The sequence below is a fragment of the Mya arenaria genome, chromosome 11 (genome assembly GCF_026914265.1).
Source record: "Mya arenaria isolate MELC-2E11 chromosome 11, ASM2691426v1".
Taxonomy (NCBI): domain Eukaryota; kingdom Metazoa; phylum Mollusca; class Bivalvia; order Myida; family Myidae; genus Mya; species Mya arenaria.
In genome coordinates, this window is record NC_069132.1 from 8,385,184 (window position 1) to 8,507,705 (window position 122,522).

At 36.2% G+C, this 122,522-nt stretch overlaps 10 protein-coding genes across 18 annotated transcripts; 4 read left to right on the plus strand and 6 right to left on the minus strand.

Moving 5' to 3' along the window:
* Positions 1–1,411: 1,411 nt before the first annotated feature.
* Positions 1,412–8,254, minus strand: LOC128209761 (protein asteroid homolog 1-like). Of its 2 annotated transcripts, none has more exons than XM_052913958.1 (2): positions 8,095–8,254; positions 1,412–4,974 (listed from the first exon to the last, which is right to left on the minus strand). In XM_052913958.1, the coding sequence occupies exon 2, from the start codon at positions 4,940–4,942 to the stop codon at positions 3,869–3,871; it is 1,074 nt and encodes a 357-aa protein (XP_052769918.1). In that variant the 5' UTR covers positions 4,943–4,974; positions 8,095–8,254; the 3' UTR covers positions 1,412–3,868. The 2 variants fall into 2 exon arrangements, with proteins under 2 accessions (XP_052769918.1, XP_052769919.1); XM_052913959.1 differs by lacking the exon at positions 8,095–8,254 and adding an exon at positions 7,849–7,866.
* Positions 8,255–19,023: 10,769 nt separating this feature from the next.
* On the minus strand, positions 19,024–24,641 carry LOC128207125 (protein asteroid homolog 1-like). Of its 2 annotated transcripts, none has more exons than XM_052909892.1 (2): positions 24,421–24,641; positions 19,024–21,642 (listed from the first exon to the last, which is right to left on the minus strand). In XM_052909892.1, the coding sequence occupies exon 2, from the start codon at positions 21,608–21,610 to the stop codon at positions 19,292–19,294; it is 2,319 nt and encodes a 772-aa protein (XP_052765852.1). In that variant the 5' UTR covers positions 21,611–21,642; positions 24,421–24,641; the 3' UTR covers positions 19,024–19,291. The 2 variants fall into 2 exon arrangements, with proteins under 2 accessions (XP_052765852.1, XP_052765851.1); XM_052909891.1 differs by having other exon boundaries at positions 24,389–24,641.
* Positions 24,642–28,609: 3,968 nt separating this feature from the next.
* On the minus strand, positions 28,610–29,692 carry LOC128207875 (protein asteroid homolog 1-like). Its single transcript, XM_052911053.1, has one exon. The coding sequence runs from the start codon at positions 29,690–29,692 to the stop codon at positions 28,610–28,612; it is 1,083 nt and encodes a 360-aa protein (XP_052767013.1).
* Positions 29,693–41,315: 11,623 nt separating this feature from the next.
* On the minus strand, positions 41,316–45,432 carry LOC128207184 (protein asteroid homolog 1-like). The gene is made up of 2 exons (XM_052909967.1): positions 45,125–45,432; positions 41,316–44,296 (listed from the first exon to the last, which is right to left on the minus strand). Exon 2 carries the CDS (start codon positions 44,262–44,264, stop codon positions 42,093–42,095), a length of 2,172 nt encoding a protein of 723 aa, XP_052765927.1. The 5' UTR covers positions 44,265–44,296; positions 45,125–45,432; the 3' UTR covers positions 41,316–42,092.
* A 12,581-nt stretch (positions 45,433–58,013) lies between these two features.
* LOC128207604 (cell division control protein 42 homolog) lies at positions 58,014–61,568 on the minus strand. The gene is made up of 3 exons (XM_052910643.1): positions 60,503–61,568; positions 59,813–59,871; positions 58,014–58,888 (listed from the first exon to the last, which is right to left on the minus strand). The coding sequence occupies exons 1-3, from the start codon at positions 60,639–60,641 to the stop codon at positions 58,487–58,489; spliced, it is 600 nt and encodes a 199-aa protein (XP_052766603.1). The 5' UTR covers positions 60,642–61,568; the 3' UTR covers positions 58,014–58,486.
* A 5,261-nt stretch (positions 61,569–66,829) lies between these two features.
* LOC128207876 (uncharacterized) lies at positions 66,830–73,392 on the plus strand. The gene is made up of 4 exons (XM_052911055.1): positions 66,830–67,177; positions 69,750–69,845; positions 70,418–70,516; positions 71,521–73,392. Exons 1-4 carry the CDS (start codon positions 66,902–66,904, stop codon positions 73,390–73,392), a joined length of 2,343 nt encoding a protein of 780 aa, XP_052767015.1. The 5' UTR covers positions 66,830–66,901.
* A 512-nt stretch (positions 73,393–73,904) lies between these two features.
* LOC128207468 (P2X purinoceptor 7-like) lies at positions 73,905–75,314 on the minus strand. The gene is made up of 2 exons (XM_052910406.1): positions 74,830–75,314; positions 73,905–74,506 (listed from the first exon to the last, which is right to left on the minus strand). Exons 1-2 carry the CDS (start codon positions 75,312–75,314, stop codon positions 74,341–74,343), a joined length of 651 nt encoding a protein of 216 aa, XP_052766366.1. The 3' UTR covers positions 73,905–74,340.
* Positions 75,315–75,577: 263 nt separating this feature from the next.
* LOC128207467 (uncharacterized) lies at positions 75,578–85,068 on the plus strand. 5 transcript variants are annotated; one of them, XR_008256711.1, is made up of 4 exons: positions 75,933–76,102; positions 76,258–78,372; positions 81,955–82,077; positions 84,231–85,068. XR_008256711.1 is itself a non-coding variant. In XM_052910404.1 (3 exons), coding segments are annotated over exons 2-3 (2,112 nt in total). In that variant the 5' UTR covers positions 75,578–75,700; positions 76,235–76,261; the 3' UTR covers positions 84,232–85,068. The 5 variants fall into 5 exon arrangements, 4 of the variants coding, with proteins under 4 accessions (XP_052766364.1, XP_052766365.1, XP_052766361.1 ...); XM_052910404.1 differs by lacking the exons at positions 75,933–76,102; positions 81,955–82,077 and adding an exon at positions 75,578–75,700 and having other exon boundaries at positions 76,235–78,372; XM_052910405.1 differs by lacking the exons at positions 75,933–76,102; positions 81,955–82,077 and adding an exon at positions 75,625–75,700.
* A 2,962-nt stretch (positions 85,069–88,030) lies between these two features.
* Positions 88,031–91,783, plus strand: LOC128209583 (uncharacterized). The gene is made up of 2 exons (XM_052913667.1): positions 88,031–88,145; positions 89,442–91,783. The coding sequence occupies exons 1-2, from the start codon at positions 88,135–88,137 to the stop codon at positions 91,555–91,557; spliced, it is 2,127 nt and encodes a 708-aa protein (XP_052769627.1). The 5' UTR covers positions 88,031–88,134; the 3' UTR covers positions 91,558–91,783.
* A 10,344-nt stretch (positions 91,784–102,127) lies between these two features.
* On the plus strand, positions 102,128–121,467 carry LOC128209226 (fos-related antigen 1-like). Of its 3 annotated transcripts, XM_052913165.1 has the most exons (5): positions 102,128–102,315; positions 109,901–109,946; positions 117,808–118,185; positions 119,485–119,592; positions 119,979–121,467. In XM_052913165.1, exons 2-5 carry the CDS (start codon positions 109,923–109,925, stop codon positions 120,483–120,485), a joined length of 1,017 nt encoding a protein of 338 aa, XP_052769125.1. In that variant the 5' UTR covers positions 102,128–102,315; positions 109,901–109,922; the 3' UTR covers positions 120,486–121,467. The 3 variants fall into 3 exon arrangements, with proteins under 3 accessions (XP_052769125.1, XP_052769124.1, XP_052769126.1); XM_052913164.1 differs by lacking the exons at positions 102,128–102,315; positions 109,901–109,946 and adding an exon at positions 116,710–116,940; XM_052913166.1 differs by lacking the exons at positions 102,128–102,315; positions 109,901–109,946 and adding an exon at positions 116,972–117,377.
* The last annotated feature ends 1,055 nt before the right edge of the window (positions 121,468–122,522 follow it).

Here is a 122,522-nt window from a genome sequence, read left to right on the forward strand (position 1 = left end):
ACTTATTGAAATTCATAGTCTGGGAGAAGTCATGGTTGGTTTCCGATAGAGATTTAAGACTATTGAAGTTATGACTAAAATCCTTTATTGAAACCAGATTTTTAAATCGCCAATATACAAGCTTCCGTACGAGAAGGCCATTCATAATTAAAGTGATTGAAGTCTATTCAAAGCAATGAGTAATCTTTGAGCCTTGGACTTGATTGGTTGATTATGTTTTAACTTACCAATCATGTTTCAATAATGTGTTTCAATCATTAGGCAAAGTAGCCTGAGGAAAATTAAAGAGCGATCCCTTTAAGCTCTAAGACATCGATTGAACATACAGCCGACACGTTACAGACACAGTCAGCACTGGCAAAACAAGGTGGGATTGCTTAAAAACTCTGTGCTACGTTCACCACTGACTTAACGGCAGTGAGTATGGACATACGAGTCGGCCAAAACCAAAATTCATATAAATACAAATGGACGTCTATTAAAACTATTATTCATTTTTTGTACGATAATTACATGGTATGTGAGACGGTTTCTTGTATCTTTACATACCTTCAAAAAGGTGACACAGTCTTGAAGAGACGCCTTTAACATTTGCCAGCGTCAGAGTCATCAATTAGATTCAATATCATTATCTTTACTAGCCAGGGGTCCGTTGCAGTAAAGATCTAAGCCGATTTTAGTCGTCAAATTAAAAGATCAAATCAGTGTGTTGCCGTTTGTGAAGTTTATCTATGTTTAAGATTATTGAAGTTATTGATTTTTCCTTTATTGAAACGGCTTCGTGAACAAGGAGTTCTGCTAAATCAGGGGGTGCCTTTGTGTCGGTTTTGATCGCTTCACGTCTAGTGAACAAGGTCAGTAACTAACAAAACAGGATGCATATTCTTAAATAAGTCTTAATATAAGATTATTACCTTAATTTAAGCCGATGAAATCGCCAAACGGCCATCAATAAGTAGTTATACGCTTAATCGTTGAAATCTAATCTACATCTTTAGATACGTCATCATTTGGTTCCCCGCCTTATCAACACTGGTTTAAATCTAAATCAGTTTGAAATCTTTTTGTAAATCTTTCCAATGAATGTATAAATAATCTAATGTTACATGTTAAAACACTGATAGCGTATGCGCGCTGCGTGTCATTGTCCGTATCCAGTTTATATATATATCAATGTCAAACTAAATGTAGGACTTCACGGCCTTCAACCCGGTTAAACATGACTAAGTTTCGGGAACGAACTGTTCAACACGTTCGAAATACACGTTTTATTGTCAATATTCACACAGTCTACATATCAACACTCAAAAAGGTTATCCGAAATTAACAATGGACTTAAGTTTGATAATGGTTCACAATTAAACGACGAAGATTTAACACACAAAGCAATTAAATACGCATTGGACAATAATGTAGTTTACGTCTGCACAAAAATAAATAGGAAATGTTAATAAAATGTTTAAAGTAAGAATAGTTGGGTTTCATCACTTTACAGAAAACACAACAACATGAACTTACTGAACAATGTCATTTATATTCAAACAAAGATCTGAATGGCTGAATGCGAATGTAGTATTTTAGATGATTGTTTTTGCCAAAAATATTCACTATACATAGTGTTTGTCCAATAGAATGCTGAATCATGGAAACGAGGCAAATGGCGCCTTCAAATATTTAGAGTCGAGTATAATTCTGAAATATTTTGAAAGACCACAGAGCAATGGTGTAACACAGTCAGCCAGTCAGAAATAATATATTGCTCGATTAACAATAAGACAATTGAAACAACAATTTATCTATCAGAAATGGGTCATTGAATATCTATTCTCCTAACACTCAATACATTCTGATAATTTTTTGAGTTTAGATCAAAATTATTTAAAATTTTATATCTCAACAATAAATTAATCATAAACATTATTTGATACAAATTGTCACTATAATTGTCAAGGCAAGTACACTTCATTGAATCCCTCCGGCCCTTTATGCGGCCACATGAGCAATGCTTCTACTCAAAACTATAGTACACTTCAATTGACATTACGTGTAATAATACTATTAAATAGTATAAATAGCAATTAGACAACAATACAGCAACTTTTAAGTATTAATAACCATAGCATATTTCAACTTGTTCATGTAGTGGAAAACGGCAGTTTGCAAAATGGTAGAAAACTAGGAAAAACCGTTGGTGACATTTCAAATTCATTATTTCATGATTTCCTTTTAACAGATTCACGATTTAAACTTCACGAATTCACCATTTCACTATTTCAACTTCCCGAATTCACGATTTCAACTTCACGAATTTAAGAAATCGTAAATTCGCGAAATTATGAAGGGGAAATCATGAAATACTGTATTTGAAATATCACTGCTCTCTCGTAGATACTGAATTTATTTGATTTTGTTGTGATTTCAACTTTTAACGGGATGCATAGACATAATTAACATAATTAAACATATACAATTAAAAATAAATATGGAAAACAAACAGGCTTAATTCTAAATGGCAACCTGTCGAGAATATCACTTTTAAATTTGTGTTCCCATTCAAGTTTAATCTAGAAAATCATCGCTAGTTTAGAAATTCATATCGAAATTAGTATTCTTTGAGTCCACTAAAAAGTGATTGTAACCGTATATGTGATGCAATACAGATCTAGCATCTGATTATTTTCCATGTTTTCTCTCTGGTATATTACTTTCTCGTCAACTGCCGGGCGGCACCATCTTCAAGCTCGGTGACAGTGGGTTTCCACGACTTAAACAAAGCATGCAGCGGTGACTCCCAAGCGAACATGTCTGAAAAGTCGGCATTTTGAAAAGTCTCAAGACTTTTGCAAACGTTGTATATGAATGTACAATTGAAGAGAAAGCCAGGGCTGGGAAGGTCAACTGGAGACATCAGGGCCTGGTTCAGATACAAGGCGCTCAGGTAGTAGGTCTGTAACTGTGAGAAGCCGTGAATAATCTTTATTTCTTCGTTGCCCCATGATGCTTGACCGGTACTGTTGTCTTTGTGTTTTTTATTTCACTAGCAAACTAGCAAACTGATTCAACAGAGTTTTACCTTGGAACCAAGCATGGTTGTTTGACTGTTTCACCAGCATAGGGACTACTTCTCATATCTTGAATAAAGTGAGTGCAAATCAAGCCAATAACATCTAATTAGTTGTTTAGGTCTGCAACTGTGAGAAGCCGTGAATTATCCTTATATCTCTGTTGCCCGAATGTGCTTGACCGATACTTTTGTCTTTGTGTTTCTTTATTTCACTAGCAAACTGATTCAACAGAGTTTTATCTTGGTTTTCGATTGCATTCTTTATACTTTGAACCAAGCATGGTTGTTTGACTGTTTCACCAGCATCTGGACTACTTTTCATATCTTGGATGAAGTGAGAGTGCAATGAAATCAAGCCAATAACAGCGGAACTCAAATAGGTTCTGTAATCTTTGGATCTGCATGTGTCCACCAAAAGTGCAGGACACCTATAAGGAACTTGGTACACGGGTCGGCAGATAAAGAGTTGATTAGTTCAGAATTCAGTCCTAAAGTGCCAAAAATGAATTTTTGCTTTTCCTGTACGGTACGCGGGACATTTCGAAACGTAGGCCTAATACGGACCTTTACCATTTCGTATTCCAGTCTGTCATTTTCTTCAATGCAAAATTTCCTTATGTCGTTTGTTATTTTTTTTTCCTTTTATAGTCTGTATATTCGGGCCTCTTGAATTGCGTTATTAAACTATACAGGACACTTCTGATGTGCTGGGAGCATTCATAAGTGGACGGGTTAATCACGTATTCTATCTGCTACATTCTGCAGAAAAGTTGCCATTTCGCATGTGCTTAACATCTTGGAAAACTAAGCTGGCAATGGTTGCTTAGTGACGTAATCAATCAGCATTCCCCGATCTAGTTTCGATTTGTCATCTGTGTTTGCACCGAAGAACTTGGCCAAATCAATGGAAGCGAAATTCCCGATGTCTGTGTAGCTATCTATAGAGTACTTAAGTGCACCTCGCATGTTTGATTTCTCAACGGGAACATGTTTTAATACGTAATTAATAGCGTTTTCTTCCGATTGTATGTCCATTGCCCAATGTGCGACCGACATCAATCTTGGATTGGCTGCTCTCAGGTTAAGCTTTTTATTTTTATGCTTCGATCGTATCGCTTTGTGGAAATCTTCCAATTTACTGCTGTCTACATAATCATTACCACTAAATGTAGCAAGAATTGGTCGGAACTTCCATGGAACATTGATAATCTTAATTAATGTGCTATATTGGTAACGTTTCACAGAGATATATAACTCTTCTTGGTCGGTTGGTAAAGTCTCTGATTCCTGTAAGGTAGACTGCTCCGTCTGTGTCTTGAGAGGCCGCAATAGCAAGTCGATTCCTTTGATAGGTATAACTCCTTTTTTCAGCTGGAAAATAAAGAAATCGCTATCATCACTAAGAACAGGGCAGTTCCACTTATTGGCCAACACTGCTATTTCTCTGTCTGCCTCATATGGACACGTGACGTGTGGTATCTGAAGCTCACGCAGGACATGGCGGAAAGTTTCTTCACATAAAATCGGCAGAACATGATCCTTGGTTTCTTCGGGGCCCCTGCCATAAATTGTAGCAGCGCTTATTATTCTAGATGCCTTACGTTTTAAGACAGTTTTCCATTTACGGTCATCTGGGTCATAACCGCCATCCATGACAACATACGCATCCACCTTACATTTCTTGAGGGTTCTGAAGAAGGTTGTACACGTGTTTGCATAAGTGTCATAGTTTCCACCATACTCGTCTGGCACATGATTGTTGTATAAAAAGTGGTACAGATTTGAGCCATCAATGATGAGTCGAGTATTACGAAGTGTGATCTCTTTAAAAAGATTATTGTTGTCGTGTATCAGTGTAGACAAACCTGGCACACCCATCCTTCACTTTACAGGATATGGATTCGGCCGCTCTGCAATAGGATTACTTGTTATCGTAAGATATTTTAAGTACATATTACAACATAATGCCAATATTTCCTACTGATCGGCCTACCTTGGTGACTGTTTATCAAAATTTAGCATCAAAGGTATCCTGAATAATCTGGACTAAAACCCAATCATGCATGGGTTTCCTGGTATTCGAATGAAACTAAGAGCATATGGAGCACATGTTGATATATATAACTACCAAATTTTACCAAAGATAAAAACTGGAGGACATTTTTAGCCGTTAAAGAACCTGGGTGGAAAATCTTAAAGTCTGACTCTAACTGTCATACAAATTTTATTTTGAAGTTTTTATTATCGATTGTGGTGGAAGATGAAAGCTGAATTATGAATCACAATAGAGTCGTTTTCTGGGTAGAAAGCAATTGCCCTTTTAAATATGCATAGTGTAACATAGTATGTGGCTTTATATAAATTTATGTAATTATTCTATGTTTTAATATTGTGTTTATTTGAAAGATGTAGTGGTTTAAAAACGTCTAGGCTGGGGATTTATTCATATTCAAATGCAGAGTTAAAGATGCACTCTTACGCCCAAAAATGATTTGCCACGATTAATACAAATGTTTTATTAGACATCAAAGGATGAATAAATGTCGAAAATAATGTTTATTTATGAAGGATAACGAGTTTTATTTGAAAGAAATGTGCAGAAAACTGCCTTTTGAGACGATAGTAGATCACAGTAAATATTTTAGCACTCACCAATCATTAAATATTTTTGCGTTTTCAGCTATTAAATACACGGTTACAATCTTGTTATCATTATATAATAATTTCCATCAATGCATTATTAAGTAAGTTGTTAAAGGTTTATCACTCAAAATTAATGTTTGTTACACATATGTATGTATTGATTTTGAATAAGAGTGTCACTTGAACAGTTTTTGTCAAATACATGAATTTTTATAGCTGGATACAATTCAAATCACGTGTCGAAAAGCTTAGCAGGTTTTTTTTATGCAATAGTGCAACGTCAATGCATTACTTTAAGATCATATGGTACTAACGATTGATTATGATGCGTTGACAGACCTTAACCTGAACATAATGTGACCAATAGCTATGCTATATTGAAAGTAACATGATTGTGACTTACTTAGCACAAACAAAGCTAGAGGCGGGAATATCTACTGTCGCAGCTAGGATGTCAGTAGATGTATTTGAAATCGTACATAAACTGAGTGTTCTAAGAGAAGTAAAGAGAAGAGAAGCAAAGAACAAACAATTTATAGAACATTAAAATGTTAAAAAATGTTACAATTAAGCATATATGTCTCGTACTTGTTAGCTTGGTATTGCTAATTTAAGATCACCCAGTTACATCAGTTATTTTGGTTTCCGTAACCAAGATCATGACCGGGGAAAGTAGCTTTATGGTGTACAAATTTAGCGTGTTAAGTGTCAAACCCTTGCGTATAATCGAGGATGCTAAAATGATACTTATGTGAAAAACTACAGAAACAAACTCAGTAGCAAAAAGTTCAAACATAATCCCGGTTGAGTGGCACTGGGAAAACGCCAAAGACATAGAATACAAAAAAATAAGACAAACAAGAAGCATGGAAGAACAGCACAAAACTCCACAAACAGCACAGTGCGTGCATACTATATATGAAAAACTAGGTATGTTTGTCAAGGATTGTTAGCATCCGTCGTACTGTGACCGGCTTTTAACCCAAACTGCGCATCCGTAGTTTATCGTACTTTTATTAAACGTCCATTATCAATGCTCGTAAATAATTCACCTAGGCAACTAATAAGCGTTATACCCCTGTACTTGTTCGCATTCGAGGACAGCTGCTTCTTTAAGATTGGAACTATAATTCCTGGAGCCCAATTTGTTGGGGATATACCATTATTGAGGACCTTGATAAATAACAATTTCAATGGTCTTACTAAAATATCCACACATACGGTGACAATATCATTCATAATATTGTCAACTCCAGTAGATTTATTTATTTTTAATCGTTTTATTGCTCTTAAAATTTCATCATCGGATATTACAACATCGAGCTCCTCGTATATCGCCGACCGGTCGTTCGTATCATTATCAAAATCATTTAGGAACTCATCTTCTTCCTCGTCATGTTCATTTTAGTAGGATTTAGCTAGTGCCTCAACAAAGTTTTGAAGATTTTATTTTTGTGCGTCGAAGTGTATTCATCTGACGGCATCTTTCGAACATATATTTGTTTTTAGTTTTATTCTAACAATATTTATAAATCCTTTTGCAGTTTTTCATGGTTTCAAAGTGTTCAACAGTGCTAGTACAAGAGTGCCTCTCAATTGCATCCCTAGTAGCTTAGGCCTAAAAAAAATATACATTTGGTTCGGGTTACCCGACCCTACCTACGGAATAGGCGCCGACCCTACCGTTTTTATACTCAGTTTGACAAAAAAAAAAAAAAAAAAAAAAAAAAATATATATATATTTTTTTTTTTTAATTGCTTTTTAATATTAAGTTTAAACCTGAAATGCTTGTACAGAAGATAGCTTTAACACCATTCTCCAATGATGAAAATTATATTCTTATATAAAACCTAATAATAAAAAAAATAAAAAAAAATAAAAAGCCTACCTACCCTACCTATTTTTTTTAAGGATGTAACCCTAACCAAACAATTTTTTTTTAGGCCTAATATCTCTACACTCACAGTTAAACCAAGCCTTTCGTTCAGAGTAATTGTTATTAACAAATGGGCTAGATTTACGTTCCACTTTGCGTCTGAAGTATTTATCAGCTTTAAAAGTGCTATAGTCTGTCAATGTGGAAGAAGCATCATTAATACTTTCACATATTTCTCAATAACACTAAAATATCTTGCCGTACATCCGACCTTAATCTTTCTTTACTTTCCATCGACCATTTATAGTGTACTCTTTTAGACTGCGCTTTATAAGTCGGTGTCCCATAATCAACTTTCAGATTAAACATTACCGGGGCATGATTCGAAAATCCATTATAATTGTGAATTGTTAAGCCTGTAAAGTCTAAAAAAAACAGCAAACTTGCTGTATTTTGTTATAACATAATCAATCATACTTTCTCAATTATGCATAAAGCAGGTAAACTGACCTTGATTTGAGGGGCTGTCCAACCTTCCATTCATTATATACACATTCACCGATTTACAAATATCAATGATTAAATACCCAACTTTATTTACGTTACAATTTCGATTAACTCTTTAGACGACCAGAAAGAGCTTATGGACAGCACATAGTTTTGAAATAGATGAAATCCCAACCTCCAACCCAAACGACTTATGGCAAAAGATTAAACGATTACGACCAATGAAGGATAACTCCATACATATGGAAATAGTCGATAACGATGGGAGTTAGTGCCGAAATGAAGAAACTGTATTTAGTATTTGTAATAACTATTATTTTTATATTTTTTCAATTACACATTGCTGACATGTTTCCTTGAAATGCTTTAGAAATTAGATATAAATATATTTATACAAGTGTATGCATATCTCCTTTTAGGAGAAAATAAAGATTTTGATTTGATTTGAAATTAAACTAACAAAACGGAACTTGTAAATCTATGTATCTATGTAAAATTATGTATCTTTGTTAAAGAATCTCTTAAAATCAGATCAAGCTTACTAAATGTCAATACTTAATTACATTTATAAGCCATGTTCACTTTCTCATTTATTATTTATTGTTTTTGTTGTTTTGTTTTTCTACATATTTGTATGTTGGAATATTTATATATTTTTGTTGTTTATCATTGCTCATACACCTTGACATATTGTATTATAAAATGTATGTGTTGTGACGATGTGCTATGTGCAAGTCAATAAACTTTCTGTCTGTCTAGTAAGAAGTGTTGCCAATATGAAATCAGTGTGTCAGTTTTTTAGAATTGAAACTTGCTTTAAGTCAAAACATTTTAACTACGGGATTAGATATATACGGTTTGATCATTGAGTGTAATTAAGTTTTGTTACTTTACTTACGAGTTAATTGTTTGAAACCTGTGTTTGGAACATAAAACCACTGATCTGAAGTACTTTATTTGTTCTTGCTAAAATATGCAGTCGTCTAACACTTGTATAGTAATGGATAGCTTGTGTAGAACTGGTATCAATATTTTGTCATTGTTCTTGTTCTTTGTTTGAAGACGCATTGTAATTGCCAATTGTTAACATACAGAGTAATTGGTAGAGTGACTTTAACTGTTGTTGACAGATATATAAGCAGCGATGAATATATCGCGACATTAGTGAATATATTAGGCAAACTCTAATAACTAAACTTGTCAATGTTAATAAATTTATCTTTCAAAAACATAAGGCCATAAGTCAAAAGAATCATAGACCTGGAAATAATCTGACAATGTTACCAGAATAACCCCACGGAATATATTTGTATTCATATGACTAATTAATAACTGAAATGTATAATTCGTACGTGCGTGTAGTATAAACGCTCGGTAGTGATTTGCAATTCCATGAAGCCATTAACCCAAACGTCAACATAGTTTAATTTACCTCAAAGCTTTTAAAAAAAATGTTTAGCTTGCAGAAAATATTTGCAGTAGCTTTTAAAATATTCAAACAGAAAAATATAATTTCTGCAAATAGACAAAATTGATTTTTGATTTCTATTTTTAAACTTTCATTGAAAGGACATACAATGAATTGAAAACTTAATTCATAATGCATTGACGACAAAATTCCCCGGCATATTGAATACTAGCAAAAAGGCGGTTGTTTGCAGGGTTCGTTGAACATCTCGTTCCGTAAGACGATTCACATGATATCAATATGCGCTTAAGAAACTAGATTTTTTCCTGGTCTGACCTTTTTTCTTTCCATGAATAGCAAGACTGCAAATAGAGGACTTTTGAAGATCACGCGTTGGAATAATGAAAGCTATATTTTGAAATTAAAGCTGCACTCTTACAGACTGATTGTTTTGTCTACTTTTTTTTTTATAATTGAATTAATTTTTGCGTAAATGATTAGAAACCAGTGACATAAGACTGTTGACAAAAGAGCAGATCGCAGTTAAGATCAAGCTTACTAAATGTTAATACCTAATTACATATATAAGCCATGTTCACTTTCTCTTTTATTATTTAATAATAAGTAATTGCCAATTGTTAATATACAGAGTAATTGGTAGCCTGATACTTGTTAAAGAACTACATTCGATTTGTCAAATGGCACACTGTAAAAATATAGGCTAGATAAGTGCTTGATCAAATTACTTTTGGTAAAGATCTTCTGTTGAAGATGTATGATTTATGTGACTAATTAGCTAGTATGCAGCAGATACAAAAATGTATTGTCAACAAGAACTTCATACTTATAATTCCTACAATACTTAACAATTTATACAGCCTGCTAGAAACATCTGCAGCCACTAACATATATCAGGTACACTGAAAATATTAAACGCGATCCATATCGTGTATCGTGACACGAGATACGTATTGTATAATGATCTGGGTAAGGATACGCAGCCGTACTATTTTGAAGTTGTAGCTTCAAACTCGGGCCCGGAAATGCGAGAATATTTGTAAAGAAGCTAGCCAGTAAGTTTGCGGATGTCGCTTGTTCTTTCAAGGCATTTGGGTATTTTACCCTATTTTATTCGTATTTAAAAAAAATAAATAATAATAATGAAAAGAAAATTTTAGAAAAACCTTAAAATATGGATCATCCACTCACCCACTCAATCACTCACTGACTCACTCACTGACTGACTCACTCACTCAATCACCGACCCACCCATAACCCACACCCCACACCCCTCCCTCACTCGCTCACTCACTCACTCACTCGTTCACTCGTTCACTCGTTCACTCACTCACTCACTCACTCATTAATAATTGATTCGTATAATTCGAACGTGCGTGCAGTATAAAAGCTCGGGGGGGGGGGGATTTTGCAATTCCATGAAGCCCATAACCCAAACGTTAACATAGTGTAAATTTCTTTATAGCTTATAAAAAACTTGTTAGATTGCAGGTTTTTTGGCAGTGGGTATTGAAATATTCGGTAAAATGAAAAAACAAATTTCTGCAAACAGAACTCACTTATTTTTAAACTTTCATTGAATAAATTGAAAACTTAATTCATACTGCAATGACGTAAACACCCAGGCATATTGAATAAATAGGCGGTAGTTTGCATGGTTCGTTGAACTTCTCGTTCCGTAAGACGATTCACATGATATTAATATGCTCTTTAGAAACTAGACTTTTTTCTTGCTCTGTCCTTTTTCTTTCCATGAATGGCAAGATTGCAAACAGGCGATGTCTGTCCATGACAAAAACGCTTAGGTATAATGAAAGCTCAAATTCTGAAATTAAAGCTGCACTCTCACAGACTGATTGTTCTGACAACTTTTGTCTTTGAATGAGCCATTTTGCGTAAATGTCTAGAAACCAGTGATAAAAGACTGTTGATAAGAGAGCTGATCGCAAAAAAAAAAAGTTTTCATATTTACGTTATAATATTGATATTTTGTTGCTAAAAGCGTAACTAACGCTTTATAAAACGCTTTAGGAAAAATGAAACTTTCGGCAGATTACCAAACAATTGAGATCTGTTTTATTGTGAGTTATTGTATATGACTGATTTGAAGACACTGATGCCAAAATGAGCTTATTCTGAGACCCCAAAAAATGCAAAAATGTTTAAAAACTGGTTTATATGTGACAATGCAGCTTTAACACCTATATGTCAATATGACAAAAAAATAACTGATATCAACTAAATACAACGGGTATCCTAAGGTAACGAGATTTGTTTTCCGCTTACATTTCAATCGAAAAAAGGGCACTGGGAGGAATATCTTAAGCTGGTCTCTTTCGATACTTGCAGAAATGAAACCTTTATTATAGGTTTTATAATATCTTACACATGTATTTGTTTCCATATAGCATAGACATACATTTTTGCATTTATCAAAGAAACAAAACAAATATTAAAAAATCGTTTGCCAAACATTGCATTTTAAATGGAAAGCATTCGAAAATAATAACCCGAATGAAGGAACGAACAGATCGAGTTGTAGTATAATAATAAACGACTTTCGAACGATATTCAACAGGCATGCGCAAACTTGACATCTGCAAGATTATTGATCGCGTTTAATGGGATATTTGCTTACAATTTCCAATTCGTAACTCAACCCCCCCCCCTCCCACACACACACGGAACAATCCCATCCGCACGGTTATTCAACCCACGGGCATATTCGTGTGTGTGACTGTATTATTACGCAGTGTTTAACACTTCCGTGAAGTTCATCCTTTGTCCGTCCTATCCGATTTTTGGTGCAATATGTATAGGACCTACTCAAAGTCATGGCACAATGTCTTTAAGGTGTCTGCTTCATTAGCCAAGAACAGTATTTAATTTCTTACATCCAAGGTAAGGGTATCATTACTTCGATCTGGTGTAGAGAGATCAAACATGTCATGGCATGTTTGGTTTTGTTTATTACTCTAAAAATCCAGTATCTGTAATTCTAAACGAAAACGTTTTGTCTATAAATAAGCTAATTCATAGAATGAAATTGATACTCTTTGTTGTATTTATCACGATAGCATGTTTGCGCAATATCAGTTTTGTTTAAGTATTGTGTTATGAAGTACAATGTTTATACATTACAAACAAGTTATAAATGAGTGATATATGTTTCGCAAGCAATTGTTATTTGGTTCAAGGACAAATCTTAGATTTTGTTTATGACTCTGAAAACCCAATATCTGTAATTCTAAACGAATACGTTATGTCTATAAATAAGCTAATTCATAGAATGATATTGATACTCTTTGTTAAAATTTAAATAAGTTTCTGTCCATTGGCGGAGCAAATATTTTTATAAATCTTCTTTATTTTCTAAACTTGTGTTGCATGGCCGTTGTCTTAATCATTGTGTGTCTATCATATTTTAGTATCAAGTGTTTTTACTATCCCTATTCAATATTCAATTGAAAAATAAAGAAATATATGTATGTATTATCACGCAACTAACACTAACAGAATTACAAATTAGTGTGTAGCTTGATGGGGCTTGTTAATTATACCCCCACAAACGAAGTTTGAGGAAGTTTGAGGGGGTATATAGGAGTAAGCTTGTCGGTCTTTCGGTCGGTCGGTCGGTCGGTCGGTCGGTCTGTCGGTCGGTCGGTCGGTCGGTCGGTCGGTATGTCGGTCGGTCTGTCGGTTTTCATGGTTTCTGGACGATAACTCATGAAAGGCTAAACAGATTTGAAATTTTTTTGGTACACAGGTGTAACATCAGAAGATACAGGTCAAGTTCGATATTGGGGCTGGTGGGGCCAAGGTCAAGGTCACTGTTACTAAAAATAGAAAAACGGTTTCCGGACGATAACTCATGAAAGGCTTGACAGATTCGAACAATTTTTGGTACACAGGTGTAACATCAGAAGATACAGGTCAAGTTCGATATTGGGGCTGGTGGGGCCAAGGTCAAGGTCATTGTTACTAAAAATAGAAAAACGGTTTCCGGACGATAACTCATGAAAGGCTTGACAGATTTGAACAATTTTTGGTACACAGGTGTAACATCAGAAGATATAGGTCAAGTTCGATATTGGGACTGGTGGGGCCAAGGTCAAGGTCACTGTTACTAAAAATAGAAAAACGTTTTCCGGACGATAACTCATGAAGGGCTAGACAGATTTGAACAATTTTTGGTACACAGGTGTAACATCAGAAGATACAGGCCAAGTTCGATATTGGGGCTGGTGGGGCCAAGGTCAAGGTCACTGTTACTAAAAATAGAAAAACGTTTTCCGGACGATAATTCATGAAAGGCTAGACAGATTTGAACATTTTTTGGTACACAGGTGTAACATCAGAAGATACAGTTTGGTACACAGGTGTAACATCAGAAGATATAGGTCAAGTTCGATATTGGGGCTGGTGGGGCCAAGGTCAAGGTCACTGTTACTAAAAATAGAAAAACGGTTTCTGGACGATAACTCATGAAAGGCTTGACAGATTTGAACAATTTTTGGTTCACAGGTGTAACATCAGAAGATACAGGTCAAGTTCGATATTGGGGCTGGTGGGGCCAAGGTCAAGGTCACTGTTACTAAAAATAGAAAAACGGTTTCCGGACGATAAATCATGAAAAGCTTGACAGATTTGAACAATTTTTGGTACACAGGTGTAACATCAGAAGATACAGGTCAAGTTCGATATTGGGGCTGGTGGGGCCAAGGTCAAGGTCACTGTTACTAAAAGTAGAAAAACGGTTTCCGGACGATAACTCATGAAAGGCTAGTTTTTCTTGTCAGCAGTGTAACTTCTAAATTACTCAACAGATTTAAATAAAACAATACATGCATGATAAAAGAAGATGCAGTGTGCAGTAACCTTGGAGTTATGGCCTCTTTTCAAAGGAATGGTTTGCCATTCCAGTGTCCAGGCGGCATTTGGGGGTATTCGTCACTCCTGTGATGAGTTGAATAGCTCAGTTTTGAAATGTTAAATATGTTTTATTTGTAATTCTAAAAAGGGGCCGGATGATTGTAAATGCGTTTTATTCTACAAATATTTGTACTTAGTCCGATAACACTGCATATAGGAAAGTGATGTAAAAGTAATATGAACTAAACACATGTGCCAAGAAATTATATAATCCCTCCCTGTGTGAAAAAGGTATAGCACGGGAACATGGTAACCGAATGGGCGTACGAACTCACGGACGGAATGACGGGAGGAAAATGAGATTTGAATATGCCCACCTTCGCGGGCATAAACACAAAGATATTTACACCAAATACTTTCGTTCTTCATTTTGCGAAACGCACAGTAATTGCAAGAACGTGTTTTGATAATTCAATTATATTTTTATTTTTAGTAGGTGACACGTTATGAAATAATTTCAAAGTTAAATATTAAACATGATATTCCAATATTGCCCACATAAAACACATACAAGTTTGAAATAAATTATGATCAATTCACACATAACACTACTTTTCAAATATCATTAATGATATAAAATAAATTCATCCATATAGATATATGAAACATTACTTTAAGGCAATGAATTATTTAACATGTTTAATACAAGCATCATTTCATCAAATTTCTTACACTTACCGACAGACACCCACTTTTTGATATGTAGCATACTTAATAAAAAAATATATATATATTTTTATAATAAATATATTCAGTCGGACTTTACTGGAATGTTTTATTCATATGTAAGATTTATACTTCAATTTGAAAGTTGCCATTTATTCATTTAATTATTGTATAAAACGATGTCATTGTTATAAATAATAATGGCCCCAATATGGACCCTTGAGGTACACCATAAATAACAGTTAGTAATTCAGATTGTTTATGTCCGACTTAAGCTCTCTCATTTCTGTTAGTTAAGTATGACACGCTAGTTCATTGTCTGAAAAATGGTACAGTTTCAATATGTGCAAGATGATTTCGTGATCCACTAAATAAATGATTTCCTGAGATAAAAAACAGTTTCAATAGTTGTGTCGCTGTCTACATCACTAATCCACGCATCTATTAAACAAGTGAAGCCGGTAATACAGGAATGTTTTACCCTAAATCCTGTTTGTTTATTATATATAATATAAGTTTCATGGAAGTATCTGTCCTTTTTCTTTAAAGGTGCGTGTCTAACTATAACACTGTTTAAGAGTGAGTTCGACAAATCTGAGGCATTCTTTGGATTTGGTATAGGTTCGACAGTTTCAACGGCCGATAGCAATAATTATTTTTTGAAAATTGTTAAAATGTGTGTAACATATGTACATGATTGATTTGTAGTCAATATTTTTTATAACATGTATTTTCTTTAGAGGAGTAAAACATATTTGATAGAGATCGCTAAGTTATAGGGACGATACACATGTGTTCTCTATATTAAGTTTAAGTCCGACCATTTCTGATTGTCAAATGTTTTTAAATCATTGAAATATTTGATATTGAAATCGCATATAATATAATACGCTGTAATGTAAGAGTCTGCAATATCAAATTTGGAGTCATACAAATCATTCCATGACTGGTAAGAATTTAGAGATCGATTTACAAAATTTACTAATAAGGATTTGCAATGTGTATCCATTACCATAATAATTCGTTATCTTTGTTTTCTTAATCGATTATTTGTGTGTTTTTTTTCTCATTTATATATACAAGCAATCCCATCCCGCTTTTATTAGAGCGATCCATTCTTCCAGTACAATACTTTTTATGATCAATATGTCATTACTGACTTCATCGGTTATAAAGGTTTCACAAAAGACCAAAATGTCCGGATTTTTTTTTTGTTGTAAATGATAATAAATTTCATCCAATTTTGGAAGCAAATGCTGTATATTTTAGTCTGCCATGTGTATTCGGCCCGGGCCCTTTAAAGTTAAAGGATAACTGACTGATTCGCTTCCTATTTTAGGTGTTGATTTACATTTGTTATCAGTAATATGGTTATGATTTGCAGAAGTTAAATCATTTATTTATATTGTCATTTACCTCAGCCAAATTATCACATGAACAGCTAAATTAATTGCAAGTATTACACTATTTGTAAAAAATATCAATTGCATTTTTAGAAGCACACCAAGAATGTCTGTCGACGATATCCTATTTTCCACAAGTATTATGGAAATGTTGGAAAAAATAAATGAGACGCACATTTAATTAGATATAAATTTATTTGAACATATTTAAAAACATAAATGGGGCATTTTGTAATATTCTTTCATAATTTTCATAAAATCATTAACGTTTTTAAATTACAACAGGGGTCGATTTTGGACCCTTCGGTCTGCAGGCATGCACTATATCCACAACTTCACAGTGACATGGCTTATGAAACATATATTCACAATATGTATTATAAGGGTAATAAAAAAACATTGGAGCAAACGTTGTTTACATTAAAGTATTTATGTTTATGTTTCGTAGGTTACTTGACATATCGACTTGGTTTATTATTTATAACAGTTTTAACCATGGCACATTTTTTATTTTCTCTTTCTACTCAAGTAATTTCGGGTAGGTTCAATTCAGTTTAAAGCGTTTTTAAACCTTCATAAGTCCAGATGAGTACATGTAAAAGGTATGTCATAAAACGCCTACAGACGTTTTTGATATCTTCCTATATCTTTCTTTCTTCTCAATACAATTACAATGCCAGTCCTTGCCATTATTGGACATAATAAAACAAAACAATTTTGTATAACAGGTATCAATTTCGGTAATGGAAGTGCTAAGTTGGTTCGTACATGTTTGTTCATGATTTAGCAGCGATATCATTTACACATGTATACCGGACCTCCTGCGCTTATATGGCATGACTTCGGGAACCTTATTCAATCTATACCTGTATTTATTTTTTTAGTTATCCTGTATTATGAATATAATTGATAAAACAATCTGGATTATCGTATTATTACTTTTGAATGAAAAGTTACCGGAGATGTATGTAGTAATCGACGATAAGAGAAATAGTATTATGTGGATTCTTTCATAAGAACATGAAACATATGCGGAATTCAAGATAACAAAAGCTAATGTTTCAATAGATGGCAGTGTGGTCATATTGTTGTTCAATTATCAAAACTATGTGAATCGTTTGTACAAAAATATTTACCTTGATATTATTAATTGAAAGCTTGATTTATTGTAATATCTGTAGTTTGCCTAGTCCTTTGTATAGATAAAACCTGGCGTTCATATTGTATAACACTTGACATTTGAATGTGAACTACTTAAAAAGTTTTGTGTTACAGGCGAACAATATTGAATCATTGACGATTTTGTAAATTGTCGGCAGATTCATAGAGCGGTCTTTGTTTTTTGAACTCAAACAAATCTAATACAGTCTAAGTCCAAAATCGAGACACAAATCGTTATCGAACGAAGTGACTGTTGCCTATATTCAAAAATGCGTGTCCCAATAAAGGAAACACGCATACATTATATAAAGACCAGAATAGAACCCATCGTTGTGGAACGAGCATTACTGGAAGGCGCACATTCTGTAAGGAAAATCTTTCTACAGAACCTGGTGCATTATTATGTGCAGACCATCCTTCGTTCTCATCTGTTGGTACATGGGTCTTATCATTTTTTTACAATTAAAGCTGCACTCCCACAGAGTGAACGTTTTTGACACTTTTTTTTCTTGGAACGAGCCAATTTATGCAAAAATGCATTATTATTTCGATCAAGCTCACAGGTCACTGAGTATTTCAGCAATAAAAGTTTTATGTAAAAGAAATCAACATTTCCGTAAAATGTTTTGTTATATTAAAAAAAACACAAAATGTAATTACAAATACAGCAGAATAACCGTATTTATATCGCTTTATAAATTATATACGAAAAAGAAACCATAAAAAAGAAATTTGCATCAGTTGTGTCACATAAATTGATAAAATGCAGAATATACGTGTATTCAGAAATACACAGATCTAAAATTGCATGAGTGAGCATAAAGTTAATAGTCGTTTTCGTCTGTCAGTAACAATACGTACGTCCTACAAGTACTTTGCCAGAAAATTACCTTGCACATCATCACGCAAACAGAAACTTCGAGCATTTCTTTCTCCAAAGAGTTCCCTGGGGACGGAATTATATTTTCTTATTTAAAGTCAACAAAAACGATATTTTTATGTATTTTAGGTGGTACGATCTCGCTAAAATGCTCTATGAATTCTGCGAAATTGTTGTCGGACTTTTTACGCTCAAGAATTGTAAAGAACAGTCCTAAATGATTCCCAGCAATTCATCTACACAAACTCGACATTTGTTATACGTATTCAATTTAAAATGTATAGCAAATGCCCCTTATTGAAATGCAAAACATTTGTTTTTCCTTTTATTGATACTACAAGACAAAATATTGAACATAATTTTGTATTTCTGTGACATTTTCCTAGACTTTAACTTTTTCAAAGCCTTACAACATATTTCATGCGGTACTAAAAACAATAATTTAACATTATTAAGCGACATCATTAAATGTATGTGTTTATTCAAATCTTGTTATGGCAGCGAGATCAATCAATCAATCAATCATATACAGTTATAAACTTATGAAAAACATACAACCCTAATTAAAAAGACAACTTATCGATTACGAAGCACTTTCAAATTAGCGTTTTTATAAAATTGTTCAAGAAAATCATCGCCAGTTTAGACATTCATATCGAGAGTCAGTATTCTTTGAGTCGACTGTGGAGTGTCTGTAAAAGTTAAAACGCTGGTGCCCATAAAGACCAAACTTTATTTCCCGTGTTTGGATCGCTTGATTTTTATTTTCTTGTCAACTGCCTTATGACCCCGGGCAGCACAGTCTTTAGGCCTTTCGAGCTCTGATGATTTGACAGCAGATTTCCACAACATAAACAAAGCATGCAGCGGGGAATCCAAATCGAACATTTCTGAACAATCAGTGATTTCAGATGTCTCAAGGCTCCTGCAAACGTTGTTTGAACAATCAGTGGTTGTAGATGTCTCAAGACTCTTGCAAAGGTTGTCTGAACAATCAGTGATTTTAGATGCATCAAGACTCTTGCAAAGGTTGTCTAAACAATCAGTGTCTTTAGATGTGTCAAGGCTCCTGCAAACGTTGTACATGAACGTACAATTGAAGAGAACGCCAGGGCTGGGGAGGTCCACTGGTGACATCAGGGCCTGATTTAGGTGTAATGCGCTCTTGTAGCAGGTCTGTAACTGTGAGAAGCCGTGAATTATCTTGGTTTCTTTGCTTCCCCATGATGCTTGATCAGTTGGTGTGTTTCGGTGAAGAGACATTTTACTAGCAAACTCAATCACCCGATCGTTACCTTGCGTTTTAATTGCGTTTACGATACTTGGAACCAAGCATGGTAGATTGACTGTTTCACTTGCATCGGGATTCCTTTTCATAACCTCAACAAAAACCTCAGCGTGCAATAAAATCAAGCCAATAATAGCGGCAATCAAATGGTTCTCTGTAACCTTTGGTTCTGCATTTGTCCACCAAAAGCGCAGGACACCTATAAGGAACGTAGTACATGGGTCGCTAGAGATGAATTCGGTTAATTCAGAATTCAGTCCTAAAGTGCCAAACATGATGTTTAGCCTCTCCTCTACGGGTTTTTCTGGGACATTTTGCAACGATGGAACTTTCAAAGATTGAGATCCGTAAAAAACCTCCGTCGTAGGCTTAATATAGACCTTCATCCTATCGGCTTTCTGTCTGTCGCTTTCTTCTATGCAACTTTTCCTTGTGCCTTTTAAGTCGACTAGATCGTCTGTCTTGACTTTAGAGTTTTTAGATTTTGGCCTGATGAATGACGTGGTCAAGCCATAGAGGACACTTCTAATGTATCTGGAGCAAACATACGTTGAAGGTTCAGCCAAGTGTTCAATCTGGCAATCGAAAATCACTCTGTGGTTCACGGCCACATTCTGCATGAATGATCCCGCCATTTTGCAGGTTCTTAACATCTCCGGATAAGGCACTGGCAATGGATTTTTAGTGACATAGTCACTTATCGTTCCAAGATCAAGTTCCGATATGCAACTTGTGTCCGCATTGAAGAACTTTTCGACATCCATGGTAGCGAAATCTGCGATGTTTGTGTAACTATCTATGGAGTAGCGAATGGCGGCTCGCAGTTCCGATTTCTGCCCGGAGGAAAGGTCTACTAAATGTTGCAATACGTATTTAATAGCGTTTTCATCCAATTGTACGCCCATTGACCAATGGACTATTGACGTCATTCGAACCTTGGCCCTCAGGTTTAGAGGTTCATCTTTATACTGCTTGCATATCGCTCTGTAGAAAGACTTCAAATGGGTTTTATCTACATAATCATTACCACTAAATGTAGCGAAAATTGGTAGGAACTCCCAAGGCCCACAGACTCTCTCAATTAAACGACTGTAGTGGTAATGCTTAACAGCGATGTATGTATATTCCTGGTTGGTTGGTAAAGCCTCTGGTTCAAGCAAGCTAGATTGCTCCGTCTTGGAATGTAGCCGCAATTTCATGTCGATAAAACATGTCCTACCATGTTGGAGAGGTATAACTCCATCTTTCAATTTGAAAATAAAGAAATCGCTATCATTACTTAGAACTGGGCAATTCCACTTATTGGCCAACACTGCTATTTCTCTGTCTGCCTCATATGGACACGTGACGTGTGGTATCTGAAGCTCACGCAGGACATGGAGGAAAGTTACTTGACATAGAACCGGAAGAACATGTTCCTCTGTTGCTTCAGGGCCTTCCTCACATATCAGACCAGCGCGCTCTCTTCTAGACGCCTTACGTTGAACCACAGTGTTCCATTTTCGGTTATCTGGATCATACCCACCGTCCAGGACAACGTACGGCTCCACCTTACACGCCCGGAGTGTGGTGAAGAAGGTTTTACACTTGTTCGCATAGTTGTCATAGTTCCCACCATACTCGCCTGGCACATGATAAAAGTCGTATAAGAAGTGGAACAGATTCGAGCCATCAATGATGAGTCGAGTGTCATGAAGTTCAAAATCACGAAGAAGGACTTCCTTGTTGTCGTGTACCAGTGTTAACAAACCTCGCACGCCCATCGTTTGCTTCAAAGGATCTTGATTCGGCAACTCTAAAATAGGATTACGTGTCTTAAGATATTTTAAGTACATATTGCATCTTACGAACAATGCTTTCTACTGACTTACCTACTTTGGTCAGTGTTTTTCAAAATACAGCAAAACAACTGTCTGAATGCGCAGCAATTTTGGTTAGACATCAGACGATCGTTTATCTTTAACGTGTTGTCAATCTTAAGAATGGCGATTTCGATTATTTAAAATGTCTTTAAAGGAATTCGATGTCTCGCGTATGTCAATTTATTGGCTTAATCATGTAAATATATACATATCAGTATTTTTCTTTCTTCGAATCAATTATATACATAATCATTGATCTAAATTTTATTCATCTATAATCTTATGCATTCTTAAATGTCCATTACAAAAATCACAATATTTATATTTAATTTTGCTCAATTTTGATGGAAGTTGAACAATTCCTATGTGAATACCAGTTAAATTTTTATTAATGCATATTTATACACCCCAAAGGGGCCAGCAAAAGAAGTAATGTCCGTTCGTTAAAGGCCGGACATATTTCTTCTTCTTTTTTCTTAGATTTGATAGTACAAATATTTACACCTTAACTTTTATTCCTTAAATGAACTGCCTTTCGGCAATTGCGATTATCATCCGATTAAAGCATCATCTTCGGATATGCTCTGATCGCGTATATATGTACATGTAATTTGAAAATTGTTTATATTGTTATCGTTTCAATATAACGTTAAAAATCAACTATGAAGTTGTTAAATTTCACCCGCGTTATTATGATGACTAGCTGTTTCTGGTTACGGTCTGGTCGGTCTTTTTCCAGATCTGATGAGAAAGAATTACTGAAATGTTTTTATTAATTAATGAATTAAGTATTGGTTTAACAATTCTAGAAATAAATAATGAACTATTGGAATAAATATAAGTACGGCCACCGCACAATTTTACTAGCCCAAATGCATTCAAACCCTGATAATAACATGTATCCCGCAATTTATTCCTTAATTATACATTCTTCAAAATTAATATTTGTTTTAGTTTTATTCGCTATTTTAATACTGTCATATTTGATGATATTTCCGTTTCATATTTCAATATGTTCGTAATTGTGCGGTTATTATATTTCATGTTGGGTGTCGTAAGGTCAGTGAACTTGGAAAGTGCCCTTTTACATAAAGAAAACAATAAAGATGTCAAATAAGGTAGAGGTTGGAAGTGGTGGTTTGCCAGCTGACCCTCGAGGAAAAGAAAATATATGTAATCATCGAAAATGTTGCCGTTTTGACGATTTATTTGTCAATGATGCCCCCCTTGGTCTAACATCGCTCACTGTCTTTTTGTTTTACATGTATATGCTGTGTTGTTGACCAAAACGTCGGGAAATCGTAATTGGCACGGATGACTTGCAACCCCAAACTTCAAAATTGCAACCTATTAGTCAGGCGGATACCCAGACATTCGGAGAACTGATTTTAAAGTGCGAACCCAGGAACCATCAAGACAAACTACCAATGAACACCTAATTCTTTAGATTTATGATTGTGGCTCTGTGTGTTAATACAGATATGGCATTAAGAGAGCTATTAGGTCTCATGTAATAATTAGAGCTCATTTCATCACAGAAAAGTGCACCAAGATACTACAGACATTTGTACTGGAAGAGTTGCACACAGATAAGAATATCGGTGAAGTGCTTCGTAATGCTACAATTGAGTGGGGATGTAAAATTTCAGGGCATTACTATGACAAATGTTGTTAAACAATGTCTATGCCATCCAAGGCTGCCAGGGCTATTCTATTTAAAGAAGCGTCATCTTTAACGTCAAAAAGGGTGTTATATTTGCCTGTTTGGATTCATACCCCATTGATATGCCCATATTTCAGTAAAGGACTTTGCCAACAAAGGATATGCAGGCTTCAACGCAAATCCTTTTAATACTACTTTAAGTACTTTAATTACTTTACCTACAAGACCTACATTATTATATGTTCCATATATGTCGTTTGATAATTGGTTAAAGTGCATGAATGGTTTCAGTAATAAAAAAAACTCATTAGAAAGTCAAGATGAGTTCCTTGGGCGTTAAGTCATCTGTCAGTTACATGTATCAGGTAAATTGAATAGATGAATCCCGATTAATTTCGTGATTCGCAACTCGTGTTTTGAATATTTTTTAAAACTACAGAAACAAGCTCAGTAGCAAAATGTTGAAGAAGAAGGTTCGAGCTCGGGCTCGAAATTGCGATTTGCTTAGTAAAAAAGGTAGCCATGTTAATGTTGTTAGTGACTACTTTGATCAAAAGCTCATGCTAAAATGTTGTTAATGTCAATGTCCAATGTTAAACAATGACCCGTTGTAGTCAATTTTAACGGGGTCATTTTGTATGTCACCTTGAAATTTTATGAGTTTACATAGTATTTGTTCTCGCCTGAGGAAAATGAGGGTGCACATTTCCATTTTTTCTTCCAACACAAGCTTCGGTTACTCCTATCTAAACAGTAATTGGACATCATATTCATAGATCGTTGAGAAACCCCATTTTATTATTAATCAACCACACCGGTCACAAAGTATTGCAGCCATGAAAGGTTCGCGTAATCGAAACCAACATTACCTGAAAAGGTTTCGACATAATATTTACATAAAAATCACAAAAAGTGATTTAACGTATATCAGAAGCACAACTTTAACCAAAACTATTGAAATCGCTTTATTTATAAATAAAATAATAAAACAAAAGAATATCAAATGTTTTACTCACAAAACTATTGAGCCAATATAATCATATAATACCCTTTTATGTCGTAGAAAATCCAGAATATATTTGTATTCAGCAGGTGATTGATTCATCAGTGAGTATATTCAAGTTTATATACTGTCAGTAACAGTACGTACTATTACAGGCCCTTTTCCGAAAATTAACATGCATATATTAAAGCAAAATGATTGATTGGTATTTCTGAAAATCTAAATCGAAAGTACTATTTCCAGGATTTCTATTTTTATACTTTACATGACACCGAGGATTGTCATTGTCTTATAAAGAGTTTTTAGAAAATCAATATCGAAAGTACATTCTCCAGGTAAGGGAACCTAAATTCGCACTGCCAGAAACATTTATACATATCATCCACTATATCAGATCACACTGCTGTTAATTGAAACTTGCATGTATTACATTTATAGATTAACATACGATAATAATGTTTATCATTGACATATATAAGGCCAATTTTTTTTTCTAGGTTGTAAGGCACTGCTGCATTCTTTTTCATCAAACTGCCTCATTTTTTATCAAACAGATGAAATACATTTATATTTTGTAGCCAAAACTCGATGTTTTTTTCTGAATGAACGTTTTCAAACAATTATTTAAAGGTCAAAACCATGATCGCCGATTTAAAGTTTTATTCCGTTTTACATCCTTATATGTGTCATTTGTTAATTACTTTAAGTGCATGAATAGCTTCAGTATTTAAAACAATGTGCCTGAAAAACTCAAGATGATTTTTCTTGGCCCAATAAGCTGCAATCCCACAATATGCTTTAAATAGAATGTATGCTTCTCCGGCGCTACTTCGTGATTCATTCACATTGTATATTAATGCATACTCAAATTACACTGATCGTTTTCGCACCAAATACCATTCGTTATCATTTTACTATCTTTTTACCCGTAGTGTCCATTGTATTCAGTCCAGTTTTAATATCAAGATAATACAGGTCATCAAACAAAAACCAGATAATAATTGACACAACGTCGATTACGATAAGGCTACGCCTACAGTGTCAAGTGACCCCTCAGTAGGGGCCCTCCGACATGAACACAGAAGCAGACGATAATTATACAGAATTTATACTTGACAATCAGATAAAAAATGTATGGAACATGGTAAAACATAGCAATAAAAGCTAGTTTAACATTAAATTAGTTAATTATTATAATAAGTTAAATTCAATGCTTGATTCAGGTAGAAATAATTTGATGTATAAACTAAGTCTCTATTGTAAACCTCAAATTGATGAAAACAAAACATGGATTAATTTACTTTACGAAAGTCAATTTATTGTTGACGTTTGTTTAGATCAAACTGAATCTGCTATTTTTTCCCTTTCTCCATTAAAAGTCACTTTTTATACAAGGTAAGTGCATTATTATTATTGATATAACTACCGTAATATTTCTCTCAATGAATTAATATCCATATTAAATGAAATGCGTAACTCTTCCTACAAGGAACATACATGTAGGAGTTAGAAGTGATCATAGTCATCATAAATGCATAGGTTTATACATTGATTTGCGTCATTTGCGATTGAAGATGATTTTGTTTTATCTATACGTATATACGTTTTGTGACCTTTAGATATATGATATTTGATCTTTGGCGAAATAGAGTTAATATGTATTACACGTTGGGTGAGAACGATTCAGAAACGATGATTTGGGACTTTATTCAATGCAAATGGTACCGTTATTTCTACAATATATGTACAAATTGAAAGCCGCTTGTCCGGTATTAATAAGAAAATTATCAAAAGATTAAAATAAGCGAACCACTGGTAAAACGTCATGATAAGTTATTTAATCAGACGCTCAAACCAACACTCTTTATATCGATTTGCCTGACTTCAACAACTGGCATAATCCTTAAACTGTTTAAAACTATTAAAGTACTATGTTTCTTGAGCTATTTTCTATCTGTGTTATGTCAAACGACAGACGGACGGATTGACCGATACACAAACATGCTTATTGTAACACCCTCATTTAAACTCTATTACTTAATTCGACATACAATCCGAGCGTATGCACGACCATATTTATCTATATATATTTCTAGATATGATCAGCGAGTCGACATATAAGCCCAGCGTATGCACGATCATATATCTATATATATATATATATATATATATATATATATATATATATATATATATATATATATATGTGTGTGTGTGTGTGTGTATTTTTAGATATAATCAGCGAGACGACATATAAGCCCACCGTATGCTCTTTATTCCATTATCGATTTTAAATCAAAACGGAACGTAGTTACTACACTACAATCATTGAACAATTAAGTTTATGATAATTGAACAATAAGGCTCGCATCTCTTGTGAATTCCTGACTTCTCAATCCAGTTTGCTATTAAATACATTGGTTAATGTACTGTGTATTCTTAGAACTTTAAACTAGAATTAGTCTCTTTCCATATACTTATACATATAGTTGTCTAATTCATCATCAAAAGTCAAAATCCTGTTTATATTCATATTTTTCTCCTTTTTTAAAAGTTATTCACTCTTCTTTACCTAGGCATTTTCAAATGCAGAACATTGTTTGTCCTTTAATCAATAAAATATAACTCGACGTATCACATTGAATTGTAATATATATGTATAAGTTGTTTGCTACTAATACTGCCAGACGAAATACTGAACAAATATTCATTTCTGTGATGAAGCATTTAAACACATGCCTACATTTGAAGATTTGCAAATGAGTTTTAACACATTTCCTTAAATACATAAAAACAGTAATACAGCTTTCAAGCGGCATGATAAGATCGATGTAATTCAGATCTTGTTATACAAGATACAACAATGAATGAATCATATTAAGTCACAAACATTTGAAAGCATGCAATATTATTATGATAAACCAGAGAAGCAGGTAGTCGAAAGCTTTAAAATAAAATGCCGTTCAATGGCACAGGGACAAAGCCAATACACCGCCTGATTATAAGTGCATGAAAACTATTCGAAAACGAATCACTTTAAAAACTGTTCTTTAATTATTTGAAAAAACAACTTTAAATTAAGCTTTATTTTAAACTGTGCAAGAATATCATCGCCAGTCTATAATTCCTATCAATACTTTTCTTTGAGTCTACTGTGGAATGTTTGTGAACGTGTATAAGCTGGTGCCCATTAAACCAAAAACTTGATTATTTTGCGTGTTTGGATCTCTTGTTTTTTACTTTCTTGTCAGCCGCTTTATGACCCCGGACAGCACCAGTTTTAGGCGATTCCAGCTCAGTTGATTTGACAGACGTTTTCCAAAACGCGAACAAAGCATGCAACGGCGATTCCAAATGGAACATGTCTGAACAATCAGTGATTGCAGCTGTCTCAAGACTCTTGCAAACGTTGTACATGAGCGTACAATTGAAGAGAACACCAGGGCTGGGGAGGTCCACTGGTGACATCAGGGCCTGATTCAGGTACAAAGCGCTCAGGTAGCAGGTCTGTAACTGTGAGAAGCCGTGAATTATCTTTATTTCTTCGTTGCCCCATGATGCTTGACCGGTATTTGTGTTTCGATGAATATCCATTTCATTAGCCATTTCTCCAATAAACTGTTCAACCTGATCGTTGCAAGCATCGGACCTTATGGAGTGGGAGTGCAATAAAATCATGCCAATAATAGCCGCACTCAAATGGTTCTCTGTTACGTTCGGTTCTGCATGTGTCCACCAAAAGCGTAGGACACCTATAAGGTACGTGGTACACGGATCGGCAGATACAGTATCGATTAGTTCAGCATTCAGTCCTAAAGTGCCAAACATGATGTTTTGCCTCTCCTCTACGGACATATTTGGGACATTTTGTAACGATGGAACTTTCAACGATTGAGATCCGTAAAAAACCTCCGTCGTAGGCTTAATATAGACCTTCATCCTATCGCCTTTCTGTCTGTCGCTTTCTTCTATGCAACTTTTCCTTGTGCCTTTTAAATCTTCTAGATTGTCTGTCTGGACTTTAGGGTCTTTAGATTTTGGCCTGATGAATGACGTTGTTAAGCCATACAGGACACTTCTGATGTACCTGGAGCAAACATACGTTAAGGGTTCAGCCAAGCGTTCAATATGGCAATCGAAAATCACTCTGTGGTTCACAGCTACATTTTGCAGGAATGAATTTGCCATTTTGCAGGTTCTTAACATTTCCGGATAAGGCACTGGCAATGGATGTTTAGTGACGTAAATCGATCAGCGTTCCAAGATCGAGTTTCGATATGCAACTTGAGTTTGTATTGAAGAACTTTTCCACATCCATGGTAGCGAAATTTGCGATGTTTGTGTATCTATCTATAGAGTAGCGGATGGCGGCCCGCAGCTCCGATTTCTGACCGGATGATATGTCTGCTACATGTTGCAATACGTATGTAATAGCGTTTTCTTCCAATTCTACACTCATTGACCAATGGACTAATGACGCCATTCGAACCTTGGCTTTCAGGTTGAGAGATACATCTTTATACCGCTTGCATATCGCTGTGTAGAAAGCCTTCAAATGGCCTTTATCTACATAATCATTACCACTTAATGTAGCGAAAATTGGTAGGAACTCCAATGGCCCACAGACTCTCTCAATTAAACGACTGTAGTGGTAACGCTTTACAGAGATGTATGTAAATTTTCTGTCGGTTGGTAAAGCCTCTGGTGCCAGCAAGGAAGATTGCTCCGTCTGGGTATGAAGCCGCAATTTCATGTCGATAAAACATGTCCTACCATGTCGGAAAGGTATACATCCGTTATTTAGCTGATAAAAAAAGAAATCGCTATTATTACTGAGAACTGGGCAATTCCACTTATTGGCCAACACTGCTATTTCTCTGTCTTCCTCATATGGAATCGTGACGTGTGGTATCTGAAGCTCACGCAGGACATGGCGGAATGTTTCTTCACATAGAATCGGAAGGACATGTCCCTCGGTTGCTTCAGGGCCCTTCTCACATATCAGACCAGTGCGCTCTCTTCTAGACGCCTTACGTTGAACCACTCTGTTCCATTTTCGGTTATCTGGATCACGCCCGCCGCACAGGACAACATACGGCTCCACCTTACAGGCATTGGGGATGGCAAAGAAGGTTTTACAGTTGTTGGCATAAGTGTCATAGTTCCCACCATACTCTTCTGGCACATGATAGCAGTTGTATAAGGACTGGTACAAATTTACGCCATGAATGATGAGTCGAGTGTCATGAAGTTCAAAATCATGAAGAAGGACTTCCTTGTTGTCGTTTACCAGTGTGGACAAACCTCGCACGCCCATCGTTCGCTTCACATAATTTGAAATCGGCCGCTCTGCAATAGGATTACTTGTCGTGAGACATTTTGAGCACATTTTCAATCCTAAGACCAATATTTGCATGTTTTCTACTGACGTCCTACCTTGATCAATGTTTATCAAAACAACTGCCCGATTCCGCAGCAAATTTGGTTAGACATTAGTCAAGTCGTTAACTTCCATTGTGTTGTCAATCTTATGTATGGCTCTTTGGATGAATCAAAGTGTCTTTAATGGGGACTGAAGTCTCAAGTATGTCAATTTATTGGCGTAATTTTGTAAATATCTTATACCGAGACGTATCTATAAAGAACTTAAGTGAAATTTTAATTAAGTCAAAATAAGCCTTCTTTTCTTGAATATTTATAAAACACACGAAGTTTATACACCAAAAGTATGGCAATAAGCAAGATAATAGCCCGAACAATTAATGGTTATAAAAAGTAGAACATAAAAAAGAAAATAATCTTTGTCAAAAATAAGGACATTTTCATTTAGTTGTAAAATACACTTTGAAAATGGCCACTTACAAATAAAATCTCTCTATATATTGGGTTTATTGGCATTTGTTGCTTTCGCTGATAATCAGGGGTCATCATTCATTGTTACATGGACTGATCTAACTTGTCGTCGAAAGTAACAGAGATATCATGCTCATCTAATTTCCAAACCAACGGAAAAACTTCTAAAACAGGGTTTCAGATATTATTAATTAAGGAAACCTTTCTCCAAGTTTGTTTATGGTCATTATAATCTTATATTAAAGTAAAATAATAGTCTTAAATCGGTGATTGCTGTTAGTATTGCTCATTCCGATTTTTATTATGATGTTTTAAAGAAAAATCGTAAAATTAAAATGTTTTCAGCAGGTTGTTAGGCAGATAGACTCCATAAATTAATGAATTGGATTTTATTTAAACCGTGGATATAAAGGCAATAATTTCCTTCTAGTTTTTCAAGATAAATATCTGAAACAAAATATAGGGTTGAATATAGCATCCTTACATAGCTAAGCTTTCAGTCCTTTGATTTTATGAATTTTTTGCAAATTTATGTTAGCTTTAAAACTGTCTTTGGCCGACTCTACTAAGCTTTCAGTCCTTTGATTTTATGAAATTTTGCAGATTCATGATATCTTTAAACCGACTTTGGCTGGCTCGGAATGTTTTGGCATGTGACGTCTTTTGATTCAAATATTTCACATAGGTAATCATTTGGAAGGAAAGATTAGCTAGAATATGTCGCTTTTATTTTTAATAATGTTTTCTTTATTTGTTCCCAGTTTTAGTACAATTATGTTTTTTTTATTATGCAACTCTATGATCACACAGTTTTAAACCTTTTTACTTTATAAGGTAGTTTCAAACAATGACTGCATCATATCTTTGAAAAGTTTTTGCATTAGGTGCTCTGAATCGTATTCCACCGTCTGCAGATAGAGTTTGGATCTCTAATCATTGAAGTACATATGAGTTGTGTTTGTGTTCCATGTTTCTTGTTTGTGATTTTTTGTTTTTTCGTTCTGTCTTTGGCGTTTACCTAGAGCTCCAAGTTTTTACAGACATGGGTACTGGAAGAGTCGCACACAGATAAGAGTATTACTGAAGTGCTTCGTAATGCTGCAATTGAATAGGGTTGTAAAATTTCAGAGAATCACTACTGACAAGGCACGTATCAAGAAATTTGCTGCAAAACCACCCGACATAGATATTCATATTTGTCGACAACTGTTCTGAAAAATAAGAGTCTTAGTCACGGTTTTTCACAAAGGTATTACAGCATCAACAATTCTGAAGGAGAAAAGGAACAACTTGAAAGTCACAGAACATAAGATGGTCATTATTTGCGCCAATACTAGATGGAAAAGTTACTACCATTTGGTCTTAGAACAGCAAGTGCCAGTCATGACTGCTATGGTGGATGGCAAAGTTAAAGAAATCAAAGCTCCAAGTCAAAGACATGCATTGACTTACTTTCACCAGAAGAGGTACAATAAATGGAAGCATTTCTCAAGATCATGGCACCAATGTTCGATTCCAACCTTGTCATGTATAAGGATCAGCAGCCATCTGTAAACCTGCCTTTGCTGAATAATGAGGGCACTTTTTACTGAATATTAAAGGAATAACAACTTTTGAGAATGGAATGAAACAGGAAGTGCTAAAACATCTTATATCAAGATATACTGATATAACTGTGACTAATTACCAGGAAAAAGCAACTGCACTAGATCCTTCATTTAAAAGGGGTTGATTTGGAAATAATCGAGAAAAAATGATTTGGATGAACCACAGTGGACAGTTTAAAAGGAGATATCCACCGAAAACCCGCTGTCCTACTGGAGGGCAAACAAAACAAAAGATACCTGTGCTATCCAAGACTGTCAGGGCTATTCTATGTAATCAGGCGTCCTCTGTGCCATCAGAAAGGGTGTTTACCATTGCCGGGTACATTGTCACGCCTAAAAGAGCATGTTTAATTTCATACCCCCGTGACATGCCCGTATTTCAGTAAAATACCTTGCCAACAACGGATATGCAGGTTTCAAAGCAAATCATTTTAATACTACTTTAAATTTGTAATCAGTGTGTCAGTATTTAGACTTTGAAAACGACTTTAATTAAGAACATGAATATTGGATAAGAGATATCTTTTTACAATATGGTCACTGGGTGCAGTAAAAACTGATGACTAAACTTTCTAGGTAATTGTTTATCACCTGTGTTAAGAGGTGCAGCCTAACCCTTAGCCATGTACTGTAATTGATAGCTTATGCTGAACTTCCAAGTTTCCGATATCAGTGTTTTGTAACTGTTTTTTTTTCCTTTAATTTAAGACGCATTAAACAAGTCAATTTATTATCAAAAAGGAAAAACTGTTAGCTTGATACTTTGAACAGAAATACATTTGACGTGTCAAATGGCACACTGTTAAAATAGCTAGCATATTGCTTAATGAAATCACTTTGACAGACCTACCATTGAAGATGTGTAAATTCTGTGACTAATTAGCTAGAATGCAGTACATACAAAAAGGTATTGTCTACCTACAATACCTACATTATCATATTGACACGAATGGCAGTCATCTGTCAATTACATGTATTAGGTATATTATAAAGATGGATACCGATTCATATCGTGATTCGCGACTCGTGTTTTGAAGTTGAAGGTTCGAGCTCGGGCTCGGAATTGCGATTTGCTTCGTAAAGAAGGAAGTCAGTAAGTTTGCTGATGTTGTCAGTAACTACTTTGATCTAAATTTGAATGTTAAAATGGTGTTAAAGTCAATTTTCAATGTCGAAAAATGACCCGTTGTAGTCAATTGTATTGGGGTAAAAAAAAATCACCCGGAATATTATGATTTAACTTATTTGTGCTCGCCTGAAAGAAATGGGTGTGCACAATCCTCAAAATTGTCTTTCAACACAAGCTTGGGTTATTCTATCTCAACAGTAAATGAACATCATATAATATACCGTTGAGTAAAAAAATCGATTAATCAACCACATATGTCACAGAGTATTAGAGCAATCAAAGTTTCGCGTAATCGAAACCAACATTTCCTTAAAATGTTTTGACATATAAGAAAATCCTTTCTCCCACCTCAGATAAGTAGATCCAATAATTTAACCATGCTAGATATTCTTATCTTGCCCACGGGCAAAGATAAAATGCCAGTATGGAACTCCTTTTACCACATTGTAATTACCTCCCTTGTTGAAGACTGTCGTCAGTAGCATTGAGGAAATCTTGTCTTATGGTAATATTTAGAACGCTAATTAATTATTTTTCGCTTCAAATGTCACCATAAAACAGTTTTCACGCACCATTCAAGAAATAATGCTTCATTCTCCTTAGAACTATTTAAAAATACCGATTTGACTATTAACATTAACTGGATCACTGCGCGCATATCCATGACAACCACGAATTCTCACTAAGCAAAAAAGAGTACCAGCAAAAAATACATTTTTACTTAATTTTTTCTAACTGAGGTGGGAGAAAAAGCATCTACCATAGCCGCTCGTATAAAATAGGTTCATCCCGACCCTCGCGCAGGGTCGGAATGAACCTATCTTACACTCTCGGCCATGGAAGATACTTATAATCCTATAGCAGAAGAACAAATTAAACCCCAACATTGTACATCGCTTTAAAAATAAATAAGAAAACTAAAGCATATAATATAACTTTTTACTCACAAAACTGTTGAGCCAGTTTAAACATATAGCATCCTTTTATGTTGTAGAAAATGCAAAATATACCTGTATTCAGCATTTACCAGTGAGTATTCAAGTTTATGAAATAGTAAGATCACATGAATTCTTATCTTAATGATTAAGAATGGGCGTACTTCCGTATAACAGGTATATTTTCAGAAAATTGACATGCACATCATAACGCAAATTGATTGATTGTTATCTCTGAAAAACAAAATTGAACATACTTTTTCCAAGATTTCTATTTCTGTAATTAACATGAAACTGAGGATTTTCATAGCCAATAAGTAACGAACATTTCAGAAAATCAATATCGAACGTACATTCTTCAGGAACTTCATTATTTTTTAGGGAAACTTTGGATTCGCACAGCCAAAAACGTTTAAACATATCATCCAATATACTAAAATATCAACATTACTGTTCATTGACACTTGCATGTATTTAATTTATAGAGTTAAATACTATGTTTATCATTCACACATATAAGGCTAAAAATAAATATTTTCTGGTTTCTAAGGCCACGCCGCATTCGTATCCATTCAACCGCTTCATTTTTGTCAAACTGAATGAAATTTAAGAAATACATTTATATTTTTTGTGGCCAAAACTCGAGGTTTTTCTGGATAAACGTTTTCAAGAAGTTATTTTAAGATCAAAACCATGAACGCCGATTTAAAGTTTTATTCCGTTTTCCATCCTTATGTGTGTCATTTGTTAATTACTTTAAGTGCATGCATGGCTTCAGTATTTAAAAAAAATGTGCCTGGGAAAGTCAAGATAATTTTTTTTGGCCTTATGAGCTGCAATCACAAATTATATCCTCGATTGAAAAACTACTTTTTGTTACATGTACTTTCATACATCGCCATAATTACCAGGAAAGTATTGACCACTGTTACAAGGAACATTTCTTTCAACTAAGTTTCCTTTTTATCGAGGTTCAAAAATGATAGTTTTACATGTACACATGTATAAAACATTATCATTATACAAAATACATTGACGACAGCCGTATGAGGGTGTTTGCTAAGATAGTCCTTAGATAACGTTTGAGATTGCGAAATAGCGAGAGCTTTACTCGACATTGCTTCGTACTTACGAGGGTTTTGAGGTATACTTGAGTCACAATTAGGCGGAAGCCGGGCGGTGCGTACGATTTCTAGGCATCGATCGGCGTGATGAGATCGGCGAAAGATCGCGCGATAGGGCGGTCACGGTCATAACTAGTGTCCCCTGCACGCTGCAATAGCGTGGCCCGGGAGTCGGCAGACTTTTCTTGGAATGTGGTTGAATTGTGGTCCAGTTTATCTGCCTGTGTCCGACAGACACTCGTTCGATAGTCCGTTGGTATCTGCAGGGTGCCGTCAAATTATCAAAGGCCGTCCAGTGGCTAGACGGGCATCAGTAGTGTGCATGTCGAGTGGCCAGCGCTCGATTGTCAAGTTCAGAGTGAGGTATGTATGGAGCAGCTCCTATAACCGTCTTCATTCACTTCGACCTTTTCCTAGGGTCAATCCACGTGACGAAGAAACAAGAAGACAAATAAGAAAATGCCGACGACACCGCCACCGGGCTTGTGGTCACCTACTCAGAGGATGCGGACACCTGCAAAGCGCGTGCGGCTCGCCAGGTCGAGGGAGAGGTTGGCGTTTGCACGCTACCGCTACAAGCTGCTTCTTGGTGTATTGGTGGCAGAAAATACTTTACGCCGTAGAAGAAGATGGTGGATTTGACCTTGGTTGACGCGCTGATCGTTATATGGCCAGTTTGAGGCTGAGGTGGGAATATCATGGGGACTTCCTTAAAATGGAACTCCAAGCGTCCCTACAAAGTGTGGGCTCACGCATCGAAAAGAGTGCTGAGTAAGTATTTGTTTTATAAAAGAGAAGATAACAGGCACTTTCATGTTTCTAATAATTTAAATTTAGTTTGATGGGATAAACTGAGATAAACGCATCGTTCATGACCCGTCCGAATCGCTTCTTCCTTTCCGGTGAAGTCTCAAAGTAACACAACGAATTAACTTCCGGCAGAGAAATGCAACATCCCGCTGGCGGAGAGGTGATGGACCCTTGCCATTTAATGTCCTCAATTCTTCCGGGTCATCGCGCAAGTCCGCCTGCATGCTGATGACAATAAATGGCGTTGAGCCCATGCGTGCCTGTATGTCCGGTATCCGGCGCTCGTGAATGTTTCCCGCTTTACAACGGGGAAGCAGACGACAAACGCGCCGGGATATCTGTGCTCTCGGGGCCCTGCAATAATGTGAGAATTAACATACTGTCATACTAGCAAGGATGGATAAATATAGAACATATTTTCATGTTTAAAAACATGAAAACACGAGATGAACAAAATCGACCCCGGTAGGGTAATTTTCTCATATGTCCAAAAACAAAGCGTCGGACTTGTCTACAACTTTACCGATGAAGGATATTTCGGAACGTAATTTATCTAATATAAATGGTTTATGAAGGGAATAAAAAATACATTATAAGTATTCGCCATACCTAATTTGTCAACAAATGGCTTACGATACATGCACCAGTAAACAGTTACACAAGTATGGGCCTGATACCACATTGGACAAAGTCACAAAGTTCATTTGCACGCAGAAAAAGTGCAAAGATTTGCAATTAGTATATAGATTAGATATTTTAAGCAGAAAAAACAGTTGTAAATAATATATCAGAACAAGCAATTATTCTCATTTGCGAATTTCATTATTTAAATACAAAGACACTTGGTCTTGTTTTGTCACCCCTTTGCGCGTCATCCGTTCTATTTACAACGTGGAGTCATCTGTTTCAAACCATTTATATCATACCTTTAACGCTCTATATACGGGCTTGTTCGATCTTATTCCGTACAAGTGATCAAAGTTTACATTTGACAGAATATTTCATAAAATATCACCCACAGTGATTTAATATCTTTACGTGACATTTAATTGCTTAAACAAATTGAAACGTATGCGAAGTACATGCGTAGTTATCAAAGACAGCGCACACGTGACGGAAACCTGTTCGTGGCGTAGTTCAGACACAAGCTTTACCGACGGCGGGGTCACCGACGACGACATACTTCATCAAGTCACCCTGCAACACCACCATCCTTTTCTCACATATATGCACATTCCACAAGATCTTTAGGATGCCACGTGAACAGTTTTGTCCCAAGTAGGTGATTAGGTGTCGAGAACAATGTTTGCTGTTAGAATTCCAGACGACCGGTGAGTACACACCTCAATTAACAAAACTTTATATTGTGTTAGAATTCCAGACAGGCGGACATATTATAGCTCAATGAACAAAACTATATATTGTGTTAGAATTCCAGACAGGCGGTCATAATACACCTTAGTTTACAAAACTATATATTGTGTTAGAATTCCAGACAGGCGGTCATAATATAGCTCAATTAACAAAACTTTATATTGTGTTAGAATTCCAGACAGGCGGTCATAATACACCTCAGTTTGCAAAACTTTATATTGTGTTAGAATTCCAGACAGGCGGTCATAATATAGCTCAATGAACAAAGCTATATATTGTGTTAGAATTCCAGACAGGCGGTCATAATTAAACTCAATTAACAAAGCTATATATTGTGTTAGAATTCCAGACAGGCGGTCATAATATAGCTCAATTAACAAAGCTTTATATTGTGTTAAAATTCCAGACAGGCGGTCATAATATAGCTCAGTTAACAAAACTTTATATTGTGTTAGAATTCCAGACAGGCGGTCATAATATAGCTCAGTTAACAAAACTATATATTGTGTTAGAATTCCAGACAGGCGGTCATAATATAGCTCAGTTAACAAAGCTATATATTGTGTTAGAATTCCAGACAGGCGGTCATAATATAGCTCAATTAACAAAACTATATATTGTGTTAGAATTCCAGAAAGGCGGTCATAAAATAGCTCAATTAACAAAACTATATATTGTGTTAGAATTCCAGACAGGCGGTCATAATATAGCTCAATTAACAAAGCTATATATTGTGTTAGAATTCCAGACAGGCGGTCATAATAAAGCTCAGTTAACAAAGCTTTATATTGTGTTAGAATTCCAGACAGGCGGTCATAATATAGCTCAATTAACAAAACTATATATTGTGTTAGAATTCCAGACAGGCGGTCATAATATAGCTCAATTAACAAAACTATATATTGTGTTAGAATTCCAGACAGGCGGTCATAATATAGCACAATTTACAAAACAATATTTGGTGTTAGAATTCCAGACAGGCGGTCATAATATAGCTCAATTAACAAAACTATATATTGTGTTAGAATTACAGACAGGCGGTCATAATACACCTCAGTTTACAAAACTTTATATTGTGTTAGAATTCCAGACAGGCGGTCATAATATAGCTCAATGAACAAAGCTATATATTGTGTTAGAATTCCAGACAGGCGGTCATAATTAAACTCAATTAACAAAGCTTTATATTGTGTTAGAATTCCAGACAGGCGGTCATAATATAGCTCAATTAACAAAGCTATATATTGTGTTAGAATTCCAGACAGGCGGTCATAATATAGCTCAATTAACAAAACTATATATTGTGTTAGAATTCCAGACAGGCGGTCATAATATAGCTCAATTAACAAAACTATATATTGTGTTAGAATTCCAGACAGGCGGTCATAATATAGCTCAATTAACAAAACTATATATTGTGTTAGAATTCCAGACAGGCGGTCATAATACACCTCAATTTACAAAACAATATTTGGTGTTAGAATTCCAGACTTCTTGATATGTTTGTTCAAAAATTGTATTTAAGTGCGCTATTATCGGAAAGTGTTCGGAAAGGTTATTAGCGCAGCCAGTAAAAAGTAAGATGACATGAATTAAAATATTAATGGTTGAGGATGGGCGGAGTGAGGGTAACGAACGGGCATGATTAAGAACGGACGGAGTAAACGTGGCGAATGAACTTTTTTTAATCATTTAGATTTTACTTCGGGTAATCTAATTGAATACAACCTTATTGGTGGACACTTTTTCAACGCAAAATCTAGCACAGAGATTGTCTATCGGCTGTGTTGCAGTAGGCGGACCTTTAAACACCCGCGAAAAATTAAATCCTTGATGATTAAGCCTCGTACTTAATAATTGCCTATCTGCAATTTTCATTGGCTGAAAATGTATAATGTATTCTATGATTATATTGTAAACGTTAAAATGTATTTAATATAAATAGCGTCTTCAGTAGCCGTGGCGGATCCGTGGTTTAGTGGTGAAACACTTGACTGTCAACACGGGTCGCGGTTCGATTCCCAACCGCAAACGAATACTAATCGTTTTCGGAGAGAGACGTAAATGGGTGTCCCGTGTGACAGTGTTATACACAGTTGCACGTTAAAGAACCAGAGTAGCTCTAAACAGGATTACAGTCTATGCTCACAAAAAAAATAAAAATGACTAACAATCTTATCGGAGCACTCGCCGAATGGGCAAGGCCCGAGAGTGAGTATAAATAAGCTTCGAATATTCAGTAGCGGAAGTCGCCATCATCATCACCATCATCATCATCATCTTTAACTCTTTAATATTGTTACGACTGTAGGTCAGGCCGCCTAGCGTACTTTATGTGTGAAAATAGCGATCTGCAGCCAATTGTATAAACAATGGTAAATAATTACCTTGGTAAGTAAAACCACCGGTAAATTCCGTGGTAATATTACCATGGCGGTAAATACTTTGTATAAAAGAAATTACCAAGGCGGTAAATTTACCAGGGTTAATTTTACCAAAATGTCCCATAATGCAATGGGTGACGTCATTTTCCCGCATAGCTGTCAGATTGGAGGTATCTTTTTTTTAAAAAAATGAAAGTCCACATTCCATTTTTATAAAAAAAAATAATCTAAAAGGCAGGTTTAATGACAAAATTCATTAAATCGGTCGAAAAAGTTACATGGTAAATATTCAACATTTTTATCAGTTCAAAGTATTTATAAGCTACTCAGTGGCTAATCAATAAAACACATGCAACAGTTTAAGGGTAGGTTTATTCTGTTTTAAGGGGTGTTTCTCTTTACTTCATACAAAACGGTCAGCGAATACTGCAGGAAAATGCGAACATTATTGCAATGATATGCATGTCATAATGACAAAATTGATATGGATGTAATGGGACAGTTTTCTATTCACGAAGTTTCAATTTGTCTTTAAAATCGACGAAATGAGTTGTTAATCGAGCGTTTGTTTATGTCTGGTCGGCCATCTTGATTCTGGTAACTGAGACGGTAAATCAATTTACCAACCTCTTTGAGGAGGGTAAATATTACCGCGGTAAATAGCTTGGTAAAATCTTAAATTTTTTTTATACAATTGCTTACCGCAAATTTACCAGAAACATTACCGTTGGTAAAATATTACCCTGGGTAAATCTGTTTATACAATTGGCTGCTGATGGCATGGTGGCCTAGCGGCATAAAATATATTTCATATATTAATATACAGTGTTGAGTTTCGCAAAACATGTTAAATGATCGGTTTTAGTAAAAAAACACGCCCAAAAAATATAACCTGCATTTTGTTCGATATAAATGTACATGACTTAAATTAGGCCGCCAAACCGATATGTTTTAAAGAAATAATAAATCATCAACTTGTTTTTAGATGATAACATTCCATGAAAAGTGCCTTGATTACAATTATCTCAATATTAAGAATGTGCCAAATCGGAATTGAGGATTCGTGATCTATGATTAAAGAACCTCTATGTATGTATCTATTTCCGATGTCCATTTTCCAATAAAATACTTAATATGGCGATGCATACCCATAACGGTCACGTAAGAAACGTTCCTGGGTCAGCCGCCTGCTCTTAGCGCGATTGTCGGTGTCAGCAGGCGATCGAAGTACCGTTGGAAAGGTATCAGCAAGCCCTGTCAACAGTCGACGAATTTCGACCTCACTCAATTATCTACCGGTCCGTCGGTTTGGGCTTGTGTCCAGTACCTGCGGCTGGCCCAATTGCTGGCATACGCGCAGTTCCTGTAACGTCTCACCGTAACCTTTCTAACGTTACCTCAGTTACCAAGATCACCGAGATATGACCTCTCAAAGTTACTGTCCTGGTATTAAAGTTCAATTGTGCTAAAAATGTTTGATTTATTATTACTCGTCATTATGAAAAGAGGTATAGCATAACTTTACAAAGTTTACCCTAAATTCTATATCGGTATTGTCAAAATTCAGACGGACGGATTGACTGAACAAAAACACGCTTGTATATATGTGGCGTGTGTATTACCATATATAGTATTAGATATAATCAGCGAGTAGACATACAACCCCAGTTTAATTGCCTGCTTACGTCCGCATTAGAACTAGTGAACGTTGACTCCATCAAGCGATTCTTTGCACAGTTTCTGTTTATTTTTTCACCCTGTTCTCTCAGCAGCAGTATATACAACATATCTAAAGAGTAAATCGTCTATAAAATATATAAACACAAACATAAACCTTTTTTTATTAAATTTCACTGAATATATGGATAATGTCCATTCTTAACCAAGGCATTTTCAAAATCGCATGCAGTTAAAAACATTCTGTCCTTTAATCAGTGAAATATAACTATACGTATCGCATTTAATTGTAATATGCATGTATAAGTTGTTTGTTACTTATTCTACCAGATATAATACTGAAAAAAACTTTGCATTTTTGTGATGAAGTTTTAAAGCATTTTCCTACATTTCGTGAAATACAAAAACAATAGTATTACAGTTGTCAAGCGGCATGATAAGATCAATGTAATTCAGATCTTGTTATACAAGTGACAGCAATAAATCAATAAATGAATCATATCAAGTCACAAACATTTGAAAAACATGCAATATTTATATGACAAACTATAGAAACAGGTAGTCGAAAGCATTTAACATATTAACGCCGTTCAATGGCACAGGGGAAAAGCCCAAAACACAGCCTGATTATAACTATTCGAAAACGAACCACTTTAAAAACTGTTGTTGTTTTTTTAACTCATTTAAATTCCTAGCATTAGGTTTTCTTTTAATTGTCCAAGGAGATTTTTCGCCAGTGTATAACTCCTATCATGGCCGTTCTTTGAGTCGATGGTAGAGTGTTTGCAAAAGACTATACGCTGGTACTCACAGGGTACACTTGATTATTTTCCGTGTTTAGATCTCTTGATGTTTACTTTCTTGTCAGCCGCCTTATGGCCCCGGGCAGCACCGTCTTTAGGTACTTCAGGCACGATTGATTTGACAGCAGTTTTCCACAACGTAAACAAAGCATGCAGCGGTGATTCCAAATGGAACATGTCAGAACAACCAGTGATTGCCGATGTGTTAAGACTCTTGCAAACGTTGTACATGAGCGTACAATTGAAGAGAACGCCAGGGCTGGGGAGGTCAACTGGAGACATCAGGGCCTGATTCAGGTACAAAGCGCTCAGGTAGCAGGTCTGTAACTGTGAGAAGCCGTGAATTGCCTTTGTTTCTGTGGTGCCCCATGTTGCTTGATCGGTGGGTGTGTTTCGAAGAATAGCCATTCTACAAGCAAACTGATTTACCCGAGTGTTACCTTGAGCTTCAATTGCTTCCACGATGCTTGGGACCAAACATGGCTGTTTGCTTGTTTCACTAGCCTCGGGGCTTCTTTTAACTACCTTAAAGGAGTGGGCGTGCAATAAAATCATACCAATAATAGCGGCACTCAAATGATTTTCTGTAACCTTCGGTTCTGCATTTGTCCACCAAACGCGTAGTACACCTATAAGGAACGTGGTACACGGATCAGCAGATAAAGATTCGGTAATTTCAGCATTCAGTCCTAAAGTGCCAAACATGATGTTTTGCCTCTCCTCTACGGATATATCTGGGACATTTTGTAACGATGGCACTTTCAACGATTGAGATCCGTACAAAACCTCCGTCGTAGGCTTAATGTAGACCTTCATCCTATCGCCTTTCTGTCTGTCGCTTTCTTCAATGCAACTTTTCCTTGTGCCTTTTAAATCTACTACAGTGTTCGTCTGGACTCTAGGGTCTTTAGATTTTGGCCTGATGAATGCCGTTGTTAAGCCATACAGGACACTTCTGATGTATCTTGAGCAAACATACGTTGAAGGCTCAGCCAAGTGTTCAATCTGGCAATCGAAAATCACTCTGTGGTTCACAGCTACATTCTGCAGAAAAGTCGCCATTTCGCAGGTTCGTAACATCTGTGAACACCAAGCTGGCAATGGATGCTTAGTGACGTAATCAATCTGTCTTCCAAGATCGAGAATCGATAGGTCACTTGTGTTTGAAACGAAGAATTTGGCCACATCCATGGTAGCGAATTCTGCGATGTTTGTGTAACTATCTATAGAGTACCGAATGGCACCTCGTAGTTCCGATTTCTGACCAGGAAGAAGGTCTGCAACATGTTCCAAAACGTACTTAACAGCGTCTTCTTCCAAGTTTATGCCCATTGACCAATGTACAACTGACGTCATTCGAGCCTTGGCCCGCAGGTTAAGAGGTTTATCTTTATACTGCCTGCATATCGCTGTGTAGAAATCCTTCAAATTGCTTTTATCTACATAGTCATTACCACTAAATGTAGCAAAAAATGGTAAGAACTCCCGAGTACCATGGATCCTCTCTATTAAACTACTGTAGTTGTAAAGCTTAACAGAGATATATACATATTCCTGGTCGGTTGGGATGGTCTCCGGTTCAAGTAAGGTAGATTGCCCCGTCTTTGTGTTATGTAGCCGCAATTTCTTGTCGATATAATATGTACCTCCATGTTGGATTGGTATAACACCTCTTTTCAGCTGGAAAATAAAGAAATCGCTATCATTACTAAGAACTGGGCAGTCCCACTTATTGGCCAACACTGCTATTTCTCTGTCGGCCTCATATGGACACGTAACGTGTGGTATCTGAAGCTCACGCAGGACATGGCGGAATGTTTCTTCACATAGAATCGGAAGGACATGTTCCTCGGTTGCTTCAGGGCCCTTCTCACATATCAGACCAGCGCGCTCTCTTCTGGACGTCTTACGTTGAACCACAGTGTTCCATTTCCGGTTATCTGGATCATAACCACCGTCCAGGACAACGTACGGCTCCACCTTACACGCCCGGAGTGTGGTGAAGAAGGTTTTACACTTGTTCGCATAGTTGTCATAGTTCCCACCATACTCTTCTGGCACATGATAGAAGTTATATAAGAAGTGATACAGATTTGAGCCATCAATGATGAGTCGAGTGTCGTGAAGTTTTAAATCAGTAAGGAGGACGCCCTTGTTGTCGTCTATCAGTGTAAACAAACCCCGCACGCCCATCGTTCACTTCCAATGATATGGATTTGGCCGCTCTGAAACATGTTATCGTAAGTCATTTCGAGTACATATTTCCTCCTGACCTGTCTACTATGGTCATTGTTTTTCAAAAGTTCTCAAGAAATCTGACTTCGCAGCAACTTTGGTCAAATTGGACAAATCATTAATCGATTGTGATTTACATTTTAAAGTAAGGTTATTTCGATGAACTCAAATGTTTTCAAAAGGAACTGATATCTCATGTTTGTCAAGCTACAGGGACTGATCTGGCTGATCTTCGAAAATAACCGAGGTGTCGTGAACATTTAACTTCAAAAGCAAGTCTTTCAAACATCATATCAAAATGTCGACTTTATAACCCAATCATGGGTGGATTTGTTCGTGTTCGAAGGCAACTGAAGACATATTGACACATATAATATCTAATTTACAAGTCTTGTGAATGGAGAAACTGATGGGATCATAGCCGGCTTGGTGAGTCACTGACCACCAACCAAACTCACATACGTCTAGACTTTTGCACATAATAATGCTCGCAATGGACTCCCATTGAAGAGCAGTTAAGAGACTCTAAATTTTCTATCGATACAAGTTTAGGTTATTCAATCCAAACAATAGACGAACATTATACTCATACTGATTTACAGGTGTGTTATTTCATTATTTCGATTTATCAGCCTCACGGGTCTCAGGGTATTACAGCTATCAAATGTTCGTGTAATCGAAACCAACATTTAAGGGTAAAACTCACATATGTAATTTAAGCTTAAGCATATAAGTACCACTTGTATACAAAACATTTATATCGCTTTATAAATTATATAAGAAAATTAAACCATAAAATAGAACAATGTTGTACTTACAAAACTATTGAGCTAATATAACCATATAGCATCCTTTGTGTCAGAAAATGCAGATTATATATTTAGGAATACACAGATCCGCAAAGTTATTAGTAAGTATCAAGTATTAAAGTGTATAGTTGTGTTCGACAGTCAGTAACAATACGCACGTAACACAGGTCTATTTTCAGAAAACTGCACATGACCTGTTTTCTGAAATCTGAAGCGATGTGATTGCTACTGCACATCTCAACAAATCTAATGATCCCAGGATTCTGCCGTTATGATTGGGTAACTATGTGGTAAACATACTTTTTCCATTATTTCTGTTTTTATAATTATCGGGAAACCGAAATTTTCGTATATCAAGAGAAAATGTCGTAATGAAAATCTCAGAAAAACTATATCGAAAGTCCATTTTCCAGGAAGTCTATTTGTATTTAAAACTTTTTATTTTTATGCATATCAAAATGACTTCTCTTAACCTTTCAATATTTTTTAACCCCCAGAATGATAAAAAAATGCATTTATCGCTACTGCAAAATGAAAAAAAAACACAAAGTATTTTATCTTAATTTAGCGCGCACAACGACATTATGAAATTTGCATATCACGTGAATTTCTGAATACATTATGATTTGCATTTTAAACTAAAATGTGTTTGGTTAAAATAGTTGTCCCGATAATGCAACCCAAAACACTTATTTTATTATTTTTTTTACTCTATTACATTGCATATTGCATATAGAATGCAGTTATGGAATAACAAAATATTTTGGTTTAAGTAAAATGCGAAATCCTGGTCTGGGGCGTAGCCAGCGTTAAGCACTTACGCATGTGCGTAACATCAATTTGAAAAATGAAAAAAAAATATGGCCAAAAATGGCTAGGCTAAAAAATGATATCAGAATAAAAGGAAAATCAGCATTGCTTCTCTGTGTTTCATAACTTACTGAGTCTTAATCAATCACTTGGTAACTACAAAGTCGGCGGTCTCGAACCTATAAATCCCTCCAAATACACATCAGAGCTCAACAAGGTAGTTCCATTTGCCATTTTGTCCATGGGGAGGCCCCCCGAACCCCCTACGGCTACAGAGATATTTCCCACACACCCGTCCCCTTTCGTGTGTAACATTCAGTAAAGATTGGCTACGCCCCTGTCGGTAAAGTTAAGAAAATTAGGATAAAAAAAATCTGAAACACTAGACTATGAGACTTTCTAAAATCTACTTCGATATCTTGACATTTTGATCATTCATAAATAATATGCTGTGAAAAGGTCAATATGAAAATTGTGGCCTTAAAAATAGATATTTGAGCAAATATCAACATTTGCGTAAGGGTTTCAGCTTCTAGTATCTTAGTTGATTTACCACACTTTATTTCGTCAAACACAAAAAAGCGCAATTTACAAAAAAGAGCGAGTACATGTAAGTCTATTTTAATAATCAACATTGATTAATTTCCATTCGAAAATAATTGCATTACTTTAATTGTATAAACAGGAGCCTAATTTTCTTCATGTAAAATTCCATTTGCAAATGTTCAGTATTTCTGTTGTTATTTCCCCCAGACTTATCTGGAAGTTTGCAAAGCGCTATGCTCCGCCCACTTATCTACCGCCTTAGCAAATATTGAGTCAGTGATCCAGTTTGGGATTTCGTTGGTATTTCCCATACATTTCTTTGTAATAAAGTATAGTGTGGACCTCGGAGTTTTATCAGACATTATATGAGAAGCTATCATAGTAATATACTCACTTTTTATTCTCTTATTATTTAATTCTTAACTAAGGCTTGAAGAGAAGCTGTTGATTTGCAAATAGACGAAAAACAACTAGTCATTTCATACAATGTATTTTCCAAAATCATTTCAGACAACATAGGGTTTTTTCGACACTTTCATTTATTAAATTTAGTAATAGTTTGAATTAACATTAATAAGGTACAACAAAATCTAGTGCTTAAGGCACTGTTTCATTCATTCCATTACCCATACAAAAAATACAGTATGTTACGAGATATGAAGAAATACCTTTATTTTTTAACCAAATCTCAGTGTTTTGGGGATTGAGCGTTATCAAGAAATTATTTTTTAGATCTAAAAATCCAAAAATGTATTTCTAAAAATAACATAACATAAAAGTAGTAATCCTTGAAGAATTCTGCGGAAAGTTTCCCGGTTAGCCGCCTGCTCTTGGCTCGATTGTTACCAGCTTTTTAGAGAGGCCATATCTCTATTCACTTGGAGGCTCCAGACAGTCGGGTTACCGTATGAAAGTGCCAGTAAGAACTGCCCATAGCCATCGAAATTCGACCTGGCTCAATTGTCACACGGTCCGCAATTTCGGACTCCAGTCCAGAACCGGTGGCTGACCCAATAAGTGGCCTACCCGACAGTTTCGGTAACGTCTCGCCGATACTATTCTAACGGTAGTCGATTATCTTCGTCCTGGAGATATGGCCTCTCAAAGTTTTCGCACTGGTATTAAAGTTAGATGTTGCCAATATATTATATATACATTATATTTGATTTATCATGACTCTTTCGGAAGGAAGAGGTTAAACATCTTTACTAATGAAAACATGATTAATACTTCTGCAGTATATGATCTATCTATGACCGCTAGCTGGTCAGGTCGTTAGACCGCTAACTTCACGCCACTAGGCCGCTAGATCGCAAGTCGGAAATTTATCAAACTTAACGAAATGTTCAAAATAGTGAAAAACTAGTTGTTTTAAAAACTCTCACTATGGCCTAAACATACGGCTTGTGAATGACTTGTTAGATGCTATGGGGAAAGTGCACTCGTTGCAATCGATCTCAGCACAGCCTTTGATACTGTGGGCTATGACATTCTGGTTGATGTGTTTAACAAGCAGTATGGTGTCTGTTGGACAGCACTGAACTGAATCGACTCCTATTCACGACCGAGAAGTTGACGTGCTAGTGTTATTCCACCAGTTATGTATCAATATATGGCTCTGCAGATTAACACACTGCGAAAAAAAGTTTTAAACCAACATCTTCAGTAGTTGAAACCTAAGCAAAACTGGAACTAGAAAAGTGTTTTGTCACAACCAACAATTGGATTAATGAAAATAAACTTAATGTGAATATTTCAAAAGCTCAGTTTATAATAATCGGTAGTAGGCGACAGCTTTGTAAATGCAATATAAAAGCTATTTGCATAGCAGGAGATGACGTCAACTCAAAGAATAAGATATTTGGGGGCACTTCTGGACGAATCATTTCATTCAAGGAGCATTTGAAACGAAAAGGTCGAACAGCCATGTTGCATTATTTCAGAATCGAAATTATTCGAAAACATCCCACTAAAGAAGCTGCCAAAACTCTTTTGTTGTCACCAGTCATTTGCCATCTTGACTATTGTAATGTTATCCTCCCACAGAGTGAACTAAGCCAATTGCAGCGTATTCAAAACATTCGTGCTAAACTAGTTCTTAATCACAAGAAAGGTGAAAGCTCCAAGCAAGCTATGTGAATCCTGCATTGCTCCCCATAAAAGCCGAAATTACACTCAAAATGTTTACCTGTCATGGGTACAACTGTTCAGTTGGTAATTATCCTGACTACCTTACAAAGATTCTATCAAGCAGGTCCCAACAAGGACCTTTGATCTTCTCCTAGTAGCGGGTGCTATGTTGTGTCATTCGTTCAATAATAGAAACACATTAATTGACAGAAGTCAGTGGCGGATCAACACGGGCCCTATGTGCCCCCCCCCCCCTCCAGCGAGCCGGCAAGTTATGTTGTTGGGGGCACACCTTTATTGATTTAACTGTACAAATAAGTTGTTTTGTCACAATTTAAATTTTATATAAGCATTTGAGCAAATAAACAACCAGATTTTTGGTATACTTATGATCGGAAGTAGATCAGCAACTAGGGCAAGCCCGTAGTGGATATCCTATTACCCATCATTTCAATCAAGGAAAACATAGCCTTTTCAATATTTATTTCATTTTCATTGTCTTTATCTTATGTTTGGAAAATAATGGGCAAGTCTCGGACGAAGAGTAGATAAAACATCAACGGTTCTGTCATGGTATATCTATGATCAGATCCGACCAATCTATTTAAATACCACAAATTGTCCATAAACAGTTCTTTGAGAGTTGCCAATCGCCGAGCAAAAGAATATGCTGAGGAAGCGGTATACTACTCCCTCTGAATACTCAGCTGCTAGGTGTGATTTAAATTTAAATCGTCAGAGCCTTACCAGAGAAGAAGAAAAATACAAAGCAAAAAAAAAAAAAAAAAAAAAAAAAACGAACAAAGCAACATCAAAATATTGTAATGGCAAATAGCAAAGGAAACACAATCTTGAATAGGAATCAGTCAGCTGGAATTCGGCATGAGGTAGAAAGCCGAGTGGTCAGCCCGATGTGCAGTACGATTTCGTTTGTAACTTCGAGTCAATTTCCGAATTTACTGAAAATATATATAGCAAGTAAGCAGAACACATGTATCGAAAAAAGTATCATTCATAACATATATGCATGTACGTAGGCGAAGCTTGGGGTTTTGGGAGGGTGGGAAAAATAAATCAGAATTTAATATAAGAGCTGCCACAGACTGACCTTTCTCTTACGATAGTCAGAGCAAAAGAGGCCTGAATAACCATGTGCTTTGTAGGGGGCGCGCACTGCGGCCAATCAGAACAGTGTACTAAGTTTCGTCATGTAATTGCTGGCGATATGGTTGTAGAGCACTATTAATTAGATGTATTACCAAGATACCAATAACGAAAGCTATCCTTAACGGGATAACTTGAATTATTGGTATACTTATGATCGGAAGTAGATCAGCAACTAGGGCAAGCCCGTAGTGGATATCCTATTACCCATCATTTCAATCAAGGAAAACATAGCCTTTTCAATATTTATTTCATTTTCATTGTCTTTATCTTATGTTTGGAAAATAATGGGCAAGTCTCGGACGAAGAGTAGATAAAACATCAACGGTTCTGTCATGGTATATCTATGATCAGATCCGACCAATCTATTTAAATACCACAAATTGTCCATAAACAGTTCTTTGAGAGTTGCCAATCGCCAATGAGAGGCTGAGATAGTAGAAGCCGATCTGCCCCCCAAAAAAAAAAAAAAAAAAAAACAACAACAACAACAACACCAAATACTAAACTGAGTGGGTCAAATATTTTGGATTTTTTTTTTGGCTTGGCAACACGAAATGTTACAAATGGAGCGTGCTGGGTTTTTTTTGTGTGTGTTTTTTTTGCACCAAATGTTATGCACATAGTAAAATGACTTTGTAACGGCTGTAGCAAACATAGCATAGCGTAGCCGACATGCATACATATATGTATAAATAAATTGCGTAATGAAGAGCATGAGCATTAAAGCATTTTGCAAGATTTAAAAGCTGAATGTTGCATATCTGTTTTATACCCATCTTAATCATGTATTGCAAAGAGCTAAGGCCGGGCCAAAGTAGCCTCAGGAAAGTTTTACTAATTGTGTCACCTGCCAATAATTTGGTTGGCGTTTTCATGGCGACGCGATAAATTCGCAGCAGTATGATTTTGCATAGACAAGTATGGCGTACAATGGGTCTTGCTAGCATAGCAGGCAAACATAGCATAGCGTGTATAATGACATAGCATAGCGTATATAATGACATTGTCCGTCTGCTTTTTTATGCTTATTATTGTATTGTTAATGTTTCTTGCGCAAAAGTGTTTCACAGCAAGGCACTTCGAAGTAAAATAGTTAAAGCATGGTTCTAATGTAAATATATGAAGCTGGGACAAAGTAAGTAATTTGCAACACGCAATGGAATATACGTGGAAGTTGAAATGACCGCGCATGTATTATGCAAATCATAATGAGCTGAGGATTTCAAGAAGTTTAGATGCGGTGGCATTTGTGAACAATTCGTTTCCTTCCGGCGTTAAATGAACGCCGTCGGGAAGTAGGTGCGATCTATTAACTGTATGGGAAATGTAGAAACCGCCTTTTGACAGAGTGGCGTTTTTACAAAAACTACTAAGGCGCCGCCTCGTTTTATTCATAGCGACATTATTGGAAGAATGACGCCATCGGGTTCGTGGTAAAATTTGAGAAAATACTACTTTAACGTTAGGAAGCAAGCGATTGACCTTGTCGAGCAAAGAAATGTATTCACCCATCTCTACTTTTAGTTTACGTTTTCCAATGTCATTACCGCCGCAGTGGCGGATGGAGGGTTAGTATTAGCGCGGACCAAGTGTTGTAGCTTTCTTCCGACATCCATTAATCGCATACCACCGTATCCTTGCCACCATATGTCACATTTGGGAATATGAAGATTTATGTTCTTATTTCTGGCGTGGCAAAACGCTGATTTTATGATTGTGGAGCCCACAATCCACACGTGTCTGACACCTAAATGAGAAGGAGAGAGTTAAATCAATTTCGGGATAACTCCAGAGGTAGTTGCTTGAATAAACGACTTATATGCCCCTGATTTCCATCTACCCGCGGCCTTTATTGTATCCGCAGAGCAGCCTAGCATTGCGGCGGTTGTTGCAGCCCCAATACGAAAGGAATGAGTGTTGTATTTTCCAAAATCGACGTTTAAAAGAATCAACGCTTTCTTTAAAACTGTAGAGAATTGTGTACGAGTCAATGGCATGCCATTTGGATGACAAAACAGTGTACCGCTTACTTTCGGTCTGCGTATCGCGTATTGTTCAAAGCTAATTATTGGACATAGTGACTTTCCAGTTTTCTTGAGTTTGATGACCTGCCCTTTTGATTGTTGATCGGTTTTGGACCCCCTTAAAGTAAGCAAAAGCGCATCTTCGACAGGATCATACGATACGTCCCTGTTGGACAGAACCCTATCACTTAAGCCCCGGCTGGTTAAAGCTATTTCGCCGACCCTGAAGAACCCAAAGAATGCAAGCGTGAAAGCAGCGGTAAACAAACAGCTCTCATAAGCATTATGGCAGACTGATGGTAAGTTCCGAACAATGTCCGTAAGCAGATTGACGGTAATTGGTAGTCTAGTTTTTATTGACGGCTTTGATCTCTGAATACCTATTAATACTTTGTTCACAATATAGTAATCTGTTATGTCATCATGACCTAACAGCTTACATTGGCATCCTATGGCACACTTATATTGTCTGGCGGTGTTATGCGACACCCCTTCCAAGGACAGTGACGATAGGAACAAAATAATTTCCTCAACTGTTGGATGCCAGGCTTGTGATAGTTCATGCTTAGTTCTAAATGTTTCGAACCGCCTTACACCTACAGCGTAAGATGATAAAGTATTTTCTGACAAGGATGATTTAATTAGTCGTTTAACTTCATTCCGGAGATCATTTTCCGAAAAGCGTCTGGGATTACTTCCGGGAAGGTTGACAGCGGCACGCTGTGGAAGAGTCTGTCCCACTGTTTACGGGAAATAAAATCAGCGATAAAATTGTGTTTAGATGTAATATGGACAGCCTAAAACAGTATATTTTTGCGCATGCATGCCAATACAAATTGCCTGACTAAATGCATTAGTCTTTTTGACTTTGACGACTGACTGTTTAACACAGATACTAGTGCGTTATTGTCAATATGTAAGAGAACTAAGCTATTGGATAGTTTGGTACCCCATAAGGTCGTAGCTAACAATACCGGGACCATTTCCAAGAATGTTATGTCTCGCATAATGTCCTCATTTTTCCAGTGTACCTGCCATTGAAAATATGCCCAATTCCCTTGAAAATAGCAACCACAACCTAAGTCTGGATTGCCAGCGCTGTCGGTGAAAAGCTGCAGGGTTTCGCTGTCGTGCCAGACTTTGTTTGGAATAGGGCAAATTCCATTAAAATTAGACAAAAATTCTAACCACATCAATAGATCTTCTTTTATGCCTTGCGTTATTCTGACTCGGTAATAACTCTTTCGTGCACCCGACATTGCATCGTAAAAGCGTCTTGTGAAAGCTCTGCTTGATCGTATTGCTCGACCGAAAAAACAAAGTTTTCCGGCAAAGGATTGCAAATTTCGAACAGTGATTTTTTTCTGGGGTAAAATTTGTAATATAATAGCTTTTAAATCCGAGAGCTTCTCAAGAGGTATGCGTATCAACATTTTTTCCGAGTCAATTTCCATTCCTAGAAAAGTCATCACTGTTGTCGGCCCTACGCTTTTATCAGTATTAATTGGAACGCCTAATTCATTGCATACGGTAGTAAATGTTGTCACCAGGCTTTGGCAATTTCCCGTTCCATGTTGACCGCAAAAAATAAAGTCATCCAAGTAATGATCGAGTGTATTTTGACCGGATAGTGTCGCAACTGACCAGTGAATAAATTTTGAAAAACACTCGAAATAAAATGGGGCACAACTCACGCCAAAGGGGAGATTCCGATCTATGAATATTTTCCCATTTATTTTAATTCCTAGTAAATTGAAATAATCTGGTATAATCGGGAGAAGCCGAAAAGCCGATTTAATGTCGCGTTTTGCCAAGAGTGAACCTTTACCCAATTCGAATACCATGTCGGCAACTTTGTCAAATGATGTATAAGATACGCTTTTCAGTTCTACGTCTATATTTGCATTTACACTTGTATTGTCATTTCTTGGGAAACTTAAGTGTGTAATAAGTCTGAACGACCCATCAGATTTCGGGACTAGTCCCACGGGTGAGATTCTTAAATTATTTATGGAAGGAGTTGAAAAGGGACCAGTCATTCGACCCGCATCTACTTCCTTTAATATCTTTTCTAAAACTTCATCTGCGTTTGTTACCGCCGATTGTAAATTCCTCGCCTCATAATAGCGGCGCGGACCTAAATAGCCTAACCGGAAACCATGCTTAAACCCATTTAGAAGTATATCGGCGTGATCCTTGTTTGGGTATGAAAAAAGGTAATGTTCGATTGCATTTACGTTTATTGGACTATATCCCGGGGCTTTTAACCGAGCGAATTTTTCATTGGTATCTAGCGGGGAACCTAGGTCGGAACTGCGGACGGGATGGCGCGAACTGCGGAGGGGCAGGCCGGGCGTGGTATGCTGCGCCACGGGCCTGATATGATGCTCCGTATTAGCCGAGGCGTCGGTTATTTGGACAGGATCTAAAAGGATGATCTGAGCTACATTTAAAGCATTTATGCAAGAAGTTGCAATGATATCGTGTGCACTGTCTGTAATTAAAATCATTGCATTTCTTGGGCAAGGTTCTCGCTAAATCTGCAGATGAGTTGGGAGAGCTCATACAAAGGAGCCACAATTCCTAATCGATTTTTGAAAATGAAAGGCCAGTCGGGTCGCTGGAGAGACGCAAACGAAACTGCTGATCATAGTCAAGCCATCCGTTGGTGGGAAAGTTTTTAGCCCAAAGCCGAATGTACCTGCCGTACTTAAGTATCTCTTGGGTTCTATGTGGATGTGCGGCCAAAAAGATGGACGCATAAATAAAAAAAGCGTCCGTCCATGATGATATATCTTTAATTTTTGATCGAGATGATTTTGCTTTCATTAAAATTTCCCCGTTCGGACCAAGTGTTAGTTCTTGCTCGTTCGCAGTGTGCGTCTCTTCAACCTCCCGGTTCTTTCGTAATGGCGAATTTCAGTTTCTGGTGGGTGCATTTTGTTTGAATATGCCATAAAGGTCAATCTTACTAGCATAAGAGTTATATTTTTCTTGTAGATGGGAATCTTACCTTATCAGAACAGTAAAGATTATTAGATTATCTTAATTATTTTAGGAACTATGCTCTATTGATTAGGTCCGTTTGGAATTGATGTTTTTTTGCACATGTTTACCTTATATTTATTTAAATATTATACTAATTTTCATCCGAAGTACCTACAGTATTGTTGAGTGCAATCAATATACTGTAGGTTTACATAGCACTAATTTTAAGGCTTAAATATGTTTGTCTCAGGTGGACGAGTGGTTAACGACTTAGCCTGTTCATCCGTCGGCGTTGCTTCGATTCCCCAAAACTGCCAGATATCGTTGTTGTTTTTTGAAAGGTTTATCTCAGTAAATGATATTTTTTTAATTCAATTAATCTGCCAAACATTATTGACAGTGAAGACAAATGTTAATTCCATGTCCTTATATGATTAAAATAATGCATTCAAAAAAGTTTAATATGTTTATAATAAGTTGTGCACCCCCCCCCCCCCCCTCCATTTACAAAGTCCTGGAACCGCCACTGGAAGTGTTTGCAGAGTCCTACCAAAACTGTGGAACGAGTTGCCTATATACGGAATGCCGTTAGGGCCATCGCCTGTGAATGTGTTGATCTGAAACGCGATACTCGAAAGTACGATGATGAAAACGCGAAATCATGAAACTACGATGGCGAAAACGCGACGGTGCGATGATGAAAACGCGACAATACGACAGTACGATGTTGATAATGCTATAAACTATCGTGTTTTCACCATCGTACTGTCGAGTTTTCACCATCGTAGTTTCGTGATTTCGCGTTTTCAACATCGTACTTTCGAGTATCGCGTTTCAGATCATCGGGTTTTCATTATCGTACTGTCGCGTTTTCATCGTCGTACTGTCGTGTTTCTTCATCATACTATCGCGTTTTCATCATCGTACAATCGCGTTTTCATCATCGTACTGTCATGTTTTCATCATCGAACTATCGCGTTATCGTACTATTGCGTTTTCATCATCGTACTATCGTATTTTCATCATCGTACTATCGCGTTTTCATCATCGTACTATCGCGTCTTCATCATCGTGCTGTCGCAGATTGTATAAACACAAATGTCTCAAATTGTTGCTATTTTTAGATTTGACAAATAAGACATCACATAAAGCATCTCATACGTAATGTGCATATTCGTGTACGTTTTATTGTAAGGAATGCACATACGAAAGCTGTATAGGGTCATATTTGTCAAAGATCGCATTTTTCTCACAACATTATAGTTACATGTCACATTTCTTGTGAAAAAAAATGTGATTTTATTGTTAACCACCTTTTTGTACATACACATACGTCACATATGAACAATTGACACTAGTTTGATCACTTTATAGTAGTTTGTATTTGTTAAAGATCTGTTTAATCCTGAACAAAGGATTTGCATTAATGGGTCACATTGCAAATGTGTATGAGTAGAGAAAGAGTATTTAAACTATAGAATCAAAATCGTAACCCTTTTTTGTTGCTTACCAAACACTCCATGTATATGTACCCGAATCCTGCGTATCAAAAAGCATTAAAGGAATTTAACAGTCCGCATACCAAATTGTCTACGCACCGCGTCCTGCGTACCTAAGTTGTGGGAACCAATTGCTTCTTAAAAACCTTGTGTGTTACTGTTACCCCTCAAATTACAATATGATGTGTACTGGAACCTATATTAGTTAATTAAACTAACCATGATGTCCATGACTAAGTTAAAGCATGACAGTCCCACAATAGAACACTCAGTAAGCGTATTTGGATTGCAAACAACACTACATAGCAAACGGACATCATTGAGTCATCAACTCATTGCTCTGTTATATATACTTTCTTAAAATACCACCTACATTTTCAGACAATCAAATTGCTAATATGCAATTATTTAGAAGTAGACTTGATTATTATGAGTTTCAACTTTCGCGCGTGTTTAAAGGTCCGCCTACTGCTACTCATCCGATACACACTTCCTGCGTCAGATTTTGCGTATTCTAAGTCAGTTAGATGACCTGGAGTAATATCTTAATGATTAAGAATTAAATTCATGTCATCCAACTATTACAAACATCGCCATAATGTTAAAGGCCTAGTTTAAGGCTTCTATAAGTGGTCCAACACCCCCACACCCCTAAAACTGTGTATAGTCAACAAATTCTGTGTATTGGTCTTAATCCTTATTGCCTTGTGCTGTCTATCAGATCTCGGATCTGAGTATCCTGCTGTGCAGTTTAAGTTTTATTATAGTAATAGTCAACCCTTTATGGCCTTGAGCCATTTAACAAATACACTGGAAATTGGATCCTACTGTGACACCAGTGCATTTAACAGGGGATGCACAGCAGGGGATTATCATGCCAACATTCCTTAAATTAGGCCTTTAAGGAAGATATTGGTCGTTGATACAAAGAACTAAAAACATTCTTTAAACTATAATTCCTCCTTTTTGTCGTGATGCCTAAATGATAGTTTTACATGTGTTAATCATTTTGAATACGCAATATCTATACTTCCAACCTTGATAGGGTGTTTGCTAAAGTAGTGCTAAGTATGCGTTTGAGTTAGCGACATAGCTAGCTACTTACGAGGGTTTCGAGCTAGCAGTCCCTACAGTATAATGTACTAAATCTCGTCTAGAATAGTACCCTTGATATAAACGAGTCGCGATTTGTTTTGTTTAATATCATTTAAAAGAATAATTCAAGTTGGTGAAAGGATGTTGATTGCATTAAATCGATTTCCGTAGCAACACTTTTAAAAACAAGTCCAGTGACTTTGAAAACCTAATGCGACTGTATGCGCTTATTAAATTCTAGCTTGACTACAAAGAATGGTACAACGACGACGACAACGGCGACGACGGTACGTAACGTTGATTACGAAGGGGATATGTTACGATTCAACCCGTATTCGTGACAATGATAAGAATCATGGTGTTGACTGAGTCGACTGGTGATAATGATGATGATGATGATGATGATGATGATGATGATGATGATGATGATGATGATGATGATGATGATGATGATGATGATGATGATGATGATGATGTTGATGATGAAGACGACGACGAAGATGATGATGATGATGATGCCCGAGCTTTCATATGAACCACTGCAAAGAGTATTTACATTGTGCCTACCATAATATTGCTTCTCCCTGTACGTCATGACACTGGTATTGGTTCGACCTTTTCCACAGAAAGTATTACTCATAAGTTTTACATTGTTTAATATACATATATATTACCTCATTAACAACTTAAGGAAAAACACAAACAAAATAAATTATTGAAAACAAGTTCAATGTGCACAGTAATGATCAATCATATGTTGATTTACTATCACCAGAGTTGTAAACATACAATACTACACATTGATCAGTACACTGGTTTTGGAAGGCACTATGATACAATCAGTTCAGCACGCACACATGCGCATACAGTCACACACAGAAACATAGAAACACACACACGCTTACACACAAGCAAACACACGCGCGCGCGCGCACACGCACACACACACACACACACACACTAATAATGACTAAAAATAATATAATACTTCTGTCACTACATCGTATGTAGAACAGCAACAAGTATATTTACTGGGTTTTCCTTATTTCTAAATAGTTCAAGGTAAACATGGAATATATTTAAGTATCGGGTACTTTCAAGTTTCTCATAACCTAAGGAAAGTTAGGTGGTTGAAGGCAACAACCGATATTAAATTCCGCTTTGGGACAAAACACAGAGACGAACGCATCGTTCATGACCCGCCGCAGTCGCTTCTTCATTTCCGTTGAAGTTTCAAAGTAGCACACTGATCCTACTTTTCGGCAGAGAGATGCAGCATCCCGCTGGCGGACAGGCGATTGACCCTTGACCTGTAATGTCCTTAGCACTTCCGGGTCATCGCGCAAGTCCGCCTGCGTGCCGACTACGATAAATGGCGTATCGCCCATGCGCGCCTGTATGTCCGGTATCCAGTGTTCGTGCATGTGCGTGAACGTTTCAGGCTTTACAACGGAGAAGCAGACGACAAATACGTCCGTGCCGGGATAGCTGTACTCCAGGGACTTCGAACCGCCCTGAAAATATGTGAAAAATAATGTCATGTCATGCAAGGGATTGGTAAAAAAATATTTTTATCATAACAGCACGAGATGAACATAATAAAATTATGACAAACTTTTCATCAGACAACGAGCATGTCATCAACAAGGCTCCTGGTTCGATTTCGGAAGGCACATTTTCTCATATCTCCAACTGCCATGAAAACAAATCATGGGTAGAAACTTTATTGGTTTAAATTCAAACGGTAGTGGAGGAATCAACAGAGCGTCGGGCTTGTCTCAACGGACGTAGGATATTTGGAAAGTCATTTATCTTATATGAATGGTCATGAACGGACCAAACATTCATTATAAGTGCTGTACTCGCAATAAATAATTTGTCAACAAAAGGCTTATAATACAACCATCAGTATACAGTCACACAAGTATGGGCCTGATAGCACAATGGACAGTGGCTATCGGGTCAGCTCCTGGACGATAGCCTGCCCTCCACGAATGCTGATACCATAAACATTAAAAGTTAAACATACAATTGTTCATTTCAGTTTCGTCATTAAAAAAGATTGACTTTATGTACAAGTTGAATGCTATGTGTCTATGTTTATATTTGTACATGTAAACAATTTAAACATTGAGCAATGTACTATTATACGGCTGTATAAAATATCATCCCAGTTTCCTTTTGGTATCCAATTAAGTTGGCTAAGAGACATAGAATAGCTTATACATCTACCTTATTGAGAAATAAATTCATGAATACTAATGCAAAACATTTCCGGTATAGAATAACATATCTTAATAATGAATCATGAATTTAAGTACTAAAATTTCAATACAAATATACGGATAAATGAAAGTTAATTCCCACCTTCTTGGGCAGTTTGACATGCCCCGGAAATGTTTGGAGTGGAGGTTGTCGCCGGCCCGAGAAAGGCTTACCTGTTCCGTGGTGTCGATAAGATGCAAGTTGTATCGCCGCCGGGAAAGATCCAGGCTGCCTAAAATCACACAGAGCATCTCAGTCTAGGGAGGCTGATATTCAACTATCACCAACTTGCCAAAAAGGCTTATTCGCTTACCAAATATAAGGATAAAAAAGCTGGGATTACCCACCCCGTTGGTTTGTACAGGTCTACCTGGCAAAGATCGTAAGGTGAATATGTTTAAAGAATTAGCTACATAAATCGAACAGGCCCTCCGAACAAAACGAACATACGACATTCGACCCTTTGAGGATGAATGTCGTGCACGACATTGTCCATTGAACAATCAAAACATGAATATCGAGCTGGCACGACATTGGACATTCAAGACATGAATTATCGTGCTGGCACGACATTGGACATTCAAAAAATGAATGTTGTGCCAGCAGAACATTCGTGTTTTGATTTTTTTTTTCACCTCTTTGCATGTCACTTTGACAATTCATACGTCTTTTTGAAAACGGTGAAACTTAGTCTCAAAACCTTTAATTTTATTGATGATGGTTTGTTTTGTGTTCTTTTTTTCATACGAGTGATCACAGTTTACAATTGACAGGACAAGTCATAAAATATCACCCACAGTGATTTAATATCTTCAAGTACCATGAATGAATTGCTAAAACAAACAGAAACGTATGTGAAATACCGGCGTAGTTATCGAAGACAGCGGGCACGTGCTGTGACGGAAACCTGTTGGTGGCGTAGTTCATGAGCAAGCTGGTTTTGCCGACAGCGGGGTCGCCGACAACGACACACTTGATCAAGTCACCCCGCAACACCACCATCCTTGTCCTTCATACATGCACCGTGCAAGGGATCTTCGAATCGCTCAATGTGATGTCCCAAATTCACTATCAGGTATACGATTGGGTATCGTACTTTTGACAGTTAAGTTAATGTGATATTTTGCACGAATGCTGTGAAAACGTGCAGGTTGACAGGAACTCGCGCCGTATGGATCGCACGTTTTTAACCTTGGGTTTTTAAAATACACAGTGAATTGACACCCTGGACAATTTAAAGCCAAACTTTCACATCCGACAGAAGTCAATGTTTATCGCACAATCGATGAAGTATGCACACTTTGGACGCTTTATCAATTGTTTTCCTGCATAGATACTCCATATAGTTTGATTATTATATTTACATACTGTTCACAGTATCATCTTACCGGACAATGAAAGCATTGCGTCCCTCTATCTTTATTTGACCTCGCGATTCACAAACGTGATCTACCTAGCGTCACAGAATAACTGGTCCAATTGTAAGACCAGCGGGTTAAAACACACTTTAATTCATCAGAGACTATTCAAAATTAAGCCATTTTCGAGCCATTTAGACACCAGGAAGTAACAAAGCCCGATTAACAAAAACAATCGGCGTTTAATATTAATAACAATAGCGCACTGGGATTAACATCTTCAGTAGCTTGGCGTCACCCTGCGTTACCGCTACAACACTAGCCGATACCAACCTAGCCGATACCAACCTTCCGGTTTTGTTCGCGCAATATTCGGATGAAATTGCATGTAGCTGTTTTATCCCGTTTCAAATGATGAAATGTGTCTACGATATTTCCGTATTACATAAAGCATCAATTAAATTTACCAATTAACAATATATCCAAATTGATATTTCATCATTCATATAACAAGTTCATGTAGTGAGCTATGGACTTGTCAAATCTTGTTTTTCACTTAGTGTATTTCCTACGGCTACTTAAAATTGTTCACCAACTACAATTAAGCAACTATTTAACATGCACAATAAATGGTGCATTTTGTCTATTTACATTCTTATCTCGTTGTATTTTCGCCGTTAAGTTACAAGGCGTAAAATGCAATCGAGGGATGCTTAAATATTTTAGAGATATATATACATGTACAACTGTATGTATTATGCACCAATCAATTGTAACCACGCCCCTCCCTCCCCCCCCCCCCCCAAGTCCGGGAAATAGCGGGGACTTTGACTTTCGGCCTAGCCAATCCCGGGTAAAATCGCCGCCCTGCGGGTACAAACTGCTGGGAAAATACCCGCCAAATGCTCCCCGCACCTCGGGATACCTAGGTAAGCCCATTCCCCGCTATGTTCGCAGTGTAAACAAAACCACCGCATTCACTCGGCGCTGCGGGCCACCGGGAAGGTTTAAACACGGCCCATTTCCCCCGCTTTCCCCGGTATACCCCCCGGACCTGGGGGCCGTGGTTACAATTGACTTGTGCATTAACGGTCATATAAGTGTAAGGCCGATAGCAAATGCTTTTAAGTTTTTCAAAATTTTAATAAAAGTAAAGTGGTTGAAGTACCACTATTATTAAGAATACAACCTCCAATTTCAGCCAATGAAAATGCACATAGGCAATCATTAAGTACTAGACCTAATCATATAGAATTTCAACATTTGCGGGTGTTGAAAGGGACTAGACACCAGATCATACAATTGTCAGAAAAAGGAAATTTGTAAAAACTTACGTTAAATTGATAGCGTTGTGTAAAACGCATTGAATCTTACTTACTGATGTATAACATCGCTTACAACACATGTACCTTTTGCAGTTTTTGCGTATTTTCCCCATTCGAAATTTAATGGGGTTGTCAACGACGTATATCCCAGTCAATTTAAAAAGAATGTCGGTATAAGAAGCAGTACTAATCACGTGACTTTCACATGCTAAATATACACAGTTTAAACTTGGAAACCGTTATAAGCTAATTTTAAACTGGCAATTCAGTTGAGAAAGCGACACAAATTCTTCTAAAAAAAGAGGTAAAATGATGTATTATCGCCCTTACATAAGCTTGTATTGACAAACCTATGCTTGTGGAAATAATGCATTTGCTGATTTAGGGATAATCTGGTGTCTAGCCCCTTTAAAGGTACGCCTACTGTAACTTATCCGATACACACTCCCTGTGTCAGATTTTGCATTGACAATGTATCAGCCAATGAGGATGTATTCTAAATCAGTAAGATGAACTGAAGTTATATCTTAATGATTAAGAAAAGGACTCGTTCGCTACACTCACTCCGCCCATTCCTAATCATTAAGAATTTACTTCACGCCATCACCGACCTATTATCCTGGTTTATAGGTCCATGGTGCCACCTAACTATAACATAACATCTTAACAGAGATACGCGCATCGTTCATGACCATGCAGCCGGAATAGCTTCTTTATTTCAAGCGGAGTCTCGCCGTGTTTATCTTAAAACGCACTAATGACTTTTGTGTAAAATATGTATGTACTTTCCCACGTACCTTAACAAAAATTTGAATTATTTTCTTTTATTGAAACTCGCTTGTTTTGGGACACCCCTGGTAAGGTATCTATGTTCAATTTTATAATGTGATGTATCTTAATGACTGATATGGCTAACGGCAATCTCGATTATGTACCGTAAGTAATGTGATCTTAATGAGAGTATGGGCTACGATAATGGGTTATTGGACGTTTAAATGATTATGTTGATGAAAAACACGTCCCCGAGGTTAATCGTACATGTGAAATGCATCTTTTGTTCAAAGCCAGACCTCGCTTTGTGCAACGCATTATCAAACAATGTAACTTCAAAAGTTAATTTAATAAAATATTTGTTTGATGTTTACTTACTAAATGTGTTTCATTTTAAGTATAACATGATTGGCTTATTGGTAAGCCCAATCTTTAAATAGTCACATTGTCCACATGTCCTTGGCTAAGATTTCCTGAGGATTTTGTTTTGGACTGTTGCCCTAATCCATGACTTCTAGTGGCTTTGAAAACCGAGCATGATTGGTCTACTCAATAAGCTGGGTTGCTAGCACCAGCTCGTTGCCGGATATGTCGGAGAAGGCAAGTAAAAGTATTAATATAAAAATTCGATAAAATCTAAGAATTGAAATTTGAAAAATATCATAACGTTTTTTTATTAAATAAAGGTAAATATGTCCAGAAATCTCCCTATCATTTGCCCCAAACAACGTCAAATATGTCCTTAAATAATTGATCAAATCTTTTACATTTTACACTGTCAGAAAGGTGAAAGACTAAGCTACAAGAAAAACATAACTTTTATGATAGTTCCTAATACAAATCTTACGTTATCAAACTATGTGTACAGACTGAACACCGAAATACGAAACAGGTTCGAACATTCCCCCCTTAAGCACATCAAATACTTACTGACATGCAACCTTTGCGCATGCATTACAAAAAGAAGCTTAAAATATCATTCCATTTCGTTATGAATTCCCGTATATGAATAGTATAAAAATAAAGTATATGAATATGTGAAACAGAAACTTGAAACTAGTGTTGGGAATCGGACAAAAAAAACTATCGATTATCGGTTTATTAAACCGATCAATGATCGATTATTACTCGATTTAATCATTATTAAAATATCGTTGATCATCATATTTAAGGCATACAGATACAGTACATGCGCCAGTTTTAAGCACCAATGCTACCTCACAATATTATTTAAACATTTCTTTGTATAAATTACATTATTTATTCAGAACGCAACTATCCTTTAGTGTTTACAAGTTATTATTACACAACATGAGACCACATGTTCTATTTTGTTGTCTTACATTTAGTAATGTATACATGTACATGTGTAAAATAAACACAAAGAAAGATATCAATTTCGTTTTAATAATCATTCAGTAACAAGTAATACAAGCAGTTAAATATTCTATATGTTTTTAAAAAAAACAAAAACATTTTCTTTCAGAAAACTGAGACAACTAAATTCTTACGTGATTAAAAGTAAACGGTAACATGTTTTAAAAATCACTTTAAAACCACAAACATGGGAAGATGAGAACCAATATTTTAGCAGTTAAATTACAAAGAAAATTTGTAATAAGGTTATGTAGTGACTAACTGACTTGATAAGAATATGACTTAATAATTTAACATACAAACACCTTAACATTTCAACATAACCTAGCATTAACTAGACACAAAACATATTTAAATGACATTTTTTTACTGGTAGTCGGCAGCGGTTACGTCCCTTGTTTCTATAATCGATTGTTCAATTTTCACTATCGATTGTCGCCGACGTAGGCCTTTCCGATCAACTGTCGATTATAATCGATCATCGGCACAACACTACTTGAAACACAAACTGAGTTCAATAGTAAGTAATTCATTCATTTAAAAAACGGATTATCTTAAATGTTTACCTGTTACGTTTAATCAATGCAATTTGTTCGTTTATTTCCTAGGCGACGACCCTATTAAGAAGAAGCCATAGCCGTAGTAGGGAACATATAAATTGAAGATATACACTAATAAATTCATTTTAAGATGCCTGGCAAAACTAAATTGAGGCTAGTTTGTTATGGTACTTATTGTGTGCTTATTTAAGGAATACATTCACACACCAAGTTGTCCATGCCTTATGTTCGAAAAGTTATTTTAAATGCATGTATGTTAAAACAATATTATATAGGGATTTGTCCACAGAAATTATTGGCAACAGTTAACCTTAAGCTTTTTTGCAGGTTACGATAGATCTTGCTCGGGTTCGTATTATAAACGACGGGTTGCATGGACAAAGCGACTGCAATATATATATATATATATTGAAATAATCCATGTCTTAATAAGATCCGTAATGATCAAGTGTCAAGTGTAAAATCACCAATAATATCCAACATATTCACGTTTGACCAACTGAAGTATTAAGGTATATACCTTGAGGTATATATAGTGTAAAACACTTTTAATTACAATGGTACTTGCATGCCGGTATAAAATGACAAGGTAAAATCATTAAATATTGATTATGCATGAGAAATATAATAAGTTAAGAGAAAGTAAAATAGTTGTTTCTTTATTTTAACAGATACAAATTATATGAACCTCAATAAACTCAAACAAAACACCCTGTGACATACATTTGATTTAATTTGCATACTGTAAAATGTATTGAAAAACATCATTAATCCCTCTTCATAACAGGGCATGTATTGTCGAATTTGAAATAGTTCATAGCAATAGAAATACTGTAGAATCAACGTTTTCTTTTCAAACTTAATCAAACATATTCCGTGTATTCCGGAATTTCAGATTTTTGAGCGAATTATATTTTTTTGTTATTACTCTTCTCGCAAAAGCCAAACTTTAAGAACATTTCTGACTTTATTTTTTTTTAAACAAAGTGCAATGATATTATGATATTTTAGTTAATCTTCCAAATATGTAATCTTAAATGTTGTAAGAGATTTGGAGAAAACAGTATACATATATTGATGTAAACACTACATTACATTCTAGATTTTAAATGTTAAACCTTAATAATGTTATTTTTCCTTCAAATTAGTGCATAGATTTACCCAATATTCATAGCATTTACAAGAAAAACAAGTTTGTAAACACACGTCTTGATTCTACAGAATGTTAACAACATAGTACTGTTTATGTTGACTGTCCATAATTTGAACAATGACTGTCAATTATTAAAATTCTCCTCGAAAAATTGATTATAAAAATAAAATACGGGACGCAGTTTAACAATCCCCGTAAAGTACAATAAAAACAATGGTTCACATCACAAACATATTTGGAGCATCATTTTTATTCAGTTAGGTGTTGGTTTGGTGTGAGTCATACCTCCTCGTATTGAGGTTTCACAAATGAATTGTGAAAGCCAATATTAATAAAACATTAAATCTATTAAGTTCGTTTCATCCAACTTTGCGTGTTTTTTCAAATCATTTTGTTAACCATTCATAGGGGTTGTAGGGTTATTGTAATTTTGTTATATTTCACCAGAACACGTCTAAATATGACGATCTGTGACAATTTCACCTAAAAAAATATTTAAAATATGCTTTAAATCGATGTTGCGAATTGCGATAAGCGATATTTTACAACGTTCCGGTAAATTCGGCAATTTTTTATAGCACCCCGCTTTGCGCATGCGCAATTGCCATTGTAATGCGAAGTATTCCGAATACGCTGTATTCGCGGAAATATTGACATTTCGTGAAACGGTTGTTTTAATTTCTAAGATATACATGTTGTTAGCATTTTGATTTAATAAATGACGAAGTGTATTGTTGCGGGCTGCAGTAGTAGCACAACGAAAGGTGACAAAGTACACAATGTCCCAAGTGTTAGAAAGAAAGCGGACAGAAAGACATGGTTGTCGAATGTCAACAGATTGGACTTGATGTGTAAACCACAAAAAATTGTTGTGTGTAATAAACATTTTCATCGGAAGTGTTACCAGAAAAACCTCCGGGTTGAATACATGGAAGGTAAAATCCAATATGATCTCGTACCAGGCTCAGTGCCAACTATTGTACAAAGAGGAAAGGTAAGACATGTATTTTATTTCTTATGGTTTTATTTAATTTCAATACTCTATGAATATTTTTTAAAGCAGGCGTGGTGTGTTTTAAGTTATAAATATGATGACCTACATGACATGTACAAAGTAAAAAGACAATATATGATATGAATAAATTATTGTCACATTCTACCAATCACATTAAAAAAAATGATGACAGTTCTAAAAACCTTTTTTACGCAAACCTTCAAAAAATGTCATGTCCATTCATCTTATGTAGAATTGATAGTAAACATGTTGAGAAAATATAATAACTAGGTCTAGGATTAATTTGTTCCAAATGTTTGTGTTTATAAATAAGTTATGCACACATGGCGTTTTTGTGAAAATGAATTATGTTGACTTGACCGGATTAAGTACTCATTTTCAGTAACCTTTATTAAAGTCATTACTTTAGCTTAGAAAATTGGCATTCAGGGATAGGTTCCTAGTATTTTGAAATTTCTTGTGTATCCCTGCAGTCTCCAGTCTGCCCTTGTCATAAAATTGTCACAAAACTCTTTGACAGCCATTTAGATGCATTGGTCATTACTTATTACATGCTTCCATAAATATCAGTTAGGGACAAATTGGTGTCATATCTATAATGCACATCATGACCAGCCATTAAGTTATGTATACTGATCTATTTCTGCAAGCTAAATATAATTTGATCAACCAAAGTCAAAATTATCCGTTGATCTTCATTAAATATTGTTTTTACTGCAATTTGATTTCTTTGTAGTGACAGATTTTCTTTTAATATTATAGTCATTTGTATTATCAGGGAGTCTGCTGTTTTATCTTAAAACATGTTTTTACCTTTTTTAACTATCAAATTATTTGAATACAAACAGTAGGCTGTTGTAAATGTAAAATATTATATCTTGACAAAATTGTTTCATGAAAATATTTATTGAATAAATGGAAATTGAGTAAAGACTTGGAAGTTGGACTTAGATTGATGACCAATATGCCTAATGTTTGTTTCCTCAATAGACAGAATACTTAACCATTAAACTTAATAATTACTTTAATTCATTTCATAGCTTATCTTGTATCAAATATATGTACTAGTTACCCCAGCAACTAGTTTTTGCACTGTCCAGACAGTCCTGACCAGCTGCATGTCATAAAACATATGTTTTGCTTCTGTATACACAAACTTGACCAGCTGTAGGCCATAAAACTTTTCTGCACATGAAAATTAAAAAGTGACTTTATGGTTAGTCCAGTTGCATGTCATAAAATGAGCCCTTTCTGCAGGGCCTTTGAGGTTCAGTTGAAATCAGTTTGCAAATATATATATGTAAGAATATCTACACTTATGTGCAATGACATGTAACAATTGATGTTTTTTTTAATTAGTTTCAATATACGTTGGATTAGAAAAATGATGATTTATTTATCTTGTCAAAAACACTTTTTAAAGCTATTTTTATTCAGCAATCATTATAATAAAATAATATAGAATAACCTAGAAAAAGCCCCAATACTGGTATATACATCTAGTGCTTGCCATCTGCATGTTTAAACAGTTGAGCCCTGCCTTTAAGCTTTGATCTCTTTAAAAATAAAACTTCAGTACACAATTTCATTTAAATGAATTACAGCACATTCATTACTGTAAAGTGATGTTACCATGTTTTACTTTTAATACATAAAATTTTTAAAATCACTTGTAAAGGCCAATAGCATGTATGATCAAAGTGGTACGGATAATATCCCCCCAAGATGATTGCCCCCCCCCCAGACATTAGCACCTAGGACCATAGCCCTCCCGGAAGATAGCCCCCCCGTCTTAGTGAAAAAATGGACGATATCCCCCCAATATTAAAATGCATATTATAACCATTTTATTTAAGCAAATTTGCAAAACAATGATTTTTATTATCATATGAAACAACCCGAAGGCATAAATCAATGAAAAAAAATCATGAATAGTGAAAAATAAACGGAAAAAGCATGTGATTTTACAATGAGACATTTATTATTTTAAAAGTTAATTGTTTTCTCTGTAATTTGTTGACTAAGGACTTATTTAATAATCTTTTATCAGTAAGTTCTCACCTTTAATTATCATTTGCATTGACCTTTAATTATTTAATAGGGTGATAATCCTTTATTCGATAATGACATTATATGTTTTATTTCTTTTGAAGATGTTTTAGTGCAATCCAGTTAATAATTACCGATTGACCTTACACATTAATTGCATAATAGTATACTATTCACATGGTGGAAACATCAAAGTTGTTTGTCTAATTGAACGTCAAATAATACTTTTTTATGTTTTATGAGTTTTATAAATATGCAAATTTAAAAGATTGTATATATGTAAAGTCATTTATATATATGTAGGGGGCTATTGTCTGGGGGGGGGGGGGGCTATTGTCTGGGGGGGGGGCGCTATTGTCTGGGAGGGCTATCATCTGGGGGGGGGATATGGTCCTAGGGGCTAATGTCTGGGGGGGGGGGCAATCATCCGGGGGGATATCATCCTACACTCATGATCAAATGGGATCTTGGATTTGCATGTTGTTTTATTGTGTCATTTCAGTCAAGTGAATGTCCCAATGCAGAGCACAATGGTCAACCTACCCGTCTCACAGTATATACAGAGAGTCAGCTTCCATCAGTACCGAAAAAGCCATTGGTATAATATAGTTTGACTTTGAGCATTTTGCATACTGATTTAGTTTGTTTGCATCAACCTGACATTTATAATAGTATGGTTCAATTGATCTTAATATTGCAAATATAAATGTAAGTATGATTACTTTATTGATTTTGAATATACCTGACAAAAAAGTATGAGAGTGGTTATTAGTCTCTTTGTGGTTGGTCAGTAGGTTGGTTGGTTGCACTTGTTCTTGTCCGGAGCATAACTTGAAAACAAACGGAAGGATTTAATTTAACTTGATACGATGGTAAAGTGCAGAACGTAAAAACTGTTACTTTTGCCCTTTGTTATTTTTTGGTCCATAGCATAACTTGCAAAACTACTGCATGTCATTTGATTAAACTTAATAATATGGTATTTCTAACTGGTATATGCCTTCTTTTCCATTCAAAGGGAATTTTGAGCTGAAATTTAACAAGCTTTTGGAGATGACAGCTTCAGCAGTTTTTTGTTTAAATGAAATGGAATAAAGAATGCACAATGCCACCAATATATTTGTTGCTTTGATATTCATTAAAATGAAAATTCTTGGCTTTTTTTTTCAGATGGGTCCTTCTCGTGATGTTCTGGGAGATGTGACGAACACAGTTCTCCATCGTACAAGTCCAGCTCATCCAGTTGTTTCTTCAGCAGTTCCAAGAAAGGTATGGACCAAAAAACTAAACATAAGACTGCTCTACAAATGTAGTGACTAAACATTTCTTACAAAAGTGTTGGATATACTTTTGTACACTGTACTTATAAATGTAAACATCATTGTTTGTTTCATAGACTGTAGTCTCTATTTTTTTCTGATTATTTATTTTGTTCTCTTTAACTGCACTCTCGTTTTGACACCTTTTTTATTTTTTGTCTTGGAATGAGCAAACTTCTCGTTCAAAGAAAAAAAATAAAAAGTTGTCAAAACGTTCAATCTGTGAGAGTGCAGCTTTAAGAAAAATGCATAAAATATAAATGTTTGATCTAAAAATGAATATCTGCGATTTGATTTGTTGTCAGCACTCTTTTAGTACTGGTTTGCAAAAATACAAAAATTTGCTCATTCAAAGACAATTATAAAAAAGTTGTCAAATGGTAAATCTGTGAAAGTGCAGATTAAAGAACTCTATTTGTAAAAAAATGTAGAGTATCAGATGGCTACTCATCTTTTTAAATTAACATGATGCATTCATAGCCAGAAATTAAGATTTAGTTCATTGTCGATAAAAATGTTTGCTTTTAGGCTATATTATGAAAGGATAAAATTAAGAAGTATTTTGGGTCGGGTATAAAAATTGAAACTCTGTGTGGAGCGCTAATTCTTATCAAGTTTTTGCCTCACTTACTTAATGGGAGTAACTACTTGCTGATGCCTATCCTTCACTGCATTTGTCATGACCAGGGGCATAGCTAGCCCTCAATTTATGTGAATTCATAATTGTGCAGGGGGGGGGGGGGGGTTCGGGGACATGTCCCCTCGGAAAAAAATTGTTGCAATCTGGTGCATTCTTGGCTTTCTGGGGTGCTATTTAGTACTGGAAAATTGACAGTTTTAGGTTCATGTTAACAAACTGCAACATTGGCAGATTTCTTGACAGAATCATGTGGATTCAGTTGCATACTCATGTATAGGCATATTGGTTGATCATTGTAAATAACTTATTTTCAGATGCCTCGAAGGGCCATGGTGGACGTCAGCACACAGACATGTTATATTGCCCAGCATGCTGAAACACAGACAGAGGATCAACCAGTTGACAGCTCCACCCAGTGTGACCCCGCCAGTATATCTATTGACCATTCATATACTTGTCCCAAGATGTATTCACCCCCTCGCCCCAAGATGTCTACACCAGCCCGCCCCAAGATGTCTTCACCAGCTCGCCCCAAGATGTCTACACAGTCGCGGAAACTGTGTGAACTTCTGCAACTTGACATCAGCTCAGTTCACCTACTGGACTCTACAGATCTCGAGTTTGAGTTGACCTCGGACGAGTCAGAAATGTGTGTTGATGATGAAAAGTGTGATCCAACCTTTGAACCTGCGACCGAGGAAATCACCAGTTCAAGCTCAGGAAGTTCTTTGTCTGTAGAAGACTTGAATGAAAGTAGTTTTATTGTTTATGGCCAGTGTTTGAATGAACTTCTAGCTGGTGTTCGTTGCATCAAGTGTGACAAACAATGCATGATTACAAACACTTACATGAAAGGATCATCTCTGACTGTGTATTTCCAGTGTTCTAACTTCCATGACTTTCAATGGAGTACACAGCAATCATCTGGGAGATTTCCTCATGGAAATCTACAGATTGCTGCTGCAGCCTTGTTCAGTGGCCAGAACTATAGTGTGCTCACACAGTTTGCAGCACTTCTTGGCTTACGCTTCTTGCACAGAACCTCTTACAATGCCATTCAGTCGTCTCACCTCTTCAGACTTGTAAATGATGCCTGGAATTCACACCAGTCTGAATTGTTAGAAACATATAAAGGAAAAATAGTGTGTTTAGCTGGTGATGGCAGATGTGATAGCCCTGGATTTTCTGCCAAGTATGGAACCTACACGGTGATGGACATTCAAACAAATGTCATTTTAGGTTTCCATGTAACTCAGTGTACAGAAACCAGCAGCTCTGTCCACATGGAGAAACATGGTTTGGAAAAATGCCTTGGTCATCTTCAAGACAATGAAATAACTGTTGATGTTTTGGCTACTGACCGCCATGTGCAAATAAGAAAATACCTGACTGACAAATGGCCTGATATAAATCATCAGTTTGATGTATGGCATCTTGCCAAATCAGTTGGGAAAAAACTTAGCAAGAAAAGTAAGCAAAAAGGTTGCGAGAGGCTTTCGACTTGGATTAAGTCAGTGGTGAATCACCTATGGTGGTGTTGTGCCACATGTGATGGAAATGGAGATGTGTTGGTGGAAAAGTGGCTATCCATCGTCCATCATGTGTGTAACCGCCATGTATTTCCTGGACATCATGTCACTGAATGTTGCCATGGACGGCTAGAGCCAACAGTTGAAAGAAAAACGAAATGGCTAAAGATGCAGTCACCAGAGCACCAGGCACTTACAAATGTTGTAACCAACAAGCTGTTGGTTAAGGATATCAGACAGTTAACTCTATTTTGTCATACTGGTGCTTTGGAAAGCTATCATGCTTTGCTGCTGAAGTACATGCCGAAGCGGATCCATTACAGCCTGGAAGGCATGATAGCAAGAACCCAGCTGGCTGCCCTTGACCATAACCATAATGTAAACAGGGCGCAGGCAACAGTAAAAACAGGAAGCAGGAAAGGGGAGAAACGGTTTAGAACAGAATTTTCCAAACTTTCCAAATCATGGATTGCGAAGAAAATGTATGAGAAAAAGTCATATGAATATTTAGAAATTTTGATGGAAAAAACGCTAGAAACTGAAAAATTAAATTGCACACGGCCCAACAGAAGATCGCTCCCACCGAACATCAGTAGGAATGAAAAACCAAGAAAAGAGATCATAGTTCAAGGTCGAGTCTCTCGATTTGGAAAATGATTATGACCTCGGATTCATTGTGACTTAAATGTTATTTGTTATTGCATTCTGTTATGGATTTTGTTTATCTTGTTAATTTTATAATGTTAAGTTTTGCTTTTTACTGGTTTTAAATATTATCATTAATTTATGCTTCATTTAAAATGTGATTGTCATTTTCATTACAACAGATTAAATGTAGAAAGTTGGATTTTATCTTTATGTTTTTGAGCTACTAGTACATAGTACATACAATGTTTTGAATGAGTGGCATCCTAACTTGAGTGACGAATGACCATGAAACTTCAGGGTTAGGTTGCCCTTGAGCAGTAGATATTCTCGTACCATATTCGATGTCAGTAGGTCAAGATCAATTATCAATAGTCATATAACATAAATGTCCGGAGTTAAATTTTTACCTTTGCTTTCCTCAAAGCGTTTTGCAAGTAATAAAAAACAATGCAGTGCTTAAACATATTTATTTACATTCAACATGTTCTTCACAAAGCTGAGCTCATTAATTGTGTCTTCTGTTTGACAAATATTTTTTTCAAACAATACAACAAAATTGTTGGTAAACCCACTTCCTAGAACATCACCATTGTACATGTATGGCGACTAGCCTATTGGAAGTACTTTCAGCAAAAATATTTTAAGATGACTGTTTTAAAAGATGCTGTACTTAATACAGGAGTGTCATGGAATCAATACAAACATGTAATTTTAGACATTTCTTAATTTTACGAGCTAAGGTTTTTTACAAAAGCAATGCCAACTAAAACATGCAAAGGCTATGACTATCCATTGACTGCTTTTCTGTGAAACTGGTTGTTAAAAGTGAAACATACATGTTATCTTAATTAATGCCCTAATGTGTTTACACAAAGACTTCAAGAATACACCTATAAATTTCTAAATTGTACATTTATATGCCGATTCAAACTGCTGTACACAACAATAATAGTAATCTCAGTTTGCCTCTTCGAACCCCACAAAATTGTCTCTTCCATCAAGGTTAGGGAACTGTAGGCGAACCTTGTTTACAACACAAGCTGGCACCACTCTTCTGTTATGTCGACCCAATTTGCCATAGATCCACAGCGTAAATTGTCTATATGCCGTCAACCGAAAAAAACTGAAAAAGATCAACATCGTCTTAAAACGGGCATTACAACATTTTTAATAACCAATGGTTATTGGAAAATCATGAACTATTTAGTATGTGTTCTATATGCATTAATTTAAATTATTATTTAAAGTTTTCCTTAAATTACTTTGCTATAGTAATTAAGCTGTACTCTAATAAATTTACTGATATTCTAGGGTAAATGTAGGTAAACCAGTTTTTTCGGCATTAAAAATATTTTTTTAGCATTTCAATCAGGTTTATCAATAATATGATAATAGTGGTATTATTTTCAATATTTAAATATTTTTCTTTTTGTCATTAAAACATACGTGTCAGTTACTGGCACTGGTAGAAATGTTCCCATCATTGCAGATACAGTTATGGCTGCTACTCCCAAAACATCTCTATCCAGACAGAGGGTAGAGAACTTCGGGTGGTTACATATGCAATCAAGCTGAATTTGTTCGTTATTTTCCTTTCCATTTATTGCAACCAATTCACGGCAACATAAACAGTCAATCTCTTTCTGCATATCTGAACAACATCCGCATAGGCACCAGGCTCCAACGTTGCCAACTCGATCATTTCCAATAATATTATGATCTTGCAAACTTTCTTCGTCAGTATCCCCATCAGTTTCGGAATTCTCGTCGTCTGTATCTCGCTGCGGTTCAAAGCGATATGCCTGTATGTTTAAATCATCTAAATTCAATGGGTTTTCATCATCAGACGAAGAATCTTCGTAATTATTTGAACTATCGGCGTTATTGTTGTCCATAGAAGCCATTTTGACAGATGGGCGCTTACTGCGCATGCGCGGTTAACTCTCGCGATATTGGAACGCGAGCTCGCCTACGTCATCGGTCAAAGATGGCCCAGTGCATAAGCTGTATTACGCGTTTATTTACCTGTCACATTTCATGATCAGTGTGTCAAAAAAAACCATCGTCACAAATAATCATGATATAAAACCTGTATTTATTAGAAAATCGTATTTTCCCATTGACTCTACAACTCCTTTAAACTTTTAGAACGTTTAACTTGAATTTGCTCGGGTCTTTTCGCATGGAAATATTATCCCACTGCAGTGCCCCTGAAATGTTGTTGGAATTCCAGTATTTCGCAATATAAGATCGATATAACAACTCGAGCTGGATCATTATCATAGCAACTCTGGGTGCAGAGAGGAAAACATTCCGTGTGAGTGTTGGAGACTTTTTTATTTGTTTTGATTCCAATAGTCTTTAAAGAAAGTCAAATTAAATCAGTAAATAAATACATGAAATATATAAGATATTAAGAATGCTAATTTGTTGGTTTTACGCTTAAGTAACCATGACTCATGTCGGAGCGTTTTTACAATATTTCGTGTGTACTGTACTGTGTACAAAGGCAGTATACTAGCATTGATTAATTCACTTATGAAATTACCTGATAAAAGGCACTTCTGCGCACAAAACAGGATATTAGGATATGTTCGATGTGTCAGTCAGTGTAACTTTGGAATACCACTGTTGCGTCATTTACAAACTATTGAGTCAATATCATCTGTTGCCGAAACATGTTACCCCTGCATTGGAAAACCAAATTATTCATTTATTGGTTAATACTATTTTTTAATATTGTTGTAACTACATGGAGAAAGACGCGGGATTCTTTTATTATAAGACATTCTTAACATGAATATAACTCACTAAAATGAAGTAAAGTTAAACATATGTATTGTTCTTTTAGAGGATTCTCCGGTATATTTGTAGCGAGATGGGATCACCTACGACACGAATACAAACGTATTTACACGGAGATCAAAGAAACAAAATACCTGGTTTGCTAAAATTGTCAGAGCAGAACACCAACGATAGACGACATACCAGTTATGTCAATTATATAAATGAGTTGCTTAGGTACTTTGGAAAAGAACGAGTTCATCTGGTCGGAAGTACAGCTGAAAACTTGAAATTGCGGTGGTCAACAGACGGTGGTGACGCCGACTTTCTTCTCGTATCAGGGAGACTGGAGATTCCAGTAGCAAATATAATACCGCGCTCAGATACGCCTAGGTACATTTGGTTGCGCGGTGATCATCTTGACGAGCGGTATCGTGGACATTTGCTTGATGGGAAGTATCTCTGCGCGCAGCTTTTGCGGACTGTCGATCCTCAATTGTTTACAACATTGCGCGCGATTCATACGATCGTGACATCGCCTGCAGATTTTGTTCCAGGAAGAGAGAGTCGAATGACAAGCGTTGGTGTAAACTCAAAGGTCGGTTTAGCAAGGCTACAAATGCGGGACCTTGTAGTTGACAACAACGCGTTCCCAGGGAAGACGAGAGGAAGGCATGTTGGGAAACGCTGCGCCAATATAACAGCACAGTTAAAACTACGTTGGAAAGAAGTGAAAGTAAACCAAGAAGATTTAAAGACGTTGAAGAGACTTCTGAAGATAGTAGCACTAGTAAAGGAACCAGGAACTAAAGGAGAACATCATGGGTCGTTTAACTACTTTGCCACAATGCTATCTGAGGCGCTTAGCCGGCCTTCGCTTTTTGAAGATGATCTAGACGATGAGGAAGTTATCGTCTTTGAAAACGATATGGATATTGATGAGAATCATGGTAATGAGAGGATCAAAGCAACTTACGATGACAAGACAAGCAAAGATTTTGTTCCTGCAGCCCGAGTAAGTGGAAAACTTCAGTGCATGGTTGATTTTCGAAACAGAATGACGCATGCTGCATGGCCATCTCAGTCAATCGCTGAAGACATATTCAACAACGACGTTTTCGTAATATGTAGATCGGCTCCATTAAATCCATCCGCAGACAAAGATTTTTGCCTTGGTTTCAACCTTTCTGAAATAACACTTAGCCAGAATATGCCAGAAGTCGCTAAGACCGTCTACATTATCATGAAATCGTACTTGAAAGGTTTATTCCAAAAGCGGTTCAATGCTAAGAACCGTGAAGAAGTTAGACTGAAGTCGTACCATGTGAAGACGGCGATTTTTTGGACCCTTGAAAAGCATGGATCGTGTAGCTTTTGGACAGGGACTTCTGATGATTCCATTCTTCAGGGCATTCGTTACGTTCTCGACAAAATCAATAAATGCTTAAAAGACCGACAGCTGTGCCACTACTTCGTCACGAACAGCAACATGTTCGACGGGTTTCAGGAGGAGGAATATTCCCTGTGTGAAGCATGCGTGGACGAGATCATGAAAGACCCTGTCGGAAGTATTGCACTCTTTTTTGAATTGGATAAAGCAAAAAAGGCAGAATACTGGTTGTCTCCAGATGAGTTTGAGCAAGTTATGGCTTTAAAGAAGGATGGTGGAAGAAAGGACTTCGTTGATCGATTGGAAGATGCGTTAATTGATATGCTTAGAGGTTTCAATGAAGCTCCTAGGAGTCCCGATGGATCTTCTCCAATCAGAAACGCAGCTTTAGGCGTTATAGAGTTGTTTCGTAAAGAAGAACAAGAGAAAACCGGGGGTAAACAGTCAAGACGGGAAAGTAATTGTGAAAGTCAACTAAAACCGGAACATGTCCTTAGTGGAAACCGTTCTGGGGCGTCGGTGGTTGGTGGGCTGCTTAATATGCTACCGCACAAAGGGAAAGACGTTCAAAAATGGACAGATGGACTTGTTCAGTTCGCATCGCATTTTCCTGAAAGTCGCAAGTACATTGATATGGTTGGTGGTAGTAGCGGGGTTTGGGATGTCTTGCAAGCCGCTTCAAGTTCAGATCCTTTAGCTGAGATCAGAGCGGCGGTCGACAGGTACTTGTCCTGCCCGGACGACGTGGTGGACTCTGTTGCTATGGAACTGAAGCAGAAGATAATCGCCTATTTCATTGGACAAAAGGAACTATAGTAAGATGACGACTCACTTGTCGTTTTATCACTTTTAACGATATTATTATAAAACTAGTGACCAAAAGACTACTACTCCCTGTGTTTTACATCATGCTGCTTATACCATAATGCATGTTTTTCGCTATGAAAGGTCAATAATGTCAAAAGCGTTCGTGTTATTCCATTTGATAAATCAATGTTTTTCATTGACTTCAATTGATTTAAAAGTCTGTTTAAAGCACAGTTTTGATGCGCAAGTAAATACTACAAATATTTCACTTCCCTTTGTTAATAATTTGGTTATATTTATTGTCGCACAAACCAAGTTACTGAAATGCTTCCGTGGCCGATGTTGTAAATGTGTTACATTTATTGTGACACGCCGAGATGACAATGCCTTTCTCCCCACTGCTGTTAATTCGTTACATTTATTGTCGCACAAGTCAAACTATGCTGTCGAGTCGATATAATATTATTTATGTCTCATGGTTGTTTACAAAGGTATTTCAAGGAGTTATTTATTGCCTTTTTAAGAAGCTCGAATAATCACAAAAACAATTTTCCTCAACAGGACAAATTTGTGACGATGTCCAATATGCATTTATGCAGATACCGTAAATTCATACTTCAGGATATGTAAAGAATTTGATCATAAAAAATGAAAAAGCTAAATCATGGTTTTGCCACTGACTGCACTTTTGGTACCAAAGATTTGTCGGAATTCCTGGTAGAATGGGGCACCCTAGAAATAAACAATCTCGTGCTAAAATGCAACCAAGTCTACACGGGCGGGTCCAGGATTTGACGTCAGAGAGCCGCACTTTGTTGGGGCATCTTAAAGCATTCGACAATTTTCGAATGGAGTTTTAGATTAAGGAGACTCTTAACGTAGTAATGGATTTTTGGGGTAGTCCCTCAAAACCTTTATGGCTCATTATAGTCGGAAATGTTGCATTCTAGTGTATTTTATTCATAGTACGTTTGGCAATTTACCTCCCACTACCCCTCAACCGGTATGTCCATGTACATTTGTTCAAACGTTACATGCCCACACCTTTTTTTACAAACTCATATTATTCCAATACGGTAAAACGAAATAAAAGTTACCGATTTCATATGATACGATATTCAAGAGGGTGTAACCTTTCCCCTGACCCCTGTTTACCGAATATTGTTCAACCCGATGGCTGCTTAATAATAATATTTATCGATTTGGAAGTATGTTAGTCGAATAATGCCATATATTGACCTTCTGCGTACAATGTACGAAATATCGCTTAATAAAGAATTGAGGTTACACCATTCTGTAACTTAACGTGAAGTCAAGAAAATACATACATCATTTATTTTAAAAATACGAAATACATTTGCAAGCTCTATGTGATAAATTATTTATTCTTATCTTAGTTCTAGTATTTAGAAGTTTAAACCGTTAAACCGACTTCATTTCAGCATATTCGAACGGGATTGGAATTTCATCAACACAATCATTCTGATGAAGTTTCACAAAGATCGGATAAAAGATAGCCATTAATACGCGAACAAGGTTTTTTTGTCATTTGTCCTAGTGATCTAGATTTTATCCTGAGATGATACATATTGACACATGTTTGATCAAGACAATCATTCTGACCAGTTCTTATCAGCATTGGGCTGAAACCATGGCCTGTATTGCTTAGACTAGGATTGTTTAGGATCTGCACTGGTGACCTAGTTTTTTAACCGTGATTTAACCGTTTTAACCCGAAGTAATATCATGAATATCCTTCTCAACAAGTTTTAGGTCTAAAATGTTCACTAAAAACCTGCAACAACACCTATCCCTGAGAATCAAGTGAGCTAAAATGAAAATGATCACGATCAACATTTTTTATTTAGTAGAATCAAGTTCAAGTCAGTTTGTGGCTATTCAAAATAAGATACTCAATCATGCTACCCTTAATTTCCTTTACAAAAATGGGTCAATCCGGAATAGTTACGCGGAGACAGGTACTCCACAAACTCCCTTTTACTCCGTTCGTCAGTGTTATCACTGCGCAACCAAACGTACTAAGGCGTATCTAAGTGTAGTTCGATGTTTTCTACGGAAATACCTTTTCTTTCGGACACGAACTAAATTCGCGTCACCGCTGTCCCTTGGCCAGGGTAAGGCTTTCATCCGTACTTCCCACCAAATGAACTCGTTCTTTGCCAAAATAGTCTATAAACATGTACCTGACGCGAACGGCGAGTTCTCTTTCGGATTTTATTTGCTGTGACAATGCATATCAACTATAAAAGGCCTTGATTACGAACAGACTCGGGTCTCAGTCGCAAAACAACAGATCTCCATTTAATTGTAACTTTCCTTCCAGTCAAAGCTGCACTCTCACAGAATGAACGTTTCGACACCTTTTTTTATTTTTTGTCTAGGAACGAGCCAAGTTTTTGCGAAAATCCATGAAAAGCAGTTATATAAGACTGCTGACAAAAAATAAGATTTCAGATTTTTATATTTAAGTTCAAAAATTGATGTTTAATACATTTTTCTTAAACCGTTTGTAACAGTTTAAGCCATAAAACATTACTTTTAGAACAGAAATATGAAAATCTACGATCTGATTTTTGTCAGCAACCTTTTATCATTGGTTTACAGTTATTCATGCAAGACAAGAAATAAAAAAAGTTGTAAAACAGTAAATCTGTGAGAGTGCAGCTTTAAGACTTGGTGATTAAATTAGCTCAATTGATTTACTTTTAAAAACTTTAGTTTATGTTTTTGCAAAACGAATGAAATTAAGATGAATCTTTGTAATGTAACAACAGAGCTTTTCTGAGTCGGAGTCTATACTCGGACTTGAGATGATTCGTAATCATGGTCCTATGAATATTATCATTTCTGTCACCGTGTGAATACTTCTGAAGTGTTGTGGAAGTCGATTTCATCATCTCGCTATGATCAGATATTAAAAACGGTTAGTATTGTTATGAAGGATCCTGGTTTTCAAATGGTAATACAAAACATAATTATAAGAATATAAAGGATATTTGTTTGTACGTTTGTTTCTGTGTAAGATCGCAATTTATTTTACTGAGTTAGCACCAAAAGTTACATTTCACGAGTGGCGTAGCCAATAATAATATAACCATTTTTGGTATTGAAATCTTACACTGAAACAACCGACTGATCTTTCTTTTATATTTCTAAATGACACTAAATTGGATTTAATTATATAAACGCGAAATTTTAGGTGCGAACGTAACGTTATTTCGGAAATGACGTAGTTGATATTGTATCGAAGCCGTGTGCGCACTGACTGAATATCAGAACCGGCTATATTTTGAAAACAGTGAAAAAATGAGAAAAAAATCATTTATATCTCACTAATAATTCTTTATAAAACATCGGAAAGCATGTAATGAAATAGTGTACATGTTGTTTATCATATTATCGTCGCTGACAGAACGGTTATGAACTGCCATTAGAGATTATCACATGGAGGATAAATGCAAGGTTAGGAATGCGTTTACGGCATTTATATTACCAAGCGTTTCTACGAGTTTTAACAACTTTACAGTTTTTTAAGTATACGTTTCCAAATGATTATTTATTTAAACCAGGTCATCTTGGACACCTACACTACCGGAAGACATCATTTTAACGGCACAACCGTCGGTGCTGGATGTGTGCGTTGAGATGCCAACACCCTCACGACTCTGGGAAGTGTTCAAAACTAGTTTCATGTAACAATCACGTTATACTATTTGTTCAATCTTAAATGTTCCTAATAGAAACGATATAAAATTTGATTTAACGACTTTTTCTATAGACTGGTCGCTAGTCATAAGCGATGGTTATATCCTTTGTCAGGGGAAAGCACTGTGCTTGAAAAATGCCTCATAGTCACCAATCGTTATAACTCAACCAAATTAACCAATACCACTTCGATAACTTAAACAATGTACTGAAATAAATGGTTTCAATTCGAGTTAAGTTGAGTTGAGCTGAGTTGATTGAAAACACATACAACATACAACACGAATATTATGGGCGCCACCACGAATACTAGTATACCACTCATATTACTTCAAATATATGAGTTAAACAAAGGAGACTGCAAGTTGCATTCTGTGTTTTATTTTACGTGAATGACGTTATCAATAATGTAGAAAATGACATCAACATCATAACATTAGACTAAACGAAATTATACATGTTACTTTTTCCAAATGATGCGGTTGTACTCGCCTGCTCACCACATTAGTTACAGAAAATACTTACGGAAATAATACTGTTACTAAAGAATACTGTTATATATGTGGATTAAAACTTAATACAAGCAAAACGAGGTAATGATTTTTTAACAAGGAAGACATACAATACATAATTTTGTCATCCATAAATAACTCATAGAAGTTGTACCGTCCTTTAAATGTCTTGGAGTACACCAGTTTAAAATAATAACTGGTACAGAACGCAAAAAAGAAAAGCGCAGCACTCATAGCACACATTGCAGTTTTTTTATAATTTATAAACAGATTTAAGGAAAAATTTATTTAATATTAAACGCATTAGTTGCGCCAATACTAAACCTCGGCGCTTAAATTATTGGATATCACGAACGTAAAGACATCGCCTCAATCCAAAAATAAATACTGCAGGGAACTTGTATGTGTAAAGATCAACAAATACAGACGCTCCTTATGGAGATTGAGAACTTGAGATACTTCCAATACAAATAAAAAAAAAACCTAAAGAAGTACAGGTCTAAAATATTAACCATAACTCCTTATTTTTCAAATCATATAGTGTGCTTAAAATAAAATAAATCCATTTTGCCAGGCGCTGGAAAGAAATCGTTGATATTTCTATTCCATTTTTGTACAAGCAAGCATGGACATACGAATGATAAAATAATTGGACAAAAACAATGCGGACATGCTGTTATTCGGATAGAAAATACATCACACTTGGTTTTTTTGTTGTTGTTTTTTCGGTTTATACAAATATTTATGAATAATGTGTTTTCATAAAGTTATTTATATACAGCAAGTAAACCGCTTTTCTCGGCCCAGTCAAGTTAAATAAACTAGGCGCGAAATGGGGACATCTCGAGCCCGCTGAAAGTGCTTTTGACACAGAAATTATGCTCTTCCAAGTACTTACAACACTAAATAACATGGTGCTAATCAATACGTGTACCTGCGAAACTACACCTAACCATGGTGAACCTCCATTAAAATATTTTTTGCAGATCCTGTAGTGCGTAGTACAGATATGGTCCGGATAAGGCTTAGTCTAGTCCAGTTCTATCAACAGTACTCATTTTGAATTTAACCTCGAAGTTTGATATTGATCTTTGAGGTACAGACCAGGGTCTTGTGTGTGAGACGCCGCCCTATCGTGATGAGCTTTCATGGCATTTTCTTTTTAAAATCCTTTAATGCATGGTAAAGAAACAGCGCGGAAAAGGATCATTTCAACCTTTGATCTCTAACGTTGACCCTGACCTTTGAGGTACTGATCTGGGTCTTGTACGCGACATACCACTTCATCATTGTGAACCTCCATGACAAGTCCATTAAAAATTCTATACTGCATTGTTAAAATACAGCCCGGGTATGGATAATTTTAACCTTTGACCTCTAACTTTTACCTTGGCCTTAGAGGTACAACCCTAGGTCTTCAGCGCGACACGCCGCCACAACATGGTAAAATTTCATGGCAAGTTTTATGAAAATCCTATAATGCATGGTCAAGATTCATCCAGGACAAATTCAGTCTTGGCGAACGCACTCACTCACGCACGCACGTATATACACGAAACTGCCATCGTGACAACCATGTCTCGGGAAAAACAATTAAAACAATTTATATTATATTTTTATTATTCCAGGTTTGTTCTAGACGTTTCGCAGATGGTAGACAATTCAAAGAGAAAAGCCAAAACGCGCTGGCTGGTGAGGAAGCCCGTATAATCAATTGTTTGACAGTAACGCCATTGAAACTGATGTCGATAACAGTAACCCCAGTGAAACTGATGTCGATAACAGTAACACCAGTGAAACTGATGTTAATAACAGTACTCCCAGTGAAACTGATGTCGATAACAGTAGCCCCAGTGAAACTGATGTCGATAACAGTAACCCTGTTGTATCCAAATTGGAAATCCTGACTGCTACTTAATACAGAAAGTACTGGTGTAACACTCAATTCATGCCTCAGTAGGAACAATCCATATCTATGCTGCAATACGTATCCAGAAAGTTGCCGAAATCAGCACCATAACATCCTGTAATTATTAAATAACCTTGTTATACCCATATGCCTATGCTAAAAGCAGAGAAAGTTTATCAGCTCATAGAATTCTACTTTAGCCAAGACAGTACTTCTTCTGATTCGGATGCAAGATTTTACACCGGCTTGAGTTAGTTTGAAACCTTTGTGTATCTTTGCTGTTGTATTATCATAACTAGTATATCATACTAAATAGATGTGTTTATAAATGCATATGTATTATTATTGTGTTGGAAAACAACTGCTGAAGAAGAGGACTTCGTAATTTTGTAAATAAAACTGTCATAGTTATGCCATCATAAAGTGTCGCTATTTTCTGAGATCAATTAATCCATTGACTACACTGAATTTTAAGATACGACGGTTTGTTTTAGAGTGTCATTTTTGGCCATAAATGTATTGCATTTCACAATTTCATCTTATCTGGTTGATTAAAATATGCCATTATCTAGTTGTATTTATGCAGAAATATGTAGAGCAGCACCATTTGATGATGAAAATGCCATTTCAGTCCAGGTTCAGTAGAAAAAAAGGCGGAATGGCATTTTGGGTAAAACGCCTTTTGCTAGTTTTGGGTGTATTTATTTATGTAAGAGTTATCGAAAGTGTAGTTCTTTTTGAATTTGCAGGAACGGTTTTGGGACCACACTCCATTCTTTAAGTGTCATTTTAGGCACGAAATGTATTGCATTTCCCCATTAATTTTTGCAAATTATCACTATAAATTACATTTATCTTTTCCGTTTGATCAAAATATTCTCCTATCCATGTGTTCACAACTTTCAACTATTTTTTCTTAAAAATTGAGAGACTTCCGCTTTTCTTACGTGCATACACACGATATAAAAATTGGTGAAATTTGGACTGCGAGAACTTGAAATTTATGCATAACTGTGTAAAACTGCACCTTGTGGTGCTGAATATGCCATTTGAGTCCATGTTTGGTTAAAAGACCCACGGAAGAATGGCATATTTGGCCAAAACGCCATAAATTGCAGAAGCTCAGGCGATTTGATGACAGACAGTGAACTTGAAAAATTTGAAACTGATTAAGCTATTTTGGATGCAATTATGTATGTATGACTAATCGGTAGAGTCCAAAAATCAGAGCACCGAAAGTGCTTCGAGACTTGGGAATGGTAAAATGGGTGTCAAGATTGATGGAGCAAAGCATTGAAGAGGTCAGGAAATGTTCATTTACTGAACATATGGCTTCCATTTTACTTCATTTGATGTGGCTGAAATTTGCCCCGAGATGAACTTTGTAATGAAAACTCTATCACCTTTTGGAAGTTTTGGGAAGGATAGTTCGCCAAAACAATACGGATAACAGTTTCTGTTAAGTACTTGATCACAATAATTGACACCCAGGTAAAAATAATACATGTGAAAACTACAGAAATACAATGATTAATAAAACAAGCATTCCTGTTAAACGCTAGTGTGTGTGTGTGTGTGTGTGTGTGTGTGTGTGCGTGTGCGTGTGCGTGTGCGTGTGTTTGTACCTATATTTCTTAAGTGTGTTTGTGCATTTCAGCTGGTCAAAGACATAGATTTTGAAGATAAACAAAAGTTCAGACACAGAAACGTCGACAAATGCCCCCGGATGGCCTCAATGACTGATAGCCATTAATATTTCGATCCGTCAGATAGCATTCAGTATCTTATATGTTTTCATCGTGACCTATCCTACCATCCCATAGAGTTTGTTAATATTTATAGGTCAATAAAGGGTCAGAACTTGTTTTTAAGATCATATAAAAAATATGAGTAAAAATTCTAACTTAAACTAAAACTACAAGCGAAATCCAATATGCACGTGTAACTGCTTTTTTGTATCCCATAAATACCTTCCCCAGCTGGGATCTATATTAAATTAAAATACATACATAGTCTGCATAGGTCTAATCAATCAAATAATAAACATAGATTAAAAAAATAATCAAAGTTTGAAATTATGCAAAAATGTTGTCAATATTATTCAAAATTTTAAATCTTTATTAAAAAGTTAATTATCAAATTAGAATGAAATTTGATTGTATCAAACATTTATTTTAATTCACAATTTTCATTACAAAGAAACTTATATTTACCCGAATTTATGTTCAGATTAATTTCTAAACTTCCATGATTTTCCCACAAAACAATTATATTGACTAAACTATTTTTTCAGTATGAACAATTCATTGTTTGCTCTTCAAACACAATTCCCCACTGCATCAGCTAGATTATGAAAACATTGTGCTAGCATTTGTATTTCATGAATTATTTGACTGCCAAAATAAAGGGTGGTGATATAAATGCCACCATTACTCGGGAAAACTTAATACAATTTATGATTGCATTCAGCACTCATATACCTGGAGTATAATTTATCATAGATACCCTCTCTCCAAACCAACAGTTACGAAGCTTAATTTTGAGAACAACATAATGCTGTAAACTCTTGAACACACTGGTTATTTAGCCATCACATCAGCAGTGAGTTGAATGTTCAATAACATAATATTGCTGAAGTCCCTTTTGAAATGTTGAAAATATTGTAAATTACTCAGTACAAGTAACAAACAAATAACTAACAATGGAATTATCAAAAAAACGCAGATTTCCAACTGAAGGTCACCCTGACCTTGATCTTTGAGTCACTGACCTTAAAATGAATAAGGTTCATCTGCTGATTATGAGCAACCAGCCAACGAAGTTTGAGGTCCTTATCCCTACGCGATTTCAGTTATTAATCAGAAACGGATTTTCAGCTTAAGATCATCACGACCTTGGCCCTTGACCAACTGACCTCAGAATTAAAAGGGTTCATCAGCTTGTCATGATCAACTTGCCTACCAAATTTGAGGCCAATGTGCGATGGGGTGGTCGGGCGGAAGAACGGTCCAATTACTTTATGCCTCCCTTCGGTGGCATAAAAAGAGAAGACCTTCGCCAAAACCAATTATGCCAAAAGAAGTGCACTGAAGAGGCCTCATCTTGACAACAAATCTACAAGAAAGCTCATATGAGTGTAAGGGTAGATGTACTGAAGAGACATAATTGAACCTAAGCTAGCGTAAAAGTCCCAAAATCAGGTTAACGAGAATATAGGTGCTGAGTTCATTGCTGCTCACTATATAATTCGTGAGGGTCGGGAGACACAGTGTAAAAATTAGAACAGGATAAGAAAAAAGGTTAAAAATAATAATGAAATCCAAAGGGTGATGATTGTCAAAACAGTTATCATAATGTATATTATTGTATTACGTGACTTACCTTCGGACATAATTGATAAATATACCAAATAAAACATTGTTTACGAAGATAAGTGGCTAGATAAATATTAAAGGCGATAAGAAGCGGAGATAAAGGACAATTGGATAACGTCAATACATGGGTCATGTTTTGAATATAAACACTATGCATGTACCCTTCCAAAAGGAAACAACAAATGGTAACCATTATTATAGTGGAACAAAGACGATAATACATTAATTTAGCATAGTGGATAAGAAAATATGATAAATGGGTAAGTATAAGAATTAAATTATCAATGGTTTATGTAAACACTTTGTGCCTCATACTTTTTCAAAAGCAAACACATAACAATATTACCATAATGGAAAGTCCAAAATAATGCTTGACATTAGCGTAGTGAATAAGGAAATATGATAAATGATTAAGTCTAAGAATTGCTTTTTCAATGGTTCATGTAAACACTATATATCTCATACCAAGGTAAACAAAGAAATAAAATTATCATAGTAAAAAAGACAAAATAATACATGAACTTAGCATAGAGAGTTGTAAACTATGATAAATGGGCAAGTTTAAGAATAAAAAAGAAAAACGTTTAATTGAGGTCATGTGTATCAGTGCTGTACATCGGTGCACATTAAAAAAACTAGCCAGGGTAGCTCTAACCGGGGTTATATTCTGTCTGTGCACTATGCTCCAAAACCCTAATGTGACAGACAGACAGACAGACAAACATAATACTGTATTGCCGTTAACATGTTTATAACAGTTTCTTGACAAAACATGATATGATTAAAAAATAACTAATATGGTCATAATGATTTTTAACACAATACAGGGAAAAACGTATATATGTGAAAGACAAAAAAGAGAAGAAAAACATTTTTAAAAATACAAAGTATTAATATCGAAAACAAAACGTAAAGGGTACATATCTGAAATAACATGATGATAGGTATTTTGGAGGCTTATTTCATATACTACTTTATAGTCTAAATCATATATGTTATCATAGATCTTCTTTGAGGGTATGCTTGGTTAATAAATTAACTTAGATTTCTTTGTTATGATGACTTACAATCTTATTGGCGCACAAACCGAATGGGCCTTGCCCAAATGTGAGTATAAATAAACTCACAACCACACTGAATAATTTATTTATGATACTGCCTAAAAGACAACGGGGTATTGGGATGCGTTCGATGAGTTCGGAAGTGTGGCTTGTTAATCAGGGATCAGTGATAGATACTTTATTCAAATTTGGAATACCAAGGTTGAGTTATATAGAATATCTCCATCTATAACTTGGTCAATTGAAGCCGCAATACGTCACTGCTGTTCAATATAGTTTAACCATAAAAATATTTATAAACATTGTAGTACTAGATAATTAAATTGAGGAAGAGGTAAAATTATTTTATTACTTTATTTTAGCCAAAAATCATTTTTAGAATCATTTGTGTTAACACCAAAAATATTGTTTTGTTTTATTATAAGCTTGTAATAACTCTCTTCGTAAAACATCAACGTTTTATGCTTTTAAAACGGTTCCCTGAAATATCTTCAGCGGGATGGGACCACCTACGACACGATTGCAAGCGTATTTACACGGCGATCAAAGAAACAGAATACATGGTTTGTTAAAATTGTCAGAGCAGACTACAAACGATAGACGCCATACCAGATACGTCAATTATATAAATGCGTTCCTTAGAAACGTTGGCAAAGAACAGGCTCATCTGGTCGGAAGTACGGCTGAAGACTTGAAATTGCGGTGGTCAACAGACGGCGGTGACGCGGACATTCTTCTCGTTTCAGGGAGACTACATATTCCAGTAGAAAATATCATACCTCGCAAAGATACGCCTAGGTACATTTGGTTGCGCGGTGATAACCTTAACGAGCGGTATCGTGGAAATTTGGTTGATGGCAAGTATCTTTCTGCGCAGCTTTTGAGAACTGTCAATCCTCAATTGTTTACAACATTGCGCGCGATTTATACAATCGTGTCATCTCCTGCGGACTTTGTTCCAGGAACGGAGAGGAGAGTAACAAGCATTGGTGTAAACACCAAGGTCGGCTTAGCAAGGATAGAGATGCGGAACCTTGTGCTTGACAATAACGCGTTCCCAAAGAAAGCGAGAGGAAGGCATGTTGGGGACCGCTGTGCCAATGTAACAGCACAGTTAAAACTACGCTGGAAAGGCGTGCACGTTTACCAAGAAGATGTTAAGACATTTGAGAGAGTTTTGAAGATGGTAGCACTTTTAAAGGTACCAGGAACTAAAGGAGAACATCATAGTCAATTCGACTACTTTGCCACAATGCTATCTGAAGCTCTAAGGCGGCATCCGCCTTTTAAGGACGATGGAGATGGTGAGGAAGTTATCGCCTTTGAAAACGATTTGGATATTGATGAACAAGATGTCAGTGAGAGGATCAGAGCAACTTACGATGAAAAGAACGGCGAAGATTTTGTTCCTGCAGCCCGAGTAAGTGGAAAACTTCAGTGCATGGTTGATTTTCGAAACAGAATGACACATGCTGCATGGCCATCTCAGTCGATCGCTGAAGACATATTCAACAACGACGTTTTCGTAATATGTAGATCGGCTCCATTAAATCCATCCGCAGACAAAGATTTTTGCCTTGGTTTCAACCTTTCTGAAATAACACTTAGCCAGAATATGCCAGAAGTCGCTAAGACCGTCTACATTATCATGAAATCGTACTTGAAAGGTTTATTCCAAAAGCGGTTCAATGCTATGAACCGTGAAGAAGTCAGACTGAAGTCGTACCATGTGAAGACGGCGATTTTTTGGACCCTTGAAAAGCATGGATCGTGTACCTTTTGGACAGGGACCTCTGATGATTCCATTCTAACGGGCATTCGTTACGTTTTGGAGAAAATCAAGAAATGCTTGGAAGATCGACAGCTGTGCCACTACTTCGTCACGAACAGCAACATGTTCGACGGGTTTCAGGAGGAGGAATATTTTCTGTGTGAAGCATGCGTGGACGAGATCATGAACGACCCTGTCGGAAGTATTGCACACTTTTTTGATATGGATGAAGCAAAAAAGGCAGAATACTGGTTGTCAGCTGAGGAATTTGAGCAAGTTATGGCTTTAAGGAACGATGGTGGACGAAAGGACTTCGTTGATCGATTGGAAGATGCGTTTATTGATATTCTTAGAGGTTCCAATGAGGCTCTTAGGAGTCCCGATGGATCTTCTCCAATCAGGAACGCAGCTTTAGGCGTTATAGATTTGTTTCGTAAAGAAGAACAAAAGAAAGCCAAGGGTAAACAGTCAAGACGAGAGAGTAATTGTGAAAGGCAACTTGGACCGGAACATGTCCTTAGCGGAAACCGTTCTGGGGCGTCGGTGGTTGGTGGGCTGCTTAATATGCTACCGCACAAAAGGAAAGATGTTCAAAAATGGACAGATGGACTTGTTCAGATCGCATCGCTTTTTCCTGAAAGTCGCAAGTACATTGATATGGTTGGTGGTAGTAGCGGGGTTCAGAATGTCTTGCAAGCCGCTTCAAATTCAGATCCTTTAGCTGAGATAAGAGCGGCAGTGGACAGGTACTTGTCCTGTCCGGACGACGTGGTGGACTCTGTTGCTATGGAACTGAAGCAGAAGATAAGCGCCTACTTCATTGGTCGAAAGGAACTGTAGTAAGATAACGACTCTCTTGACGTTTTACCACTTTTAACAATATTATCAACTAGTGACCAAAGGACCACTACTTCCTTTGTTTATGGTGAGGATTCGCCTCATTACCAAACAATTACAATTACATGCAACATTTAAAATGCGTACATGTTTAAAGGAATTACTTATTTTATAAACGTTAAAACATTTATTAATTTTTTAACGTTCTATTTTTAATCATCAAGCTTAATACAGTATTTTTAAAAGATAATAATCTCGTACGAAATTTATTAGAAGATTCCACGAGATTAATCTTAATAAGTTTGAAAAACCTTATATATTATATTGTACATGCTGCTTATACCATAACAGTCTGTATTTCGCTATGAAAGGCAAAAAGTACAGAGCGTTCGTGTTATTCCATTGTTAGAACATTTTAAGCATCAACAGTCGGTTTTCTGAGTAATAAAAATGAATGAACAAATGTAAAAGAAATATGCATATTGTAATACAACCTTTATTACCAAGAATATATATGAATAGCTGTTAAGCGTTCTTGTTCTCGACGGATGAAAACAACAAAAGTTATGTTTGATTCTATAAATATAAAAAGTCAATTTCATAGCACATTTTTGTTCGTGCAAGGTAAATCCTGTAAATATTTGACTCCCTTTTGTAATCAATTTGTTACATTTATTGTCGCTCAAACCAAGTTACCGAAATGCTTCCCTGACCTATGTTGTAAATATGTTACATTATTGTCGCACATGCAGGTGGCAAAATGTCTTCCTCATCAATGTTGTTAATTCGTTACATTTCTTGTTGCACAAGTCAAACTATGTGGTTGATTTGATAAAATATTATTAATGTCGCATGATTCTTTACAGAATTATTTCAAAGAAGCTATTGATTACCTGTTTAATTAGCTCGAATTAGCACCAAAAATGCATTTATGCACATACACCGTGATTTAATACTACTTGATATGTTAAGACTTTGATCATAAAAAATAAAAGCGCTAAATCAAGGTTTTGTCACTGATTGCCCTTTTGAAAACGAAGATTTGTCGGAATTCCTGGTGTAATGGGTGCACCTTAGACATAAACAATATCTAGCTAAAATGCAACCAAGTCGACACGGGCAAGTCCACTTCACGTCAACGTCAGAGGTGCGCACTTTGTTGGAGCATCTTACAGTGTGCGCCAATTTCCGAATGAAGTTTTAGATTTCATGTCATGTTTGATGACAATAGGTCTAGGAATTGTCGAGTTTCAGAGTCTAAATGTATTCTCGGACTTGCGATTGTTCGTAATCAAGGGCCCAGGAATATTTTCATTATTCTCACTTGTGGTAGGCGATTTCAGCATATCGCTATTGTTTTTTATATATATTACTAAAGGACATGTAATTTCATTTAAATAAATAAACGTGCAAAAATGTATGTACACGTGACGTCGTTTACGTCGTTGATATTGCATCGCAGCCCTGTGCGCACTGATTTGGATAGCAGAACGGGCTATATCACTGTTTGAAAGGGAAACTTTTTTTTATTTCATTGTTAAATCTCTGTTTACCACCGGAAAGCATATAATGAAATTATTTGCATGTTTTTATTTAGATTATTCGTCGCTGACAGAACAGTTATGAACTGCCATTACAAGATTTTCACATGGAAAGACATATGCAAGATACGTTTACGGCATTTATATTTCCAAGCTATCCTACGAGTTTTAACAACATTAGAAACTTTAACGTAGACTTTTCCAAATGAGAACAAAGTCCAAACGCGTTTTCTGAAATCTCGATTTTCTGGTTGTGTCTTTCTTTCGAACTTTTTTCCTGGAAACAATTTCGCTTACGTCGATTTTTCTGTTTCGATTTTTTCGCTATGTCGAAGTCAAATTTCAGTCCCTGCGGTCGAATTCCACACATATTCTGTGCCATTTATGTCGAACTGTATAACAAGCTGAATGCAAAGAAAAAATAAACATCAAAATGTCAGATGACGGACGCGGTACGAAATCCGGGAAGATATTTGGATCGTCCATATGGAGAGAGGGTTCAAAACGAAAATTTCTTTAAAACCATACAATGAGAAGTACGAAGCCATCATTGAAGTAGAGAATGGTATCAATACAAAGAAGCAGATAGCGTGCCGTTTATCATACATTATGTCGTATGTGCTTCATCGTTGTCTATTATACCATGTATGTGTTTGTTTTATATCTATGGCTGTGCCTTCAATCAACCTGAATTGCAAGTAAATAAAATCGACACAATTATTTATCTATTTTTCAACAATAAGTTCGCTGTTTTCACGACATAAATATAAGACAAGGCCGATTCAATTGCGTATGGAAATTGCCATCTCTTCTGAGGTATTGTTCGTCCCTGATCTTAGCATGTTTCAAGTGCATTGACATCTCTTTCAAATGTTTCTCTGCATTGCCATCTCCTCTGAACTAATGTTCGTCCCTGATCTTCGAATTTCTCTGCATTGCCATCTCTTCTCGGCTAATGTTCGTCCCTGATCTTCGAATGTTTCTCTGCATTGCCATCTCTTCTGTGCTAATGTTTGTCCCTGATCTTCGAATGTTTCTCTGCATTGCCATCTCTTCTGGGCTAATGTTCGTCCCTGATCTTCGAATGTTTCTCTGCATTGCCATCTCTTCTGTGCTAATGTTTGTCCCTGGTATTCGAATGTTTCTCTGCATTGCCATCTCTTCTGGGCTAATGTTCGTCCCTGATCTTCGAATGTTTCTCTGCATTGCCATCTCTTCTGGGCTAATGTTTGTCCCTGGTCTCCGCATGTTTCTCTGTATTGCCATCTCTTCTGGGCTAATGTTCGTCCCTGATATTCGCATGTTTCTCTGCATTGCCATCTCTTCTGGGCTAATGCTCGTCCCTGATCTTCGAATGTTTCAAGTGCAGCATTACAATGCCACTGATTTCAAGATGTTTAATCTCTTTATGGATTTGAATTAAATCCGTCTGCCATCATTATTCTTCTGTTTTTTGTTAATCTGGTGTTAGTCACTCCCTCCTCGTATTAAGTTGCCACAAATGAACTTCGGAAGCCAGTGTCAATAAAACAGATGAAATCTTAAAAATTCATTTCATCTAGCTTGATACTATATGCGACTTGTTTCAATCATTTTGATAACCATTTTTTTCACTTAATTTTTGAGAAGCTTAAATAGTTTACGTATGAAACTATCCTCACACGGCACTTACAGTTCCCCTGAAATATATTTTTTTTAAATGATTGAGTTTGAAAATCCGGTGCCAGTGATCCGCATTTATAGAAATGTGTCGGATGCAGATCAACTGGTACAATTTGTGACGTCAGAGCACGAGCGGTAATAAGATCAATGGCGCGCGGCTATGGTTTGTATTAAAATCGGTCGGTCGGATACCGTATGATACCACTTGATTGTCAGGTTTTCGTCTAGGCTGGTAAGAAAATACCATACGATCGAAAAAATATAATAACCAATAATCGTCGCCTGGGAAACTTAAAACAATGACCGAAATGTTTGAATTGGTAGGGTGACTTTCAGCACTTTTGAAAACAGGGACCCGGACCCCCCTTTGCTACATTTCATGTTATATACCAAAATAATCGGGAAGGTCTGAAGTTTATCAGACTGCCGGCATAAATTGGCATAAATGGCGGCGAGCCGAGAAAATCCAAGATGGCCGCCAAAATCTGAATATCAGCTGCTTTTTTTGCCTTGTTAATAGAACTTTTTATCTTATTTTTAAACATTTTTCCATCTCATTTGCAAGAATATAGATGGTTTATGTCTTTTCAGGATGTAACTTGGTAAAAATATAAAAGATTTACATTTTTTTCATGATAAATAGTGAAAATTTTGCCAGAATTTTGCATATGAGGGTACTATTTTAATTTGTATCTTTTTAATTATTGCACCCATTACCTATTTCTTAGATTAAAAGATAACTATAAACATTTATACATAATTTATAAATTTGATTCAATCTATCACCAAGTCATAAATTGTCAAAAGCTGTTTTTGGGTGGGTGGGGTAAATAGAAGTGGTTTAAAATTCGGACCAGGTCAGGATTTAGTGCAGAATATACTAGAGAGAACAGACTGTTAAGTTGCAAAACTGCCATCTATAATTATGTTTGATAAAAGCATATTAATTTAAGGATTTTATAAATTAAAAGCCATTTATACAGGTAGGATCATTTTCAAGAGTTAAAATTTACATCAGCACCGTGGAAGTTTTTTCGGCGGGAAAATTTAAAAACATGTAAACAAAGGCATTTTTTTTCAACATTTGACACTAAAGTGAGTATAATTATAATGAATATTAAACATTTATTCCTTCTTAAACATAGTAAGTGTGTTTTGTCATATATAAAATGTTAAAATATTTAAGAGATGGATGGATTGTTTATTTATGTGATTAGAAACTTGAAAAGTTGAATTGAGAGTGTCCTAGACTAATTGTTTTGATAATTTGCAATAATGTTATGAGTGAAAATGGTTCAAAAACATGTGTTTACATGTATGTTCACTATAAGACAGCTGAATAAGTATAAATATTACAAAATATGCTTGAAATGCAAATAAATTTATTCTATATATGAAAAACGGTGCAACTGTAAATTATATCCCTTCAAATATATCCACTGTATTTTCAGTATGAAAGTTTGATAATGGACGTCTCTGAGGCGGTCCCATGTACTACAAAAAAGAGAAAATTACTATTCAGTCCAAAAACATGTTGTTTTCGTAAGAAAGGTTTCCAGAGCAATAGAATTACACTTAATCCAAAGAAGTTTGATTCATTGCTTACAACTTGTTAAGGCAGAAATGATGAAATATCTTCAAATTTTGTAGAGTATGAGTCTATGATAAGGAACAATGAAATAGCAGTTCACTACCATAAGGCATGCAGATCAAAGTTTATGCACCCATTTTATAACGGCTATAATAGCAATGGCATGATTGATCACCAGTCTCTTCGGAGGCGTGGGTTCGTATCCCACCGCTGCCACTAAATATTTAAGACCGTCTCCGTGGCCTAGAGGATAAGCGTCCGCCTACGGAGCGGGAGGTCGTGGGTTCGATCCCTGGCCGCGTCATACCAAAGGCGTTAAAAGTTGGTACAAGTAGCTCCCTTGCCTGGCGCTTGGCATTTAAAGGGTAGTGCTTGGAAAAGTGGTGTACTCAGTACTGGTTTAACCCAGGAAAGTTGTACCCCGTGTATCGGTGCTTTACACCGAGCACGTAAAAGAACCAAGGGGTCTCTTCGAAAAAGAGCTAGGGTCTCGCACCCGGACTTCCTTGTATCCCACCACTGTCTCTTCAGCGTGCTGTCCCTTCAGCAAAAACAAAGGAACCCGTTGGAAATAAGTGCTTGCACTTTCACGGGTTATCCATGCATGGTCTAAAGAAATACATACATACATCAGCGACAAAATGACAACACACCAAACAAATTTACCAGATCACAAAAAAAAAGAATTTGATTGGAAAGAGAACTGCTTTATCTGTAGTAAAAGATGTAGCAACAAACATAGAAATGAGTGGTCGAAAGTGGAAGGTTCCACAAATGAAAATTCTATACTCATAACCAAACATTTAAAAGTGACTGAAGCCAAAAAAGACCATGCGTTAGATGCTAGGCTACTTGGGTGTAGTGGTGATCTTGTTGCAGTTGAAGCTAGATATCATCGCAAAAAAGCCTGTCTCAGTAATTACTTAAGAGAAAGTGGCAACAACACTGATAAAACTCCACAAAAGAGTAAACTAGAAGGCCCTATAACAGTTTTAAAATCTGAATATTATGAAATGATAGAAAACTAGGAGACTGTTGATTTTTCAAAAATCAAAAATCGAGTTATTGAAATTTGTACAAACACAAATGTTCACATTGGAGCCAGTAAATTAAAATCAAAGCACATTAAACATGTCTTGAGACAAGTCTGGCCTGAACTGCATCTGATTTAGGTGCAAATACAATTGTTTTTGCTAGTCCGGACACCGACGTGTTTGTTCTCCTTGTACATCATTTTGATCAGTTGAGAGTTGAAAAGATATTTTTCAAAACGGGTCGTAAAGTGGCGTATTCTGATCGAACATGGTATATTCCAGTTCATTCCGCAGTTGAATCTCTTCAGCCAGAAGTTACACAAATATTGTTACCGGTATTTTGTAATACAGGCTGTGATTCATGTTCTTTATTATTTGGTATTGGTAAAAAGAGAGCTTTCCAAGTCATGACCAAATCGGCAGAGCAAGTCAGTGATCTTGCAGACCTTTGGGCTCAGTCCACACTTTTACCTCAGACAAAGGCAGCAGCTGTTGTTTTTGTTGGCTTGTTGTATAGTCAAAACAATTGTAAATCACTGAATGTTTTAAGAACAAATCTTGTTCTTGCAAAAACAAAAGTAAAATCAAAGAAACTTCCTCCAACCAATGACAGTTTCATGCTCCACTTGCTTCGATGTATGTACCAATTGTTGATCTGGAGAGGTGCATTATCCCCAACACCATTGGCTGATCCAGTGGACTATGGTTATACTGTTGATCCACATTCAGGATTTTTTATTCCTCAGATGATGACACAGGCTGCAGCTGCCCCTGAATTGCTAAGTGATTTGGTTTGTAGTTGCTGTAATTCATGTTTGTGTCAGAACTTGTTTACTGAACTTGCAGATGTTGAGTTAGAAGATTGCTAAATTAGCTTAATGATTTTATTAGTTCCCAGAAGTGTTATTAAGATGCACTTGTATATACTCATATGCAAAATGGTAAAAATTATTTGTATGTGCCTACTATTATTTTGTCAAAGATATCAAATATTAGCAATCATCTTTGAAGTCATTATGGTATCCATCATTGATTTAATGAAGTTAATTCATTTTGAAAAATGATATAATTGTTTAAATATCACTATTTTGTTATTTGTTCATTAATAAACTTTCATCTATTTATACACTTTTTAATACTATTATAAATATAATCATGAAAAATTGTCCATGTTGCCGGGAATCCAAACTAAAGGTCAGACATCTTGGATAATTTTAGCTCGCCACTGTTTATGCAAATTTATGCTTTTACCCTGATAATCATGTTTTGATACAACATAATTGCAGGTGTCAGTTGCATGCAAAATTCCCCTAATTCTCAATTTTTGGTCCGGTTTATAGAACCGCTTCAATTTACCCCACCCACCTTAAAAACAGCTTTTGGTTGGATAAAAATTGGTTAAAACTCATATAAAAACATATTTATTTATGTATATGTAATTAAAGTTATCTTATAATACAAGAAAAAGTTACTGGATGCAATTATTCAAAAGATATATGTTAGAATTACACACTCCCTTGCAAAATTTTGGCATTTTTTATATATTTTTTTGTATAAAAGTTATATTTCCCCTTTTCCCCCCTATGTCATCACTAAAAAGCATAAACTATGATCATTCTTACAGTTTAGGTGAAAAATAATGTTGAAACGAGATGAAAAGGTCGATTAACAAAAGAGCAAATTTGATTTTCAGATTTTGGCGGCCATCTTTGTCGGCCATCTTGGATTTTCTCGGCTCGCCGCCATTTATGCCAATTTATGCCGGCAGTCTGATAAACTTCAGACCTTCCCGGTCATTTTGGTATATAACATGAAATGTAGCAAAGGGGGGTCCGGGTTACCCTTTTTAATAGTGGTCTTTTGAGCTGAAAGTCACCCCACCAAATTCACTACGAATATGAATGAAACTTTGATTGTTACGAGAATAATGGTATATTATAAATAATAAAAAAGATACGTAAAATAAATCCATATCCGCGTTTACTTGTTCTGTTATTAACCTACCTCCACATAAAAGTGCTCACAGTTGACAAGAAAATCGGCGATTTTCTTCAAGCAAATTAACAAATTTAGTTGACAAATGACTGTTTCGCTAGAACATCATCATTGATTTGTAGAAATTGAAGTGCTGGATTTGTTGTAAAAACCGATCGCGTCTTATAAAGGAGTATTGTATACCAAAAACCACCAAATTTCATGGGCAAAATTGGCGCGAAAATTCGGTAGTCGAAGGAAAGGAAATTATTTCAGACATTATACAATGCTGTTTTTCTTGATTTTTTTTCTGAAGTACGGCTGAAAATTTGAAATTGAAATTTGAGACTGGAGATTCCAGTAGAAAATATCGAACCTCGCAAAGATACGCCTATGTCCGTTAGGTTGCGCCGTGATAATCTTGACGAGCGGTATCGCGGAACTTTGGTTGATGGCGTATCTCTCCGCGCAGCTTTTGCGGACTGTCGATCTCAATTGTTTACATTGTTTACATTGCGCGCGATTCATACGATTGTGACTTCGCCTGTAGACTAGTTTACCGGAAGAGAAAGTCGAAAAACAACCATTGGTGTAAACTCAAAGGTCGGTTAAGCAAGGCTAGAAATGCGGGGCCTTATTGTAGTTGACAACAAGGCGTTACCAGGGAAGACGATAGGAAGGCCTGTTGGAGAACGATGTGCCAATATAACAGCACAGTTAAAACTACTTTGGAAATAAGTGAAAGTAAACAAAGAAGATGTAAAGACATTAAAAAGACTTCTGAAAATGGGAACACTTGTAAAACAACCAGGGACTAAAGGAGAACATCATGGGCCATGGAACTACGAGGCCACATTGCTATCTGAGGCGCTTAGCCGGCCTTCGCTTCTTCAAGACGATGGAGATGATGAGGAAGTTATCGTCTTTAAAAACGATATGGATATTGATGAACATCATGGCTATGAGAGGATCAGAGCAACTTACGATGACAAGACAAGCAAAGATTTTGTTCCTGCAGCCCGAGTAAGTGGAAAACTTCAGTGCATGGTTGATTTTCGAAACAGAATGACACATGCTGCATGGCCATCTCAGTCAATCGCTGAAGACATATTCAACAACGACGTTATCGTAATATGTAGATCGGCTCCATTAAATCCATCCGCAGACAAAGATTTTTGCCTTGGTTTCAACCTTTCTGAAATAAAACTGAGCAAGAATATGCCAACGCTCGCTAAGACCGTCTACATTATCATGAAATCGTACTTGAAAGATTTATTCCAAAAGCGGTTCAATGCAAGAATCGTGAAGAAGTTAGACTGAAGTCGTACCATGTGAAGGCGGCGATTTTCTGGACCCTTGAAAAGCGTGGATCTTGTACCTTTTGGACAAGGAACTCTTATTATTCAATTCTTAGGGGCATTTGGTACGTTCTGAAGAAAACCAATGACTGTTTGAAAGACCAACGCTTGTGCCACTACTTCGTCACAAACAGCAACATGTTCGACGGGTTTCAGTTTATGTGTAGTTTATTCATAGTACGATTGACAATTTGCCTTCCCCTACCCTCAATCGGTATTTCCATGTGCACTTGTCCAAATGTTACATGGCCATACCTTTTTACAAACTCATATTATTCCAGTGTGGTAAAACGGTTTAAAATACAACCTACATTTTCAGCCAATGAAACTGCAGGCAATTACTTAGTAGTACACTTAATCATTAAAGATGCATTCTTACTCCCAAATAAGAATACCACAATCAATACAATACAATCAAGGATAAATATATATCGAAAACAATGGTTCTTGTGAAGGATACCGTGTTGAATTTGCAAGAAAGGTGCAGAAAGCACGGTATTTCACGGTAAACTCGGTGAAGTCAAGACAATGTTTACATAAACAAAAAATTTAACAACACAAACTTTAAAGCTCTATGAGCCTGGTAATTTATTGTTCTTATCTTGGTTTAAGTATTTAGTAATTTAAAATATAGAAATGACTTCATTTCAGCATGTTCAACAAATTAACAAATATTCAAAAATAAACAGTGCGTCAGTACTATACCCTTTCAAAATGTTCTATTTAACTATTTATAGTTTTTTTACATCATGATCACTGCCTATTTGCGTCATCAGGCTGTTAGGTTTCAGGTCTTCTATGCTGAAAAAAACATATTTTAACCATCAAAACATATTTTAACCATCAAAATATGGAAAGATAATGGCATATACACAGCAAATCATTATAAGAAAAAAACAGAAACAATATAAATCATTGAACATCTCTCTTTAGTAACAGGTTTTTGAGAAGGCGAGAATGGGTGAAAAATGGTCTACATAGGTTTCCGCCTGTCACCAGGTTTTGGGGTCGATCACCACTACGGGTACTTTCCGATGGCCTCTTCTGAAAACGGAGTCGAGGGTGAATCTATAAGCTATAGCTAGGCTTTCTTCACAAACGAACTAAAAGAAATAAGTATAAACTAAAGTAACGCAATAAGTGCAAGTTTTAACATTGCCGGTCTCCTACAGTACACATTACAAGGCGGTTAAACTTAGCTTTTCTTCTAGGCATTATAGCGATAAACATAGAGTAAATATGGTGTAGCCTTATCGACACGAAGCCAAGAGTGAACGTCATGTGAGGTTATATTGCAATTCATACTCAATCACGACAACTGTACAGTAAAGGCGGGTGACCTACATTTACCTGAGAGAAGGATTTTAAAGAATGTATTGACTATACACACACTGCGCAGGAGAGCGTTTCATACTATTCAGTATTCACAGTGTCGCTCGTAATACCGTCGATACATGCTATACCTGCATTCCGACTCGCTAGCTGGGTTGAAGTAATGACATAAACAGAAATTTACTACAATAATCTCGGATATTCATTCACTAGTATTGATACCCACCTCTGTGTTAAATTCTGGGACTGGAGAATAACAAAATAAATCGGTAAGTGCAGTTTACTTGTTTCTGATGAATTAACTACGCTCATATCGATGTGGTTCATGTTTAGATGTTTAAGGCGATGGCATGTGTGGAATGTGAACTTGGCTGTTACGGCAGGTCACTAAGTGTCATCCTACAACGGTTTATGAAATATGTAAGACGTATTGTTCTGAACAGAAACAAAGCTGTACCTATCCTTAATCCTATCGACATCATATCGCTAGTACAGTCAGATCAGTGCAGGGCAACCTGGCCAGGCACGTGATGTATGTGCTGTATATTTATATTAGAGCATACGTGTATACGAATTTGATCCAGAATCTTAATAATAAAGCATTGTGCAGGTCCTTAGAAACGAGAATACTTGTTCTCCGAGATATGATATAAACATCATGTGGATATTGTTCCAGTCAGTTGGTCGTGACGTCTAGTATAAACAGACATATATATGAAGTTTAATTACCACTGCTAATCTTCAAGGAGACATTCAATAATGATTGTTTTTTCTGTATGCATTTGTCTTACTTTCGCCGTGACATGCCGTGACATTGTAGCTTACTTTCGCCGTGACAGGCTTTGACATTGTAGCTAACTTTCATCGTGACACGCTGTGACATTGTAGCTTACTTTTACCGTGACATGTTGTAACATTGTAGCTTACTTTCACCGTGACATGCTGTGACATTGTAGCTTACTTTTACCGTAACAGGCCGTGACATTGTTGCTTACTTTCACTGTGACAGGCCGTGACATTGTAGCTTACTTCCAACGTGAAATGCCGTGACATTGTAGCTTACTTTCAACTTGACATGCTGTGACATTGTAGCTTACTTTCATCGTGACATGCTGTGACAATGTAGCATACTTTCACCGTCACAGGCCGTGACATTGTTGCTTACTTTCACCGTCACAGGCCGTGACATTGTAGCTTACTTTCACCGTCACAGGCCGTGACATTGTTGCTTACTTTCACCGTCACAGGCCGTGACATTGTAGCTTACTTTCATCGTGACATGCTGTGACAATGTAGCATACTTTCACCGTCACAGGCCGTGACATTGTTGCTTACTTTCACCGTCACAGGCCGTGACATTGTTGCTTACTTTCACCGTCACAGGCCGTGACATTGTAGCTTACTTTCATCGTGACATGCTGTGACAATGTAGCATACTTTCACCGTCACAGGCCGTGACATTGTTGCTTACTTTCACCGTCACAGGCCGTGACATTGTAGGTTCATGTTGCTTTAAATACAGTCAGCAGAAACCGAAACGTTTGTCAGTCTAAATGGATGTGAAGTGTATGATGCACAAGACATGTAGTTGATGAATACTATAATATTTAAAAAAAAAAATATAGTGATGGCACGTCCTTGTTTTGTTCTCATCCATTGAGTCCTAAAAGGTGGATTATGCATGACAGGAGATCATAGTCTCCATGTAACAGTAATGAAAAAACCGATCGTAATTGAACAAGATCGATATCATCCCACGCTCTGCTTCTTGGAAAACCGCTAAGTCAGCATGAAATTCCTCCATGTACAAATTATTGCCATGCTACAGTCTGGCGTGGTATGAATTAACACAGAATGACATGTATACATGTGAGCTGTATTTATCACGACTGCCTTAACATACAGTTTAGCATTGTAGGCGACCTACATTAGTAGAGTCACATACAAATCCACTTCAAGAATGAATAGTGTTCATGTAAATAAATACAAAAAACGAAATATGACAGCGGCCATGTGTGTACGACGCCTCTCGACTCTATACGTGAGAGTTCTATACTTTATGTGAGGCACGCGTCCACGTTTGACATGATGGTCAAACTGCTGGAAATATGACATGGCATGACTAGAAATCCTAGTCCAAAAATGGTTCATGTCCGGCCTGTATGTTATTTGTTCAGTACCAATCATGGTGATGCTTCCTTTCAAACAAAACGCTGTGACCGGTCAATTTAGATACTGGTAATACTAATATAAATATTTTGTTTGATATCTCATGACTGACATATTATAATGTCCAACTTACGTGTTTTTGTCTAGTTGTGACATGCTTTCATGTCTATCTGACATGTTAAAATGTCGAACTGGCATGTAATAATGTATAACTGACTTGTAATTATGTCTAACTGGCATGCTATAATACCTAACTGACATGCCATACTGTCTAACTGACGTGCTATAATGTCTAACTGACGTGCCATAATGTCTAACTGACGTGCCATAATGTCTAACTGACGTGCTATGATGTCTAACTGACGTGCCATAATGTCTAACTGACGTGCTATAATATCTAACTGACATGCTATAATGTCTAACTGACGTGCCATAATGTCAAACTGACGTGCTATAATGCCTAACTGACATGCCATAATGTCTAACTGACGTGCCATAATGTCTAACTGACGTGCCATAATGTCTAACTGACGTGCCATAATGTCTAACTGACGTGCCATAATGTCTAACTGACATGCTATAATATCTAACTGACATGCTATAATGCCTAACTGACGTGCCATAATGTCTAACTGACGTGCCATAATGTCTAACTGACGTGCCATAATGTCTAACTGACGTGCCATATTGTCTAACTGACGAGCCATAATGTCTAACTGACGTGCCATAATGTCTAACTGACGTGCCATAATGTCTAACTGACGTGCCATAATGTCTAACTGACGTGCCATAATGTCTATGCCATAATGTCTAACTGACGTGCCATAATGTCTAACTGACGAGCCATAATGTCTAACTGACGTGCCATAATGTCTAACTGACGTGCCATAATGTCTAACTGACGTGCCATAATGTCTAACTGACGTGCCATAATGTCTATGCCATAATGTCTAACTGACGTGCCATAATGTCTAACTGACGTGCCATAATGTCTAACTGACGTGTTATAATGTCTAACTGACATGCCATAATGTCTAACTGACGTGCCATAATGTCTAACTGACGTGTCATAATGTCTAACTTACGTGCCATAATGTCTAACTGACGTGCCATAATGTCTAAATGATGTGCCATTATGTCTAACTGACGTGCCATAATGTCTAACTGACGTGTTATAATGTCTAACTGACATGCCATAATGTCTAACTGACGTGCCATAATGTCTAACTGACGTGCCATAATGTCTAACTGACGTGCCATAATGTCTAAATGACGTGCCATAATGTCTAACTGACGTGTTATTATGTCTAACTGACATGCCGTAGTGTCTAACTGACGTGCCATAATGCCCTACTGACGTGCTACAATGTCTAAATGACGTGTTATAATATCTAACTGACGTGCCATAATGTCTAACTGACCTGTTATAATGTCTAACTGACGTGTTATTATGTCTAACTGACGTGTTATAATGTCTAACTGACATGCCATATTGTCTAACTGACGTGCCATAATGTCTAACTAACGTGCCATAATGTCTAACTGACGTGCCATGATGCCTTACTGACGTGCTACAATGTCTAAATGACGTGTTATAATATCTAACTGACGTGCCATAATGTCCAACTGACGTGCCATATTGTCTAACTGACGTGCCATAATGTCTAACTGGCCTGTTATAATGTCTAACTGACGTGCCATATTGTCTAACTGACGTGCCATAATGTCTAACTGACCTGTTATTATGTCTAACTGACGTGCCATAATGTCTAACTGACGTGCCATATTGTCTAACTGACGTGCCATAATGTCTAACTGACGTGCCATAATGTCTAACTGACGTGCCATAATGTCTAACTGACGTGCCATAATGTCTAACTGACGTGCCATAATGTCTAACTGACGTGTTATAATGTCTAAATGACGTGTTATAATATCTAACTGACGTGCCATAATGTCCAACTGACGTGCCATATTGTCTAACTGACGTGCCATAATGTCTAACTGACCTGTTATAATGTCTAACTGACGTGCTACAATGTCTAAATGACGTGTTATAATGTCTAACTGACATGCCATAATGTCTAACTGACGTGCCATATTGTCTAACTGACGTGCCATAATGTCTAACTGACATGCCGTAATGTCTAACTGACGTGCCATAATGCCTTACTGACGTGCTACAATGTCTAAATGACGTGTTATAATATCTAACTGACGTGCCATAATGTCTAACTGACGTGCCATAATGTCAAACTGACATGTTATAATGTCTAACTGACGTGTTATAATGTCTAACTGACATGCCATAATGTCTAACTGACGTGCCATATTGTCTAACTGACGTGCCATAATGTCTAACTGACGTGCCATAATGTCTAACTGACGTGTTATAATGTCTTACTGACATGCCATAATGCCTTACTGACATGTCTAGCTGACATGTTATTATGTCTAACTGACATACTGTAATGTATAACTGACATTTTGTTATGTCTTACTGACGTGCTATACTGTCTGGCTGACGTGTTATTATGTCTAACTGACATATACTATTATGTCTAACTGACATGTTATTATGTTTTACTGGCGTGCCATAATGTCTAACTGACATGCTATTACTTCTAACTGACGTGTTATAATGTCTAACTGTCATATAACAGAGTCTAACTGACATGTTATAATTATGTCTCCCCCATTCATGGGGAGACCTATTGTTTTTGCCCTGTCCGTCCGTCAGTCCGTTAGTCCGTCAGTCAGTCAGTACGTCACACTTCGTTTCCGCTCAATTTCTTTAGAACCCTTAGACCCAGGAAATTTATACTTGGTATGCTAGTTGGTCATAACTAGTAGATGACCCCTATTGATTTTGGAGTCACTAGGCCAAAGGTCAAGGTCACCGTGACCTTTAGGTGAAGAAACGGTTTCCGCTCAATAACTAAAGATCCTTTGGATCCAGGAACTTCATACTTGGTATGCTAGTTGTTCATGACTAGAAGATGACCCCTATTGATTTTGAGATCAAAAGGTCAAAGGTAACCTTCAGGTAAAAAACGATATCTTGGCAGTGACCTTAAAAATGGTTTCTGCTCAATAACTAAAGAAAGCTTGTACCCAGGAACTTCATACTTGATATGCTAGTTGGTCATGACTTGTAGATGACTCCTATTGATTTTAAGATCAGTAGGTCAAAGGTCAAGTTCACCCTGACCTTGAGGTGAAGAAACGGTTTCAGCTCAATAACTAAAGAACGCTTGCACCCAGGAACTTCATACTTGGTATGCTAGTTGGTCATGACTAGTAGATGAACCCGATAGATTTTGAGATCACTAGGTCAAAGGTCAAGGTCGCCGTGACCTTGAGGTGAAGAAACGGTTAATGCTCAGTAACTCATGAACGCTTGCACCCAGGAACTTCATACTTGGTATGCAAGTTGGTCATGACTGGTAGATGACCCCTATTGGGTTTTTTATCAGTCCGTTAGTCAGTCAGTCAGTCCGTCAGTCTATACGTCACACTTTGTTTCCGCTCAATAAATAAAGAACGCTTGCACCCAGGAACTTCATAGATGATCCCTGTTGATTTTGAGATCAGTAGGTCAAAGTTCGAGGTTGCCGTGACCTTGAGGTGAAGAAACGGTTACGCTCAGTACCAAAGAACACTTGCACCCAAGAACTTAATACTTAGTATGCAAGTTGGTCATGTAGATGATCCCTATTGATGTGGTGATCAGTAGGTCAAAGGTCAAGGTCACGATGGCCTTGAGCTGAAAAATGGTTTCCGAACAATAATTGAATAACGCTTGCGCCCAAACTTCACTGCTGGTTCGTCTCCAGTCCAAAATTACAAATTTCATGTCCATCATTTATTTTTCTCAGCTACGACCACACAATAGGGGAGACAAGCGCTTTTTCAAAAAAGCAATCTCTAGTTTCTAACTGACATATTGTTTTGTCTAACTAACATGTTTTAATGTCTAACGTTTAATTGTCTAACTGACATGTTATAAAGACTAACTTTCATGTTGCTTTGTCTTAATGACATGTTAGAATGTCTACCTGACACGTTTTTATGTTGAACTGACATGTTTTAATGTCTAACTGTCATGTTGTAATGTCTAACTGTCATGTTGTAATGTCTAACTGACGTGTTATAATGTCTAACTGTCATGTTGTAATGTCTAACTGACATGTTGTAATGTCTAACTGTCATGTTGTAATGTCTAACTGACATGTTGTAATGTCTAACTGTCATGTTGTAATGTCTAACTGGCATGTTGTAATGTCTAACTGTCATGTTGTAATGTCTAACTGGCATGTTGTAATGTCTAACTGTCATGTTGTAATGTCTAACTGACATATTGTAATGTCTAACTGGCATGTTGTTTTGTCTAACTGTCATGTTGTAATGTCTAACTGTCATGTTGTAATGTCTAACTGTCATGTTGTAATGTCTAACTGACATGTTGTAATGTCTAACTGTCATGTTGTAATGTCTAACTGTCATGTTGTAATGTCTAACTGTCATGTTGTAATGTCTAACTGGCATGTTGTAATGTCTAACTGTCATGTTGTAATGTCTAACTGGCATGTTGTAATGTCTAACTGACATGTTGTAATGTCTAACTGCAATGTTGTAATGTCTAACTGGCATGTTGTTTTGTCTTACTGGCATGTTATAATGTCTTACTGGCGTGTTGTTTTGTCTAACTGACATGTTATAATGTCTTACTGACGTGTTGTAATGTCTTACTGACATGTTGTAATGTCTAACTGACATGTCGTAATGTCTAACTGTCATGTTGTAATGTCTAACTGTCATGTTATAATGTCTAACTGTCATGTTGTAATGTCTAACTGGCATGTTGTAATGTCTAACTGACATGTTGTAATGTCTAACTGGCATGTTGTAATGTCTAACTGTCATGTTGTAATGTCTAACTGACATGTTGTAATGTTTAACTGGCATGTTGTTTTGTCTAACTGTCATGTTATAATGTCTAACTGGCATGTTGTTTTGTCTAACTGACATGTTATAATGTCTTACTGACATGTTGTAATGTCTAACTGTCATGTTATAATGTCTTACTGGCATGTTGTTTTGTCTAACTGCCATGTTATAATGTCTTACTGGCATGTTGTTTTGTCTAACTGCCATGTTATAATGTCTACCTGACACGTTTTAATGTTTTACTGACATGTTATTATGCCATAAAGTCTACTTGACATGTTGTTTTGTCTATCTGACATGTAATTATGTCTTACTTAAACATAAAAGTTCGTTTAATTTACATGTTATAGCGTCTAAATGGCATGGATTAAGCGATGCCTAAACTACATAATTGTGAGATCTTGAACTTAATTGATTATGTGCAGCCTGTTTTATTATCTGGAAACGAGCATGGAAATGGCTTCCTCTTCATGAATTATTCCAATGTCTTCCGAGGCTTTGAAGTTGTGGTCTTTGATTGATTTATAATTGCTTACCATGATAACTAAGAACATATGTCAATGACGTCAGGAGTCAAAATGTATTACCAATATCACAGTTTAGTATAGTCGACAGTATAAAAGCAGGTTTAGAATATTGAAATGCAATTCATTGTATGTATACCCCCTGTTAACTAATTAGCTTCGTTTTTTACCAAATCAAATCATTATACAACACATCTTTGTTTCTTTTTAGGACCAGCCTATCAGCTATCAACATGAAGAAATACGTTGTATGCAAGGTATGTGTTGACTTTTGAAAGATGAACAACTGCAGACGATCCATTTCGCTCAACTCTATTAAGTTACCTCCCTTACACCATGCACTTAAGAGTTGGCATGCCCGCATACGTTACTAGCGATCATGCACTATTTGATCTGGAGTTTTGGCCCCTTGACGACATTCACTGTGTTCGCTGTCATTTTGAATTTAATCGATTTAACCGTTTATGCTTTTTTAATTTAGCATTTCCTATCTTATATTTGAAGGGTATCGTTCACGTCTAGTAGGTTAATACAGATCGGACAAATGACTGGATTTATGACCCTCAAATCTTAAAACCTGTCCATGCCTTTGGGGATAGTGTATGTATGTGTTAAATAAAATATGGATCATCTAACTTTATCAAGTTCATAAGGCAAATAAATGTATCGCTCCGATAGCACCAATCCTCCCCTAGTTAATATATGATTCGACAGGTTCCGTTACAAAGGAGGGACACTCGAAGTAGGCAACATAATACAACATAAGCAAATAATGGTTGACGAATTCGAAAATGTCAATTTTCCAAGGTACATATATTAAGTTAAGGATGTTATCGTCACTTTGCAAAAGTTAATTTATGAAACTCATTTAAAGAATGAAATAAAACACTGAAGCCATTTAAATATGATGATTGAAATCAGATCAATTTCTCTACAAGAAGCGGCAGATAAAAAGGGCATCATTCATTTGTTAGGATATCTTATTTAATTTATACATATATACATTGTTTTATACAAATGCATATCATTCAGCATTTGTTGTGAGGAATTGTGGCCATTTGAGTTTATGCACTTCTTTGGCCACGTGGGCCTATGACTCTCTGTTAAATGAATGTTATGTTCTGTTCATGTTAACAATGAAAGTAAATACATTCAACTATGCAGTAAGGCCCACAACTCTGGTTTAACCAAATTTCGTCGAGATCGCGTCTGAGAAGGTCGTTCAAAAACTTATGACCTTTGCCGTTAAGACAGGCAACTTCATAAAAAAACGCGTATGTCACGAAGAATGAAGTTTAACATAAATAAAAAAAACGTATGAGATCTTTTTTCCGTTCTGAATATCGAATTGTGCATTTCGTATGGAGATTAACTTTTCAGAATGTGTTTCATTCTTGTCGCTTTATTTTGCAACTTTCGTTCAACTCCGTAGCTATGGTTTACGGTACAAGTGTATCTACTAGAGTTGCCTTCACGTTCACACTTGTTTTCATTGACAATACGCGCGTATCTAGCATTATAGCATACTGGATTATACAATACATGTATGCTATTTGTATGTTCAAAGTAAAAGTTTGTAGCTTTTTACTTGGTTTTATATGTAGAATATTCTCTAGAGCATTTTGTCACGCATGCATGGTGGATATAGTATATTGAATATATTTAGGAGTAGATTAAGTTTTATATCGATACAGTGATCCTGATAAATCGTATTTGTTTAAGCTCATATCGTCTGTTGTAACACGTAATGTGTTTTATGTAAATAACTTTTATAGGTTCTGTCTATGTCATATATAAGACGGAAATACTCGAAAGAATGTAATGTATCAAGGTCCATTACTCTAGCTGAACCAAGCTCCAGATTATTCCCCTTAATTGGCTGAAAGGCGTTGTCGTCCACAACTTTAAACGATCTAAATTATATGAATTTTGCTGGAGTTTTAGCGATAGGTCTAGTTTTGCCTTGTCAGAGTAGGTCTCGTGTTTCGGTTTTATTCCGTCACGGGTCGGAAACATAGGAACCATGTAGCATATGTCAAAAAGTATCAAATATACTCACATAAAAAATGACAAGAAAAAAAATCTAGTACGACATATGAAAAATAAACAAGTGAAAAAAAAATCAAAATTGTTTGTAAGACCTAAATTTGATATAAGATCAAAAGCTAAACGATGACGTGTCAGTCTAATGCTAGACGTACTGGAGTTACCACTGTCTGCAGATGAGCTTACCATTTCAAGGTTTTGTTGCATTCAATGGTTGTGGCTTTGAATTTTAATTCAATACATTGCAGTGCAACACATGTAATCTGTCAATCGACTTTGAACATTAAAGAAAGCCGGCTGCCACCTTCAACGTTTCAGCGTACATGTATTTTAATATCAAAGTCGAACTTGCTACTAAGGCGCGGGCTCGTACACCTGAGAACGATCCATACAAAAAAAGAATTTGCATTGATTTTGCATCAACCGAGCAGTATATTTTGGGCATTTAATAGAGCGTAATTTTGGCGTTCGAACTCGCTTTAGGGGCGCTGCAAAATGTCTCTTCGTCGCAAAAAGTCGCTAAGTTCATTTGCAAACAATAATAAGACTCTTTGAATTATCAAGTGATGCAATTTATACAAAAAAAGAAAACACACCATAAAGTGGCTGGGCATATAAAACACGCAGAAACCTAAATCTGCTGAAGGTTATAGATGGAAGAATGTTTTTGTAAAAGAAAAATCATTTCGAATGTATTTCACTAACCACCATCCTGATAATTAGTTAGATTGGATAAATTTGTTCACTTATAAGCTGCTCACTGATAAGTTAAATAACGCTGTCGGCTTAAATTTAGAGGCATTAATATAAATTATAACTTTGATTTTAAACCATTCAAAGTTACTTCATGTGAGGATTGTATTATCAAATATGGGCTTACCGAGCTAATTGACGTTCCTAGTAGGGTAACAGATACACCAGCTTCCAGTATCGATCATGAATATACGAACACAATGGATCGAGTATGTGAAGTGTTAATTCCCATTTAAGGACTTGTATAAGTGACCACTTTTCTGTCTGTTTCACTGGAGCGGCTCAGTCACAATAGTTTAAATAGAACACTCATCAACATCATACATTAAAATATAGAGTATTCAGAAAGTTAAGTGATTTAAATATGACGTAAGTTTTCATGAAACACATATCAACATCATACATAAAAATATAGAGCCTTCAAAACGTTCAGTGAATTAAATATGACGTTGAATAAATGGACACTTTATATAAGCGAACAATACGAATATTGATGCAAGACGATATTTCGAATGAAGGAACATAATGTTATAGCTGATAAGGGTAGTTGATGACAGGCTTGATGGAATTGATATCGGTGACGATGCTCAGCTTCGGAAAATAGCTCATTGAGATAATGTTTCTTGTTAAGGTATACCCGACTTTAAATAAAGATTCTTGAATCTTGTATCTTGCTCGTGCCCTCTTTCTTGAACGCGTAGTGGAAAAGAACCATAACTGTATTCCAGAGTTTTTGCCCCGAGTTACTTTTCCTTGTAATCATACCTCTCTTTCGGTTTATCGCAAGGCTATTGCCCTTTGTTACTATTTCTTAGTCCGAAGCATAACTTAAAAACTACTTGGTTGAATTTTACTTATCTTGACAGCAGCGTAACTCTTAAATTTCTGAATGGATTTTAAATTTAACAACACACTTTGGTTGATAAGGGAAAATGCAGTGTTCAATAACCTCGGAGTTAAGGCCTGTTTTCAAGGAAATAGTTTGCCATTCCTGTGCCCATGCGCCATTCGCGGATATTCGTCACTCGTGTGACAGCTCTAGTTTTAACTGCAATTTTAAAACAATTAAGGGTGTCTATAGTTTTAACGTCAAAGTTGTCCGATAGACTACATCGGTGAAATTCAAAAGTCCTTCACATCTGAATCAGGTATTGTAAGAATGCCTATCCGGTTTAAGAAAAGCTCTTCCATAGACCAGGAAGCCACTGCAAAGAGCGGAAATGATCAACACCTATATGAGATCTGGGTTCTAGATTTAAAACAATTCAAATCAATTGATTCTGCGTTATTTGCAGTTTATCTTTTAATCTTATTTTTTCTTGAAGAGTTAGTAACGCTTTTAGCCATAAAACATCAATTTTCGAGTGTAAATATTCAAACTGCGTTTTATATATTAATAGCAGTTTTATTTCATGGGTTTTTAGACATTAACGCAAATTTTGGCTCATTCCAAAACAAAAAAAATAAAACGTTGTCAAAACGGTCAATCTGTGAGAGTGCAGCTTTAATAACAGATGGTGCCATACTTTCACTTGTTTAATGCCGATCTAAGGTTTCACCGAGATACTGAACATATGATGTTGACTGTATTGGGAACAAATAAGCAATCACATGCTGCAAAAAATGTTATTTTTAACCGTACCAGAATTTTATCACATGAATTGTTTGAATAAAACCGTTGCAAATATCAGGCATCTGAATCTGATACGCAGATATATGAACCATTACACTACGCCGACTTACATGCGAGACTTCATTTACGATATATAACAATACAAAATATCAATTAAGATCGTCTTCAAAGCAATATCGCACATATAAGGTATAAATCACAATACAAAAGAACACTCATTTGCATACTGCAGTGGAAAGGTTTGATTCAGAACTTATAAATAAATCTAAATCTGAAACGACGTATACAGCCCGTTGTAAGGTATTATTTTAAAACTTCAATTGTAGAGCAGTAGTGAACCTTTAAATGTATTTTTGTGTAATTCCTGTTTACATATAATCATATTAATTTATATACCTAATGTTTTACATTTGTCGAGATTCTGTTATTTCTTTATGCCTGACTATCTTACTTTATCATTTTAGCTCGACTGTTCGAATTATAAGGGGAGCTAAACTACTCGCCCCCGTGTCGGCGTCGGCGTCACACCTTGGTTAAGGTTTTGAAAGTAACCACGTTTGAAACATTAGCTCAGCAATATTTCACGTATCACAATGAAACTTTAGACAAGTGTTTCTATCTTTAAGGGTTTGCACGTAAACTAATTGTATTAAAATGTGATATGCATGATTACCAAAACTTTGCAATACTTAAAAACTTAAAAGCGGCGAAATAGTGCAGCGCAGTGTCTCTGTGACAGCTCTTGTTACTCTCAAACTGAGAGTCTCCATGTATTCTCAATTATCAGAGGTTTGATAATGATAAATCTAACATGTGGTACGCATAGCACCATCACTCTGGTGTACGAGAATGTAACAATATTAATTATTGACAACAAGATTGTAACCTTGAAATTAATAGCTGAAAACGCCAAAATATTAAATGATTTGTGAATGCTAAAAGATTTACTGTGATCTGCTACTGTCGCATAAGGTAGAAATAATGAGTTTTCTTTACCTTTTTTTCAACTAAAACTCGGTATCCTTCATAACAACCATTGTTTTCGACATTTATTCATCATATTGGTATATTAAAACAATTGTATTAATTGTGGTAAACCTTATTTGGGAGTAAGGGTGCATCTTTAAGTTTCTGTCAAATGGAAGCATTAATAAGTACTGTTCTAACGTTTATATGTGTTCGTTTATTATGTTGTAATATGTAAACCCATTTGAATTGACATTATGTCAAACTTTACAGTTCTACAATAGATCTTTTAACTTTATTTCGTCTGTGGGTGCTATTTCTTTTTGCTCATGTTTATTAAAAATTGGTTATTATTGCGTTATTCATTGTAAAAGGGGTGTGTGCTGAGTACGTAGAAATAGTAATGCTTTTGTCTGAATGTGTTGCCTTGTTTAAATAAAATTATTTATATATGGTTTGCAACTTCATCCTAGTGGCATTCGCGGTGAATAAGCAGTGCCGCTGTCACAGTTTCGCAGTGTGCAAATTTCCACAACAATGTAAAATGTGTTATAATATCGACATAGGTAGACGTATTTCATGTAACTGATACATAAGTATACATAAGTATATCTGCTCTAAACTTCTAAATGATAAATTAAAATGTAGCCTAGAGGGGGTCTTCCCAACATGTTGCTCAAGTTGAACAAGCGGGATAGACAAGTACGTTCAAACAGCATGCATTGTACTGCAATGCACTATCATGTATATGTACACATGTGGACCTACAGCCAGACCAAACGGCTGCTCTTTAATTTGCACTGTATTAGGAACAATTCACCGCCCTCCTCTTTCCATACCGATACAAGCAATCCTGCCTTTATCTCCTGACGGTCGTGAAGTAAACCTTGAAAAATAATTGAGTCCGGGGCGGGGATCGAACCCATGCCCGCTGGAACACAAGCAGCCGTGTAGCTCTACCGAGTGTTAGAATCAGTTGTGGACTAGAGCCCCACGGGCCTCTTCCAGGATCCGGGTTTACCTTTACAGTACTGTAGACTATGCACTTGCATTTTTATAATATAAGTATCAAAAACATACTCACGCCACATCTGTTCATGGTTGAAAAGAAATTTGTTTAAAGATGCTTCATTATGATCCGTCCTGGAACGGCAGTGTACACATGTATTGTACAAGAAAAAGGCTAGATGTAGATCACTAGATCTAACAAATATACTGTACATGGCAACAAAACATCACAAACATTCCATTATTGAAATAACTTAGAGTATTTCATTGAAGTCATTCAGTTTATGTATTGTCAAAACATAGCAGTAAATCACTAATATACAATTATCATCTACCCGAGTAGTAAAATTCATTCATAACAAAAGTCGTAGTATTTTGTTTGTAATTTGTTTACTATTAATCCACGGAAGTACTTATTGCGCATGCCGATTGTCGTCACTAAAATATACCGTCCAATAAACAAACAGTATGTAAATAGCTCTTGAACGTCATGACAACATTGCCTTATATGGGAGGTCATGTGATCGGAAAAGGCAGTCGGATGATCTCATGCTACTAAAAATAGTAACAGTGACTCACTCCAAGGTATAAGTCATTTTGTATAAAGAGTAGTGTAGGTATCTTCCATGTTAAAGCGTTGTGACTCATCTAAGGAAACGGAGCTCTGAATTTGACGAATTCTAGGACTTTTAGACTTTGAACATTCTGTTAAGAAGCGTTGTACTCGATTTTAATATTCACTGACAATAATGTACACGGAAATGGAAGGAGAATCGAAATACCATGTGGCCAACATTCTGTCCGGCATGGCGAATGTCGGACATTCGGCGGTGGAAGTGTCAACTGTAAGATTGATTTTGTCGCTGCATTTTGTTAATTTTTGTGACATTTGATAACTTTTCGTTCTAGCATTGCAACATAAATGTTTCTGATATGTTATTAATCTATACCATCATTTAACTTAAACTTTTTATTCATCAAGCGGCAATTTTTCTTTGTTCCTTTGTCAACTTGAATCGTTTATGTTATATTTCCGCCACCGCTTTCGTAGATTGTTGACATGAAAGTAGGTCAGTTAAGTGTATTGGTTGAGTAGACATGCGATGACATCACCGGTACATGTATACATATCTTGACTAACCTGGGACATGCTTCTCATAATCCTCATTCCCACTGCAAACATTAGTGTGACAAGACGTATCAAAGATAACAAGTGGTTGTTTAATTGAATAATAATTGATTAAATAAATAACAAATTATGATGTGGAATTATTCATGTAGGGTTAGTGTTGTTAAAAATTATTATTTCAAAAAATAGATTATGCGTATTAGACTGTAAATTATGATATAAAAAAATACATTTTTATAAGGATTAATTAAGAAGTTATAGGTACCAGGTAGTAATTTTATAAGGCTAAAGTAGTCTGTTGATGCTATTTTGAAGCATGCAAACTTTTAAATGTTTACATTAAATAACAAATATATTTATATCTCAAGTTAAAAGAGTACATATTCAATTGTGCTCCATGTATCTAAATTTTCAATTATATATTTTTCAAATATTTTTTGAATTTACAACTTGGTCACCTCGACAAATCAGACAAGCATTGGCACCTGTGTGCAGCGGTCTTGTTATTCTATGATATGCAGTTATGTTTGATTTATTTTAAAAATGTGCATGTATTCAAAATATATTTATTTTCTATTTGCAGTATGCAACCCCAACCTCTGTCTATGGTAATGGTAATGGGCTGAGCACGACCAACACGCTGACACCGACCACCCTGAGCAACTTGGAGCAGACTTTCATTGAGTTGCAGTCAGTTCCCCCGCGGACGAGCCAGCCAAGCTCACTCACACAGAGTGGGTTCGTTCCACCAATAGTTCATTCTGCACTGCCTGTAAGGTATTCACCTTCAGTCCATGATGACTACTACAGCGACTCTGGTAGCAGCAACAGCAATGATGACTATCTCCCATCCCAGCCGAAAAAGATCAAGATTGGGGACAAGACGACTACCATCATGTCAAAGCAAGAGATTGAGAATCCATTGCGGAAAACTCACAGGCGTCAGATTAGAGATGAAGAGGTGAGGCAGTTTTCTATGACTTTCACTTCTATATTATGGAGTGTTTAATTAATTTCATTTATAGCAAATGGTTGAGTGTCATTTTATCAGTGAATTAAAAGTGATATTTCACTATTTCAAACAGTGAAATAGCATTTTGATATTTTTCACTGTTTTGAAATTAAAGCCCTCTCTCTCAAACGGCTGAGACACAATTCAAAGATGTATTTTCCAAAATGACATCAAATTAGCATATAATGTTGTGGGCTTTTCTGAGAAACTCCTATGGAGTGTCGTTTTTTGTCCTTTGAGGCATAGCATAAAAAGAGAAATTGTTGGTTTATGTGTAGATCACAACAGATTTCACCTCATGAACACCATAAGTCAATATTTCACTCATGGCTAAACCATCTGTGAAATATACCTTTTGGTGCCTGCTCACTCTGTGAAATATATTATGATCTTACACCAAAACAAATTATTCTCCATATAAAGCATAAGTATTTTAGGTAAGCCATCTATCATTATGCATTGCTACCATTGAATGATAATTTGGTGGATTCAAAATTTATAAACAAATTGAATCAGTGACTGAGCTAAGACATTATTCAACATTTTAGAAATCCTTTCATGAATATGCGCTCACATTATTTACATACAACCACAAAATATTTATTTTCTTCGATCAGAGTAAACCATCAATATGATCAGTGGACATTTAACCACCAATATTGGTTGTTTAAGTGATTAATCAACTGAATATGTCATTTGAAGCAATTTAGACACATTTCTGACATTCCATTGCCATTTGTAATACTATTTTGTAAACAGAAAGTTAAAATATGTTATACATCATTCATATTACATGTGCTATTTTTTTAAGAGAATAAAAACATTTGATACATTTTGAATTTAGCTTTTCATCTTTTTGAAGTAGATCTAGTTCTACCCCGCTATATTTTATCAAACAGTTGTGATCAGTGATTCGTGCACTGTCCCATTTAAGTTGAAAATTGTCAACCTTGGCAGTTTACCTGGGTGACTCATACTTACTGCTTGATAGATTACAACATGCTGGACTATAAATAGACACCTTAAACCCATAGCCCGGCTTTGATGTAATGTGTTTATGAATACAAATGCTTAAGGAAAGGGAATAACTCAGCTTTAATTGATAATAATTGGCCATTGGCATTAAGGAATTGTTGTTCATTGAAGTCATTTCAATAATGCCTATATAATAAGAATAAAAATAAGTTTTGTGTTTTAAATGTTATAATTTATTTGTCGGCTCATAAAAACAATTTTATATATTTCCAGATCTCTGTTGAAGAAGCCGCTCGCCGTAACATGAGACGGGAACGAAACAAGGTTGCCGCTGCCAAATGTCGGCAACGTAGAGTGGACCACACAAACATACTGCTGAATGTAAGTGTTGTTTGTTACGAATCCAAGCTTGCACTTCGACCATCACAAAACTCGAGTGTTTTGTTTTATCAGATCACCCCATCTGTGTCATAAGTGATATGGTGTATTGTTGTATTCAAGTGATTTGCCCTAAAATTTAGTATATTAGGAAATTATGGATATGAGGCAAGTGAACATGTAAATGATCACATTATTATTTTCACGATGAAATGTTGTTTAACAGATACCTCAATATGTCATTCAATTTTGTACTAATTCTTCACCCTTCAAAACCAAATTGTCAGATTTTTTTATTGTTTCAACTTTTTCCCATGTAGACAGTTGTCTGTTTTTATTTATTTATTTGTTGTCTTATGCCATCTATTTCACATATTTTTCTATAACAGGAGACTGAAAAGCTTGAGCAGGATCAGCAGCAGATTGAGGCAGAGATCCAGTCTCTCCAGCAACAGAAAGAACAGCTTGAGTTCATTCTGCAAGCCCACTCTCCGATCTGCAAGGTCAATGGGGCTGCACTCAAGATCAAGAAGGAGGTTCAAATGTCTGAGGTGCCGGAAAACCTCACTGTTTCTAAAAAGATCCCTGCCACGTCCGCTCCAACACTGTCTTCCCGGCCTTCCACTCTGCCACTGATAAATCGAAACCTTAAATCAGAGTTTGGTTCAGCCGGTATGAGCATAACAACCCCATCCAGTGGGTTCTACAGCATGTCCCTGGATACTATGGTTGACCACACCGGACTGACTCCACTGACTGGCAACATGGGGCACACCGGCCTCACCCCCCTCACCGGCATGCCACAATCGTGTAGTACTGAGGTCTCAAAAAAGTCTTCAACTTCTAGTGAAAACTCTGATGGAATGAAAACTCCTTCCAACCTTATCACTTTATAGTCAGTGTGCTTGGCTTAGACTTGTGGTAGCTGTTTTCAATGCAATAATGACATTTCACGTACATGCCTACAAAAACATTCTGCTGAAAGATTTGATGCATAACTTTAACTTACTACACACTGTTTCAAAGATCTTACCAAAAGTGCATAAATGGAAAATATGATCTGAGTTTTTTCCCCACATGCATCATGTATTCAAGATCCATGTGAATATTCCATTATTGCTATTGTACAGTACATCTTTCTGTATCATGTCAATTGTTTCATTCGCTTGATTTTTTATTTTGCTGCTGGACAGTATTTCATTGTTTAAATTATACCTTTCATTATTATGTAACAATGGTGATTTTTTGTTTGCAAACTTTTGATTTGGTTCTTTCGTTGTATCTGTAATTGGAATTAAATTAAATTGTCATTTACTGGTACCAATTTATAATAATATAAACTGTACTGTCAAAGTAAGCTTTATAATTTGTTCTTAATTACATGTAACATATGGTCAGTAGAATCATTTATATTGTCTGAATTTGGTCGTATATTAGTGTGTTTCTGAAAGACATACATTTGTAAAATTTGCATAAATATTAATGTTCATAGCGTTGTTAAATGTGACATGACATTATAATTATGTTCGATTTACAGCAGCCTTTGTTAAAGTGACCCCCCAGTGGCAGTGCCAGGGTTTAAATAATGAGGGTCTCCTTAACAATGGCTCACAGTTGCTAGGAGGGAATGTAGAGGAGGCTTTATAGGTTAAACATGCGCTTTTGACCATGTTGAAAGTTTCTTATGTTCTGTCATGGTGTTGTCAGGGCTTAGTTTGCTATTAGCTATGAGCAATGATATTGATAGCTACCTGGAGCTAAGTGTTAAAGAAGCTAGAGTAAGTGTTGTTTTATCTGCTTGCACTTATTATTGTAATCAATGAAGATTCGCTTTGTATGCATATTTGTTCTGTTAAAATATATAAAATGTAAAACATACAGACACTTGTTTTATCTTTTGTAATTATTGGACAGAAGACGGTGGTTATTTACTGTGGACAAGACTGTAGTATAGGTGTTATTTATGTAGAATGGCGCGGACTTCACCGAATAAAATGATTATGTTAATAACCAAGAAGTGAACGGATTACTCTATAAAGAAGAACATTTTGGTTAATTAATTTTATGACAATTGTAATAATGAGGTTAAAGAGACAAGATCAACTTATTTTATTGTTAGAAGGTTACTTGCAGCATGATTTCGAGTAAAATTGAAATTGGTGCGTTTGGTATTTGTTACAATTGGCCATGGATGCTGCGAATGTTCTACTATTTTTCTACCTCGATTGAGATTTAACCTTTATATTAACTAGCTATGTGTTTATTCACGTTGCAGATAATACACATTTTAGTAAGAATATATTACTAAGTAGATCGTTCATTTTCATGACCAGGCGTTTTGGCACGAGTTACCGTGCGGTGCAGTATGAATCACGCGCGTTATTCAGCGGCGTGTGTCACCCGCCTCCGCAGTCGAAGAGTGTAAAGACTTGCTTGGTTTGAACCTGCACGGCTGTCACTAAATTTGTCTCGAAATCTTAGTTTATATTTGTATTTTGCGTGCTTCGTATATATAAAAGATAAAAAATATATTGTAGATCTAGTAGTAAAATTAAATCCGCAAGCTAAAGTTATATCATGTGTCACACTGGACACTGTTAACATTATGGTCACCATCAATAACTTGAAGGATTATTCAAAAACATGAACACGCAGTTTACATGTTAACTCGAACGCTTAATCTAAATAAGACAGAAGGCGTGTCCTAATTATAACCCCGAAGGAGAATGTGCGGTCAATTATATACTGCAACACGCTATGCAATCCTATACATGTATATGACCGAACAAAATGTAAACGTAAAACGTGTTAATTATACAATGTCGACTCAGTCTGCGCGTTACAGTATATAAGATGTTAAAACACACTATTTAAACGTAGAAGTTACATACTGTATCGAAGTATTGACATTTCAACGGGCATACAGCTCCGAT

Coding starts and splice junctions, on each gene's coding strand:
- LOC128209226 (XM_052913164.1), top strand. CDS start 116,845: ATGTACACGGAAATGGAAGGAGAATCGAAATACCATGTGGCCAACATT. Junction 116,941..117,807: donor CGGCGGTGGAAGTGTCAACT/GTAAGATTGATT, acceptor TTCTATTTGCAG/TATGCAACCCCAACCTCTGT. Junction 118,186..119,484: donor GTCAGATTAGAGATGAAGAG/GTGAGGCAGTTT, acceptor ATATATTTCCAG/ATCTCTGTTGAAGAAGCCGC.
- LOC128207184 (XM_052909967.1), bottom strand. CDS start 44,264: ATGGGCGTGCGGGGTTTGTTTACACTGATAGACGACAACAAGGGCGTC.
- LOC128207125 (XM_052909892.1), bottom strand. CDS start 21,610: ATGGGCGTGCGAGGTTTGTTAACACTGGTACACGACAACAAGGAAGTC.
- LOC128207604 (XM_052910643.1), bottom strand. CDS start 60,641: ATGGTGGTGTTGCGGGGTGACTTGATCAAGTGTGTCGTTGTCGGCGAC. Junction 59,872..60,502: donor TGTCTTCGATAACTACGCCG/GTATTTCACATA, acceptor GTGTGATTTTAG/GCAGCCTGGATCTTTCCCGG. Junction 58,889..59,812: donor TTATCGACACCACGGAACAG/GTAAGCCTTTCT, acceptor ACATATTTTCAG/GGCGGTTCGAAGTCCCTGGA.
- LOC128209761 (XM_052913958.1), bottom strand. CDS start 4,942: ATGGGTGTGCCAGGTTTGTCTACACTGATACACGACAACAATAATCTT.
- LOC128207467 (XM_052910401.1), top strand. CDS start 76,062: ATGTTACCCCTGCATTGGAAAACCAAATTATTCATTTATTG. Junction 76,103..76,257: donor ACCAAATTATTCATTTATTG/GTTAATACTATT, acceptor GTATATTTGTAG/CGAGATGGGATCACCTACGA.
- LOC128207875 (XM_052911053.1), bottom strand. CDS start 29,692: ATGGGCGTGCGAGGTTTGTCCACACTGGTAAACGACAACAAGGAAGTC.
- LOC128207876 (XM_052911055.1), top strand. CDS start 66,902: ATGACGAAGTGTATTGTTGCGGGCTGCAGTAGTAGCACAACGAAAGGT. Junction 67,178..69,749: donor CTATTGTACAAAGAGGAAAG/GTAAGACATGTA, acceptor GTGTCATTTCAG/TCAAGTGAATGTCCCAATGC. Junction 69,846..70,417: donor CAGTACCGAAAAAGCCATTG/GTATAATATAGT, acceptor TTTTTTTTTCAG/ATGGGTCCTTCTCGTGATGT.
- LOC128207468 (XM_052910406.1), bottom strand. CDS start 75,314: ATGCGCAGTAAGCGCCCATCTGTCAAAATGGCTTCTATGGACAACAAT. Junction 74,507..74,829: donor CCAGTGCCAGTAACTGACAC/GTATGTTTTAAT, acceptor GATCTTTTTCAG/TTTTTTTCGGTTGACGGCAT.